The sequence below is a fragment of the Brugia malayi genome (genome assembly GCF_000002995.4).
Source record: "Brugia malayi strain FR3 genome assembly, contig: Bm_v4_Chr4_scaffold_001, whole genome shotgun sequence".
Lineage (NCBI taxonomy): Eukaryota > Metazoa > Nematoda > Chromadorea > Rhabditida > Onchocercidae > Brugia > Brugia malayi.
In genome coordinates, this window is record NW_025062478.1 from 23,106 (window position 1) to 167,284 (window position 144,179).

Consider the following 144,179-nt stretch of genomic DNA (forward strand, 5'->3'; position numbering starts at 1 on the left):
ATGCAATGCATATAAATTAATCAGTTAAGCTCAAAACATCTAACTTTTTTTAATGAATATATATTTTTTAACAATTTTAACATTTAATTAAAGTAAAATTTGATATTGCTAGAAATTATAGAAAAAAGTCTAATATACAAAAAAGGTTTTGATTCATTGCAAATCATAAAACTTTCATAAAATTCTATCTTAAGATTTCAAACAAAAATTAATTTTAGCTGCAGAAATGAATTAAATCTACGACAAATTAAAAATCTTACTAATTTTGGTTCTCAAATATTAAAAAAAGCTGTTATTGAAATTTATTTTCATATTTATGTTGTCAATTGACCACACCGTAACTGACCGTTATCCATGCAATGCATAAATTTAATCAATTGAGTTCAAAATAACTAATTTTTTTAAATGAATTGATATTTCTTAATAGTTTTAACATTTAATTAAAATCACAATTGATAAAACTAGAAATTATTTCCTCGTTTAATATACAAAAACTCTTGGAAATTATAAAATTTTCACCATAATCAATTTTTAGATTTGAAAAAATGCTTAAGCCTAAGCCTAAGTACACCCTAAGCCTAAGCCTAAGCATTTGTTTATTATTTAAAATGTCAAATGACCGCGATGTATGTGACCAGTACTATTCAACGCTTATAAATTAATTAAGCTCAAAATATCTAATTTTCTTTACGAACTGATATTTTTTAATAGTTTTAACATTTTAATTAAATTGAAATTTGACAACACCGGCATTTATTTCATAGTTTATTATGCAAAAACTTTTACAAACTGCACAATTTTCTTAAATTATGGCATTTAAATTTGGAAAATAAATTAATTACAATTGTAAGAATGAAATAAAACCGTGACAAACAAAGAATTTAATTAATTTTGCTAATAAAATATTGATTAAAAGTTATTTTTTAAAGTTTTTTTTAATATTTTATGCTGACCAATTGACCACACCGTGATTGACCAGTACCTATGCAACGCTTATAAATTAATCAATCAAGTTCAAATTATCTAATTTTTTTAATGATTTGATTTTTTTTTAATATTTTAACATTTAAATAAAATGAGTTTTTGATATTGCTAGAATTTATTTTATAGTTTAATATACAAAACTCTGACAAATTATTGAATTTTCATAAAATTTGATATTTAAATTTGAAATAAAAATTAATTTCAATTGTAAGAATTAATTAGAACAGTGGCAAATTAAAAATTTAATTAATTTTGCTTCTAAAATATCATTCAGAACTCAATTTCTAAACTTGATTTTATTATTTTTGCTGGTCAAATGACTACAATGTATGTGACCAGTATCCATGAAATGAATAAAAAATAATCAATTAAGTTCAAATTATCTAATTTTTTTTTATGAATTGATATTTTTCAATATTCTAACATTTAATGAAATTAAATTTTGACAATTCCAGCATTTATTATATAGTTTAATACGCAAAGCACTAATAAATTATTGAGTTTTCATAAAATTTAATATTTAAATTTGAAATTAAAATTAATTTTAATTGTAAAAATAAATTAGAACCGTGACAAACTAAAAATTTAATCAATTTCGCTAATCAAATATTGATTAAAACTTAATTATTAAAGCTTATTTTATGTTGCCAATTGACACATCGTGAATGACCAGTACTTATGCAACGCTTATAAATTAATCAATTAAGCTCAAAATATCTGACTTTTTTTATTGAATTGATTTTTTTAAATATTTTAACATTTTATTAAATTGAAATTTGACAATGCCGGGATTTATTTCACAGTCTATTTTATTAAATCCGCTACTGAAATATTGCTAAGAACTTAATTATTAAAGTTTATTTTATTATTAATGATGTCAAATGACCACAATGTATATGACCAGTTCCTGTACAATGCACATAAAAAACTTGCTGAGATCTAATTTTCTATTTTTTTTTAAATGTATTGCTATTCCTTAAAAGTTTTAACAATTAAAATGAAATTTAATAATACTAGAAGAAATGAAAGTAAATTTTTTTTTTTTGAAAAAGATAAAGTGAATTTTTGAAAGTGTAAGGTGAACTTCAAAGTGAATTTTGCAAACTTTCCTTTTTGGAAAAATTGTCAAATATCTACTATTGAATGTGTATAGATCTTTAAATGAATTACAATTTTTCCTAACATTTTTGGCATTCAATTAAAACAAAGTTTAGCAGATTTAAAAATTTTGTCAGTTTCAAATTAGTAAAAACTCTTAGGAATTGTCGAGAAATCCTATTGATCCATACCTAAATCTGCAATTAAAATTAATTTCAACTTCAAAATAAAAATTAAAATCATCATTTGCAAATTTTATTAATTTCTACATTGAAAGATTGCTTCAAAGTGAATTTATTTAACTTTCTTTCTTACATAAACCATCAAATATCCAAGTTTTCCTTGTTCATGTGCCATTTGGAGTTCTGTTTCTTTCTTAATGTTCGGAATATCATAGCTAACATAGAGCTAAAAAACCGAGAAGTATAGTAAATTTGCAGTCAATGAAATAAAATCAAAAGAATAGATTTGAAGTTACCATTAAATCATTCTAAAGAAATTCACCTAGCGCCTTTTTCAGCATGATATTCTATGAGGAATAAGGTACCCATATATATCTTCACAAGTTTGATAATATTGTACAATTTTTGCTGACAATTTCAAAATAATATAAAATTGAAGCAGACGATTTCGCAGTACAGCTGCCTACAACAAATATTCTTTGCAACAGCAAAAAATATTGAAAATCATCATTATTATCATCATAGTTACATTTAAATTTATTGAAGAAAGATTGAAACTGAAAGTTTGAGAGATATCCTTTAGAAAATATACTGAATGAAAAAGCGAAACAATTATCAGCAGCAGGAACCAAGATTATCTCTACAATGTGCTGAGTATTCTATCTCTATTTCAATTTCGCTTTTGTATAGTTTCAAAATTCATAATTTGAATCCCAGCTTTTCTCCCACTTTTTATACTTTTTTAAAAGTTCATTTATCGTTCCTTCTTTTTTTTTTTTTTTTTCATTCTCATCCTATAATTCAACGAGTGGCTTGCACATAAAGTCATTTAAATAATTTTTATGACTGAATGAGTAATGAAGCTGATAATGAATAACCAAACTTCTGGATCCAATTATTTTTTCCATATCATCGATTGCTGGTGCCATGAAAAAAGATTAAGTTTATGCTGAGTTTAGCAACCTTATCTGAACTGATAGAATTAAACACATAATTTTTGATTGAATTTTAAATGAAAGATAATTTGCAATAAGTGACTGACCCATTAGCAGTGGTTAATCATACAATGGTGTATCGGTTTAATTAGCTTCTTTGACAAGAAAACATATTACCGTGATATTCAAGTTGAACTTCACGGCAATATTCCTCCTGCAAATTTCCAGAATTCAATAAGAAATCGAATGAAATTTTCATCTCGAAATATTCGCACCAATTAATTTTTATATATTCAAGCGCAATTTCTGACTATCAATTTTGAATTTCAATTACTAATATTAATTCACTCAATACCAAATTTCACTATAAATATGGCAGTCTCAATGCCTTTTTGAATTTACACAGAGACTTTCTCACCTGATCAACAGCTCAACAATTTAAGTTGCCCAACTTAAATACTGAATATTTGCCATTATTTAACACGACCTCTCTGCATTTTATGGAACTATTTATTTGCATGCACTTTAGCAAATTCTATTGCATGCTTTATTTTACTCGCAGTAGCGCATGCATTTTTACCTCATTTATGAATACATCCACTGATAACTTTGTTTCTTACTTTTCATTGCTATTTGTTGAATCAAAGGTTGAAATCTTAGCCTATGCACATGTACTGAACTTAAGCACAGAGATTATTTGTCCCCTAGTAAATCATTCCTTATTTAATTGCAATTTGATTTTAAGAGTTCCTGTCAACTTGATTTTTTGGTTCGCCCCTCTTGAGATCACACCAAAAAAGTGCTTTGCTTAGTTGTTTAAAAAGGAGTAAGAATTTTTGCTAATGTAAAGTTTAAGAATTAAAACTTGCAAAAAATGAAGGAATGCAAATGTGAGAACAATCTTCTAACTTGTCCTAACCACTACCAGCAATAGCAAGTTATTATAAAAGAAAACCAAAAAAAAAGGCTAACAGAGGAGACGTCTATTTTACACCTTTCAAAGGTAACATATTAGAGCAGAATAAATAATTTTGAGCTCATCACAATTTGACTATAGAATGGTTCGACGAACAAATAAATGCCGAAATGTAGCAGTAAAGCGATGGTAATCGAAACGGGCAGTGCTGGAGTGGTTTCATCGTCGCTAGACAGTACTGTAAGGGTGATCACTAGTCCGACCAGTATGCCGACCACTGAGCCAGCAACGCACATTGTGCTACGTGTCGCGGCGGCTTTACCTACCAGCAAACTATAGAAAACGAAGTCACCCATGCCAAGACGAACTGATGCTGAAATTTGCATATTTGCGAATTTCAATTTAAATTTAATATCATATAGTACATATTATTAGCATTCTGAATTGTGGGATGATTGGCTTGTTGATTGTGTGATGACTGGTCAGTTGCCGAGTTGGCAGGTCAAGAAGATGATTTGGCAAGAAAATAATTCCCAAAGAAATAAGTATTTCACAGCTTAGATTTCCCATAGCTTTATCTTTCTGTCGCGTTATGGAAATTAATTGAAGGGATTAATTAGATAAAGTTCTGAGCAGGATAATACCTATTTAGAAAAAATATGTTAATCACATTGATAATGAAGGATTTGTATAATCAGAACGAAATTTTCAATTTATTTTCTTATTCCCTATTCAAAAATTAATCTCATAAGTGCCAATCTCCCCATACCTGTTCAACGAAAAAATTTCGACAAAAATTTGGGGGTGTCCTTACATCCATCATTCAGAGCATCGTAGACTGTAAATTTCGTTTCTTTCTTTTGTTCGTCGGATGTTCCAAACTTTGTGCAAATTTTCCAGATCCTTTCATTACATATATTACTTTTGCGACCTAACGCCTTACGCTGTCGAATATGTTCGCTCTCTGCTTCCTGTCATTTAGACAAAGTTCACTTCAAAATTTTTAGGGCTCAAGACATGGATCTGTCGAAAGATAGGATAAGATGTGCTAAATCGATGAAAAATACCGAATCCAGCCTTGTTGTGGAGCTTGTTTTATGGCTTCTCCTCACTTTTTGTTGTTTTGGCTCGACAAGACGTCTGTTGATTGTCTGAATGATTAGCTTTGAAAAGGCTGCTTTTGTTTCTTTTTCCATGTCTGATGTTTTCAGTTATGTTGTAAATCTCATGTGAACGATTTGTAGAGATAAAGAATTTTATCAAAACTGGTCCACAAAGGCCTTTTTTCTTCTAAAAAATTTTTTCTTTTTTTTGTCTCTTTCGGGAAACGGATGGTAACCAACTGACAAGAGAAATAGAATTTACTACCACAGCAGAAAGCTCACTGCCTAAGAGAACTTACGATTTCTTCCCTCCGCTCATCATTTCTATCCTCAGCTGTGAACATTAAGAATCGCAATACCTGTAAGGAGTAAGCAGTTGTCGCAAATTGCTGTTGAAAGAGCGCTTTACAAATAAGTTTCTTTAGTTCTTAATGCTTATTATATCAAGCAATTGAGAAGTAATTGCCTTACTTACTTGATCGCTGTATTCGTGAGCTTTTTCACTGATACGTCGCAATGGACCGATGGGTGCAAGCACTGCGAATGCATCTGAATGCTTTCTTGTATTCGATTAGGAATCAATTCAATCTCTTTATGGAATAATTAAGATTAGAATGTTTTATCTTCTCTAAAAGATAAAATTTATCTCTTTTCTCAAGTCTTTCCCCTTTTCTGGTCATTTTGATCGGCGATCTAATTTGTTGCAATGATCGCATTCATACGATTCTGCAACTGTCCACAATCTCATATGCACTGCTTACAGTCAGAGAGGGTTTCACAGAAATATTACTTAGATGGTACAGCGAACTCATCAACTTACCCCAAATAATAATGCATACCAATACAAACCACGCAGTATGTGTAGGGAACATTCGAAGGTAAAATACAGAAACCAATGAACAGTTGCAAATGACGTAGAATTGATGCATGTAAAGAGGAGTTTTTTTGGTGAAGAATACGAGGATACCGATGGTACCATATGTAATAACAGTAAGTGTTGTGAGTATAGGAGGAGCGGTCTGGAAGCCAATTGCTTTGAATAAGTCTCTGAAATATCTTATTATTCTTATGATGATAAAGGATAGATTAAGGATAATATGATAAATGATAGTTAATGACATAGTTGGGCTAATGTCATCTGAAATTCACGGAGGAGAATTTCTTGACTTCTCACTGATTAGTTTCTAAATTGTGGCATCTCTTGCTTTTCAGAAGTTCAACGCCAAAAAATATTTTGTAAAGTGTTCTCTGAAGGCAATGGTACAGTAAACACTTATGATAGCTCAGTTTGTTGAGTGAATGTATTATTTATAAAGTGACACCGTTTTGCATATGGTTCTGATGCAACTAAATAATAATTGGCGCTATTTGTTTCAGCCTGTTCCTTCCGGATTTAAAATACATGTTGCAATTACTTTGGATTGGATAATCTTTACTGGTTTTTATTCTGATTTATGTTTGTAGTTCGACTTTCAAATTACTGTGTGTTAACTGTTTAAACCTTCAAAATCTAAGTTTTCCTAGTTTTTGTGAATTGGAGCAGACGTTGTTGCATTGAAGATTCGACCAAGGATTTTCATCGTTTGAAATTAATAAGAAATAAGAGAGAAGAGAATTCAGGTCCACCATTAGAGTAAGCTAGTTGAAAGCATACACCAGGAATGAAGCGAACACCCCGAAGATGATGAGTACACAGGACATGTATAGCCACATCTGAACCAAACACCTGTAGTTGTAGAGTGCCATAGCAAGCAGTGCAAAGCTTATCACAGCTAGCATCAATACGCATCCGATTCCGTTTACCTGTGAAACTTCATGTTGGCTTTTTGGAGCAAATATACCACATAAAAGCTTCCTTAACAACTAACTCGAAATTTCTTACTACGAAATTAGATTTAAACCAACAGTGTAAAGCAATTCGAGCTACTGTGAACTAGAAGCATATTGATTGGAAATTGTTCCAGAAGCAGTCTCAAGTTCCAAGATTCATTTTTGCATGATATTCACCAGGACCAAGCTAGAGAATTTGACCAGAGAATCTCAGTGATCTCAACTATGATTGCAATTATTCCGCAGCATTCGACAAGTGCTCGAAGCTTCTTTGCTATTAAATGGGTTCTTCTCTTTTTTAAATCATTACCCGCAAAGGTAAGATAAGCTATCACTTAATGCAAATCATCAATCTAGTAGAAGGAAGTAAAGGTAAATGAAGCCAACAAAGTTTCATTTGTCTGCAGTCAATTTTCTGACTATTTCCAAGTATCTGGAGCTCTAACCATCCCATCGACGATTTCATTTCCGGTTGTATGATTATGTCCCGGATCGAGCATATAATAGAAGACAGAATTCGAATCCGTTTTGGTATGATATACACCAATCCAAACAATTAGCGTTAACATTATGTTAAGAGTGACAGGAACCAGCAATCTTTCAACCTGAAAATATATTTCACTATTTCTCCAGAACAGATCAAACAATGTTCAGCCGTAATTTCATATGCTGTAACTCTACTTTAAAAATTACGATCTTGACAGAAATATTTTCTGTCAAGATCGCAATTTCAAGTAATTTCAAATTTGCTTGCTAGTTTTTACTGCAATCAACTACATTTTTCATCCAAAATAATTTTTAATACAGTTGAAATAGGAGCTTAATGAAGAGAGAGATGCAGAAACGCAATAAAGGTGCGGCTGGCTGTACAACTGAATAGTTTATGCATTCTTCTTTGATGGGTCATTTTTGAAAGAAAATATTTTCTGCTTCATTTCCGAAGAACGTCATTTTTTCAAAAAAGAAAAGCTTTCAACATTTTGCTGATTCGAAATATTTCTAGCAGAAAAATAAGTGGTCCGTCTCGGAAAAACGGAATGGTCTATTTTTATTTTTCCAGATTGTTCTTATTTTTTGGTTTGCACAAAACCAGTTTAAGTGGATAATCACTTTCAGTTTAACTGATTTGGCTCTACTGCCACGAAAATATTTGTTTTTATGGAGACAAAAATGGAGGAAGAAGTGGAAGCAAAAGAAATCCGGAATTTATGCTTAGCTCGATAGAATTCATGAAAAAACCTGTTGCATTTAACTGTAATATCATTTGGAAAAATGAACCTGTTTAAGCTGTTTTGTCCAGTGTTCAATAGCCGCCAACATTTCTTCATCATCTCTGGACATTTCACCTACTTCTGTTTGTGACATAGCGTACTTTGTGTACTTGAAACATTTCGCGAATAAAGATGTGTTCAACTTTCAACATTGAAAGCGTAGAAGGATGAATCCCAAAGTCATTCAATTCAAGTTTGAGCTGGTTAGTTCAAATTCTTCCTGATTCCGGAATTAACTTACCATCAGCTGATGGAAAGAGTTTGATATACATATAACAAAAGGCCAGAAAAGCTTTAGAAATCAAATAGGACCATTTCATTCTCTCCTAATCCCGCTTACTTCTCCTCCTATTCTCCTTCTACCTTTGTCTCTTTGACACTTCCAGACTCAAGAGAAAACTTGAAAATCAAGTGCACTCTCACCAATTATCAGTAGAGGACACGACAATAAAAAGTTTAGCGACCAATAAGCGTCTCCACAGAGAATAAAAATGGAGTTATTTCTTCTTCTCACTTTATTCAACCTACCTTTCATTTGGCTAACATATTTTGTAAACTTTAATAATTTGCATAAAAAATGTGTATGAAGTACGATCTCCTCACTGTCTGAGCCCTCTAAATTTCTCTTATATTTCAAAGAGATGTGACCACAGTTTCACATTAAATCTCAGTTGCCATCCTCGCACTCAATCGATAACTAAAATAGTTGTGAGAGCAACGGTTTGTAAAATAGCTGCTGGGTTTACTGTTTATGGCTGGCAGACAGTAGTCAATATCATCATTGGAAAGCTTTCACTGAAAATTTTGCAGAAGCATTTATTATAGAAATATCTTTATAAACCGAATTACAATCAGCAGAAGCAACTCAAAGAATACTTCGATAGTAGAACCAAGCGGTAGAAATATGGAATACTGCGTGGAATATCAGTCAGTACACACAAAATTTGTCATCAAAAGAAAGAGAGGAATCTTATGTGAATAATCAACTCCGATAGTTATTGGAGAAATCGGTGCTGTAAGTAGCTAGAGGTTAGAGCTTAGCAAGGATAATAATCCGATATAGTGCCACGTTTAAACAGAATTGAGGACAGCAACGACAAAAGCAACTCAACTAACGATCAGCAAAGTAAAGAAGTTTTACTTTCAAGCAAGAGACTGAAGTAATTGCACTAATTCGCTGCCACGTTTTCAGGAGAGCATCAATGAACGGATTATCTCTCTTTGTCACAATCGGTTCCACTTGGTTATAGCTCGTATGCATTACTGAATATGTTTCGATGAGAGTTAGAATCTTCCGCTGTCATTGAATAGATACAATGTGCTTTTCTTTTTTATCAACTACTGCTCAACGTTCCTGGGCAGTCTGATCCCACCTTGGACTTAATATAACTGCATTCATAGTCAATTTATAAGCAATCGTAGCAAACTGTAGCGGATTGCAAATAAGGTGCCCAGCAGGGTGGGCAACGATGGTTGCGCGGGCATCTTCGTTGCAATCAGTGAGTCACTGAAACACACATAACGGAGTATTCCGATTTCGTTGTACTGTTGCCTCTTTCCATGGAAAGCCATCGAACCTCCGAATTACCCGAGTGAGGACTCTTCTTTGTGCCGTCAGTTCATTAGGTCTGACATAATATCACATTGATAATGTCACACTGATATGCTGTGTTGCCGTTATCACTCCCGACTCACTCCTTTGCATCTTTCAAATCAGCGCCCACACATAAAATGGAGGTGCTTAGACAAGAACGTTTGCTTCTTAATTTTTCTCTCTAATTTTTGCATAAACTGTTTTATGACTCAGTCAATGCCAGTTACCCATCTTTTCCGTATGCTCATTTAAGATAATGCCGCCGCGTTCATTTATATATGTGTCTATGACCGAATTTTTCTTGAAATAGCATAATTTGCTGAAAGCCGTGAAGTTAACCTAATTAGAACGAAACAACAATGCGACTCGATGGCGCAGCGTGCCATTATCTCAACAAATGTTACCTCTAACAAAGGTGTCATCTCATCATTGGAACTAACATAGGTGCGAATGAACATCTGAATGCAATGTGTCAGCATGTCGACATGCAGCGCGCAGTACTATTCGTGTACTTGTGCTCCCGAAAGACTGACATGCAGCGACATTTCCAAATATTATCTTGCTGACATTTAGAGACATTTAGACATTTAAATTTGACGCAAGTTATACGAATAATCATCAAGTGAAGGCCAATACGACTTCCTTAATTATGAAGAGGTATTATAAACATTGAGAAGTTCAATAAGCCAGTCATCACTATGGTTGAATTTATTTTTGATGGATATATTATCAAGTAAAAATCATTTCCAAAACAAAAGAAAATTTGAAATGGTTGAATAATGTTAAGAAATTATCATTCTGTAACTTTATCAATGTAGCACTTCTGTTTTATCTTACCATCAGATAACATTTCAGACTGTCAACTAAGTTTTGGCATTGTTACAGTTCACAACAAACATTACCTCATATAAATGTAAACGTATTATGTCATCTAAACACTATTGCATTGTTTATTTGTTAATCACTGAATGCATTTCTTAATGATTTTAGAAAACATTACTGCAAGTTACCATCATTTCTTTCTTCTATCATCGCTTATGTCAAAAATTTTGTAGGTAAGTTATTTGTCACAGAGCCAAAAGAACTTACAATTCTGTGAAATTCTCCAAAAGCACAAGCATCACAGACACACTTGTCATCCTCCCAGCTTGCAATTATTCTTTCTCTTTCTTTCTCCTTGCAGCCCACACACTCAACGCTTTGCGCACTCACTCACTGCTAATCGTACCTTATCACTGTTTCGCTCCTCTCTCTACGAGGTAATTGCTCTCTCTCCCTTCATCTATCGATGAATGTACTTTTATCACTGTCCACTTAAACTGATTTCTCTGTAATTCTCTCAGACTTTCTTGATCAGAAGAGTTGACAGTGTCATGACTAGCTTTGTAGATACTAATCTTGGCATTTTCTAAATAATTCAAGACAGGTGAACTTCTTAGATAAGTATACACTGGCTCTGAGGCAGAAGTATTTCTATTTAGAAGAGTTTTCGCAAGAATTTTACCAGTTTAATAAAACCGAATTATATGTAGAAATAAAATTAAAGCCACAGAACTAAGGAAAGTACTGTTTGAGTGTTCTTTGGACAAATGTTCCAATGTTATGTAAGAAATTTGATATTCATCTTTCTTGTAGCTGAGCTTATTTGCATTGTTTGTTAGCAAAGAATACGTGTTGATTAGATTGTTTACAGTTATCAGTGTACCCCTTTTGTTGTTTGTCGATTGCTTGATAACTATAAATTACATTAGAATTTCAAGGGTTAACAGCTGACCTTCTCTGCGATATTGTAAATGATGCGTCTTAATGCTTACTATATAACCTTTACCAAGGTTAAGTTTTCTGGGTGGCAATGTGACATTCATGCTTCCCCACAGTATTTGCTGAAACTTTCTAATACTGTTTAATAACTACGATCAACTTTTCAAGTCAGATTCTATTTTACGATATCAGGCATCAATTAAGGATGGTTAATCATTTATATCAAAAGAAAAAAATAAATCCGAATGACGTAGTTCCTTCCATAGTTACATATCAAAAGCTAAAAGTGATTTGATTTTAAAACAACAACAACATCGTTTGATGTCTTGGAGCGCAGATGTCTTGGAGCTTCCAGTAACAAATGCAGTCATTTCTAGACTGAAAAATGTGATAAAAGAGCAGCTGAAGAGATTGGGAAAGCATGCATGAAGCGTCTTTGGAGGCAACGAGTTGCGGTGCCGGAACCCAATGTACAAGAGAATAAGTAAGATGGTTAGGGCAGAATGATAAATGGAATGGAACAGAGAGAGAGAAATTGATCGGAATACCTACCCATGGCATTTGCGCCCTTGCAACAGCTTGGGCAGAAAGGCCATTGTGAGAGGAGCGCTGGAGTCCAGTCGCTACCCGGGAATTACTACAGCCAACAATACTCTGTAATTGGTATCTGTCAATGACAATTTTGTCAAAGCTCACTTGTGCACTTTTCCATAATGTTCAAACAATACAATCTTTAGGTCTATGAATTTAATATAATTTTATTTCCATAAGCCAAAATGTTGTCAGTGCCATTACCACTAGCGCTCTCCTAAAAAACCTTTTGGTTTTGACGATGCTAATTTTATTTTCTCTATTGGATCATGTCATCAAACAGTTAAAAGTGTGGAGATATGACTTGAGACAACGGCCAATTTGTTCATTGTATCGTGTAAGTTAGGGTAGACTGCTATAGTCAGTACTTCAGCGTTTGTTACAGTGATCCAATTAATATGAGTATTTAATATTTTGTAGTATTCACTCCTTTTTTCTTTTGGCGGAATTTGGACATTATATTTCCAAAGTTTGTTAATGTGTCATTAAGCGTTACTGTCACCATTATCGCTTTTAAACAAATGGTTCATTGGTCATCGACAGTTACTACATCCTAAGTCTAAGTTTGAATGTAAGTGTTATACTAATCCTTTTCCATATGATATGATTCGTTTTGACGGCAATTTTGATAAATGCTGATTTTGTCGCTTCCTGCATTAGATTACCTTCGTAAAACATTACCTTCCATATACAGAAAAGTAATATTGTTCTTGTGAAGATCTTAAATCTCAACTGTTGTTTTACAAAATTTTTTCACGACATATGGCCGCATGTGAGGCATTTACTTGAATATTATTCATTACCTGAGCATTATTCAACAACCAAATACTGTTTATTCTCCTTCTAAATATATTGGTTACTTTTTTGCCGAATTTCGAGTCCAATGGAAGGGACAATTGTGCCATTTTTTGTTGCTATGTACATCTTGCAGATCATAGTAAAGATTAAAAATAAACAGTTACGCGGCAAATTTGTTTGGCAAAGAATTAAAAAACATAATTGTGTATTGATATGAACAACATCAAATGGATAATATCGGATTTCTATCTCCCTATGTCATACTAAGTAAATATTCGAGAAAAGAAAAGTTTGTTCTACATGTTAAACTTGTTTTCTTATGATAACAAATTTTTACTTACTGAATTTAAGTCAGGTTCAATCACAACTCTCGTACTGCAGGGTGGTTCATACATAATGATGACTCATGGTGGGATATCTGTCCACAACCGGGCACTTTGCATTCATGGGTGAAGGGTTGACCGTGTGCCTCCTTATGAATTTATATATTCGTAGTAACTTTTTGTGATCATAGCACATCCATGAAGCATTCATATCTTTGTTCGTCACAATAACTCTTATCGTACCTTTTTAATTATTAATCTATTTGGTAGTTAATTAATGTGAGAAATAATCGTCAAAGTATCGGTGCATTTCATTTGCGAATCCTCCAGATTATCCGACCTTTCACAGCGTTAGCTCTGAATATCACACTGATTCCCGACTATCCTCTCTCTCTGTTTACTTCATTACTTATACTATTGTTGTTATCACTCCCACGCATACCAAAAATGATTTAATATTTCCTTTTATTAAACTGTGAAATTATTTTAATATAGACCTTAATTTTAGATTAGAAATTCTGACAAAGATGATGAAGTCTGTGCAAAACTAGACTTAGCCAGTAGTAGCAAATAACGGTCGATCATAAACAAAAATGAATGATGGTGGTCTTCACTCTTCGTTGTACAGGAAGTCTGTTCGTAATTTGTTGCTGTGACGATGCTTTGTGAGGATTGAAAAATTTGTTTAAAATTAAATTTTATTGGAAATATGGAATTTGTTTTAAAAAAATCATGGATGCCAAAAAGATATTTACTTCTTTGGCACAAAAGAGATTTGTCACATCGTTTAGTGAACACGAACAATTCTTCCTTGATACACAGGTACTATCTTCCCTACTTTTTTTTTGAACGATAGATATACTCTGCAAAAATGATTTTTTTTTTTCTGTAAATAGAAATATTTGAAATGAATTATTAATTCTGGACGAAGAAAGTGGCAAAGTAGTATCTATGTACCAGGAAAGTTTAGCAGCAGTTAAATAGAAGCACATGCTGTTATTAAGAATAGAAGAAATGAACATGATTGTTTTTAAGCTAATTGTAATCAGAAAAGACAAAAAGATTAATTATATGTTTCATTAATTCTTTATAGTAATATTCATATATGACTATAACTTATTTCTATACAGCCTTTCTTATGCAATTATTATTCTTTGGCAAGGATTGCTTTATATTATTATTATTATTATTTACTACTTCCAATGCAAAAACAACAAATTGATTACTTTTAGAATTTTGTTTTGCAATGCACGGTTATACTTCAAACAAACAAACAACATATAAAATGACAATCAAAATAGGTAATAGCAATATTTGAGAGTTATGCCGATGCAAAACCAATCGTACCACAGGCTAATGGTAGAATATCTTTATCACGTAGTGACCACTCTATTACTGATAATTTATGAATCACCAATGAATGACCAATCAGTGAGATATCTTGTGGCCAGTCGATTTCTCGATCTAAATTTGAAACATTTCCTCTATTCATCACTCAATTAAGTATGAATGAGGTCCACATAAGATGGACCTAAACGTGCTGAGAAGAAACATCATTCCGATGAAACGTCCACAACAGGAAACTGACTAAGCACAGGAGACTGCTCAGAGCCTTTCAAGGTGTATCAAATTACGGAACTCTAAATCTGTTTCGCTTCACAGTATCATCATCTATGAGACTTTCCGTAACTAGTTTCTTAGCTGAAAGATAAGCGAATTTGAATCAGAATTGAATTTTAAATAGGGTGGATTATGTTATTATTCTGGAACACATGCTAGTAAATAGTCCATCTATTGCATTGGCCAAGGTGAATCTTTTATGTCGTCATGTGTCTTTTTTTAGTTTGAAAATCAAGCAAGTTTCATTAATTAACTTATTTTTTCAATAAATTTAAATCAAAACCACAAATTTTTAACATATGAATCTAACAGACAAATAATAGAAATGTTTTAATAGATGGAGTAGCTTTTGAATTGCTTTTGATTTTGAATTTGAAAGATAGAGATCAGCATTGCTGTGTACTGCTAACAGCTGAAAATGATTTGTTATTTACGTAACTAACCGATTGTTACATCTGCAGTACCATTTGCTTTAACATTTCCAAATATAGCAGATACATTAAACTTTTTATCAGATGCCATAATCGGACCAATGTTAGCGCATGAATTGGACAGATCACCAGCTTGATGTATAATGATTGCATGTTCGCCATCCGGTAATCCTGAATTCAGTCTACTTATTTATCTTCTCGCTTCTTGAATTTTTATAGTTGCAAAGAAATATTATTCATTTCGAAATTATTATGATTATAACATTCATAATTGTAGTTTAAAGCGATCATAATCACATTGTCAATAAATAATTATCAGTCACCATTCGTTGCTCTAGATTATCACTTGACAAATTGAAATGCTACCCTGATCGATGGTGCAAAATGTTGCTTCTCATGCAAAAGGACGTAAATTTACTTAGAGAACAAAAGAAATAGCAGAAGAAAAAGAAAAGGAAGAAAATGTTTAACGTACATTTAAGGAAACAAAATCAAAATTGGTTCATTTGATGACAAATAAGTGCAAAAGGTGCTTAGTGCTTCATAACGACAAAAAGTCTCGGTTTAAATTCTTTCGTTTTCTTCTTTTTTTCACCCATTTCCACCCTTTGTTTCTATCTGGAATTCAAAGAAAAAAAAAATTTATTTTTGTTAAAAAATAGTTAATAGCAAAATAAGAGCTTTTTGTCGTAATTAGTTCGTATTACTTGCAAATATAAATGTGAAACTGATGAATTAAAAAACTGCGATGATTTCAAAGATTTCCATGATTTTAAACTATAAGCGGTCTCAGATATTTCTTAAGTGAAAGAAAAGACTTTCAAACTCGAGAAAAAACTAATATACCGCATTTGCGACTTTAAGACGTCACGATGAACGATATTATTAGTGACATAATTGATCTACCTATTTCTCTCGTACGATCACGTAATTACTAGTAATATAATTGATCTGTCAACTCTGATCACAACACTATAATGTGATTGATGCATTTGGCATGATCACGATATACTAGTGATATAATTGATCTACCCATCCACTTTACATTTACTCGTTCACTGTCTTCGATGAAGAAAAGCATAAGCGGCTGCTTTCATCTATGATATCTACTTAACCATCTTCAAAATTCCTCAATCCAACAAAGACACTAAGACAAGGTATCATCTACTACATATGCTATCATTTGTCATATAATAATATCTGCGACAAACTTCAATAAGCGTTGTTTTTCTTAGCCGTAAAAAATCTATGAAATTTTCGTTTTTCTTTTTTATTGTAATGAAAACAAACACAAAATAAGAACAAAAAGAGAATCAACCATTTAATCGGAATATGCATGGCTTATCATAACTGATCTGTTATCAGTGGTCATTTCTAAGCACTATGAAAATCTGATTCGAATGAAAAAAATTAGTTCAAAACAAAATGAATGGAAATGATAAAGGTGCTAAAAACTTAAACTGAAATAAGTTTGAGTGCAACAAATAAGCAAAAGTACTAGTAGCTATTATTTGAGTTGATGGCATTAAATGCTAATAAAATTTGGTCTAGCAATAACCAGTAGCGCTTGCTAGTGTATTAACTTATATATCTTTCGCGTTGTAAACTGAATTCTACTTTTCTTTCATCAACTAGAATTTATGACGGAGTATTTGGATTAAAATACTATTTATCTCCAATATTTATCTTTTAATTAATATTTATCTCCATTTTATTTTTAATCTCATAATTCATTTTTTTTTTCTCCGCTATTTAAACTCTACTATCTCTTTAATCTCCATTATTTAAAGTATAAATCGAATGAAGGCAGAGATTTCTTTAACAAGTCAAAATAAAACCAAAAAGAAAAGATATCTCCAAAATTATAATTTTTTTTTTCTTTTTAAATGAACTATGTAGCATCAACTTTCAAGCATTCATCTTCAAATTAAAATTAGATTTGAGAAGAAAGAAAATAAAATTTAATTCTTTCTTGCTTCCTTGCTTCTCCTTCATTCTCTCTTTCTCTAATTATCAAATCAAAAGCTTTTAATTTTTGATTAAAAAAATATTTATCTACCCGACCATTCTACATTTGTTAACACTGAGTAGACACTCACCTTCAATTGTACCTTCCAGTTTAATTCTTCCTTTGTTAATCTGTTTAATTTTCACATCACCAATAATTTTATTCCCATCGCTTAACATCTTTGCACTTGCTATTTCTTTATACAGATTATACGGTTTGGTTGTACCTTCTCTGTTTTCAGCAGTACTGTAATACTTTCCTGAAACACTCCTCAGTATTACGAAAAAAAGGGACGAATTCTACATTTCCTCACCTTCAAAAAAGTTAAATCTGCAAGCTGTACAGTTTAAAATTTCACATCATGAAATTAGGACTACAGTTTTGGGAGAAAAATTGTTATCTCTATGTTTTAGTTTTAATCGATTGATTGCAATATAGTATAATTATGAAAGAAAGAAGAAAACAATTATTCCTTTTCTCGTTTTTTAAAAAAGTTAAATCTGTGTGGTTGAATATTTTAAACTGAAAATGGTTTACGTCATGAAATTAGGATTACATACAATTTAAATACAGTTTTTTTCTTTTTATTTAAAAAAATAAGTTCAAAAAATACAAATGAGCAGTTACCTTGCTGTGAACATTGTGTTCGCAGTACACACGGCGCCATTACATGATTACGTGCTTTCACGTAACCAGATGCGCAGTGACAACCAGGATTACATGTCGATGAACAGACCGGCGTTGCAAGTTGTCCACAATATTCTGGACATAAAATGCCACACGAATCCCAGTACGCGTGTGGATCAATACACGTGCAACGTGATCGCTTTGAACTGATCATTGCGAATAGATTTGAACGACAACAACGCTAAAAGATACATTTTTCCTTATAAATCTTAGCAATTTTAATTTTCCATTGTCATCATCAAATTCCAATTTGTCAAATTCAGAGTATTTAACAAATGTGAAGTATTTAAATAAATTCTAAATATATAGGACACGGAAATGTCTAACTTACATGATAACTTCTTAAACAAAAGTGCTGATGATTTTGTTCAATAAAATACACTAATTAATTACAAACTTTAAGAGAGTATTTCACACTGTGGCTAATTAAATACCTGTTGTATTGGACAATCAGAATCAAAATTACAAAATTTTCCACTTAGATCAACTGTTGTCTCAGGACATTCTGCCATAGCCATATTAGCTATAAAAAACAGAAAATTAAATGTATTTTCATATTCTATAGAAACTAAGGACTTAAATTAGCTCTGGAATGAGAAATAATTTGCAGGATATACCTAACTTATTGTTCTCGGGATTAAATATTCCTGATATCGCAGAAATGTTACCCACTGGGCACTGATTCAATGGTATGCATTCAGAAGTGCGCCAATTTATAGCATCTTCAAATACAAATCCTAAAATTAGATATTTATGGGAGTTGACCATTTTTCTAGTCAAATAGACTCGGAGTTAGCATCGCGACAAAGATGAAACACGAGCCTGATTTGCAGAAGCAACCGGACACACATGGTGAACACGTCTGCGGTACTCGATTGTTGCAACCAATGGGGCATGATGAAGCACAAGCTTGATACTCCTTCAGTGGATCCGAACACTGTGAACCGCATTCACTGGGAAGTACGCAACGTGAATTAGGGTTACGCGAATCGAGCAATACGTATGGTTCACGACAAATACAACCAGGTGTACACTCACTTGATTTGCACGACGTTTCCAGATTCGAACAACTACGTGTGCATCTGCGTAGAAATAATATACTGTTAATCTTATCGGGAAGGTGATCTAATCAATGACTAATCAATCATCAATCATTAAATATTATACCCTCGTCTTTTCTGAATTCTTAACTTGATGCTGTTTATATGCATACGTAATCAGCGACACAAATTAATGAGTGGTTGATAATTAAGCAGATGACGAATAGTTAAAGTGAATATGTAAATGAACAAAAAATGCGAAAGAAGTAAATTAGCTGAACTTACTGAGAAGAAAAGCAATGTGTCCACTGTTTCCGTGGATCAGAGCAAATTTGCTGTTGAACTGTTAGTGAGTGACATTGATGAGGCAGTATACAAGGAGAATTCAAGTTGTAAGCATCTTGCAAAATGTACGGATTACGACAGAAACATCCGGCAACACACTGCGTACCACAGAAACCGGCTACTTTGTTATTGCAACCAGCTATAGAGAGTTGCAAATAAGGGCGAAGTGTAAAGGGAAAACCAGTGGGAACGATTTTTATTTTATCACAAAATCCATTTGTTTACTTCCTTTTTAGTTTTGACGTTTTTTCCTTCGAAATCATAGTGTATCTTATGCTGATTGCACGTAAGGTTACGCAAATTACGTAAAAGATAGGGAAAAGTTTGGTGACCTGGACAGCCAGAACCACAAATGTGGAAATTCTTAAATGGGTCACTGCAGTGCATCGCTGTTGGTGGAGTGATCGAATCTTCGCGACCTTCGAGAAATAAGCGCGAATTAGAGGTCACAGGAGACGTTGAAGTAAAGTGAACGACGGTAGCATTCCGTGGAGGAGAATAGTCTCGCACTAACAGAGGACAATATGCCGGTAAAATGCACCTGAACTTAAGATATTTTCATTTCTTCGACTCTAATTGAGTGAAATGATTTCAAATTAGATGGAAAGTAATTGTAAATAATGTAATCATTAGAAATATCAGCTAATCAGTATGGATGACAAAGATGAAAAATTTTTAATGCAATCGAAATCATTCATAAATTTCTCCTTTTCTTGTTATTTGTTTGAAGTTATAAATCAAAGATTACGAGTCAAACTGTCACAGAAATTAGCGAAGATGATTAATTTGAATGTTAGTGGCGTTGAAAAGTTTCTTCATCTTTCCTCATCATTGTGATTTATAATTTGAAACTGAGAAGCCCACCTGGAATGAATTGGATCTGCACCGTTCTCAAGAATATACGGTATTTTACAAAAACATCCTTCCACACATCCTTCAACTTTACATTTCTCACTTCGAGAAGAGCAAGAAATTGGGCATCCTGGGCCACAAATTTCGTACTCACGTAAGGGATCAGCACAACGTGTTTTACTTTCCATAATCGATTGAGGAGGACATTCATCCTGTGGAATGCATGGAGCATGAAGGTCATTTTTTTGACGAATGAAACCTAAAAAGGATAATTATTTCGATTGGTTTATTTTATTTTCGAGGCTTACATAGCTATTTTAATTGAACTATGACCCTTCCTTCTTTAGTCAACAATCATTAATTATCAATGATCTTTTGATTTTGTTATTGCTATCTATTGTTTAAAATTCCCTCTTGTATGTTCATCAAATTATTGCTCCAGATAAGGAGGGCAAAATGATATATATCTCATGTTGACATACAATTTCATTCTTTCACAAAAATAGTTCGGATTAAAGAATAAAGAAGAAACAAAAACCGGAAACCTGATTTGCACTGGCATCCACTTTTGCATCGCTCAATAAAACATGGAATTGTTGTTTTTGTGAAGCAAGTTGCCTTGCACTCATCAAGACATTCCACAAATTGCTCATTCTTGGCACATATTGTTGTTGTTGTTGTTGTTGAATTCGTTAATGGGAAGTGTGATATTACTGGGAATTTATCTGTAAAATGATAATGACTGATAAGTGATTTCATTCTGTTTTTTTTTTCCTTTTTCACTATTAGAAACTCTTGCTAAAACTTTATGTGTAAAAGTTTATTTAATCCACTTAAAAATTATTAATAAGTAAATAAAAATGACATTTCTTTTTGAAAAATGCAAAGTTAAAAAGAAAGATATCATTACCAGTATTAACTGTAATATTTGAGGAACAAGCTAATCCACTGGTTAGAACCGGACAACATTTCTGTAAAGCTGGACAGTCATCGTCACAGTGGCAAAGTTTGGACGCATCAGTAAGTGATACCGGTTGATCGGAACAATGTCCAGGTTTCATCCATAAGCATTTATCACTGACTATGCCATTTATACTACGAAGTTGTTCCTTTAGCTCTGAACTTTGTCCTTTCACTATTATATCAATCGAATGACTTTTTTCTTTTGAACTTGTCAAACTCCCTTGCTTTCGACGTACGTTAACAGTTTCACGTTTCTCCTCTATAATACGCTTCACTGTTAGTCGCAGCGTTTCACATGCTGCATTTAAGTTTGTCGTTTTAGGTTTTAGCGACCCAATAATCCGGCCAAATCGTGAAACACACCAACATTCCTCAGTTCCGGTACGACACTGCACCGCTCGATAGTGTTTTCCAGCAGGGTCACATTGCGGAATGTGCACACCAACAACGTTGTTGGTCGGCAAATCGTTCAGTACTCGACGGCGGTGTTGTGAGCATACTATAAGAAGAGGAAATGTCTCCTTTATCAGCGCTCTGAACAGACTACTGCAAAACGTAGAGAATTTCGGATTTTCTAAACAACAAACTTAACTTGGCATTGTTCTCAGGTAACAGAAACATGGCTAATCAGTAGCAACCTGAACAACATTTTCCAGTTGCACAAATTTCATTAGTAAGTGTGCAATCTGAATCATTACTGCACTGTCGACTCCATGGACTACCATCTGGACACATTCCTGACTTTTCCGATTCATATTTGTAAGCCGGAACACCAATAAATTCTGTAAGTAATGCTTTATATTCAAAACACAGATTCAATACGATCCGGTCGGAATTTATTTTTGACTTTTCCATTTCCTCCCATTAAAGGTTGTTCAGTTTTAACTTCATTTTCAAACCATTTAAAATTTCAGAATACAAAACTTAATTATACCTCAATCAGAAAAACTGGAAAAACTTATATGTGCTTTCAAATGGACACATACCAAAATTATCACTGAACAAAGATGACACTGTCCTACTCAGTTCCGTTGCAGGACAGCAGAAACCTTGTCCGGTACAAATTTCATCAGCGAGGCAATCATGTGACGCGTTGCATTTATAATATGAGAAGCGATCGTCACCACAATTCATGCATGTTTCTTGTGCCTCACAGATTCCTGAAATTTTGTTGGCTGTGAAATAGCCAACAGAGATGTCAGCCAAGCTTAGAAATTCAATCCTAATTTTTTTCTCGAATTACTCAATAATTGTTTAAGTCTGTCAATGTTCGTTTGTTCATTGTCATAATATTATCCCACCGATGCTATCATTAAGCTGCTTGTCATTTGAAAGCATAAATTATCAATATGTTATTTTTATAGTCTAAGAATTTGTAAAATTATAAAAGTTAACTTTGAATCAAAGTGCAAAAAAAAATTCTTACTTCGAAATCTTTGTGTTCTTATTGAGTTTGCAAATAGAATGGCAAGAAATGATACTATTTTTGCGCAGTTCGTCATGGCAGTAACGCGACAATAGCACCCAAAATAACTTCTCTTGCGCTACAATAACAAATAATTTGTGGTTGTTATGTGAAATGTCTGCAAAAGTAATTAAAAAATTTGTTAAAAGTGAAATGGAAAAAGAGATAATAGGGACGTCGATGAATGAGTGAGTAAATGAAATTTATAAGGAGGAGGGGGAAGAGGAGGGGAGGAGGGGGAAAAGGAAAAAGGGAAGGGAAAGGTAAAAGTAAGGGAAGAGAATGAGCAACTGGAAAGATGTGGTTCTTATGAATGAAAGGAAAATCATTTCTTCAGTAATTTGTCCGAAAAAAAATTTTTTTTTGTTTCTTCCATTTTTGTCCCTTTTTTTGTGCATAATTATCAATGAGCAATTGAAAGATATTTAATTACTGAGAGAGTTATCAAATAGATAATAAATTATTTACATTCAAAATTTCAAAATTCTGTTATTTCGGAGTTGCTTTTCTCATTTGTTTAGTGAACCAAAGAAAATTTGGAACAATGAACATAAATGTTATCGAAAAAAGCAATCAAAGCTTTGAATTTGTAAAGATAATATAAAGTGTTTTTTTTTTTTTTTTTTAATTACTAAGCTTATAAAACAATAGTTGCATGCATATCATTGACACAATTCAAATTTAATTCTAGATATGATAAAATTGTAACTTTTTTCAGATCAAATATTTAAGGTTAAAATTCAAATCATAATTACAAATCGTAAAAAGAATAAATGACATTCTCCAACGTTAAATTAATCAATCATCAATGAAACAACAACATAATTGTGTAATACTTAATTGCATTCATAAATATCCCACTGATCAATAGGACGGCGAGAAAGAACAATTGTTTCCCGACTGAAAGACAGGAATGGAAGAGCAGTCTCATTCCCGAGATGGATTGACAATTTGAAAATCGGGTTGAGGTCAGTCTATCAATAATAAAATTCTCGTCGCCACTCAAATCCATTTTCATCTGCCTATTATATCCACCTCGCAATCATTCAATTTTATTGTAGTAAAATTTATTATAACTGCAAGTATGCAACAAATTTCGGCCTAAATTATTCTATCGCATAATATTAAAAATCCAAATATTATTTTAATGAACAGAAAGTCTGTGTACTACAAAAAAAAAAAAAAAAAAAAAAAAATTAATTATAATTTATTAAATATTTCATTGCTGAGAAAATAGATTTTGAAATATTTTTCAAATTGTTTCTATACAAATAATATTTCAGGGATAGAATCATTACGCTTCACAGAGATTTGCAACTGTAAAATTTTATTGAATTTTCAGTTCATTGCAATTTAATTTAGTATTTTGTGCTAGTCGCAATAGATAAAGTGAGTGTAAATTTTTTAAGCATAAATTACAGAGATTTGTTGTGGGACTAATTAAATTAAGCAATGAAAATTTCACGCTCGAGACATTAGCGCAAATTATGAGCGCATCCTTTGAGCGATATGTTTCGTAAAGATCTCGAACTTTTTAATGATTTCGATATAAATAAAGTAATAAATGAGATAGAATATGAATGTAAAGCAATGCACAAATAACATTATTAGTTGAGCTGATCAACTGATCCACTGAGAGTTATCAAGAATTTATCTTTTTCTGACCTTTGACTCTATTATAACCATAATGTAAAGAAAACTGTGTAATAATTGTCGTTACTGAGATAGCTTTCATCCTTTGTCATCATTGCTATCTTAACATGGATAAACATTGCTGAAATATCTTTTTTCAAATAATTATTTCATTTTTAATTCATTCTTCTATATGAAAAAAACTTTTTTCTTCATTTTCTTTTCTTTTTTTGTAATACAAGCAATTTTACTATTTTTGTAAATAATTTATTAGCAATTACTTGGCTGATAATAATTTATGCATGCATACACAGACAAAGTGAGAGAAATTAACAAATAAATTGAAAAATATTCTCAATTTTCAATCAATAAATGATTTGAATGATTCATTAAATTAATTTAACAGATGCCAAAATAATAACCAGTTTTGATATGATTAAATGTGAAGTCTTATTATATGTTGTGAGAAAAGATTTTGAAATAACATAATTAAGAATTTGTAAGAAGAAGGAAATAAGCTTGAACTCTTCCAGACAAAAGATATCAAACACCATCCATCCCTATCAGTTCTTATCACTTTCATCATCATTATCATCATCATCATCGTCGTCACTATCATCATCGTCATCGCCATCATCACTATCATCATCATTCTTGTTAATGTTTTTGACTGACTGCACTAATTTCAAAAGCAGTTGCTTAAACAGATCCGTTCATTAAACATTTTCATTCAGTTCACTCTTGCATTTAAATCATTCCTCGTTTGTTCAGAACAACTTGTTTAAATTAGTTTATTATTCTGGCTAGTATTGATTGCGGACAATAATTACTGACTTCAAATTTTAATCCATCCGTCTTACATTTCTTTTCCATTTATGAATAGTTTTAGAAATTTAACTTCATTCTTTTCTTCAGAAGCAGTTTTGTGCGTTTTAAATTCGATTTTTCAAAAATTTTTTGCAATTTTAAAAAATGAACGAAGCTAACCAGCAATATTTTCAACTGCCTTTTTTATGAAATATTTTTTTTTGAGTACATAAGATTAAATTTTGTTTAACTTTTAGAGAATATGAATTTACTAATTTAAAAAAAAAAATGGGTAAATTTGACTTTAACAAGAGAATGTAAAAAGTTGAAGATAATCTGAACTTATAGTAGAAGTGGTTTTGTTTTACTTCATAAAATCCTATCCATAAATTTTTTTGATTAATATGACTTTTTCTTTTAATCTGTACAAAAATTCAAATAAATCAATTATTACTATATGTCTTCCAAATGCAACTGTAAAAATAATTACAAATTAACAAAAATTTTTTAGTACATTTGGATTATGGAAACAGATTAAATTACTGAATAGACAAAATTTGAATATTTCCGCAGGAACGAAATTTATTAAATTTTTTAGTTGATTGGTTGAAATGGAATCGATTTTAAATTTTTTTTTTTCTCTTCTTTATAAAATTTGAAAAACTTCAATCCACCCCAATTCTTGTTCCAGCAATAAGAACAACTGTTTACTTATCTTCAAATCGCCTTCATTTGCTATTTGTCTTGTTGCACCATTGGAAAGAATTAAATTATTATTATTATTATTATTCTCATAACATTATAGTATTAATATACTAAAGCGCAAAAAGATCGTGTTATTTTAATTTAATAAGACGAGAAATTTTAAATCTTTGTTGAAATTATTGGAAATAATAAATTTTTCAAGCAATTTTTTCCATCAGACATTTTTTTTTTGGAAATTATAGGATATTATTTTTTTTTTTTATCAGACATTATTTTTTCAATAGACAAATTTGGAAATTATAGGATCCCTTAATTTTGAAAATATTTTGTGAATCTTTTGATGAAAATTCTTAAATTCTAAAGTTTAAAAAATTTTTATATAAAAGATATTTGTTCAAAATTATACATTCTTTACTTTCACTTTCTTTCTTTAGTCTAACATTAATCCTTCATCAATTTCATGATTATTCATAAATCGTTATTTCTGTTGACTAACTGATTCACTTTTCATTGCCACTTGTGCGCCGGGCGCACTTGTCCAAGCAAGTTAATTACATTTGCTAACTTCACTTGTGTTCCCTCAACGTGAAGTGAAACCAAGTAGTAGAGCTCTAAATTACATGAATTATACGAAATGATAGATATTTAAATAGAAGAGGCAAACGTAAAGTGTCCAAGCTTAAATATTAATTAGTTTGGAGTGATTAATATCACAAAAAATTATTTGCACTTCTGTTTGGTTAAGATTCGGTGAACAGCTGAGGGATGAATTGGTGAAATAGATAGATAGATAGATAGATAGATAGATAGATAGATAGATAGATAGATAGATAGATAGATAGATAGATAGATAGATAGATAGATAGATAGATAGATAGATAGATAGATAGATAGATAGATAGATAGATAGATAGATAGATAGATAGATAGATAGATAGATAGATAGATAGATAGATAGATAGATAGATAGATAGATAGATAGATAGATAGATAGATAGATAGATAGATAGATAGATAGATAGATAGATAGATAGATAGATAGATAGATAGATAGATAGATAGATAGATAGATAGATAGATAGATAGATAGATAGATAGATAGATAGATAGATAGATAGATAGATAGATAGATAGATAGATAGATAGATAGATAGATAGATAGATAGATAGATAGATAGATAGATAGATAGATAGATAGATAGATAGATAGATAGATAGATAGATAGATAGATAGATAGATAGATAGATAGATAGATAGATAGATAGATAGATAGATAGATAGATAGATAGATAGATAGATAGATAGATAGATAGATAGATAGATAGATAGATAGATAGATAGATAGATAGTAGATAGATAGATAGATAGATAGATAGATAGATAGATAGATAGATAGATAGATAGATAGATAGATAGATAGATAGATAGATAGATAGATAGATAGATAGATAGATAGATAGATAGATAGATAGATAGATAGATAGATAGATAGATAGATAGATAGATAGATAGATAGATAGATAGATAGATAGATAGATAGATAGAAGATAGATAGATAGATAGATAGATAGATAGATAGATAGATAGATAGATAGATAGATAGATAGATAGATAGATAGATAGATAGATAGATAGATAGATAGATAGATAGATAGATAGATAGATAGATAGATAGATAGATAGATAGATAGATAGATAGATAGATAGATAGATAGATAGATAGATAGATAGATAGATAGATAGATAGATAGATAGATAGATAGATAGATAGATAGATAGATAGATAGATAGATAGATAGATAGATAGATAGATAGATAGATAGATAGATAGATAGATAGATAGATAGATAGATAGATAGATAGATAGATAGATAGATAGATAGATAGATAGATAGATAGATAGATAGATAGATAGATAGATAGATAGATAGATAGATAGATAGATAGATAGATAGATAGATAGATAGATGTCCGTTTTTGTCAGTTTCTATATTTCTGTGCCTGATCAGCGTGTATCCAAATTATTTCTTCCGGAACTAAATAACACCTAATCAATGCAATCTATAAATCTGAATATATTATAGATTGTTCAACTTTATCGAGAAAAGATTCGCAATATTTTTTTCAAAAAAAGCTGTGCTTATTTTACCGATTTAATTAATTTTGAAGTAAATATTCAAAATCTGTCTCCATTTACTGCATAAATGATGCAACGTTCTCATCAGGTAATCAATCAGTTTTGTTAACTTACTTCTGGTCATAGAGACATTCACAGAGTTTTTCTTATCTTTTTGCTTTTTTCACTGCTATGATAATATTTGTTATTCTATCAGTACTTCCGGAAAAGTGATGAAAGGTACATTTCCGAACAAATGATGGAAGTGTGAAACAGTCAACATTCTTGCTGAGCATTTCAGTAGCGGCAAAATTCTTACAATTGTTCAAACTTCTTAAACGCTATTTAATTTTAGTGTTGACGAATTAATGACACATCAGGAAAATGGCAAATTTCATCAAGAAAATAGTTGATCGAGCTAGGTCTCGATCAAAATCACCGGTAAAATATCAGAGAAATGATTACGAGCTGTGGCGGCGAATGAAACAACCCCAACAGCAACCTTCTTATTATGGATCACCGACCGGAACCTATGATTATTTCGTACATCCGGAATACGACCCACCATTGCAGGATTTCCATGCAAGTGTTTTATTTTGCTAGAATCAAAAGCATTAAATGCATGGCTTCAATAAATGAATTGAAAATAACTTTCCTTTAAATGAAAAATGAACTCTTCACAAAGAAATACCCTTAGCAGAAATTGTCGCTCACTGATCGAATTTTTAGTCCGGCAATAATATTCTTTTGTTGCATTCATTTATAACATGAAAGTTCCCCCCATTTCCACGTTTAAAACCATCTGATTTCTATGTTTAGCGTTCTCCAATCCGTAACACTTCGGGATGACCTCAAAAATGGCAGGTAATTGATGAAATGTGAAAGTAGAGCAGGTAATATTCCCGGGACTTTAACTGGCGAAAAACACTGATTTATTTGGCTCACTTAGAGTCTTGCAAAATTCACATCTTGTTGGATAGCATTGGAGATTTTTGCAAAATTAAATGCCAGTTCAATTTATAATTTAAGAAGAATGATACTAACGATTGACTGACTTTTTGTGGTTTAAAATTTAATAGAAGAAAAGGCACTTTAATAGAAGTAAATTGTACATATTTTTGATCTCTTAAAGTTAATTATCCGTGGTTAGAGAGTAGTTGTTCCTATTATTTTAATATAATATGAAATGGAATGATGACAGGAAACTCATCGCTGGGATATACGTCCATCTCATCAATCAGATATTGTTCATCCATACAAAGAACTAATTACTTCAGAACAATTAAATCCAATTCATGTAAGTTTTGCAAATTTCACATCCTAAAAATTTTCATAGTTTTCAGAAATTTTGGAGATATAACCTTTTATAACTGAATTTAATCAATAATCAAATGCAAGTAAATCAGATAAATTTAATAAGTTGGCAAGTGTGATGCGACTGAATTTGCTTTAAAAAATGAAAAGCAAACGAAGAAATAGTAAAAATTTTAATTTACAAGTGAAATAGAAAGGTGAAAAATTTGACAATAATCAAAAAATGAATTATCCACTATGTATGTAATAGTTAACAGTCAAAACTGATAATGAATTATCCACTATGTATGTAATAGTTAACAGTCAAAACTGATAATGAATTATCCACTATGTATGTAATAGTTAACAGTCAAAACTGATAATGAATTATTACTTTCTGATAATTTACAAAATTTTTCTCTTTAAAGGATGATATGATAAATAAGCATAATGAAACGTTTGATTCATTATCCAATCCGACAGACAATTGGGAGCACCGTTCTAGCGCATCATTAATTAGCAATAAACGAAAAGAATTTAATTTCAACAAAAAAGGTACCAGTCGACCTCGATCTAGCAGTCCACAGAAAACACCGCGAACATCACCTGATGATGTTTCGAAGAAAAGTCGTTCAAAGTAAAATTGATTTCCTTTTGTTTTGTTGCATTCTAAACAAATACATGGCTAAAATGTTCAGATGACATTTTTTGTCATCTGAAGACGAGCAAATGTCATTAAGATAAACAATGCTCAGACAGAATAAATCACTATGATATTATGCCTAATTCATTGTTTTTAATTGTAATTTTCTATCAGATAAGTGAATATTTTTCAACTATTCGCAAATTAATTGTAAAATTTAATTTATGGTGAGTTGAAATATAGCAAACTTTTGCAGATCACCAATCAAAAGGTTTCCACAAATCTCAGAAACGTTGAATTATTTAACGTCACGTTGTCAATTAGGTGGTTGTTCGGCTACAATTATTGTTCAAGTACTTTTTTTAAATCATTTGTTATCAATTATCGTTTTTAACATTTTTCTTGGAACTTTTTTCGATTAATTTATAATAAATTTAATTTAATTTGTTATCAAGAAAAGTTGCTTAAATTAAAGTTATTTGAATTTTTTTGTACTCCTAAAAAGGATATTTGTAAACTTTTTTCTTCCTTTCAAATCAAAGTGTTCAAAATTGTAATTGCAGGATACAAAATTTCTGGTTTGCAAACACCAACTTTCACACGTGAGCGACTATTTCCGAGCGCTGTTCTCGGCGAATAAGCCTGCAGCCGTGTCAGCAGCAGGAGCAGGTGGTGCATGCAGCAGTTCGTGCGATGAATTTGCAGTCGTTGTTTCCTCGTTTAAGCATCCTCCACCGGCTGTGCAATTTAAATGGTTTCTGGAAAGTGCAATTCAGACTGCTGCTTTCACCGATATCACAGGTGCACCACACACAAATATGGCTAAGATTGCATTTTGCATTTTGAGATAAATATGCAAAAGTGAGAAATGCACTCAGATTGTGCGGCATGTCATTAAGAATTAAACTTTAAGAACAAAATGCTATTCAGAAGTGTTTCAACAAGTTAAAATATTTTAGCTTAGCATTTTCACAATAAAACACTTTTTGTAGGTTCTGTATGGAACTTTCAAAAATACAACTGCATTTCATCTGTCTATTTTCGAATAAATCGTTACAGATGACACGTTGGAAACATGTATGAGGTTGTCAAAGCGATTTCGTGCTAAATATTTGGAAATGAAATGTGCCAAATATATTCAGGATAATGTGAGCATATTCATATATTCAGGATAATGTGAGCATATTCATATATTCAGGATAATGTGAGCATATTCATATATTCAGGATAATGTGAGCACATTCATTAGTTGGTGGTTCTTAGCTAAATGTAATTAAAGCCAAATGTGAACTGACAGAGGACAGCTAGCATTCACTGGACCTAGTGGAAGCATTCTTCAATTTCAATTCAGCACTTCGACACTGAGTCAAGTTTAACTCAATTTTTCGTCTCAAACTACAGTTGAGAGTGCTATGCAAAGAAAGGAAGGCATCGCACCACTTTCATTCAAGAATTTCAGGTAAGTAAACGAACACCAATGGTGGCATTGTGCTGGTTGAACTGGGTGCTGAAGCATAAATTCGATCGGATCACGCATGACGCTTGTCTTCCATGCGTTGCTGCAGCTTCGGTACAGTGTCTCGAGGAGCACCGAAATTTAATTTCTGAGCGATTGCTAGCTGATTTACTGGCCGCTAAGTTGAGGACACTTTACGACCAGGTTGCTACCAGCAAATTGTACTAAATAAGCTGCCAAGCAGTTAATTTCTTGTGTTGTAGGCGGTAACTGTCTTCCAAACAATTCATAGCATGGATCATTTCTATGTGGATGTCGCTAAATGTCCGACGTGTGGACGTCAACGTGAGCAAGGGAAAGTTCGCATACAAGCCAGTCCTTGCAGGTATATTTACGAAAGTGGCTCACTTTTCACTTTTCTTAAAAATTGTAGTTCTACAGCAGTTAAACGAAAAATGCTTAAAATTTGTTTTATATTTAAAAATTAAATCTGAAATTCCTTAAAGCTTCTTTTTTTTGGATAAGTTTTCCTTTCGTTTTCAGGAAGATACTTGGTTGTGAGCGATGTTTACGAGAGTTTGGTTGCAATTTGAGCGGCAAAGATCACAAAGAGCTTCAAGCGTGCTATCAGTGTGAGCACGGCTTGACAGCATTAAATGACCACACGGACGATTGTCAATGTCAAATTCCCTTATTAGCCTCACATTTGAGCGGCTTACAGTCTCATTTCTTGCCAGTCACCAATCCTCCCTGATACCTTCCTCCTTCTTTCCTTTTTCAAATTTCGTATGTAGAAGTTGTAACTTTAAAAAAAATCGAAAATTTGTTTTTGATATTTTAGAAAATATTTCTGACTTTATATATGCTCCAGTCTTCTCAATCTTCGATTTTTTTTAAACATAACAGCCCGTAAAATTAATAACTCTGTTATTACATGGAATTTTAATGGCTACCGATGTTTAGTACGCATTCAATATCTGCGTGATTTTGTCAAACTTGAGAAATACTTCTTTTCAAGAAGGTATTATTTGGGCATTGTTTATTTGAGCCTCTCTTTAAAGATGAATTTTGTGATGCAAATTTCCGTAAAACATTATTTCATGATTAAACGAAGCCTCTCGACTGTTAATTTATTGCAAATGAAAAATAAGTATATTATAACTGATCTATTTGTATATGATGAATGAAAAAATTTAGCACTGGATTCAATTTTCCATTCATATTTCATTCGCTATACATATGTAAGTTAGATGTCCACTTTAAATCCACTACACGACGACACGAACGATCACTGGCACTGAAGTAATTCATCACATGTTAGCTACATGAATATTAATCATATCAAATTAGAAATAACTTATCACTATTCAAGATCGATTTAAATTGATCATTTGCTAAAATCATAATGATTTGCTAATCACTTCAATTCGCCCACCTGCGTCATGAAATGGATATCTTCCGCAAGTACCAATAGTTAGTAACTTTATGATGTGACACAGTGATGACACATTCTGCCTCCTGAATGATACCTCGACAATTTGAATCAAATCAAATAGTGAAACATTTTTAAATGACTTGACAGTATTTCCCTCACCGCAAGATGTTTAAATAGTAAAAAGTTATTTCATCCATTATGATTTCTGAATCATCGTTCCTTTTTTACCAAATGAAAATGGTCCATTTTTAAGCTCGGCGAGAATAAACCAAGTGATATGAACCTCTTCTAAATTGCTTATCGTTTGCAATATTGTAGTAATAAATTCTTTAAAGGAAAAAGTCAAAAGTTAAAAAGAAAAACCTCAACGACAATTTAGAAAATGCAAGAATTATTAAAAAATCAGAAAAACGGAAAAAAAAAAAAAGAAAATAATAAGGAATATGAAAGCTTTCACATGACAAATTGCTTCGAATGAATTTCTAATAATCCAAAAAGCAAAATCTCGGCCACGAATACATATGGTGTGCATCCTGCAGACCCTGATATAGTGGTACACTGCATACAACGAAAAAAGTATTTCACCGCTATATTTTATATGTAAATTTTTTATATATTGCACCAAAATGCATTGGGTAAATTTCTAAAATTTGTGTAGGAAACATTAATAATATCAAGAAGCGAATGAGAAGCATCCTTCTTTTCGTTAAAGAAAACAATTCACTCCACCAAGCCGCCTTTTTTCGTTGACCGGTTTTCAAATAATCACTTTCTGCAGTTAAAATCAACCAAAAAAGCATCCGCTTCTCATCATTTTTTATTTTTCATTAGAAAATAATTGCGAGAAGAAAAGTCAAATACCTGGATTAAAGTTAATATCAGCCTTCAACTTATATTTTGTCTATAACTTCCTTTCAAAATAGATCAAAGTTGCAGAAATTTAATCTTCTACATTACTGGACTCTGTTGCGAGAATATTTGTAGACGTTAAAAAAAAATGCTTGAAATCAACAGTAATGTTAGTTCGAATAATACTAAATACACATTCTAAACACATCAATGTACAGTAAAAATAAATACTCAGATTTATGAATGCGTAATAAGTGTCAGCATTACCGCATAATTTTATAAAAGGTGCTCCTTTTATTTAAAAGAAACTATTTGAAAATAAAAATTCTTCTAATACAAAACTGGAATTAAAAACTTTGATAATTTAACTTTACCTTACTCTCTCAATACATTAAAGGTGTGACATCACATAGCTCGCAGCTGACTAACTTTTTCCTTAAAATTACGATTGTTTTATAAGCAGTCATTCTCTTTTGAACTAAACCGTCTTTGGAAATACTTCGATATTTAAAATGAATCAATAGTTTGGGATACTAAGTAGTAATAAATATGTGTATCTCATGATCAAATAACAGCAGAAAGCCAGTATTCATCATTTATTTTGTCATCCGTCATCTCGATCCCTCTGATCGCTTCTCGAATATTCGCAGAAACTTTCCCTTTGAAAATTGTTTAGCTAAAATTTTTATTTATGAAAATTTCAAACTTTTCAAAGTTATCCAAGCAAGAAATTCTTACCCTCAAACAGAACTACATCAGAAGGACGGTTATGTAACACAAAACTTGGGTATTAAATTAATTAATGAAATCAGAAAAAAAAAAAACCTTCTTCAATCCCTAATGTATAGGCTGAATTCTGCAAATTTCTTATATATTCCATTAACTGATCGGCACTAAACTGTCCAAGCTCTAAAAGAACAATTTGAAAACAAAAGCAAAATTTTAAATTGCGCGTAAATTTTAAAATTTGCAAATGGATCCTCGAAAAAACCAAATTTTTAATGTTTAAGTTTCCAATGTAATTTTGAATAAATATTTTTGTGGTATGATTACCGTTAACAAGGCGTACATCTTGTGTATCTAATTCAGTCCGAAAACGACTTGACTTAAAATCACCAGCAGCTACCTAAAAAGAGTATCCAAAAGCACTCCAATATATTGTATGCTTATAAGTGGCAAATGAGTGCATAAGACGCAATCAATTTAAATAAAGTTAATAACCAATTTATAATAACCTAGAAATAAATTGCAAATATGATGGTAAAAGTACTAGAGATTACATGAAAGACATTAATTACAATCAACATTCTTCTCCAACTATTGTATTAAGGTAGGTACATAGTGAATGAAAATTTGTAAATGATGATTGTTTGCAAGAATGAAAGTTTGTAAAAAAAATGAAGATGAGAAGAGTTACTTAACTAGATAACATGAAACATTTAAGTCACTAACAAAATCCATTCTTAGGGGCACCGAGCACTTCATGTCAACATCAACTAGATAAATATTTTTGAACTATCCAGAAATGCCAACTTTCTAACTGATAAAACACAACCACAAATCTTACAGTTAACGTTCTATTCATATCCCAAGCACCGGGCACATTCTCCGGAAAAAGTTCAGGCGATTTCCGATGGGCGATATTCTCATTGCAGACAAGATTTGTGTTTTTCGGTTTCTCAGCTGTTTGATTATTGTCCATTTGCTGAAATAAAAAAGAAACTGATACTATCTTAAGTGATGTCAGCAAATTGGCAAGTGTTAAGCAACGAACCAAAATATCTTTAAAATATTTCGAATATTCAAGCAACTACTGCTTGGAGGTATAACTGCAATAACAACAAATCTCTTCCATTTCTAATTTCGGGTGTTTTTTTTTATTGAAATAGAAATTAAACAAAGAAATTTTGAAACGAAAATGCAAACCAAATACCATTTTGACAATAAATAACAACGTATTAAACCTGAAGCTATTAAATCATAACCAACAATAATACGTAAACTCCACGTGTAGCACCCAATCGCTCTTAGCGCCAAATTCATTCCAAACAAATCACGTTAAGTGCGGCCCGGTCTTTTACGGCTCGGCCTTAAATTTCAAATTGAAAGTTAAGTGTAGAGCTCTGTGCGTGAATCCGTGATCGGTGGATGTTGAATGTGAGACAGTGAAGAGACATTTGTCGTCGAGAAATTAGGTGACCAACTTCAGAGTCACACAGAGTGCAGAGGAGACACGGACTAAGGTGTGAAAGTTGATAAAGAAAAGTGAGCGTGGTTAGAATGACGGAGTGCGTGTCGCCTAGACGGAGTGCGTGTCGCCTAGACGGAGAATAACCTGTTATGAGAGTGCTAGTGAATAGAAGATAGGGAGAGGTAATGGTTCTTCAACACTTGACGTGTTTTCAGTTTTGCTTCCAAGTCAGGTGAGACGTGTGTGACACTTTCGGTCTTCGCAGTAGACTAAGAAAAAATTGCAAAGTGCATTTGTAATCAGGAATTTCTAATCAGGAATTTAATTTCTAACTACTGTCTACTTCCGGCAAATCAGAGCATACTAATATAGGAATAGAAGGAAAGAGCTATAAACTTGTAAAGTTGGTTACATCTATAAAATGTAAAAATTGTAAATTTAAAGAGTGTAAATTTGTAAAAAAGAAATTTGCAGTTTTCTTCTCCTTGTCAAGGATCTTAAACATAAACTGAATGCATAAATGGCATTTGCTTTTTATGATTTTGAATTTAAGTGAAATAACAGCGTTTTTTAGATGACAAACTTTTCTGGGAAGTTTTTCTAAGAAGGCAAAAAAAAAGGTCATTGTGGGAAGTCTTCTTTTCGCTTTTTATTCACTCACAAATTCTACGTCACTAATTTCCCTTTCGCATGTCTCATTCCACTCTCCGTCATTTCTCAAATTAGATCAGATCACTCCTATTTGGGTTGCACTGAACCAAAATTGCAAGGGAGCTTTTTTCCAGGCAAATCTCTCACAAACTAATGTAAATGCAACATTTTGCACTGTGAAATGGAATATCCTAGCACTGTTTCACATTATAGCACTTCCAATACAATCCATTCATTAAACCATTAATTGCTCTTTCAAATTTCAATTTTAAAAAACAGTGAAATTCGGTCAGAACATAAATTACGCATTATTAGCAGTTTTACTAATTTTACATCCTAAATTGATGATAACATGTATAGCCATCTACTGCCTCAAATTTTTTAATATAAAAAATGCCATTAAAGACTTAAATTTGAAATATCTTAAGCTACTCGTCAAGACAATCTCATATTCAACACAGCTCATATTCTCTTCTCTTATTGATAATGAAATTCCACTTGTCGGCAAGAGCACAAATTTGTTGTTTAAGATTATTTCTCGCACCAATCGTTAAGCTTATTTCATCTAATCCACAACAGTTTGAACTATATTGTCTTAATCGGTTCACATTATTTCCTAAGTGGCAATTTGCACTGAGAAATCTAAATTCTAAATTCATAAACAATCCGAAATGTGCATGATTAGCTCTTCTACAGTATTTCCTGCCAGATTTGAATTGAAAACATCAATGCTTTGCAGATGTATTTTTAATTTATTAGCACTTATTTACATCTATTGCGAACTATTCTTTATCACTGCATCAAAATTGATTAAAGAAATAAGTTTGCTTTTTACCAAATAATTTTTTCAATTTCAAATTTTCACAAGTTCTCGCTAAATTTCTTTTAATCAATCAATTTATTTTCCATCTGTTATGCATGTGAAAAATCTGAGTAAAACTAAAAAATTATTTGGCTGACTTTGTTTATCTCTCTAATGTGCGCGTAATGTGACAATTAAATCGAAATATTATATCGATATTATCACTGTTAAGAATACTTTTAAAAAAAGTTCAATTTAGATTTACAGATTCAGCAGTAACTTATTAAAATAAAATTTGAAACAAATGTGTGTTTTTCTATCATTCAGTATTTTCAACATTCTAATTACAATTCCTGCTCTTTTCCAGTGATTCTTTCCCCCTAAATAAACCATTTCAAATTTCAAATTTTAATAAACATTGCTAATTATTCGCGATCAGATTGTATTGAGCATAAATCTGACTGCAATTAGCCAATATTACTTCTTTGGCATATTTTGCTTCTCCTTCCAATCAGTCTTTCCCTATCTCTAGTCTCGATGTTTTCTTCCCCTATCTCTAGTCTCGATGACTTCTTCCCCTATCTCTAGTCTCGATGATTTCTTCCCCTATCTCTAGTCTCGATGATTTCTTCCCGTATCTCTAGTCTCGATGATTTCTTTTTTAAAAATTTCTCCCACACTACACTGTCTTTACTTATTGTTACTGCATTTCTGTACAAGTTTAACCCAGCGTTTCAGATGTATGCTAATTTCTTTCAAAATATTAATCATTCTGAAATGTTTGGTTGATTACTATATTACATTCTTTTTTTATTACTTTGATAGTATATTAAGCAGATGGATGGAAATTTATACCATTTAATAAGGTAATTTTGATTTGATTTATACTGTGTAAACGTGAATAAAAGGAAGAAATTTCTAGAGAAAAACATGCAAGAAAGCTTAAGTTAATTTTTTCATCCGTGGAAGTATATGAAATGCTAGAAAAATTAACTGACATCCTTGAAATCGATTAAAACTTTCAATTTTTCAAAAATATTTTATTATGAAGCATAAAATGGGATATGTTCAGCTAATCATTTCTAACTGCTTATTCTGAAATTAAAAATTGGAAAAATATCATAGTTTAAAGTGAATGTAAATTGTTTCCATTTGAGCAAATGAAAAGATGGCAGTTGAAATGTTTACTTTATTAATGAATTATTTTCAATCCTTGTGACTTTTCTTTTCAAGAGATGACACATGTGTGGGTATAATTAGCAAACAATCAGTAATTAGTAGCAGAAATGCTAATGCCATTCTCTGGGAAAGAATAATCTCTCAAATTATCTCACTTTCAACTTATTATTTCTCCGTGATGACACTAATTCTTTTGTCAGATGTCATACAAATGGCTAACTATTGAAACCTTTAACTTTATTTTTTAATTAAGTCATTTATTTCAACTTTTCTTCCTTATTGTTATTGTTCAGCTATTATTCATTGTTCAACTATTATTAATTTTGAATTGAATTTTATTGAATGATTTGTTTTTTATATAAATTTAAAGAGGATGAAAAACTTTTTTGCTACTTTGCTTTGTTTAACATTTATATAAAGTTATTATAATTATCCTTGTTTATCTCTTGGATTCAATGGTTTTTGTTTGTCAAAACTGAAATTTCTAAGCTAATGCATTTCAATTATAACAAATGAAAATTCCGACTGAAGAAAAAAGATTAGCGATGATTTTATATAGATGTAACACGAATAGCAAAAAGATATTTTCAGTATTTCAGGACATTTTTAAATTCTCGAAAACAAAAACCATATTTTAAATGTTAATTTCAACTTATTCTATTTTGATCAATATTCTTATTATTCCAGTCAAATTTTTATGCTATAATAAATTTTGTCATCGTTGTCATAGCATCATTGATTGATACTATGGAATTGCAAATGAGCAATACATCATCTTACTCTTACTACTTACCTATTCTTTATTTCTAGAAAAAGAATCACACGTTTTCTTCAGATAAAAGTATTAATTTATTCTTTTTTCATTGCTGAGACAACATTACTGATTGCTGTGTGATCTGAGATAATTTCAATTTTGAACAGAAAGGTGACTCCACTTCACGAGAACGACGATCACATAAATGTAGCAGAGAGACGATAAAATTGAAGGAGCATCATTAGACGGTTCGACGGTTCCCACTGTCATTTCGAATTTGTGAATAATAAACAAAGATAAATGATTGCTTGAAGTTTGTATTTGCATATAATTTAAGTAAGCTTCTTGTTAAAGTAAAGGGAAGGGAAAAAATCAATTAAATTTATAGCTGTGATAAGTAAATAAACTTGATTAAACCCTAAAAGAAAATGAGCCTAATATTCTAGTGCCACTAATTCGTCTCTTTATAGCATCTCCCTTCTTCACCTTTCCCTTCATCGTATCACTTTTTAGTTCCCTCAACTTCAAACTGAACTTCTCTACCTTAGCTTCTTTCTTTCTTTTTAATTATTATTTTCAACAATAAATTTTTGTCATTTCTTCTTCACCTCTAAAGAAAAAAACTCTTCTTTGCTGTTGAAATTTAAAAAAAAAAAATTCATTTGCAACATTTCGCTGGGACACGCATTAATTTTAAAACTTGTCATCGTGGATATGTAATTGTCTCAGTGATAACTGTTAATGGGTTATCAGATGGCTATCAGCTGTGCTAGTCATGTTATTATAATTAATTGTGCTGTTGGAAATGACTGATAAAGTGACCATCTATCTGTTCGCATTTTCCAGATTATCGTTTTTTGTTTTTCTGTTGCTCGTTGTAAATTCACTTGGATGTTTTTTAAAAGATTTTTATGTACTTCTCATTTAATTTTGCAATTTTCGAATGAACTGAAATTATCAGCTGATAACTGCCAGAAGGTATAATTCGACTGGCATATAGTTGTAGCAGCAAATATGCCACTATCAGTGAATTACTTTTGTGTTTTCTGGAAAAACCGTTTCGTTTGACTGTATGAGGGATTTGAGGTGAGTAAAAATTTGGACTATTAAGGAATGATTAACAGATCACAAATGAAACTTTGCTATATGCGACAAGGAAGGCAGAGCGAAACGGATGTGACTGACATAGTTGTGACAGCTCATTGTCTCATTTCATTTCCAGCCCATTTGATGGATTTATCAAATGTAGCAGCAAAGAGTAAGCAAATAATATAAATTCTTAAAACAGTTGTCAGTCTCTGTTGGCGCCAAGAAAGCAGTCAATCCCTCTGATCAGTGACAGATGATTCTGTTGCGATCAAGCTCAAAGGTCAAGAAGACATCACTATCAAATCAGTGAAGGACGAAATCTGTGGACATGTCGGTGACTAATGACAAAGCGAAATAGTTGTGGTCATCAATGATGAAGCAGAATAACTAAAAAGTAACGAGAAGAGTGAAATAGAAAGCTAAGTGAGTGTATTTATGATCAAAACAGAGAGCGGAATAGTTAGCGTATCTGCGGCTAAAGATAGAGCGGAATCGTACCTATCGCAGAGCGGAACAGTTAATATTGTTGACAGTCAATGAGAAAGAGTAACAGTAGCTGATCATAATACATCCGCAACTGTGCAGTGTCACCACAATCACGTGACCGTAATCGCTATGACCTATCAGACGGATAGTTTAAACGTAAGTGTTGTGCGTTTCGACCCAATTGATAATGTCGTGGTCGCTATATTTACTGAATTTTCAACATTTGTGGAAATTTCGCGAGAACTATTTAATTCCGTAACACCTAGGACGCACGTATTTCACGTAACGGTACTAGAAATGCATCAGCAGTAGTAGTGTTCTGGCTGATGGCAGTAGTGGATGGAATTTAAGACTGTTATTGACAGACCAATTAGCTAACAAATAAGACAAAATAGCCATGTGTGTTTTGTTGACCTTTTCGACAGGTAATTTGTGATGTCGGAGACATATGGAGAGAGACACTTCTGTGTTAAATATTTCTGTTACCATTATTTAATGAAAGGATGCGAAATATTGATAGATTCCATCATTTCATTCGTTTTTCTTTTTTTGAATTATTATAAATGTCTTTTGGGAATTATAAGAATTGCAAAAGTAAGAAAATAATTGGAGAAGTAATATTGAAATTAATTTATATAAGAATAGACAGATAGATCTTATGACAGTTCTGTGCCATTTATTTTATCAATAGTTTACTGATTGCAGTAAACAAATGATTAATAATTAATGATTATTTGATCACTGATAGTGCTGCGATGAGCATTAATTACCACTGATGAGCTATCAAATCAAACATTATCTTTAAGCAAAAATATTTTTTTTTTTTTTTAGATTGAATGAATGAATAAAAACAAACAAAATGAAGTGGTGGTTAATTAGTTTAATAATATGTTTCCCTTCTTGCATCCTTAAATTTTAGGTAAAATTATAGGTAAACTATTCAATGTTTTATTCGGGCCTTAGACCGTAAAAATTTCTTCTCACTTCTCCTTGAATTATTTTTGTTTGCAGATGACTTGTGTGAATGAGAGTTCGTCGTGATCACAGGTTAATTTTCTCTACCTGTTCCTAAAAGATTGGCCTGGAACTGATTGAAACTGTTGTTAAATGAAGGATTCACTGAAGCGCACAATTGTTGCGAAGTTGATGAAGAGAGAGAGGGAGAGAGAGAGAGAGAGAGAGAAAATTTATGTTATTAATAACAGTAATTTGGGAATTAGTAGTTCCTCACATGGCGCAAATGTTCCCAATAATTTGCAATTGCAAACAAATTGTACAATCTGATTACAATATATTACTAAACTATTAGAAATAAGTCTGTTGTCGGATTGAAAGATATATTATTGAAACATATAAATAATTGCTACTATAAAAATTCATTTATGAATGATTGTATGATCTGAAAGATCAAAGACTTTTTTTTATTTTATTCTTTTTTTATGCTTTGTTACCTTCTTTCTATTCAAATATTTGCGTTATTACTTCAATGACTTCGAAATATTTTAACTATTATAGTAATATATTATATTATAAAAATTTTCGACTTTTCCGTACTGCTATTTCCCTATTTTTTGCATACATCCCAATTAACGCAACATTTTGAAGTTTAATATATTTGTTAACGTTTATGAAACAATGCTGAATCCTGAAAATCGTTTTTTAATCCTGGTTATAGACAATTATAATAAATATCGAATTAATAAAATTAGGATAGAACTTATCAGTATTATGAACATCCTGTGAACTCTTCTGATTTTTATTTTGAAAAAGTAAATGTTTAAAATTGTATTTTTATAAACTCTTCAAAACTGTTTGATAAACTATTTGAAATTCATCTTTTAATAAACTTTTCAAATATGTGAATGCTTAGTCTTTTCATGTTTTTTATTTTTAATTTTTTCCACTTCACTCTTCCCGAGTTTTCCAATGATTAATTTCTGATAAATGTCCCGACATGAGCACTGATGAAAGCTTCCCGCTAATGAAGCTTATCAGCGCCAGTGCCACTCTCGAAACCTACTCTCGAAAACCCACCCCTCCACTTTACCGCCCCATCCCCTCCCTCCTCCTCTCTCTCTCTCACTTATACTTTCCACTTGTCATCCGTCCTTTCCCTTTGGAAACAATCCTTTCTGCTTGCATTCTTTGTTGTTTGCCGTGCTATTGCGCTTATTATCGATTCTTTCCACCCAATTTTAACGATATTATTATTTAGTGTCTTATAAGCAATTTGCAATTATAATTTTTCATTCAGTTTTCTTTTTTTGCCAATTTCTTTTCATTTCGTTTCTCTTTGAGTTTTGGTTGAATCAATCAATTTCAAACTGTGAAAATCTGAATGAAATTATCTTCCGTCTACTTTCTTTCCATTCTTCAACTGATAACTGATAATTTCCAAACAGCTTGTTCTCTCACTTAGTATTTTGATGGGAATAAACAGAGAAAAGAGAGAAATACAAACAACACTTATCTTTAGTTTTATTTTCGAATTTTCATCCTTCACTTCAATCTTTTCCTATTCCTCCTCAGTCTCCACAGGTCAAATGACAAAGGTCACGCGGGTCACTTACTGTCATTCATCTCTTTCTTGTATACATAATCCCTTCTTTGATCCCTTCCAAACTCAATAATTCCGATGTCACATCCAAGTGCAAGTTTACAACTGTGACTTACTTCTGCCTCTAATGCAATATTTTCTTCTCCTTCCTTTTTTTCTCCCAAATTTCAGTTTCATTTTTATCTTTTTATGCAATTTATCATTGAAATCATTTCACTGTCACCTTTTTATCAAACTGAATTCAATTTTTTCTCATACATATGTGTCATCCATCTGTCATTTCGGTTGTATTAAGTAATTCAGAAAGTTTCATTCCACTTTTTCTCCTCCTTTTTTGTCCCTTTTTCCGTTTGTTTGCCATACCGGAAATCATGGAATAACTATGCAATTTCTTTCCGGTCTATTAATTCTTCACACTGGGATTAAATTCACAAAACTTTCTTTTTCAATAAATGGGAGAAGTAGGGATGCTATCAGAATATAAAAGTTATTGATATCATTATAAATGTAATTATTGCAACCTATTTATTTAATAACAAAAAATTACTGAAAAGCTTTAATTGGCTGAAATGAGTAAGTAAAGAAATCCGTTTGATCCTAATCAGTCTGGACAATGTCCAGTGATCCTGGTGTTAGACAACAAATCAATATCAGATGACCAACCGGATAACGGCCGGATTTTTCTACACATTTCGGTATATTAGTAAAAAATTTTCCTATGGAGTTTTGGAAAAGTTTCTGTGTAAAAATATTCAGAAAGTTCTATGCCAATAATATCAGTTGGGAGAAAGAATAAAAGGAAGAAATGTGCGCGCGTAAAATTTAGGAGTACAAATTGAAAAGGACAAAAAGTAAAGTATTACTACTCACTGAGAAGAGAAAGAATAGAATAGCACAACCTTTTTTTGCTTTATTTTATTGTCATTCTTTCTTTATTACTTCCAAGAATTTATTATATTTGACAGCTGTACATTTACTCTAAACTTTATCGTAAATTTTTATGGATTCGATATAATGTCGTCTAAAAAATTCTCATTTTTAAAACCAAAAAAAAGATCTGCAATGATGCATTTTCTTTTTGAAAAAGAAAGAGAGAAAGAGAATTCTGGAAAATTTTTAGTCACATTGATGCATACTAACTGATAAAGTACTCTACAAGCATATCAATAGTTCAACTGATCTTATCACTGATATTGTCTACGGTTCAAAATGCAAAGATTATTATTTCCTTCTTTTAATTAAGTTATTAATTAACTGTTTCATTATTTCCGACGATACATCCAATAAGCTATAATTCATAGTTCGCTTCAAATAATACATTTAGTTTTGTTGAATATAATAAGAAAAAATGACTGCAGAAATCAGGTTAGAGAAAACTTTAAGAAAGCTGATTTTTATTATTATCTTTTTAAATAGCAAAATCTTATCCATTTCACCTCAAGCTTAATTAACTCAGTCCTAATTATCTTATCTACTAGCAGTTCAGTACTAATTTTTTGTTAACTTTCAAAGTTTTTCTTCCTTTTCATTTTTTCTCATTGCTTTGCTGTTACACTGACTGATAGATTTGATTAGAAATTTATACCATAACAAATTCTATTACCAAAAAAACGAAACTATCCCATTTAGGTACCATATGTTGTAGGAAATTGAAAGTCTTTGTCATTTTTGTAAGAAAAAATCCGAATTGCTGTTAATTTTATTATTATTATTGCCATCATTAGACGACGATTCATTATTACAAATGTAAAAGAAAATGTTTTAATCTATAACCAAACTTACACCTTCCATTTTTATGATTTGCAAAAATGAATCTCCTAGTTTGGAACAGTTTCATTGCTGATAATTAAGTCTTTTCCGATAGTTTCATTCTAATGTTTAACTATTTCATTTCTTACATATTGAATGTCTCAAATAATAGTTTCATTTATTTCATCCATTAGTTGGATTTTTTGACAATAAAAGATTCATTTTCAGTGTTTTGCCGGCTTACAACAATTGATACTATCTATTTCTTTTCTCTTTAACTGAAGTTTAAGCAAAAAGATGAAAAATATTAGCCGAAGACTAGAAGCTTACTTAATCAATTCTAATCCAATCTAACTATTTCTTATCGAGAAGAGATTTTGCCGAGAAATATGACAAATGAGAAAAATGCTTGAACTTTTTGCTTGCTTGCAACTTAATTGAATAAATTAAATTGAATTAAGGAAAAAAAAAAAAAAAACGATTTCTTTTTCTGATCTCAATTTTGGTGAACAGTGAAACTGAATTGTAATTTTCAGTCTGATAGTTTAATTCAAAGAAGAATTAAATTTAAATTTTAAGTGTATATTTTATAATAGTTGCACACTGCATGTTCCAATGAAGTAAAAAAGAGAAAAAACAGTGCCCGAACATTAGATTGTGATACATTAGGCCAATATATACTAGGCCTACATTCACTAGGCCGATGTGCACCAGGCTAATGTGTAGTAGACTAATATGCTAATTTGGGTAGACTATTTAGATTTTATTGTTTCTGCAGTTTGTTGTTTATAAGTGCTCGTCTTTGTTGTTATTTTGAATTTGTCCTTATTTCAAGTTTTAAACTTTGGCTTTTTAGTTATAGGTATCAGCTAATTGTTCATCGTACATTTTGTCTTCTAATTAATTTATTTTAATAAAGAAATACACTACCTGTTGTGTTTTTCTCTTCATAACTACTTTATATTAAAAATAGGAAAAAAAAGCTTTAAATTATTTCATTTTTTCCTTCTTTTCTGCATCCTTTTAATTTCTATCGTAAAATTTCTATCATAACCTCTTTTTCTCCTCAAATATTACCATGCTTTATTTTTTTTTTAATTTTGATTTTTATTTTAGTTTATAAGTTTTCTGCATGCTTTTTTTTAGTCGGATTAAACAAATTAAAATCAGAATTAAGCAAATACAAAATATGATTGTAATTTTTTAAATCTGTTTTCTGGGTTGTAATAATTTTGTTTGTAATTTAAATAAATTAAACGAGTTGAAATTAGGATTAGACAAACTGAAACTCAAAACTGTAATAAATCTTTCTTTATAAAAAAGTTCCTTACTGTTGAAAATAATTATTTCTTATCGTCTTCCACCACTTCGGACATAAACATACAACTGTTCTACTCATATCTCTTGGAGTTAACTTTTTCCCTTCCGTAATTTATCAATGCATCGTGTGAGGACGGAGATACATATTCTAGTGACATCCAATGTTAAATGATTTTAAAAATTTGAAAAAAGTTACAATTTGCGCCATGGCTTCACTTTTCCTTCAAATTTTCATCATTGTTATTATTGCTTTAACAGTTCCTATCGCTCATTTAGTTCAATTTATCTGAAATTTTGCGCAGTAAAAACTATTTTTCCTTTCATTAAACTCTTCAAATGAACTTAATGAACTCAGCGAATTTTACGAATTTTAAAGGTTTAAACTACTCTTTTGATTTAAATATTTTAGCATTAAAATTGATAATTTATATGGAAGTAAGCCTAGTGATTAAGAAAATGAAGGGAAGATAGATACGGCAAGTAAGGTTATAAATAAACTGATTGTCATGAAAATACATTTAATTTTAAGAAAGCTGAAGATGAAATTGAGTCTTTTGTTTGTTTTATATTCGATTTTCTAAAAATTGTTTTCTTTCTTTCTCTCTCTCTCTCTCTCTCTCTCTCTCTCTCTCCGTGGCAGTGATGAAAGCAAATAAAGTGTACACAAAACAAGCGTTTGAGCAATCAAAAAGTGTAAACATAATGAAATGACCTTAAATGAAAATTTTTCCAAAACAAAGATTTTCCGTTCAAATCATTTTCTCTTCGTCCTTCAATAATATAAAAATGGATTCTTTTTATTATTTCCACTTATTTTTATTTTTTTTTTCTCAAACAAAAGATTAGTTTTTTTTTTTGTTCCTTTCAAACAAATTTAACAATGAGAAATTTAAATATTTAAAGGTCTATGATCATTGTACCGTACTCCACAAACAACTGCCATTTCCTACTTTTTCCATCCAAAATTTAGGTGACAAAGGTCACACACATAGCATTTGATGATGATGATGATGATGATAGATTTAATTAGTGCGATTATATGACTCATCCAATGTAAGCTAGTTAGTAATCTTGTTTAATTGATGTTAATTTAATTGATGAAATAATCTTATTACCATTATTATCTCAAGTATTTTATAACAAAGCATTACACATATTTCAAGTGTAAAGATTAAGTAATCATATTATCAGTTGAAATCAGTTAGTAGCATTTGTAACTTCTATTTAGATTAGACAATGTTTGCTAGATTTTTCGGTTTTTTTGAAATTATTATCGACTTTACTGATTTCCCTTGTTTTTTCATTAATGAGAAAGATAGTTTGTTTGTTTATTTGACCACTTATCTTTTACATGTTTTGTTTACTTCTTGTCTTGTTTATTTTCTTCTCTTACTTAATCTGACGGATTCTCTTCTCTTTCTTTCAGAGTACATGTATTATACTATTATTGCTAATTAAATTCATTTCGTTTCACTCACTTAGAAATATTTTCAGAATATCAATTCGTCTTTGTTTATGCTAACAATGAAGCAATAAAACATGCGTTTATTTTAATCAAGTTCTCTCCCTCTCCCTCTCTCTCCCTCTCCCCTCTCTCTCCTTTTCCCTCTATAAAACAAAACCTTTTACTGTTATAAATAGATATTAGAAGTTAATTAATTGACTGTTGGACAATTTGTCATCCATCATCCTTTCTTAACATTTATAATTCCAGTGAACGAACATATTTTCTTATTCTCTTAATTATTTAATTACATTCGACTTTTCAACCAATTTTTAAATTTTATTTTGTGAAATTATTTCAAATTCTTTTTCATTCTTTATTTCTTTCTGAATTCTAGTTTCTTCTTTACTCGCTACTACCTACCTTTTACTTCTTTACTGCTTTTTACTTTTCGCTTCTCTTTTATCATTTGCATTATTTATCAAAATAATAATTAGGTTGAATTTCTAAACTTTACATAGAATTATTCATACTAAACAAAAATTTGTAATCAGTTAAAAGCCAACTTTTATTTTAATTCACTTTATATTCCGTTCCCATTACTGTTCATGAGAAAAGCTTTTTTTTTTCTTTCCAAACATTAATTTTTATCTGATCTCACACTATTCCATCCACAACTATTTAACAAAACTTTTTTGCCGTCACAATTTAATCATATTAATAAGTATAACATTTTATTGTGTCTGCAAATTTTTACTTTCCAATGTCGGACAGTTTTTGAACTTTTCATTTTGAAATCAATTATCATTTATATGCCAACTTATTACGTTAATATTTTATTGATAATTTGTTGATTGATGGTTAGGAATGATAAGGGTTGATGATAACCTGTTTTTATCTGTTGATACATATTGCAACCATTTCAATCAGATCTGTTTTATTGGCCAATAACATGTAAATGATAAGTTGAAATAGTTGAACATACTATCTGCTTTTAGGAAAATATTTAAAGTTACTTAGGTACCTAGGTACCTTAGGTTTATATTCAAATAGATCAGTGATGTCACGTTATAACTGTGATTACTTGTAATCATGTTAAAGTGTGTTGAAATGAATAAATTTGTATTTTCTCATCTCTTTGCCTACAAATAAGAGAGTGGAACAGAATTAAAGAAAATGCAAAAAAGGAAAGAAAATGATTGAAATAAATTTTTAAATTGAAATAAAGATAGGTGGAAGAAAATAACTGGTTCTGCGTTGGAAAAAAAGAAAAATAATATATTTCAAAGTTAGAAAAAAAAAGAAAATAAAGTTCAAAGAGTTTATTTCATATATTTTAAGTGTGAATTATCACCAAAGTTCTTTATTAATAATGATTTGATGATATCTTTCCCTTCATTCCGTCACTTTAGTAATGTTTAATAATTTGCTGTAATTTTTTCTTTTCCCTTCCTGAAATTTTCCATATTCTCATTTGATACTTTCTCGATCCAATCATTTATAAATAATTCTCTTTATTTTAATCTAATTGTTCGTAAATAATATATTTGCTTAGTGCATGAAGATAGATATTTATGGAAAGTTTTTAGTTTCTTTTTGGGATTATTTTTTCACGAATTTTAATGATTTAATAGTTTAATAGTCATCAAATCTGGATTGTTTTTCTTTCTCTCCCCTAAATTGATTTGTCCAGTCAAATTAGTTATTATTTCGTCAAATGTTTCATTTCTCAGATTACATAAATTTTTTATCAGTTATAAAAAATATGTCAAATTGAGAGAACTGAAATAGAATTGAAATGCCTGCTATGTCTTGCAACTTTTTAAATAACATACTAGTTACTTTGTGCCATGAGCTATTCCACAAATTCTCGAATTGTTAGATTCTCGTCGGTGTGGGAAAAAGAAGAAATAAATAGCGGGTATTTACCACCTGAATTAATTCTCTTTCTCTTTTTCTTCACAACATTTCACTGATTACTTTGTGCTATGAACTATTGCACAAGCCACATACATGTCAATCGGTGTGACAATCTTTCCTCTCAATTTTTTAGCTAAAATTTTTGTTTTATACAATATATTCTCTCTTCGTTTCTTTTTTTCTTCCCATTTCACTTTTCTTCTCAGTCATCTTTTCATCTCGTGTTATTTATGAGAAGAAATTCTAATCTAATGAATTTCTCTTTTCTTTCTTTCTCTCCCTCACCTTCTCCTTGTCTCCTCTCTCCCTCCTCCCAAAAAATTTCATTAAATTCTCTCCGTGACAAAGAAGCATTTCATTGACATATCGCAATAATTTGCAATGATTTCATTCATTTGCATAGCTTTGCTTCCAATTCTATCCTGAAAACAGTTCCATCAAATCTACTTATCCTTTCTTTTGCTTATTCGTAATTTGAAATTTTGGAAAGCTATCAGTGAAATAATTAAAAATTCTTCTGCCCATATACCTTTATATCTTCTGCCCATATACCTTTATATCTTCTGCCCATATACCTTTATATCTTCTGCCCATATACCTTTATATCTTCTGCCCATATACCTTTCCCACTTCACTCATACATTGCTATTAATTATTCATGCACTAATTATATCGTCTTAATTAGAATGATAGACGGATTTGTTTGACTTTTTGCTGTTTAATTTCTAAACTTTTGAATTATTCCTTAATTCTAGAGTCGCATAAATTTATAAAAATCATGAAACCATAAGTTCACTTTTTTATATTCGTTATCGATTAAACTAAATCTTCCTTTTTTCTCCTCCTTCCGCAAAGATAATTACTGATAGAAGATTTTGTCATTCTTTTTGATTAGATTTGCAGGATCGTAATGATTTTATTATCATTCCATAAAAAAATCCGTACCTGAAACAAACTTCACAGTGTAGTCGTACCTGTTTTCCTTATCAGCCAGGTAATCAAATCAACTGATTGTTGTTAATTGAATAATCAGTAGCTTTTATGTCATATGAGATATCACATATTTACGTACATACATCTGTGCATTCACAGATCGATCATTTGCTTATTCAGCGAACTTCGTCATCGCTAATCACACAATTTTTCATTCGTTATAAAAATTTCGAGTTTAAAATTGAAATTTTCTTAGAAAATAAAGGAAAACATGTGGAATGTGCACATCACAAATGATTATTCATTTCAGCTTAAATCATTTCATTCGATTCTTCTCATCTGAAAGGGTGCATGCAAGGGACATTTCATTTCTATGAAATAATTCGTATATATGCGTAATCGATTAAGAAGGATTATTCACATATTATTTTAGAATTTAATAACTGAAAATGAAAAAGAACTGTTTGAATGAATGCGGTAAACAACTCTTTTCTCTTTTTCAGCTTATTTTGTCATTGTTTTAAATTCAAAAGGCTCTCTACCCATCTGACCTGTACGATTGTAAATAATTAAATTTTAATTTGGATAATACATAAATGTAGTGTTATCAAGGTAATCTACTCAAATATAGCTTTACTGATTTAGATGCCATAAAGATTTCTTGTTTCAGACTTACTCTCCAGCTACGTTTGTTTGTCTCTTTGTCCTTTTATCTTTTCACTGTTATCACAAATGTTATTGCTTTGTGATAAGGGAATTAAATACGAGCTCGGACTATTCGGCTCATTCGGTCTCAGTCTAATCTGATCAATACACGATTTCTTGTTAGCTGAACAGATCTCTCCTTGTAATTCGATATCCAATTTGCATATCTTTCCGTAACTTTCCATCCTTTTCTTCTCATCCACGTGGAGAGTAGAACTGTCCGTGAAATGCGCTCTCTTCCAGCAATTCTTGGCACTATTCGACATTTCTGGCATTTCATCTCTGAGTGAAAATAACAAAAGAGGGAAGAAAATTGGCCTATAAGCAGCTGTCCTCAGGTTAACGTACGCGACAACTACTTTCATCCCTTCCGGCATTCCTTACCACAGTCAGTCACGGATATCCGACGTGTGTTCGTTCATGGACACAAACACATTCCTACGGAATAATTATCCGTTATTCCGTTTCGAATCGCTCTTACTCGGTTTACTCCGTCCTTACTGAATACTTGCATTCATGTAAGTAAGAGGTCAGTCAAATTTTAAAACTATAAACAAGAAGAAACTAATTCCATGATTCATTTATTTCTAGATTAATGAATAATACGAAAAATTAACAGAGGAATTGTTGATTTCTTTCTTTTTTCTCTCTCTCTCTCTCTTTCTCTCTTTCTCCCTGTATTTGTTAATGTCAAAGGTGAGACAAGAAAGTGTGAGTGTGTGGATAAACAATTTTTTCGTCTCGTTGTCATCGCGTGTGACAGCATTCCCATACTTGTCGTGTTCATAGTACATATACTGCATAACTCATTCCGGCTCATATCTCATTCACCGAATTATGAAGCACTGATCCGATGCAGTACTGAGCACGGATCCGGTCCGCAGCCAATGCCGATATATTTGAAATTTCTGTCATTCAAACGGGAATGGTTTGATTTTTGCGGAATTTGCTTGCTTGCGTCGTTGATGTAATCAGATGCAAATATGTTTGCCCCGCTGTTTCCTGCAGGAAAGATCTCTCATTTTGCCTTTACCCTTAACGCCGAAACTTCCACTGTTTGCCCTTGTCGCCTTACCTTCTACCTTTCTTCATCCACTGACTGACTCTTTGTATGTAACTATTAATCAAATAATACTTTTGTCGAATGTTTTTTTTCTAGTTATTGTGTGTGCATACTTGTTATATTACTTAGTAGATAAGTAAGTTATGAGAGAGAGATAAGTAAGTTATGTAGAGAGAGATAAGTAAGTTATGTAGAGAGAGTACATTCGCGTCAAGTAACTAAACAAATAATATTGCCTTTTGGGAGTGAAATGTCTCATTCCTCTCTGTTACATCTTGATAATCTATCTATTCATTCGCGTGTAACTCTAAGTCTCGGGTAAATCTAGGACATCTGTTAGAACGGGAGAAGAATGCTAGCTGCCCATTGTCTAACGAATGCTACCCATCTTTTGGTACTGTCCTTTTGTCGCACTCACCTTGCTGTAATCTCTTCATTCACAGGACATATCACAAGTGCTTATCATTGTTTATCACATTTTAATACTGCTTATTGTTTATGGAAGGAGTAAACAGATGTAATGTTTGAGGACTTTCATAGGCTTTTGATTATTTCTAATTAAATTCAAATTCTTCAAAATTAAGAAATGAATGGCAGACAGAAGAACTGGAAACAGAGGCTTGATTTGGTGATTACTCGTACGCTTTATACGCTTAAGCTTTTATCAACATATGCTTAGAAACGTAACTGATACCGCATCATTCGTACGTACGTACTCGTCCAAGCGACAAACATTGCAATTCCTTAATCTCACGTATACTTTATTTCGGAAATAGTTTGCATTGTCCGTGTTAACACGCATTTATCCCAGTGGTCAGTTCTCGTCTTTTTAAATTTGACTTTAAATAATTTGAATTAGATTTTATGTTCAACAATTATTTTATATATTTCTTAGTATGATTTTTCTTATAAAGAAACTGCAATATATTCATTTCATTTAATTCTTGAGAAAGCTAATAATTTTCTTTCCATTTTATGACTTTTTATTTTATTACTCAATCTCTTCCGGTCATTAGTTTCTTCTGTTTTTCTCTCTTAAATCTTAAATGACAATAGTAAAATATACAAAGTAGTTGTGTTCAAATGTGCAAATGTAGATAGTATTATCAACGGAATAATTTTGATTATAGTGGATAATTTTGATAAAAATGATTGCTACACTTCTGGCATTTCCGGCACAGATCGTATTTCTGTTTTTTCCTTTTTTTTTTTCATTTATTTCTCGTTCCTTGTTGGAAATTAAAACGATTAGTTTTTTCTTTCTTTTTTTTCCGATGGAAGGGACTTTCTTCATTGCTTTTATTTGCATCAAATATTTCTCGCAGCTATTTCCGTGGTTTTTAACTGTTTTGGAATAATTTCCGTATCTTACCTTCTCCAAAGTTGTGATTCAGTGAAGTATATGGTAGTTCATTAGGAGAAGTGTATTCTTCCTGGTCATTTCAAAAAAATTGTAGAAGTTTAAGAAATTTAATACAATTTATGTTCTAGAGGGAATTCTCTGCCATCTAATTTCTTGACACGTCGAATGAAACTTACAGGTTGAAACTTGTTAATAACTCTGCGACGGACAGATCATCGATCTAGGAGAAGCATTCTCTGTTCCCATCTTTCTTCTAGAGAGACCGGAATTAAATCCGGTTCTTTTGCTTGAGGTTAAATTCGAATTTATGTCAAAATATGTCGCAATATTGGCATGTCACAGTAAGTAAGGCTTGCAGTGTACTAAGAATATTTCCTCTCTGATCGATTGCTAATGTCATTAACGTTCGTTGATTCCGCATCATTTCTGTTCCATAAAAGTATGCGCTTTTGACGCTCTCGTCGCATTTCAATGTCCACTTTGATGGGACACACACACAGAGAGAGACAGTTTTTTATGGATTAAATTGGATTCTAAATGTTCATTTCATGATTATGCCTGATTTTTTGGAAAAGGAAAAACTTTTCAGAAAGAATAAATAATATTTTTGGGTGTACGTCGAAGTGGACTACTCAATGTTCTGCCGCATTTCATTTCAAATTTCGCTATACTTCTCCTCAATTAAGTGGATATATATAAACGAATAGAGGACGACTCTGTTCCTTACTTCCTTCTTCCTTCACTTTCTTATCACTTCTCATCTCTACTTCAAGTTTTTCTGCAAAAAGAAAACAACGATTGTATATCGAACAAATGCCATCAATTTTACCTACCTTAGTCATTTTCTTCGGTGAGTTTCTTATTCTTTTCTTAATCTTTATTAACAAATAATTTAAATTAATAAATGCCAAGAATTCCCGAGAGTTGATAATATTTGTGTAGCATGCTCTATCACATTATGCTTAACAGTGTACAACATTCCATTTCTATAGAAGAAGTATCGGGAATATTCGAGAGTTTATTTGCTTGGCTTGTAGTTCGCAAGCGGTACATATAAAAGTAAAATGTAGCAGAATTGTTATCAACAATTTTAGCATATGTTTACTACTGGTTATAAAGACATGATTTTGTTGACGAATTTATCATCAACAATAACTCTTGATTGATTCTCATTTCCATAAATAATTGTCGCTTGATAGGTCACTGGTGCAATGCAATCTTTGCTGGTAGTAATAGCTTTGCGCAGGGTAATTTGGCAGTATTTTTCAATGCTACTTCGGCGAAATCCAGTGATGACCATCCTCTCAAGGCCAATGTACCCAATTTATGGTAGATTGAAATTTTTCTACTTATTTCATCGGATAATTTTTATGTTGCCAATAATTATTGCAGATCTGTAATTAAAATTATACACAAAAACTATTTCTGTGATTTTCCATAAAAATAAAACTTTGGAATTTTTTGCTTTTTGCCTATTTCAGTTTCATTAGAAAGGGAATGTTGTCAACTGATCAGGATCCATTCCTTTAAGGATAAAATTGAATGAAATAAAAGTTTGATTTTATTCTTGAAATGTGCAACATCTAAATATTTTCACTGAATAACTGCTTTTAGGTGTCAAGCAATGTCCAATCAAACTCAACAATTAATACCTATCAAAGAAGCTCACTTTATAAGAGATCTAGACAAGGAAGTTTTCCCAGCGCTTATTAACAATCAGACACGGGCAATTTTAGAATTTGGCAATACATCAGTTTTGAGTGCTGGAAGATATCGCTGTGAAATTACCACCGAAGAAAATGAATTAGTGTGGGGATGGTTATTTGTAAATAGTTAGTTAGTTTTTTGTTGGAACAATTTAGTGCTTCTCAAAAGTTTTCACAGAAAGGAAAGATTCGATAAAACTTTCTGTCCCACTTTGGTGTTTTTAATAAAGCATTAAAAGAGATTTACAAATGTTACTGCTTGGTAATAATTTCATGTGTGTCACATTACAGTGCGCCCAATCTTTCATGTGAATCACTCGAAAATATTGGATGCAGTGGGTGACAATCATTTCCGTGTTAGAGCTTCAGTTCTAAGGGTAACGGAAGGCGAAACAGTAACGCTGAGTTGTCCAGTACGAGGCTTTCCGGAACCAACTATTCAGTGGTATAAAAATGATATACCTGTTGGTGAGTTATATGGTCGTAGATATCAGTCAGAATTTACCGGTGATTGCCACAATCAGAAATGAAAAACTGGTTTTTAAGTTGATCAGAAACAAACATTTCAGTAGTCTGAAAAAAAGAAAAAACAATTTAACTTTATAGTTCTGACAGATTAAATGCATTTGTTAAAAGAATTTTTAATTACTTACAACTTTTTACCCATTGGAGTGCAAATTGTTATAGCATCGACGGAGCAAATAACCTTCTTAGAGAGGGATTTGCAAATTGCAAAAGTGGAATTTGATGATGAAGGAGTTTATTCATGTGTCGCGCAAAATTCATTTTCCATATTTATTGATGGCAAAAATATCCTATGGGAGTCACGGTTGGATCGTGAACTTAAGGTGAAAAGTAAGTTTTTTTTTGTGCGCTCTTAGTTTAGTAATTCAAGCATTGAGGCTAATTTATTTCCTTAAAGTCAACGAGAATAAAGTAAGTTCTTAACTGTATTCCCTCAAATCTTCCTACATCACTTATGTAAATTAAAAATATTTGATTGGCGAAATTTGATGTAAAGGAAGAATGACATGAAAAAAGATTAAAAATTTGTTGAAAGTAAGGAATGAGAGGATTGATTTAGCAACTCTAAATTATAGCATAGAAAGAAAGAAAATAATTTGAGGAAGTAATTTCTTAACTTATTTTTAAAATAATTCTATGGGGAATTTAGATCTTTAAAAATCGCCTTCTTTTCGAAATATCACTTAGTTGCTTTTTGTTAGTTATTCCAAAAATGAAGTTGTATGGTAATAACTTCCAAATATTTGTCATTAATGCGTGCAGTAAGTCAGTCGAAACCTAAAATATATATCAGAAGATGAAGTCCTCAACTTTTATGGCAGCAAGAGAGAAGCAAAGTGGGAAAACTGAAAAATTAATGTATCTTTTTCCAATGTTCCAAATTTGTAGGTAGTTAACGACATTGTTTGTGTTGTTCAGAGAAAGGAATCGAACCTGGTTTTTATCAAATCTTTTTTATGTTGAAGTTCAATTTAAAAAGACACAGCTAAGCATTCCTAGAAAGTTAACATATCATTGGCTAATTCTGAAAATAAACGTGTTACATCATCCGTCTCCGGTAATCTGTATATCCGGTAATCTGTTTTGTTTTAGAAGAGATGAAATAGTAGTTAGGAAAAAATCTATTTGTTGATTTCTTCGCTTTGTTAATCTGTAAAAATTCTCCTTTCTACCGCAAACCAAGATAGTAGTGCAGTACTGTGAACATAAACTATCAAATGTAGTATTCATCTACGCCAACTTTTCACTTTTAAAATTTAACTGTTTGCAACTATTTCACTTTTTTATTTTGCGACACTAATAAGAATTTATTTCAGAAGAATACTTCAATGCTAGATTACACTAAAAAATTCATTTTTAATATGGAAATCGGTAAAAGAGATAGTTTTATTGGATTCTGAGCAATTCGTATTTGCAATCTTGATGTTTGCTGTAGTTTAACAGTTTATCATTTCAAATTTCAAAGTAAACATTGATGAAATATTATTGTAGCTTATTTGTGCTGATTAAATTCTAATTTTCTAGGCTCGTATAGATGGATTTATCCACTTATAGTTATCATTATCATATTGTTATTGTTATTCATCATCATTTATGCATGTTCAGCTTTCAATCGCTACAAAACGTACAATGTGGAAAAACGCGAAAGGTAAATTTTTATTTCTTTTACTTTGTTTACACTTCTATATAAGTCAGACATTCTTTATTCATTGACTATTGTAATAAGTATTAGTGAAAACAGAAGAGAACTATCATACTACCTCTACAGCTACAGATAGATAGCCAGGTAAGCTAGGTAAGCCAGGTGAGTGAGTGCTGCATTGAAATTTGTTCATGTGTGTGTCACTTGCAGACGAAAGAAGCGACAAACAAATGTTGGTTACAACGAAAATATGTCACAACAGCAACCAATCCTAGGTTATAATAACGAATTGGATTAAAATAATGGGAAGACAGTGATCATAGCATTTCCTTTCTTTCAGTTCTTTTCTTGAATCACTGCCATTCAGCAATAAAAAATAATGACGAAAATAACGATCCGGAAATCAATTCCTGTTTTATAAAATTTGGAATTGTTTAATTTTTTAGTAGTATTTAGAAATATATGTTTTTATCTAACTTTCTGTTACTGATACGTCAATATTTGCTTACTTATGTGTGCCTCGAAGTTCTTCATTCTGCCCACTTAAAAAATTCTTTTTTTTTTTTTTCGTTTTGATTATGATTTTAAAGTATGCATAACTTTCTGTTGTATTGATTGAATTCTATTAAATGATTCATATTCGAAGATATCAAATCTATCTTATCTGAGTTATTCCATCCACACAAGTCTGCTCTTCACATCTCTTCCTGAAGGGAACACATACAAAATTTGTTTCTTTCTTCTCATTAATGTTCTTTTATTGATTGAAATTTTGAAAATTAATGTATGAAAGTTCAATTTTCTTCTGGCAAACTGCCACAACTTTCAGCCTTTTTTAAAGCTTTCTTTAAATTTTACCTTTATTACATTCATTGCTGCTAAGTCACCACCACCACCATCATCATCACATCATCATCATCACATCATCATCATCACATCATCATCATCATCCACCATCATTATCATCATCACCATCATTATCATCATCACCATCATTATCATCATAATCATCATTATCCTTATCACCGTCTTTTTGCCACTCGTTTCTTTCTGTATATCTCATATATGTGAGTACCTTATGTCAATAAATCTCAATTTTTTATTTGTTTTTCTTTTAGATTAATAAAAACTAAAGTTGAAAGAGGAAATGTAAAGAAAATTTAGTATTAGCATTTATTACGTTACAATCCGTTCTACAAGTGTTATATTAAGGGAAAGATAATTGGGGAGAGAGAGAGAGAATATTTTTGAGAAACATTAAAAATTCTTTATTTTGTTTTAAATGTTTTAAATGTGATATGGCTTGTGTCATTTCCACAAACAACGAGCAATCTTTTTCTACAAGGCAACGATATGTGCATTTTATAGTTATTGCTTATATCAGTTGATCATCCTCTCGTGGGGAAATATCGGTCCTTCCTTTTCTTTTTTTTTTTCCAAATTTCTATAAAAATCATAAATCAATGTTTGATTAATTTTGCTATTTTTTCTTTGAACTGAGATATGCAGGCATTTCTCTTTTCTTGTTATTTTGATATTTTATATGTTGCTATGATAGTAAATTCCTTCTTTAAAATTTCTTTGAAATGTTTTGAATTCAGCTGGATGGAAAAAGTTAGCCTTTGAGGAATGTCTTAGAAGAAGAGGATTTAAATTTTTAGATGTCAACATTGAATTCAATATTTAAGCACTTCCATTTATGAAATTCTAAATGCAGAAAGTATAAATTCGAGCAACATGTTATCAATCAAACAATAATTAAAAAATCATGAACTAATTTTTTTATTCGTCCGTCCTCTTCGCATTGTCGTAGTTCAGATAAAATGCAATTATTAGTTGAATTTGCTTGGTTAATTACTTTACTTCTCAATGCTAAATTTTGAGATTTTCCAGTCCTTCAGTTTTGTAGCTTGAAACTCAGAAAGTATCACACTTTTAAGTGTCAACCAGGTGACACGACGAGCAGGTCCTCTTGCAGACGGTCTGCATGAGTCGCCGGTAAGTCCGGTGGTTGCACAGTGACTGGTTGCAGTCCGGTGCCACATCTCGACACCTTGTCACATCCTTTGTTATACCATCAACGATTTGATTGGGTGTTCCTGGTCGATAACCTGCGAATTGTTCATTTACCGATTTGATAGGAACAAACGATACTGATAATTGTGAAAAGTATTGCAAAAATTTATAAAAATTCTTCTAGAGTTTGCGAATTATGAAACGACGAAGTAACTTTCTAAACTAACTTTAAGAGTGTGTGAATTGATTTACTTTTATTATCTTCAATATAATGTATTATTTGAAACTCTTGAAATACTTTCTGAATTAAAAGTGAAAGTAATTTAAGGTTCTATTTGCTGCCACTTCATCTCAAATTTCAGCACATTACTTATAATTTCTATTTCTAACTGACGTTGCTGACGTTCAAACCTGAGTGACATAAGCCGCACGTTCTCGGACATTCTCTACGCATCAGATGTGCATACATTCGTTCGCTGCACAAATATCGTTTGCCTAAATTATTTGATGAATTTTCATACCTCAAAATATGATAGCAATGAAGCAGTAGAATCAGTGCAATGGAATTCGATAAATTTGAATGCATTGAAATTTTACAGAAATACTTGTTAAATTCGAATACTTATATTCGAATACCTTCACAATCTGTTGATGAATCAACGCATACAGTTTGTTTCCAGTTTTTTGTTACGGAATGTGGCATAACTGTGGATGACAATGTAGCCATTAACTCTTCCATAATTTCTTCCTCTCCCTCTCCCTCTTCCTCTTCCTCTTCTTCCACTTGATCAGTAGTTGTTTCTAATTCAGAATACTCGAAATTATCTTTATCTTCACCATCTTCCACATCAACAACTTCTAAAGTAACTTTTTACCGGATGGCCAGAATCAAGCATACTGTTACGGATGATTCATGCACATTTATGATTTTAAATATAATATATGATCTTACTGCAATGATCTAAATATCGTAACATTCCATTTTATTGCTACTGCAGTTCTATGAATTATGACATTCCCCGTAATTCCTAATCTAATTTTGAAGTAAATGTAATATTATTGTAAGACAATACATACATATATAATCTCAGAACAATTAACAAAGTGCTTAATTAGTTTAAAAAGTAAGTTCGAGATGAATCGATCGCTTAATTAGAACTAGTTGAGTAGCAGTAGTAGTAGTAGTGATAGTATCACAGACCTATATCAGATTCTTTCTTATGTCGGTACTGATCCAGGATGTCACTTTTCGGATTATCTTCACATAGACCGCACGTCCTACAAACTGAGTGATTCATAAACCGGCAAGTAAGTGAAATGTTAAATTCATCGCTTTTCTTTCTTTCAAACTGATTCTGATTTACGGATTACTGTTCAAAACCATTCACATAATCAGGAAAACATAAGCCAGTATTAATCGTAGTGCTTTTTTAAATTGAAGAGATAATCTCTCATCCATTACTGTATGAATGCTAATTAGTTCCGAAAAAATAATCCGGCTAAACAGACAGAAGTAAGATATATATAGAAAGATGCAATGATATCGATATAAAATATACTTACTTTTTACAAACTGATTGCATGACACTGTGAAATGCATTGCTTTGACACATGTCACTTCTCCGTTTACAATGCCGTGACTTATCTGCGCAAATAATTTGAAATCCTCCTTTGACATCAGTTATCGAAATGATTAGCAGAAACAGAAGCAGCAAACAGTTCTTCAGAAGATTACGCATTTTCTGCAATAAAATTCAGTTGTACTTGTTGATTATCATAATAAACAACAATGGTGATTAGCTGATGGAACTAAATTATGCAAGCACTTTGCGCCCTGTAAACTTTGCTCATTTCTGCCAAATTCAGCAATGACCAATGATGGTAGTAGCACTTGTGCAGTCAGTGTCGTCAAACCGATTGCTATTGTTGTTGGGCGGACAGTGGTCATCTCACCTTGACTGTCGTCCCACTCACTTTGTTGACTTTAGTGACCGTCGGATTTAGTTTGGATGGATAACGAACGACTCAGACTTGAATATTCGTACATACTGCACTTCCTTCTTCCTTTCTTTCTCTCTCCCTCTCCCTCTCTCTTTCTAAATTTATATTTTATATCTGTTAATAAAATTTACATCTGTTATTTATGTTTTTTAATTTTTAGCAAGATATAATTCAATGTTGAGAAATGAATGAAGAAATGAAGTGCAATTTTTTTGTATTGCAATTGAAATTTTATTCAACTTCTTAGTTTTTGTTTCAAGCGGTTATTTGATTCTTTCTCTTCGGGTCACAGGTCAAGATAAATGACATTAAAGAAAACAAATTGCCATACTAATTAGGTCAGATTCAACGTGAAATATGAATCAACACTTTAATGATAACTTTTTCCTTTTATTTAAATAAATACAACTTCTCTACTTCATAAGCATCGATGAGAAAGTATTGGTCGTTGTTTAGAAAAGAGAAATTAAAAATACTTTTCATCTATTGCAGATCTTTTTACTTTAATTTCAGCATTTAATTGGAAAATTTTTTTTTTGACCAAGGAGTTATTTCAATTAAATATTAAATACTAAACAGTATACCCAAGTATACTTTACTGGAATCAGAATTACAAGTTGCCACCTTTGTTTACAACAAATGTATAATTTGATCTGAAATGGATGAATTTCATTTAACATTCCGGTTGACATTTTATTTCTGTTTATCTGTCCTTGTGATCGCCTATCTTTCTGTAAGATCAACGAAATTGATTGATAGTAATTGCAATTTTTGTTTATCACTTTACATTTATGGATAATTTATAAACAAACAATTTCGTTTGTTTTTTTTACTTCACGCAAAAGATAACAATGAATATTTCATTATTTACTGTTTCATTTGTAAGAAATTTTCGAGTATTTCAAAATTGTCCACTTGAATTTGACCTCTTTAGAACTTCAGTTGCTATTAACTTGGCTCTATTTAACAATGCTTGGCCAGCAGCAATGCGATACAATCTTACCATCTCAGAGTCATATTTACCTGGTAAAACATTTATTTTCCTTCATGAATTGCCCTATGAAGTTCCATTACTTTTCGATTAAATTACAACAATGCACGTGAAGGTAAACAAGGCTAAAAAGAGAAATAGACGCGAAAAAGTTAAATTTCAATTGATACCGACCGATAGAGTGCAGATTAATTAATTAATTAATTAATTACACAAATATTTTTTATTGCAGTAAAATTTATTATGTTTTATTTTCGGAAAACATAATCCTTTATCACAATGGATATTCATCCAGCAACAATATTTGTTCTACACTTGGCTTTCAAGCGCAGTTAGTCAAATGATTGATGGTTGAAATGATATTTTTAATCCATTATTCTATTTAAAAGCAATTCATTCATATGAAATGTGTGAAATTTCAGTTTGTTGCAGTGAAATAATCAAAAAACTACAACTATCAAAAGAAGCACATGGTGAAAAGGGGCGCAAATGTGTTGAAGGTCGTGGCGTCACGGTTAAACAAAAAAGCAACAAAAAGCAAAAGGCTAACAATATTGAATGAAGTTTAGTCTAAAATTGAATCCTTTCCCATCCATTAAAATTATTGCTTTTTCAATTTGCTAAAAATATTAAAAAGATATTTTGATAATTAGTACCGTAACGAAAAATCGGTCAACAATGTCCACATTTAAACACTGTAAATAAATAGAACTGATAATTTCAAATCTTTTTTTTAATTACCTTAAATATTTTTTTTACAAATTTATCATTTCCTTAGTTTGTATGCTTACTATTTTATATTTATAATTGATATAATGCAACAGGTGGCCGTGCATATATTAGTTGCATTAATGAGGCGATAGCCTTAACTTTATTTAGTCATCAGATTGACAGCAAATGATGGAATTAATACTAATTAGTCTTATTCTGTACATCTTTTTTGAACTCAGCGATTGCATCTTCGCTACGATACTTACAAATTATCACTTAATTCATTTCTTGTCATTTAGCATTTTCTTATTAGTTGTAATGAAATTAATAATTACAAAATCCTACCAAATGGAAGTGTTCGACATTGTGAATAGCTTGAAAATAAAAGAAAGCTTTACAGATGGATATTCTATGACACAAATGTGACATTAATGACCAAATATGGTAGTGTCTAACTCATCTAATTGTATTTAAACAAAGTGATCTGCTTTAACTGATTTGATATGTATCTCACTGGCAAAACATTGCAAAATTCCAAAAAATTCAGTTTTTAAAAATATTCTCCTCTGATTCATATTATAATGCTGGAATACATCTTTTCCATGAATACATCTACATTTCGAGAAATAAATGATGCATTCAAAATTAAAATACACATTTTTCTTCTCAAATATTTTACACGAAAAAATCCTTTACAAATTTTCCATTTTTTCCACGTAGTTAAATATATGGAATTTATGGGATGAAATTTGAATTTGTGTTCGAAAGATGAAATGCTTTCAAGTTCTTTTTCGAAGGTACACTTTCTTTCCTTTATTTTTTTCCTAGCAGTGAAACTGATGAAGTTGTCATTTCAATTCTAGCTAGGAATACAACTAGCTATAAGCTGAAAGTATTGTGGAGGGAAAGGTAAGTCAATATTTTCAAGTATTTGTTTCTTCTTTGAGAAAAAGCGAAAGGAAGAAGAAAAGGAGAGGAAAAGAGAGAGAGAGAGAGAGAGAAGAAAAATTGTCAAAATGGTTACAGTAATTAAATTTTTTTAGTGCATTTAATATTTTTTTAAAAAGAGAAAATCTAACAGTACATCGAGTAAGAAAGTGTATTAGTATTAAATTCCCCTCGTAATTTCCTCTCATTTCACAAAACGAATTGTTATTGAAATTTGAAATTATTGCTGATAACCATCAATTACAGAATTCAAAATTACCAAAACACAAAATATCGTAGCAGTTAATGATAAATTAATTTGCTTTCATTTCTAATTTATCGTCGAATAATGTGATTTTAAAAAGAAGAAAAAAATGGGTAAAATAAATTGGTAAAAAAATGGGTAAAAAAATAGAATATTAATTACTTACTTGATAAGATGAAGAAATGAGTTTCATGCAAAAGATTATATAGAGAAATGGCAGGCAAGTGGCTTTCTTCATTTTCACTCCAATTTATGCAATTATCTGTTCAGTAAATTAGGAATTATTTCAACCTGTATTTTTTCAAGAAATTTTTGACTGTGATAAACGTTGGAACGTAAAATTTCCCACAGTAGCCAAAGAGCTTTGAGTTATTCGAGAAATTTCACAAAATTTCCAACATATTTATGATTTTTTTCTATCAGCTATCAGGTAATGTTCAGCGTAAAGATCATAAACTGATAATTCCTATTAACGTATGATAAAGGCTTACTGATGCACCTGTAAACATTATCAGTTGTTATACAGAGAAAATACTCAAGTATGATGCACAGATGTGAGTGATACGAGAAGTCATAGCAATCACTGATTATTGACAAAAACCTTCATTTAGGTTACTTTGATAAGACATGAAGAAATGAACGTTATCAGCAATACTTATATAAGTATTACACGACACTAGTATTAATCAAATTGTAATTGTAATTCTCGTCTGTTCTACCAAAATTTTTTAATTCTTATCTTTTATCATCGCTAATATAACTCATCTGTCAGTCCATTGTGATAATATTCGAGCATAAAAGCAAAACTTATTCACGAAATTGTCACGAGCTGGACAGCAATGACAGGTGTTTCACACATACAGTTTAATGCAGCTGCAATCTCCAACAGCAAACTAGTTAATGACGTTCAGATAGGTGAGTCATGATATCGAAAGGACGGTACTTGTTGCAATAGTGCATTTGTTAAGGAAAAAGGTGAGCAATTTGATTTGCTTAACTTTTGCAAATTCTCAACAACACTTCAGCTATGTCTTCCATCTCTTTTTGCTTTCCTCGCTTCGCTGCAAATATTTGTATTAACTTCATTATTTAATTAATTGAAGTAAATTCTTCATTACTTTATAATACTTGGAGGTTGTCAACTCAACATATACAGTCGAAGTTCAGAGGTTTCGTTTAGACTAACCACGAGGCTTCAGTGGAAATGTTGAAAAAAGTAGAGAGCAAAGGGCAAAGGATAAAGAGGTAAAAGGTAAAAGGTATGGGATACAGGGTGTAAACTAATAGATAACGCTTCTCCAAAAAGGAAATCACTATCTGCATGACCCCTTTGCCACATTCTTCCGCTTGTCATCGTGATTGCTCGCCGATCACATAAAAACTGGTTCACCTGCCCCTTCCTTACCGTTTCCCTTTCCTCCTTCCTCTCTTCCCTTTTATTTCTCTCTCCTCAATTTTCACACAGTCTCAGATTTTGAATGACCGCACTTATGTGATTTTTTCGTCAGGAAGTAACATCCATTATTTGTTTAAAATTAGCAGAATTTGTCTTTTCATTCTTGCATTTCTCATTTACCTTTCAAAACTTTCATCGCACCTTATTCTCTCCACCAATCATTTATTTTTATCCATAATATTCTTATGAATTACAGCAGAAAAAAGTTTTTTTGCGGAAGAAAAGGAATGGCTTTCGATTTTAGTGGTCGTAACAGATTCACATTCAAATATACTTTTTATAGCTCTAACTTTACTCAGTCTTCTAAAGTATATGCATATAAGTAAGGACTGATTTGGGCAAGAGTGAAGCGAACGAACTTCCAAACAAGCATAGGACGAAGGGGACAGCACGCATCCCTGTGACACGATGAAGATGCTGGTGACGGCAGTGTCACGCTGTCGCCAGCCACAACGACATCTTATGAAGCTAATGAGACACAGCTAACCACCGCATCGCCGTGTCACTACAGAATTCACTGTCACTGATTAGCTAATGCATGCAACACGGAACGGAACCTTCCCATCGCCCATTTGCAAATAATTATTCCGTCCGGTCTGTCTCGTTTTGTCCTTTATCTGTCTATCACTTTTGGAATGCCTCTTTGTGTATGTATGTGATGTGTGTGCGTGTGTGTCACAATGGTATGATATACATGTCTTAGACACAGACACGTACTGATATGCGTCACATGGACGTCTAATCATTACTTTCGATCATTGTGAAGCATCTATTGTACATGGTTTCGGGATTCGTATTTTATTTATGTGTGTGTGTATGTCTGTCTGTCTGTATGTGTATATATGTGCACTCCTTTCAGTCTACAATTTTTGATTTCTGTTTTTTATCTGTATTATTAAGATGAGACTAAAACTGCGTTGCATATAAATTGGGCATCTAATCCTTACTTAAACCCAATCCACGTGAGTAATAAGTAAGTAATGTGATGTGAGTATGTGATTTTACAAAAATTAAAAATATAAAAGTCAGTTTGCACCAGAAATGATGCATTACTGATTTTCTTTGCAAAAGGAACTCTGTTGATTCTTCTAGCAGCAATGACAACAATAAGAAGAGATGTTGTAAAGAGTTCCATAAGAAATAACTATCTGTGGTTTGATCAGTAATAGAGTTATTCTGACGGGCGTTGCTTCTTTTCCGATGGGAAAATTCATTAAAAACACTGATAAATGCAACAGTGATAAGATAGTGATAAGATATAGCGTGAAATGCTATGAATGAATACCGCACATTGAATTTGTTGCTGTACTCAGGTGTTACCCACTCAGTGCTACCCACCCAGGTGCTACCCACCCAGGTGCTATCAGTAGTCATCTTCCTTCCCTGCAAACACAAGCAGTAAAGCAATAACTGGGCTCTCTGCTCTCTCAGGTAACTATTAATTGTGAGTCAAGAGATGTGACAACGAGACAGCACGACCCCGATAACACGCCTCGGACGGTCATCACACCTCGATGGGAATTTCAAAATTGCGGTCAATATGATCGGATTGCATAACACTGAATCGAACATTTTATCCGATATTCTTTTCTCTCCCTCCCTCTCTCTCTCCCTCCCTCCCTCTCTCTCTCTCTTCCCCTCCCTCTCCCTGCTATCACTCCCATCTTTTTTGTTTTCATAATTTGATCTGATAGAAATTTCATTTCCAATTTACTCTATTCTTCTGTTATTTCTCGCTCTATAAAATATCAGTAATCAATTTCAAATTAGTAATAACTAATTAAACAATTACTAATCACTATTAGTATTACCTCTGTGATTACAGAAGAACCGACAATTACACAGTTTTCCTGAAATCAGAATATATCGATAGAGACGAGAATTCGTAAATAGTATCTTCATAATGCTTAATTTTGTTCACTACCATCTTTCTGCGTAACTTATTCATCTTTCCGGATTTCAAACTAATTTACTCATCAGCTTACCGAATTCTTTCCGATTTCGTTATCGCTTTTATCTATCAAGTTGCTAATTTGTTATTTGTTTATTCAGTCATTTCTGCTCATACTTTGCTTTTCTCAGTTCTTTCTTGTTTGCCCTGCATTTTACATCATTTTAGCCTTTCCCTTTCATATTTAAATGAAAAGGAAACTTCCTTATTTGAATGGAATGAACTGAACTCAAAGGTCAACCATGTCCTTCATTTTACACTTCATTAGTGTAATTTAACAAGTTACACATTCCGAACATATCTCTTCTAACTGTTTCAAGTTGCAGTTATAATTTGTCACACAGTCAAATGATAGGAATGTTTACATCTAAGCAGACAATAGATTCAGTATCAGTTACCGGATTGTACCGGAATTATGTCATTTGCAGGAATGTAGATAACTATACGAATACTTTCCTAACACTTTTCATATCTCTGAGGACAAAGTGGTATATTATAAAAAATTTATAAAAGAGTAATTTTTTGGTATGTCTGAGATAACTGAAGATTGGTACCAATATATGAGTTTCTCGACAATTAAAGTAAATTTCAGTAATGTTTCTAATTAGAATATAATCCAGAAAGTTTCATGAGTGTATATTTTCTCAGAATATTTGTCATTTTCATCACAGTTTTTAGCAAAAAATTCAAGCTGAGCAAGAATCAGTTGTTATTTTCTTTTGTTTGATAATAAAATGCTACATACATTGCTGATAATATGATATGTGTTAGCTTATCAGTAACATGGGTAAATGTTATCAAAAATTTCTCATCACCATATAAGAAAGTATTCAATCACTACTGCTTAACCTATAAAACCCTCTACTACTCAGTTTTTTCTTCTTCAACACAGAAATCTTGGGAAAGTTATTGATGAAATGTATTGAATTTCGAAATTGAAATAAAAACTTGCTGTGATTGTTGTTCGTTTTAAAAATTTCTCCATCCTTTTTTCTCTCCACATAATACCTTCTAAGTATTTTATGATCAGTTCGTTTTCTTTCTCTCTCTATCTCTCTCTTTTCCTCTCTTTTTCATTTTATTAATTCAGATGAGGGATAAAAGTTGTTATTTCTTATCAGAGTCTTGAATTATTTCCAAGAAATGGTGTAATTTTTTAATTAAATTCATTTGTGGTAATGCAGTTTTACTCCTTTTTTCTCTTATCTATTATTTAATTTTATTTTTGATGAAATTATCAGTACTTCCAGGTTGTGATTTCAATGTCCAATTTAATTGTGTAATGCATAGAATAATTCATAGTTGACAGAAGTAGGCCTTTTAAGCGCAATTGTCAACTTTCACCCAATGACCCGCCCTGATTAAAAAACTTATCTCATCCTACAAAATCAGTGAGCATTCAAAATTTTTATTCTTAAAGATTCTAGAAATTCTTCTTCCTTTGACATCTAATCGCCACCGTTATCAGTCAATCGATCATTGATCTAATCAATCAATCAATCGATGAAGAGTGGAGATCAGATAGTTTAATAGCTGATATACCTACCCTACGACTCCGTTCACTTCCCAATGTCTATTTTATTGCACATAAATCAGTTTCCGTCTTCTAATTTAGTTGTGTAATGGTACTCAAATTATTGATTCACTTTCTGACTTCATAGATCCAAAATATATTTAAAAATTAGAAGAAGGATGTCAAATTCCCTGTTTTCCCTCTTAGGTCATCCTTATTACCTTCTCCTTTTCTCCTTCTCTCTCCCTCTCTCTTTAGATCAAAGGATACTTTTAAAATGGTATGCAATTAATTATTGAACTGCCAATAATCTGCCAATAATGCTGAACTAAATTATCGAACTACATACAAGTTTTTTGGGTAATAACTAACTAATAAAAATTCTAATTAATTCTGTTTTTCTATCAATTCTACAGAATGTAATTTAAAGTTGATTAATTAAAAAATGATGATTAACTGTCATCTGATGGTGCACTAATAAGTGATGATGTATGCCATTAAAATAAATTTATGAAATGACAAGAGTTTGTTATAAATTAAAATGACAGAAATACTTTCACTACTTTTTTCTTATCTTTCCATTAAAAGCAATACAACTCTTTGCATAATTAAATTTTATCTTTCCTTTCAAAGCGCACACTTATATAAATTGGCAAGATGGATCTTATCAACAAGATAAAGCCATGTTCTGAAAAGACAATTGAAAACAACTGGGATTAACTAATTGATCTGAGGGTGGCAAGTACCATTAAAGCATTTCAATTTAGCTTACTTTTACTTAAATAATTGAAGCGCTCATGACTGAAGCCAATTTCCTCCCGGGAAAATTGGTTCTATCAGTTTGCAGAAGCTTTTAGTTGATTTTATTTTTAAAGCCATAAAAGTTGTCGCACTTATATATATATATACACACATACACATACACACATACATACATACATCACATACATACATACACACACGTACCTATAAACATAAATACCGAGAGAGAAAGCTTCTTGTTAATTGAAAATTTTCTCTCTAAGCAACTTGGTAAAATTCATATATTCCAGTATAACTGTTGAACTGAGAGAGAGAGAGGGAGAGAGAGAGAGGGAGAAGGAGAAAAGAGAGATTTGCTTCGTAATTCTTAATCTGTGGTGATAAGTGACCAATTAGTTGACAGTTGGCTATGCAGCATAATCCAACCAACAAGGTAGGCACTGCTTCTTTTTCTCTTTTCTCCTGTATGATAACTTATCACTAACTTATTCTTCAGTAAGCCAATCTTATGATTATCAGTTCCCTCAATATCACAAATGGCAATTAATTATTAATTACCTCTATTACTATTAAGCTTCTTCAACTGATATCATCCATTAATCATTGCACTGCACTATATACTTCCAAACATTGATATGCTATCTTTATCTGCCATCTTATTATCAATACTGATAACACTGCTTCATATAACATGTCTTAATTTAATTTGAACATCAAATAAACAGAGGAATTCCTCCGTAAGCTGTCAGTATTTAATTTGCCAGTATTCATTCAAAATATTTCAAACAAAAAAAATATTTTACCCATCTTGCAAAAAGCATATTAGTCGAAATAACTAATTGCCCACGTTAAGTTCTGGGGATTTTATCAGTACCCATGATGATAATGTGTATGTCTACACAGCCATGTTTCTTTCCTTCTTCCTTTTTTTCGTATATTTTGTTACGATAGTATTTCTCACGATTGAATAAAATCTCCGTTCAGCTATCTTTGACTGTCTCTGATAAGTTATCAACATTTTATCTAAGGTCTTTGTGTCATCAATTGCAAAAGGATGAAAAAGCAGGGCAAATCGTCATCCCACTAAGAAATAGAATAACTTTTGTTTATGTCAATCGATGTCAATCATCAGTCGGTCAATTTCCTTACTGTTTCGCTTTGTTTTTGTTTTTCCTTCCAAAATAAGAAATTCTGTTTGAAAAGCTGAAAGTTGATCTTTTCTAAGGACAAAAGAATTTCTCAAATATAATATAAACATTCGCTTGGAACTACTTTGTCCTTTTCTATTTCCATTTGAATTAGAGAAATTATTTGTGTTTTTTATGAATTTTTCTTTTTACTAAATCAATTATATATTGAAATTATCAAATCTTACAACAATAATTCTTTTTCTTTCTTTGCCATCATTTTTTCTATGACAATTAATGAGTGAACAGCAATATTATAAGTAATTTATCCTCTTTTTTATTATCATTATCAAGTGCTAAAAATATTCTTTAAGCTTTTTAAGTAGCAAAATTTTCCGCATATTTCTTCTTATTTGTCAAAAAAGGTTTAGTAATAATAGACTTTGTAATCAATAATTTCTATTATCATTGTTGAAATTCTTATCATAAAAGAATGGAAGTGGCGGAGATATTATTATACCACGAAGAAATGAGATTTTTTTTCCCTCAATGTTATGTTCTTTTTTTGAAAAACGTTTTAAAAAAAAGAAACGAAAGACTTAAGTATCGCAAAATACATTTTGGGAAATGTATACTCTTTCGAAATTATTTTATTATAAGTAATCAGATATTGTTATCAGCCCTTGTTGAACTGTGATAATTATTCTTCAGCAATACTATCACAGAATTCATGCATGCATTAATTTTGCATTGTATTAAGTAAAAATGTAGTAAGTGAAAATTCCTGCAAATCAAAAATTGTTTGTCATTTTTTAGCATTGCATTAAGTCTTTCTGGAAATTATTCAAATAAATGCTTATATCAAATAAGCAAAAAAATTGTCATTTCAAAATTTGTTGGTAATTAAGGAGAAAAGTTATTTATTAAAGGCATCCAGCATTATATTTAATTTACATTAACATCGACTGTTAACGAAGAAGTAAGCATGGATTTACTTTTTTAATTTCAAATGGAGAGTAATTCATTTGAATTTTGTTTTACTTCACTTTGATCTTTTCTGATGAGAAATTCTTTGCACATTGAAGACGGAATTATTGAAGTGATTGATCCTACTCCCTTGGAAATGATCCAGTAATCAGAAAAACAATGATAATAGCTAATTGTAGAGCATATTATATTATCATACTATTGTATCACTATTAATTACAATAGCTGTGCATTTCAAATAATTTTAAGCATTTATTCATTTGAAAAAATCTCCGAAATTATATTCAAAAATTTGAAATATGCAAAACTTTTAGTATTTTAATAAAATAGCGTAACATTAGCTAGCTAACTATAGAGATCTCACATGAACAATTTAGAAAAGTCAGTTAGTTTTGCAAGTGAAAGCTATGTTTCAAATTTTTTTCTCCTGAAATAAAAATTTTTATGATATTGAATTCATTTCCAAAAATTTTTTAGAAATGTTTTTTCTAAAACTTTTTAATTTTGAAACGAAGTAATTTTAGAAAAAATTTTTCCGAAATTACTAAATACTGGTTTTTCATTCTTTCTTTTTTGAAAACGGAAATTTTTTGATCCGAAGAAATAAAAATAGGAAAATTTCTTCCTTCTCATATATTTTTCATTAGCAAAAGAAAAGATTTAAAATTTAGAAAAATGGGATGAAATTTTTTTCTTAGAACTATAAATTGCTTAGTCGTACTTGTATTGAAGAGAATCCCACAGTGGTGATTGCATATTTGAATTTCAAACGATAGATAAGTGATAACATAAAGATAAAAAAAGTAGATGAGTTAGTATTACTTGACCCAGATGCTTGACCTCCACATACATACACATATATATATATGTGTGTGCATTCTCTCGATTGGTCAGTCTATCATTTATTATCATTTAAGCGAATCTCTCCTTATCTCGTTTTAGTGTTTATTTTCAATCTTTTAAGAATTTACTGAGATTTAAGAAATTAAAAAACAAACGACAAAGAAATATTTCAAATCTTTTGTTGAATAAAAAAAAAGTCTGAATACGAAGTCAGTAAATTTTGAATTTAGAGTGTTCCATTATCATTATCATATCACTTTGTTTCAGTTTACAATCATTATGCTCTTTCCTAATAATAAAATGAAAATATGATAGTTACTCATGAATTGAACCAGTATTTGTTAAATGATTTTACAATTTTCTTACTTAAATTTTGAATAGATTTAAAAAATTCGCTTCCACTTATTTTCGTAATTTAAAAAATATTTATTTACTTGTGATTTCACTTGTCATATCACTGTTTATCACTGTCTATCAAATCAAAATTATTTTTTCATTACACTGCAACTTATTCTGCAGTTTTCTACTTACCATTTATTATCAACCTAAATCTAGAAAATGTCATTATCTGCTATCTGCTTTACTAATTCTAATATTTTCAAAGATTTCTTTCTGTTTCATTTTTTTTTTTTTTTTTTTAATATCTGCGTAATTTTATTGAACTCGACAATGTTTATAAATTTAGTTGACAATGTTGATTGATATCGTTTTTAATTTTCTCTTTTTCTCTTTGAATTCTAACTGTTTGCATTATAATTGAAAGTGTCAAAATATAATTAAAAGTTCTTTGCAGGTAGTTAAAAGAACGGAACGTTTACAGAAACAGTGGAAAAATATATCTGATATTGCGATCAGAATTTATAATTATTGCAGTAATAGTATGCATATTGGTTAGTGCTAATAAATTTTCATTTTCTTTTTATTCAATTAATAATTTGAATTTTCCAATTAATTACTACTATTGGTTTTATTATTGTTATTAATTGAATTGTGATCATTTCAGGAATAAAATAAATTATCATTCTCGTTAATTCACTTTATTGAAATTTTAGGATGAAATGCTAATTAAATGTGCAAGTTGTTGTTTATTTTAAATCTCGAAATTCATTTTTTTTTCTTTTTTTTTGTAAATAAATTAGATAAGATTGTGCAATGGATGGTATTTTTTCATAATCTTTGAAAAGCATTTATTATATTTTGTATAGTTTATACTCTGCTCTGTTTATACACTACTTTATATTTCAAACTCGTCGCACGGAGTTCGAATAAAATTGCCATGAAATCCTTCAAAACTATTCTAATTAATATTCAAATACTCTTCCGTGTATTTCTCTCTTCTTCATTCAAATACTAATTAATGTCTTTTATTTTAATCATTTCTTTTTCACTTTCTCCAAGTAATGACAGCAGAACAAAAATTAATTTTTCTTTTTGTTGTTATGTTATGAATCACAAAAGACATTAATTACTGAATTGGAGGTGAAAATTCCGAATTCCTTATGATTTTCATCTTCCAAATTCAAAAAATATACTTTCAAATATTTTTACGCAGTGTAAAAAAACGAAAAACTAAAAGAACTATTTGGAATTTTTTAACAAAGATAATATTATTGACTATCTGATCTTCAATTGAAAATGAGTGATTAATTAATTTAATGATTTGTCCATTGTTTTTTTTTTTTTTATTTCATTTTATTATTCATTAACTCATTTTGGCTACATCTGTTCATTATATAATGAAAGATGTCCACATACTTCATTTCATTTTAAAACTGAAATATGAATCTTAATTGCTATCCATGTAATTAATTTCCTTTTTTTAATTAGCGAATCAAACTTTTTTTGCATCTGTATATTTCTGCTGCGATATGAATTCTTTCTCAATTTCCTTTTCCAGAAACACCGCTCGACGGGGACGCGAGTGTGCTGTCCGAGAATGCGGCGGCACAAGCCATACGGAAGAGCTACGTCCACGGAGTGTCCAGCATTCCGCTGCTCTTCGACACAATTGGCGATCGTCTCCGGATGGCCGTCGATCAGGTCTGTGTCTACCTTTACTTCTACTTTTTATCTAATTTCAGTTGCTGCCTAATTGTTAGCAAGGATCCCTCTGTGAATTCACCTACTCATTTTAGGTGCCGGATCGCGAATTTGTCATCTTCAAGCGTGATGGTATACGTAAAACCTATCAGCAACTTCTCCACGATGTATATTCTCATTTTCCTCCTTTCTATTTTCTTAAGTGTAACTTTTTTCGAAGAATTTAAAAAAGTTTATCTTCAAATTAATGCAATCTTCAATTCATTCTTGTTCATTTTATTTGCAAGGAAATTGAATTAATCCAAATGATTTCTTACGCAGTGTGAAAAATTGGCCACCGGTTTGCTGCATTTGGGTTTGAACCGCGGTGATCGTGTCGGAATGTGGGGTCCAAACTTGTACGAATGGATTGTTTGCCAATTTGCCACTGCCCTTGCTGGCATGATTTTGGTAATTCTATCAAATGGAAAGATTACATTCAATAAGTTTGATAATGCTACATAAAATTAAATCAGTGAAATGTAATTGAAAGAAAAAAACATCGATTATTTACTGGAACACATGAACTACTAGAAATTCTCGTCATAACTTCAACTATTTAAAAAGAAAATTTTTTTTGTAATTCCTAAAGATGAAATGGTAAATTTCCTCCATTATATAAGAATGCATAGTTTTCTAAAATTTTAGGTAAACATAAACCCATCATATCAGTCGGAAGAGTTGAAATTTGCGCTTGGTAAGGTAGGCATTAAAGCACTAATCTCACCTGCAAGTTTCAAGAAATCAAATTACTACTTATCGATGGTGGATGTTATCCCGGATCTTGCCGTTAAAGCGGAAGGTAAAGGTGATGTATCAGCGGATTACTTTCCTAAATTTCGTCATCTGATCATCATTGATCGAAATGATGATAACAAATCATACAGGTACGAATGATTTCGAATTAGTAGTTTTCCTGAGCAGTTTATATCGAAATAAACTATCTCTAATCTTTTTGACATTTCAGATGTGTATAAATGTAAATAAGAGCAAGATCTAAAGTTTAATTATCACATTTAATTAGTGAGTGCTTACTTCAGAAAGTTACTGAATAATTCGGTAAATATATTGACCAAGATCATATAACTAATATTTAAATAATTGACAATATTCCAATTGTAGAGGAGCTTGGAGATATTCGGATGTGATAAAAATGGGTACAGAAGAAGATCGATTAAAATTAGCCGATATTGAACGACAGATACAACCGGATGATCCAGTTAATATACAGTATACCAGTGTAGGCATTTTTGTTTGCATATGACAAACACTAATATTCTGACCTTTGAACTTCTGTATAAATGTTTAGGTAATGCACTAAGTCTGATTAGATTAGCTTACACTTAGCTTTATCCACTATGCAGAAGAAAAAGGAACCAGAAAGTAATGAAATCAGATAGAATTTATAAAATGTCAATAAAGTGAAATGAATATTCTTAGAAGCAATTTCACTTATCCGTCATCAGTAAGTATTTCCTTTCATTTTACAGAAAAATGCTGGATGCCGGATACGAATTTAATTTATTTTAACTCAGATTTTAGTTCATTTTCTTACTGACTCTGAACAAAAAATATTTTTAATAGTAATTACAAAAAAAAAAAGTAAATATTTAAATGTATAAAAAGTAAAAATTTGCATTGTTGTGCAAAAAGTACGAATTGTGAATTAATTTTCGCTTAATGATTGCTTTGTTTTACTTTCTTATTCTTATTCTAGGTTTTCCCTTTCTATCTTCTTTATTTATTTCATTTTTTTTTTTTTTTTTTGATGTAATTATTTTATTAACATTCTGAGAGCATTATCTGTAGATTTTCTCGTTATGTTATATCAAAAAAGAAACAATTTTCAATTAAAAAAAAGAAAAAAAAAAAAACTGCATGAAATAAATTAATTGTTCAGTAATAAAACACAAAAAATAAACAAATGAATTCTATAACTTATTAGTTCTAAAATGTTATTTATTCATTAAAGTACTTCTTGGCATTACTGTTTATGAAACAATCAAAAATAAATATTGAAGATAAGAAGAATATAGCAGCCAAAATATCTGCTAAAAAAGCGACCCATTTTGATCAGATATAAATATGTGAAAATTGGTATAAATAAGTCAATCAGTAGTACCAGAAATTAATTGTCAAAATTTGATTATCAATTCTGTTTTCTTGATTACTAAGCTATTATAAGTTAATGCTAGAACTTTAGGGTACTACCGGACAACCAAAAGGAGCTACCTTAACTCACCATAATGTTGTTAATAACGCATATTTCGTTGGACGACGTGCTGGTTATAATGAAAAAGTGAGACGATGTGATATTATTGTTTTCTTTTTTCTCTCTCAAAAAAATGTAATGGAATATCGATAATGCATTACTGATTTCGTTTAAATTACTATTATTGAAGTTTGTTCTTCACATTTTTTTCAAATTCAAAGGAGAAAATTACCTGATAAAATGAATTGTTGAAATTTTCTTCTTTACACTTTTATATATTTATTCACCTCGAATACTATTTTCAGCGTACAATAATTTGTATTCCAAATCCATTGTATCATTGCTTTGGTTGTGTTATGGGCAGTTTAAGCGCATGTGTACACCTGCAAACTTGTGTCTTCCCAGCGCCATCATTCGATGCTTTAGCTGCTCTTCAAGCTATACACGAAGAAAGGTTAGTTAGTTTTCATTTATCTTTTGTTCATAAAGTTCAAAAAGAGAAATAAAACTATTTCATTGATCTTTGTTTCAATTTTTACACTTCTGACCTTTCTGCTATATAAATTTCAAATTTAAATCTTTATCGTATAAACGAATGCGATGTTTAATTATTCTTTCCCTTTGAATTAAATTTTTTAATATTAGGTATACACATATTTTCCATCAGAATACTGCATTGCATACTGATTAGCTTATCAGTTATCATTATCAACAACCGATTGCTATGTCTTCCAACTATAATCAGAAATAACTTTGTGTATGAGCGAATGATTTTCATTTCTTGTAAAATCGCTGACTTTGTCTTTATGTTTTTATGTGAATTAAAGGTGCACAGCAGTTTATGGCACACCAACAATGTACATTGATATGCTGAACCATCCTCAGTACAAGCAGTACGATTGCACATCGATTACGTCAGGTAGGGTTGTGATAATTTTCTTACTTATCTAAATCTGTGCTTATCATTATCAGATGTGATTGCGAACAGGAAAGAAGCAAAATATAAAAAATTGGTTAACTTCATTCTTATCCGATCGCAATTTTCCTACAGAAATTTGATGTGTTATCATCATCATAAATGATAACAAAAAGACTTAAATATGCTAAGTTTCACTTCAACAATTAACCATATCATATATGTAATGTTGATATCCTGCAGTTATCATTATAAATGATAATAAAAGCACTAGACTGAAAATAGCAACGAAGAAATGTTAGCATTTATTAAGAATGAACTAATCGATGGTAATAAAATCTATCAGGTATTTATGTGATGTAGCTATTTCCCCATCATATCATTTTATCATTTCAGGTTTTGTGGCCGGAGCACCATGTCCTATAGCTTTATGCCAAAGACTTGTGAGTGAATTGGGTATGCGTGATTTACAGGTAATTGTGTAATTTAATTTTTTATTTTTAAACTTGTTCTAATAGTTTCTCCAATTTTTTGTTTTAATCAAATTTTTGAAATTTTCAGGTATGTTATGGTACAACAGAAACCAGTCCAGTATCTTTTATGTCACTTAGAGACGAACAACCGGAAGAGCGTATCAAATCTGTTGGCTATATTATGGATCACCTTGAAGTATACCTATGATTCTTTTCTTGTCCTAATTTCTATTTCAACAACATTTTTTTTAAAAAAGTATATTTTATTCATACTAGTATCGTACTAGTATTTTTCACTTATTATTTCTTACTTATGAAAAATTTTGATATGTATTTCTCAGTCGGCTGTAGTTGACAGTGAAGGAATAATTTTACCACGTGGTGAACGTGGTGAAGTACTCGTCCGAGGTTATTCCGTGATGAAATACTATTGGAATAATGAACGTCAGACTAAGGAAGAAATTACAGCTGACAGATGGTACCATACTGGGTCAGTTATAAGCTCTTGTTCGATTATTTAAATGATTAAAATATTAATCTGTTCATTTGTTAAAATCGCTACTGCAATCGTTAGCCAATTTATTAGTATAAGTAAACAATTTATTGTGAAGTTGAGATTCTGTTTTATAGTGATATTGGTGTAATTCATGAGAATGGGTCGTTGAGTATTGTTGGCAGAAAAAAAGATATGATTGTACGTGGTGGTGAAAATATTTATCCACTGGAAATTGAGCAGTATTTGTTCCGACATCCAAAAATTGAAGACGTACAGGTATTTAAGAAGGATTTGACTAAGTTACGATTATAGATTGAAAGGCCTCAATTATTTGAATTACTAAAATAGAATTGAAATCATTTTGTAATCTGCTATTCAATCTAATATAAATAAATGATATAAAGTTTTGGAAACTAAATTTGTTTTGAATATAAAGCAAACTTTGATCTGTTTCATTAGAGTTGCTGAAAATGATGATAGCCGGATAATTCCATCTGCACATGATGCCTATTCACTTTGATTTTAGGTTGTCGGCGTGCCGGATGAACGGTACGGTGAAGTAGTATGTGCATGGATACGGTTACGTGATAGTGCGGGTGATATTACGGAGGAGGATATCCGGGATTTTTGCAAAGGACGAGTGAGAAATATGATATGATATTGATATGTGCTGCTGATAGTTGCTCACTGTTTCTGAGATACTGATTCGAATTATGATCGTAATTTGTGAAAGTACTTGTAACAAGTAATTATTCAAAAAAAAAAAAAAATATCTTTATCAAATGAATTATTCCATTTATTTTCCTAATTTAACCCGCAATTTCTTTTTACAGATTGCACACTTCAAAATTCCACGATATATCTTATTCAAAAAAGAAAATGAATTTCCGCTAACAGTAACGGGTAAAATTAAAAAATATGAGATAAGAGAATTATCAAAAATTGAACTTGGATTGGAGCAGGTTGGTTTGCTCTTTCTTTAACAAATTTATCACTTAATTCTAAATATTTTTAAATAGTCCCCTAAGTCATTTAAACGGAGTGCTTTAATTTTGATATCTAATTACCGTAAATTTAAATTACTGAACTCTCATGATAATAACATATCAGCACAAACTGCTTGCAGCATTTCTTGCTAGTTGTTTAATAAGAAAAAAAAATGCAGGTATGGCTTGTAATGTAAAGTAGAAAATGCACTGTTATCAATATCATTTATCATTTTTTTACTGTCAATTTCAGTCTGCTGTTTTTCTTTTGCTTAAATTAAAGTTAAAACTCATTTAGCCTAGTGGGAATCGTCTTTTTACAGATCAAACGACGTGTTGATCATTTCAACGGCGAATGGGTTTTTGACGTACAAGCAGAAAAGCACTCAGCCAAGCCAAGAGGCTAACGTGAAAATGTCCTAGTACTATTATTACCCCTAGTGCTCCTACCACTACTACCACTACTACTGCTACTATTGCTATTGCTATTGCTCTTATCAGAAGTACCATTAGTTCTCTTTGTTTCTTTACTTTGCTTTATTTTGCATCTACAATGATTCAGAAAAATATGATTTTAGCAAAGAATTTATATGTATTAAACGTGTTTTCTTCTTACTGTGAATTATTTAAGTGAAATTTCTTAAATTCAATTCTTAAATTTCCTTTCTCTTTTCCAAAATAATAGTGAACACCATTCAAAAAGAAAAAAAATAAAGAAATTGAGCAACAATTTGGTTCACTAATCACTGAACTCATAAATTTTGACAACGTAAAAAACTTTTATCTTACTTTGGTCTTTTTTTCGTTGAGAATTTGCAATCGTCAATTAAGCTGAATTAAGCTTTCCTTCGTTGTGTATTTTCTGAATCAATTCTCTTACAAGTTGAAAAATGTTCTATCAACTTTAGCTTATAATTATTCTTTTCAAATGTTATTTCGATACTCTGAACGACAATTTTACTCGTTCCTTTAATTTCAAATTTCAATTTCTATACCAATTTATTGCTTGTGCAGTGTGTCTGTCTAGTTGTATAGATAATTTATCCATTATATCTTCTATACGTGGATTAAATTTCAGTTCAGCACCACTCTTATCAAATGTTATCATTATCATTACTGTATATCACTACGTCGCTTATTATATGTAATTGTTTCAAAAAATTCCTTAAGATAGTTTTCAAAGTATTCCGAAGTGGAAATGCTTTAGATAGGAAAAAGCAACATCAGAAATAATTTGCATCATCATCATCATCATCATAATAATAATAATAATAATAATAATAATCCACTGAATTAGTTCATTTATTAGTTTTTGTATATTTTTATAACAAAATTACAGCGTTTAAATGATTCTCACAAAAATACAATCACAATTTAAGGTAGTCTATATATAACATTTGTATGCATTTACGCAAAACCACTTATTTTCCCTCTACTTTGATCCCCATAATGACATATAATTTGAAAGATATGTGTTGAAGAGAAAAAGAAACCAAATCTGAAGTTTTAAATTTCATTAATGTTACAATGTTATCGCGTAATCATCAGTTATCATTTTTACCACCATTAATATCGATGCTCGACATCCAGCAATCAAATTTGTATTTGCAAATAAGTAAATAATCGAGTTGGTATCGGATATTTCAGTAGTATTCACATACTCTTACTTATATTCCTCAAAGCTTTTCAGCAGACACGTGTTTATCTTAACATATAGGTGGGAAGGAGCAAAATACAACTTAGAAAGTGCAGTGTTATAGTTTGATCACATATTGCGCACTTGTCAATAAAGTAAGTGGGATTGGAACTGAAAGAAGCGCAGGTAGATTTCTGAGATTTTATCTTGTGAAATGACTGCACTGCTATATATTCTGATGATAATCGCGCAACTGTCACTTTATCACATCTCAGCGAAACTTACGTTATTGATGCGATGAGGCAATAATGGTAAGCATGGCTATAATTCAATTATTTTAGGTACTGGGAACTTTATAAATACTGCAAAACTGCAGTTAGAGTATTTATAAATGTAATTTATATGAGAGCAGGTTAAGTGACCTTTCAGGAAGGAAAAGGAAAGGAGAGAATGAGGTTAAGAAGTTGGTATTAGTTAATTATTTTGTGGTTGGTCAATACCTTCATATTACAAGAAATCTATGTTTAAAAGTAAAGAATACAACTCTTTGAATTTGGATATGACAGATAGGCTCATATAGACCAGTGCTGTAATCTTCTCACACTGCATTTTACTTGCGATGAAACGAAAACTGTATCCTTTATTTTAATAAAAAAAAAAGCAGGTATAATTTGACATTAGAGAAGATCGAAGATCAGGAAAATTTCATCGTAATAATTTGTTTTGATAAGCAACTACTTTGAGAGCTTCTAACCTTGGGTCCATATTGGACATGGGGGCAAAATTTTGCTATGTTATGTTAGTAAAAGGTTTCTAAGTAAACAGGTGATGGTTCATAAGGAACCTGAGTTAATTAGAAGAAGGTAAAGCGATCGGTGATGTCGAAAGATACTGTACCGTACGAGGACGATGTTGCACCCCAAAAGAAATCACAGAAGAGGAGATGAAATTCACATGGAGCAAAAGCACAGAACAGAGATGATGTAAACCAGTGCTTTCCTTGCATTCTTAGCTGTTGAAACAGGCTGACGGTTTCTTTCCCAATCCCGTTTACTGGAACTTTCTAGTAACTTATACAACTTTATCAGTAGGCAAATGCTTCATCAAAGCTTTTTCGAAATTATAAATAGCACATATAAATAATTCTAAAAATGTCAGGTCAATGGAATAAAAATGGAAAGAAAAGTAGGATACTGAATTTGCAGACTATCAAATCCAGACCCTATGAACTTTTTAAACTTGAAAAAAAGGAAACGACCAGGTCAATAAGAAATCTTTTTCTTCACTACAAAAAAGACTGAATCACAATAAATAAAACAATTAATCCGGAGAGAACTTCCATTTTCAGTTTGTTAAACATACAATATAAAAAATGTTCTATAAATGAATTTTTTTCTTAGATTTAGAAGATGCAAAATTCAGAAAGTTGATGTGCAGATGAAAAGCCATGACCAATGAGATGGCTGGTAAATTAATAAGAACACTGAACATTTAATGTATAAAACAGCGTCGAGAAAATTGAAAAAAGACAAAAGATGACAAGATGAAAGAATAAGGAGGAGTAAATCACATTACATTTTTTAGTAGAGATGCAGCGAATTTGAAACACAACTGATTCCTTTACACAACGTGTTCAGAAAACATCAACATTTGCAATTGGCTTTTTTTTCCAGCGCATAGGAATAGATGCGATAGTTTCTGATACTCGCTGAAAATGGCCTCTATGCAAAAAGCCACACCAAGCAACTTACAAAAATATAAATAATACATTGTTTTTGTAACTAGATTTTGGACTACTCAATTTCTGATGTGAAGCAGTTAAAACTAAGTTTCGAATTCAAAGAAAAAGAGCAACCACCAAAATAGACTAAAAACCAAGCGTCGTGCAAATATTCTTGACATATGCATTTTAAAGGACTAAGAAATTCAAACTTTTCATCATATATGAAAAATGCATTGCCATCAATGAAGACACATACTACTATTACTACTACTACTACTAATACTAGTATACTTATTACTACACAGTACAATATGGTAGTTGAAAGCAGAACAAATTAAATATGTCACTGCCTAAAAATGATTAAACCGTACACAAAATGAAAGAATTTGGATCACTAACGAGGTACCATGTGAATCGATGGCCGGATGATTCCAACAATCAGAGTTTCCCACTAAAAATAACCGTCCTCAACCGAAACAGGATTAATTTGGCAAAAATAGTCGAGGACCAGCAATTACTATATCATCAACCCATACAGATTTCTTAGTTTCTTAAGTTTTTTTTTTCTCTTTTTTTTTAGTTACATTATGCTTGCCTGATTTTTTCCAAAGAAACAAGTTTGTCTTCCGAAATCCAAATCCTATAACTCACACCAAATTGATTCTACTGGATTACAATAGCGTCACAGATTTTAAAGACTTAAATTCAAAAAATAATGTAATGAATGTGACACAAAAAAGAAAGAGATAAAACCCAGATTGAGGACAATTATTTTTGCGAATAAAAGAAATTACAAATTTAAGGAAGACAAAATTCTACCACATTTTCGTTCTTCATTATGTTAACTAAACCATCAGACCAAAAAAGGCTGGAAAATTCGTTGGAAGGTAGTAGTGTAGGACAGTAAGTACTTTTAAGTACTCTTTGTATAGATAATTTACAAATTTCAATCAGAATTTTGTCGTTAAGGGATATCTTTGCCCAAAAATAACAAATTTAAAAATCTTAATCAAAACAACGTATTTGCCACTTCACTGTCCCATCACAAATTTAACTCTTGTGCTATTTTCGATGCAATATTCTTAAAACCAATTGATGTCCCCGATATTCGTTTAAATCGAACGCCATTTAGACTCAGCCTTGGCAATTTGCAAACCTTAAAGAAAGACATAAATTGTTGGTCAACAAGTAAAACATTTACTACCTCTCGAATTTTTAAGAAAATTCTCAAAGTGTTAGATATACAAAAAAGACATTTACTTCAATTATTATAAAGTTTTCAGTAACTGTACACTTGTGAAAAATTCAATGATACATGAATGTTAGAAGTTCGCATATCCTATCAAGAAATATAGCTTACTTCCATTTCCCACTGTACCAGCGAGTCGGTATTGGGATCACCATGTACGCACAATAATAAATATCTTTCACGCTGCTCATAATCACAGTTGTTTTGGTCCAGAACTTTTCGAATTTCTCTAAAACAAAAAACAAAAAAAAAAAAATTTAACGATGAATTTAATTCTCGCACTCATATATTTGTTATATAAGAGAATCTTTTTATAGAAATCCAATAGCCTATCAAAGTACTGTCATGAAACAAAAAGGCATAATCTATCGCATAAATTATACTGAATTGAAATCTAACTTCAAAGACTTACTTCATCATTTCTTCTGGTGCTAAAGAGCTAGTAGTTTTCATACTCCATGTGAATCGCAGCGACCGTGGCTTCACTTCATCACCATTTGATATATCACACCCAACACCCAGTGCTGCATTTGGTGTCATGACAAATTGACCATGATGCTGCTGACTAGTGTTTAATCGTTTAAATCCAGCAATACCGGTAGTCGGCCCAATGGTTCCACTTCTCACACTATGTTTGACCGTTTCACCTGTGTTAATTGGTGTTGGCGGTGATGTCGTAGTGAGAGCAGATCCTTCAGCAATCCCCACGATTGGTGTCCTGCGCGATGACTGATATAGAGATGAGGCACAGGTTGATGGTCCGCTACCAAAAGTACCAGTGACATAGTACGTTGATGGTAGCTGGACACTGCATGCATCACCCGCTCTCGAGCTATGATGATGGTTTCCTCCAGTAACGGCACCACTGTTTGACGATGCCATCGATGGGCTAAACGATTGGATGGAATCACTGGACGATCGTATCGTATCACTCACATTGTTCGGCAAAAATATGGTTACAAGATTTCGGGATAAGAGAGCTGCGGAAGCATTTATTGGGTAATCCGCTGCTTTAATGTACCGGAGGAGTAGGAAATATTGGTAACTAGCATCAATTACCAGTCAGGGAATTTGAGCAGTAAAGTAAACCACGGGAAGGCTTGATACGAATAACTAATGTTAGTGGTAGCACTTACTCAGAGCTCAGCGATATCATACCGTAACTGCTACCATTATGCATGAAAAGCGGCCTAACGGAAATGAAGCCCTTATATTTAAAGCTTGCAAGTTATTAGCTTCACTATAACCATTGTGGCTGTTGATGATGGGTAATCTGCTGCTGACTGCTGTTAACATTACTACCAGTAAATAAATTTCGTTGGATTGCCTACTTCATGACTATTGGTGACAGGAGCAAGAGTAAAGCTGTTTGTTTATTGAAATACCACGACCGGAAAAGCAACGAATTTGTGACAATACAGTAGGGATAATAGGTAAAGTTGTTTAATTCGTTTTCGTTAAGTTCGACAAGTTTAGTTTAGTTTAGTTCAGTAAGTTGTTTTGCAAAGTAAATGCGGATATAACGTGGATATATTGCTGATAAGGATAATTTTGATGACAATGATGATAGAAGATAATGATATTTCTGCTCAGCAGATGAACCATTACAAAAAACAAAGAGTAGTGGAATAATAGGGCACTTGCCGAAATTAATCCTCAAAAATTTTCACTGCTTGCTTCGCATCATTCGCTTTAAAATTTTTGCTTTCAGATCCAATCACTTGAAAAATCATTTTGAAGATGTTAGGCACTAATTTTTCATGAAAAGAATTTAAAACTCATGCAGAATTATAAATAAATGCTTACACCGCAAATAAAGATACAAAAAATGGAAAAGAAAGAAGCGCACATTATAAACTTTTCTCTGTTAATTAAAATCAAGTACACTTCAGTTTGAAAAAAAGATTTTAGTAAACTGTGATTTGGAATACTCGCTAAGGACAATGAACCTGAACACCGTGCTTTGAAATTAGCAAAATAAAGCATTACCGAAGTGCAAATAATTAGCTATTTCATAGAAAACTGATCTAATCAAAGATGTGCGAAATAGTGAAATATGTGTATATATAATCAAACACTCGAATGGTCCTCTTAGAGAAAAAGTTAGATTTGAAAAAAGTAAGATGAAAACTGCAATTAGAGTGACAGTGACTTTCAGATACAATCTGAATGTCAAGGAAATACTTTCCAAAATATTCCAGTGTAAGCGAAAAGGAATGCGAAATTCTCGGGTCTTGGAGATCAGAAAAAAATTATAACAGATGACTTTCGATAATGTGGTGCTGCGCACTATATAAACAATGGATGCAAGCAAGATTACCAAACGTGTTATTCTGCGACATAAAATATGATAGTTGAATATAAGTTCATTTCTTCAGAATGTTTAGCATCAACAGATCCTTTCGAAGATATTAAGATGAAGTGAATTAAACAGTTCAAAGCATAAGATAAAGTCTTAGTGAATGGCCAAAGTGGCATTAACAAAATTATTCGATAAAACACAAAACCGTTGCTTTTCCGGAAGGAAGAATTCATCCAAAATAATTACTTATCTAATAGCTGAGCAGTTGAATTATTATTCCTGTGCCGACATGTGAGCGAGGAGGAAATAGTCTAGTCTTGTGCAAAATAGCAATACATCGGTGAAAATTCATAATTGTGAGCAAACGATGGAGAAGTGAAGGAACCATCACCATAACCCGCATACTCGTACAAATTAAATGAAATAAACCAAAATGTTGTAAATGATTCTTAAGAAAAAATGAGCTGATAAAAAAGATGAGAATATAATACTGCCACAGCATAAAACTTTAAACAAACATCTCAGTAATGCTGAAGAATGAGATATATCGATCGATCGTCTTCTTAAAAGAATCAATCGATAATATATTCTTCAGCATCAACTTTCTCTTTGAAGGTTAATTACAAGTGAATCCATAGTAGTAAACAAGTGGCATCACTAAAAAAGCAAAACCATTTTGAGTGTAACTAGAGTAAAATGACTCATTCTGTAGACCATTCAAAAAGCACCTTTCCATAATGCAGGGCTGGATAGTAAATTCTTCTTTCCCAATTACATTTCAAGCAAGTCCTGCACTTATATTAAACTAAATTAGCTTAATATAAATTGTATGAAGCTTTTTCATTCCCTAACAAAAAATTTTCAAACTTCATCACTAGGAAATTTTGGTTAGTAAAAGCATAACACCTGCAAGCAAAATAAGCATTTTGCTCCATATGTGAATATGTGAAAGCTCTTTATCTCATATAAATTAAAAGAACCAATTAGTAAAGTAAGTAATACAAGCTGGGATTAGCTGCAGATATGATGATAAAACCCCTTCAGAAATCGTTTACATAGGAAGTGCTCATGTTTTAAACAAAATTTAGATCAGCATCTGGCTGAAATGGAACTACTAACCGGCGAGTAAGCTTGGATAGTTTGGAAAGGAATGATCCACGTGGACCACCGTTGCCTGCTGTATTAGCACCATGTACTACCTCCGTTTCAACATCATCATCCAAACTTCCCTATAATTGAAAAGTAAAGAAAGGAACACTAAGTTTGTTTAAAGATACGTAATTTCATCCCTTAGAAATCATTCCATTCACTGATCCGGATTAGCCTCCGAAATAAAATAACTTATAACTCGTTTGTATACATCAGTCATGTGTTATATGAAGTTCATAATGAAATAAAAAGAAACCTTGTTGTGCTCCGTTTTCCCATGAAAAGTTTGTCTGTTACGAGTATGTCTAGGAAAGGCAGCATTTTGTATTGCTGTACCATGTGTACTTAACACTGCGGCTGATGGTATAGTTTGTGCGTCTAAGGAAGGCTAAAATAAAAATTTTGTTAATTAAAGTGATAGAAAGATCAATCAGTGTTTCATTATCAGTACCATCATCAAGTCGTAGTGGTTGAATTCTACGTGTTGTGATTTGATATTCTTAATGATCGCAAAAGTTTAAAAAAAAAAAAAAAAAAAATTACGAACACTCATACACCTTGAACAAACCTGAAATCTTCCACTAATTCTGTTGTCACATATATTTTAAAAAATTAGTATTACATAAATTTCACTTAAATGAAGAAACATACTGCTGTCACCGCAACAGGATTCAGAGCAGTGCCAGTTGCAGATTTGGTCAACTTTGGGCTATTATTCTGTGAATGTGGCAACAACGCAGATGGTGATGTTTCGTTAATAGCTAAATTTTTGATAACTGCTTGTGCAGATGCGCTTTGATGAAGCCTGAAAAAGCTAAACATTGGAATCTAGAAATTAAACAAAAGTAGGCGAAAGTTTTGTAAAAAGAGATATTATCATCCAAACAATAACATAGCACAAAACCAGGTATTTCTAAAAATCCAATTTGAAATAATGCACTTATTTTGTTTTACAAGCAAAGAAAATTTTAACGAAAGTTAGTAAATTACATACAGCTCACTAGGAAACCATCTAATTTTTGGTAAAGAAATCAACCAGTCGAAATTATTGTATTTAACACGAACTAATAAATCAGCATTGCCAACAATGTTTCTGGAAGACAGTTCAGATCTACATAAATTATTCCCTTTCGATCACTTGAAATAAGGATGTTTTCTCTAATTCCTAAAAAAATCTTTGAAAATATCCACGAATATGGAATATATTTAAGCAATCCAAGCCCAAATTCACAAAGACCCATAAAATCCTAATGGTAATCAAGCTATGCTTTCAATCGTCTTTCAATCCCAAACAATGATTTATTAGTTGGAGTTCAAAATAAAAGACAAGTAAAAAAATTATATTTATAAGAAAAAATATTAAACGCCACATATTATTGCCGTAAATATAACAAAAAAGAGAAAAGTATCAATGCATAACTAGATTAAATTCAAGAATAATTTATCAAAGTATATTTGGGACGCTTCAAGAAATATGGTATCTAATACTCCACAAAGGTTCTAGAACCAATTCTAAACCGAAGGAATTTTGATGTAAGAATATATTCTTCATTTCCGAAAATTCAATCTAACTGTAGCTCTACAATGCATATCTGTAAGATAAAGATTTCGGAAATACGTATAATTTCGACTAAGGATCGTGGAGATGGTTGAATGTCACAGTTTGTCATCAAAAATATGTGAGAAAAAAAATCATTATGATAACACATGAAAATGAAAGACAACAGTTCTTGGAAAACACACAATTATTTCAACAAGAAAATCATACACTATTCACAAGCATATAGCAAGTCTTTGAATAAGTGATTCTGGAGTATTCCAGAATCAAAATCGCCATAACTTATATTTGGAATATTCTCAAAATACACCAAAACAATTCGGCAATTCCCCCAACAAAACTTTGAACAAATCATTCACATACTTTTCCTCTTTTTTTTCCGGCTGCTCTATTGTTGGACCAAGTGTTAATGCAGGTGACTGCTGCCGTGATATCGCGGTAGAATCTCCATCATCGGCATCACTACCAGCGTAACGACCAGTATCGACACCTTTATCAGTAGTTGCATGTGCTGTAACTGCTAGTTCAGCTTTCCCGTTATCGCCATTAGTAGCGAACAGTTCACCGTTTTCATTGTCATCCTCCTTAATCGACGGCTCATTTGGCGTTGCCGAAATAGAGCCGCTTTTCTAGAATCAAAGACTTTATGAATTCACGAGTTTTGGACTATATGAAAATAATTTGTTAATGTAGAGAAAATAAAGTAAAAAATCGAAAAGATTCAGCAACCAAAATACCTGTAGCGATGTGATCTTCTGCTGCGCAGAATTTGAAGAAAATGGCGAACTCGAAGTACCACGAGCAGACGAGGATCCAGTAATACTCTTAGGTAAACCTTTCGTACTGCAAAACATCAAATTACAAGTGACATACATCACCTATACTTTAATTCAGATAATTTTATCAAATTTTTTTGTGTTCCTGGAAATGTATGAGAAAGCTTTCTATCCTTGAATCTTCACGATTAGTCGGTCAAAAAAAAAGTGATCGAAAAATACTTTCTTTAGTGCGAGAAACTCACTCAATTGTCGGATACACAAATCGTGGTCCCGTTGGCAAGATTCCTCTCGCCCCTAAATTAGATAGCGGTGTTCGCGCCGGAACGGAAGCCTTCCTAAACCCAGAAACAGCAGCAGCTTGTACACCACTTCCGACGGCTTGCATTACATTTGAAGGATAGTTGGGCACTGAAATCAATTATCAAATTCACGAAAATAACTGAACGTACAATTCTAGTCAAGATACAATGATAAAAACATTCTTGAGATCTTGCATAAAATCTTGCAATATAAGATAACATACTTATATGACCTGGTTGCATACTAAGCGCTTGCCGACCACCTGGTGGACCAACAACATGTCGCATTGTAACCGGTGCTACACCAGATATGACTCGTTGTGTTCCAGGTGATGTTGTGACATGAATTTCCGACGGTAAAAGTGTTGTTGGAAGTTGAGCAGCTGGTGTAATTGTTTGCTCCTGTGATCCACGCCGTGTCTTTATTGATGGTACTTGGGCTGATGTTGAACGAGGCACAAATTTCTGAGTCTAAAAAAAATCTGCTGTTCAAACAAATTTTACGAATGATTCTTGTGTTTTTCGGAACTTTGATTCTGACATCAATAAGCTTGATATCTTCTCCAGTTCATTTTTAATAAATCAGAATTTTTCAAATCGGAAATTTACCATAGCAAAACCAGTAGAAGCGGGTGGTTGAGTATGCGGACTTTGACCTTGCGTTATTCCATGAGCAACACTTTGTGCTGATGCGGGATTCAATTGAGCATTTAGGACAGCTTCTCCGTCAAGCTGAAAAATTCGAAGATATGAAATGACATTTCATTAACTTTCAAAGATTGATACCACTTTTGGTTCCAAGGATCATCAGCTGCTTTCCAGTCTTAATTTCGGATTATTTGGACAAATTAGAAAACACTTATAATGATGTCCAATTGAGCCTGAATAAGCTTTGTCAGCTTAATAAAAATTAATCGTGAGATGGCCTTGTGAACATAACTATGCTAAGATCGATCACCTATTTTCCACTTTCTTTTACAGCTGATCAGATCAATGCCTTGAACGATTCAAACAGTTTACCTCGCGTTTTTTTTCTCCCAGCAAAATGTATATGGCATGAAGATCATCGAAACTACCTTTGTCGAGTGATACCATTATTGCATTACGACTGTAACCCATTTGCTGGATAATGGCTATTCGATTTTCATCTTTAACGTCCTTCGGTGGTTCGATATATGGTTTCAATTCGTCATCTTCATAACCTATATTCATCCACCTAAAACAAGTTTAAAAAAAATGGTAGGCATAATTCCACTTCTTTTTCTGACTCAATGAAACACAAAAATTTTATATGTCGAAAAGAAACACTATGACTCTATAGAAAGTCAACGATCAATTAATTAAAAAATTTTAACAAGAATATCAAAAAATAGGAAATGACTCACGCCGACCTATCTTTCATGATTGCTTCCAATGTTCCTCTACGAGCTGGATTTAGTACAAGGAACTTCTTAAGAAGATTTTCACAGTCGGTTGACATGTAAAATGGAATTCGATATTTTCCTCTCAGCACCCTTTCTCTTAATTCCTAAAAAATTTGAGGTTGAAAATGCAATACGTCTATTTTTCCAAAACAGCATTCTTCGCAAATAGAAACTGCGCAACAAAAAAAGCACCTTCAAATTTTGCCCATCAAAAGGTAGACTACCAGAGACAAGAGTGTATAAAATAACTCCTAAACTCCAAACATCCACTTCTGGTCCATCATATTTCTTTCCCTGAAACAGTTCCGGAGCTGCGTAAGGCGGACTACCACAGAATGTATCCAATTTATTACCTGAAAAAATTTAATATCTATTAATACAACACAAAACATTTTTCGTCTAGGAATGATAACATTCACAGAAGTGTAGAAAGTGGGTACTGACAGAAAAAAGGCATGATCACAAAGTTGCCCCTCTGAGAAAGACAGATGATATTACATATTTGGAAGAAATAAGAGATTTTAAATGATTAAGTAGGTGTATTCTAATTAAAATATCTCTGTAATTTTGTAGTAACATCGTTGATAACACACAATGTATCAGAATGGCAAAAACTTAAAACCGAAACAAACGAATGAAAAACAGGATAGATTAGATATATAAAGGGAACAACTAAGAAAAATTACCTATTACAAACTGATTGCTGAATCCAAAATCAGCTATTTTGATATTCATATCAGAATCGAGTAGCAAATTTTCCGCCTAAAACGCCTTTTTTTTTCTGCGATCATGAAGAATCAATCAGTTTACAGAAACAATGTCATCAATACTTTAATTTTATGGCATAATTAAATATGATGGTTTGTAAAAATTACAACTGTGCCCATTGCGGCACATATCAACAAATGTGATGTGAGAAGCGACTGCATTAGTTATAGATTCATACAAACTCTAATTTTTTCCTTCTATAGGAATTAAATTTCTTAATTGCTATTAACAAATATGTTGGCAATGTCGGAAAGACAAACATGACTTGCAACGGACTGCCGTAATATACATGGATGCATATATGCTCAAAATTTTTTGCTATCTTACTGTTACAATGAAATGATTTCTTTCTTAGTTCATACTGTGGCATGATGATATCCTAATAAAAAAAATCACCTTCAAATCCCTATGTATGATATTTTTTTGGTGTAGGTATTGTACAGCGGACACAATTTGTCGAAATTTAGCCCTTGCTTCCTTCTCTTTCATCCTACCGTGAGCTACCAAGTAATCGAATACCTAAAAATTAATGTAATAAAAAGTAAAAGACAAAAAGTGATTTAAAAAATTCAATAAAAGAAAGCACTAAATTATGAATTCGAAATTTTCATGTCAGATATAACAAAGAAATGAATGCTTACATCTTACGTCAATGAAAATATGACATGTATGCTTAACACAATTAAGAATTGAAACCCTACCTCTCCACCACTCGCATATTCCATTACAAGGTATAATGTATTTTCAGTTTCCATCACTTGGTAAAGTTTCACTAAATTATGTTACTGCAAGCAATATAAAACAAAAGAAAAACCATTTTCCTCTCCAGTGACTCCATTTTTTTCCATTTAGAAAAGAAAACGCTAGTAACATGTCTATCTTTAAAGTATTTTTTTAAATATTAGAACTTCTCAACTTAGTTACAATTATTGTTCCTCTAGTTTAAACTTCAGCATAGGTGAATTTCAACTTATAAAAATTTTGAAATCTCATACAAAAAAACTGCAGATTTATACAACATCTTATATAAATATGAAATTTCGAAAAAAGGATCTGTTTAGTTCACTAGATGTATTGTCAATAACGTACCAATGTTTGGATGATCCAATTGTTTCATTATTTTTACTTCTCGGAACAGCTGAAAAAGGAATACTCATCCTTAACAACAGAAATATTCCGACGAATTAAATCGATTTCAATTACTCTTCTGCAGTTATGGAATATTTGGGAAAAAAAAAAAACCATTTTCATCTTTTTTTCATGAAATCGAGGAAATATGTGCAACCAACCAACCTTGTGTAGACTGCCTGGATTGAGAGCAGTTTTGTCGATTATCTTAATCGCAACCTCAATACCCGTAGGAATGTGCTTGGCTAGTTTAACCTACAAAATAAACAAAGTGAAAAGAAAAATTTTATTAATTCTTGGTTTTTTATCCTACATTAAATAAAAGTTTTCTAAAGTGAAGGACTGAGAAAATAATCGATCTTCTGATTTCACTTTTTCGCACCAAACTAGTTACAAAATCTTGGTAATTATTTTCAAGCTTCTTCAGTCTAGTAAAAGTTTTCCTCCTGTTTGGTTTGAAAGAAAATTCTATCACTGGGATTTCAATTGAAACTTCTAGACAGCTCTAATAAAACAACTGATAACTATTCCATTCCCATTATGCAAAATCCATCGGTCGATTCCTACATATGTCATGTGAAACAAAAGAAAACAAATTGACAAACTTTGGCAAAATTTCCTTTGCCAATCGTTTTGAGCAACTTATATTTTCCAATATGTGGGTCATCAGTGGTTCGCGACCTGCTCTGCACACGCGTTGTATTCAGATTTGAAGAACGATGATTCCCATGAAATCCAACACTGGTACCGTGATGAGAGCTTGAACTGAACAATCGTTATAAATGTTATAGATATTAGTGTAATAATCATTAATCTTAATAAGTTTCGTTCTTTTAGGTTTGAAAATTTCCAGCATCGGGTTTTTCGACCACTACCCTTCAAAAGAGCTGTAAGATAGTGACCACGAATAAACCAGAATTTTAAAACTAACTACGAGGATGACAGTCATACGTATGAGTTCATCCGAAAAAATCATGTTACTAATAGAGTACAACCTTGGGTGAGCTCCATGATGAGAGGATATTTGCGTACCAGTACGCGAACCATTGCTACCAGCACTGGCATGATGGTGGGAGTTGGAAGATGAAGGAGCAGTCATTGGTGCATGCTGTACCGTGGTTGCCATCCAGGTATGTGATTCTGATGGCAGGCGGCAAAAAGCACTGGTTGGTACTTTGGTTGATGAACAAGATGTCTTCTGCAAAAATGTAAGGGTTGAACCTCCCTTAAAACTCGAAAAACACTTATTTGATAACAATGGATCGATAATTAAACTTAGCAACTTATAAGTAGCAAATAATCTCTTAAGTTACCTTTTCATAAGATTGTTCAACTTTGCAATTCAGCCATTTTAATTCAGTACTTTCTTTCATAGCACAATCAAGGGAATAGTGAATAAAAAAAAAGAATTGCACATAATCATACACATGGAATTGTTTCAGTATTTCATAACTCAAAAGATGAAGGTGAATCAATAATTGAAAGATTGTGGATTGTTAGGGTTAGCAATAACATCCACGAAAACTGTATGAATCTGTATAATGGACTACATCCATCCTTTTTTCCTTCAACTTCGATAGAGAAAGCAAGACTTGCAATACTACTAAATTAAAGAAAATTTGCTCTTTAACCCTGCATTATTTTGGGTTTTGGATGGCGACCTACTGAAACAAATCATGAAATGGACAAGATAAGCTCCCAATCAGAATGGACTGAATTCTCGACGGCAACATTTGTAATGTAGATAAAAAAGCTATTATTTTACTATAAAATAATTAAGCTTGCCCTTTCCTTGCTCTCTTAAATCTTTTCGCCTTTTCTTTCAACACTGTCTTAGTAACTTGCACAAGCAGCATGATCATAAAGTTAAACTGATGGATTTTTGGCAAAAACATAAATGTAAACACTGCAACATTCTGTGCGATGTGATGTTACCTGTTTTATAACGCATTGTACTTTTTCCTGACAACCCAGCAATCTAACTGCTGTTGCAGGTGGAAATAATTCCTCTCCGGTGTAAAGATTACGTATACTATAGTGTAAGGAAAAATCTTGAAATATGCAAATTTTCAAAAATAAGTAATATTTGGATGCTCTAACTAAAATCTCAAAAAGTCAGAATAATACATACATTCTTCCCGCTGTTAGTGGATAATGTTGGAGCAGTATCCTGAGTTTTAATCTTTCGGAATGATTTCCGCACAGGCGGTATGTTACTGTTTTTCCGGATTATATTCTTATTTATTGCTTCAGTGCTAGAGCACGAATTCACATACTCCTGAAATAAACCGAAAATGTAATAAATTATCCTCCATCCTGGGAGCGTTACATGAAGGAAAAGAGTAAACGTGAATTATGTCTTTTTTACACATCAACTGCACAAAATCGTGACACAATATGAAAGTAAATTTCCAGACGAAATACAGCCAAAATCAATAAACAATATTACCTCATAGATCACATGGCATTTAAGATTAAGAAAGATAATGTTACAGATATCAACTGCAAGTAGACTTAACTGTAATGGATTTTTCAAATGGTTACTAGTAGCTAACATACTTACAATGCCATGCATACTGTAATAATAGCTATGACAAATTAATCAGATCTATCAATTAAACGAACAATTTTACGCATTAACAGATTACTATTTTTACGATTCTTTATGCATAGACGATTTAAACAAATGTATCGCAATTAATAACGACACGTCTATGAAATTCTATGTATATTATAACTAATAACAAGACGGAACAGTGCAAACATGCTCGCTGCAGAATCGACCATAAAAATGAAATAATCAAGGTGTTGCAACTGTATTCAAATTCAAAATTGGTACAAAGAAAGCCTTGGTGATATCATCAATTACCAGATTGTACAGGACTGATAATTGACGAAGTGATAAGGCCTATTCCACAAGAAGCAAAGATAAGCCAATCAAATCACCGCCCACCAACACTAACACCACCCAGCCGTATACAAACCAAACATGGTCCGATTTAACAACAGCCACTTTTGCAATTCAATAATCCCAGACCAACTACAACAAGCTCGTCCAAAATGATGGAATAATAGTTGGAACTGACGAGTGCAACTGATATTATATAATACTCAAAGATAATGCACATTCTTAGTGTCCTCATTTGTATAAAATATTTATGTAAGATGCTGTAACTTTTATAAAAAGCGAACAATTTTCCATTCATTTCTCTTTCACTAACTAATAAATGTAATTTGCAGTAAATATTGCAGTTCAAATTTTAAGAATTTCTACCATATAAATTGAATGAAATGAGTACATTATCATTAACGAAAATTCAATTAAGGATGCAATATGCACAGGTAAAAAAGGTAAAATTGATAGCAATCAATGAACTGAAAATTTCTCTTCTTTCTTCCAACAATCGAATGCTTTCCATCTCAATCATAGCCTATCTATCTCCATTTATTTAATAATATTCTAGTCAAAATATTAATAAGCTTTTGGGACAGATTCAATATGACTGGCTGGCTGGCATGAAATAAATCGATAACCTTGTTCCAATTCAATCATTCCTACATATATAAAGTTGTGGTGCGCATCATTGACCGTCCATGAAATGGATGGTGATAAGATAAGCTGCTGATAAATCATCCGATGATATATGCCTTCCTCATTAGCTGCTTATCATAATAATGTTGCATGGAAGAATTATTAATTGTTAATTAATCTTTGGTTTTCTCTTTTTTTGGAGATATAAGGAAGAAAATATTGTGCAGAATCAAGAGAATGAGAAAAAGTGAGCAATTGAGGAAAAAAAAAACATTAAACACAATCTTTATACTATTTCCGATTGAATATTTGACGATATCAACACGTAAAAATTAATCTCGACCAAAGGTTAACAATTAGAAAAGGTAAACAAAATCTTTCTTTCTCATATTTACTTCACCTCAACATATTAACTTCTTTTGTCCTTTAATCACTACCTATATTTCAGTTTTTCTTTGTGTGTGTGTGAAAGGATTACAATAAATTTCAAAAATTCAGGTTAATACAAGTTTATTCTAAAGCATTTCACATGACTGTAATAAATGTCGCGGACAAACCCTTAAAAATTAAAGGAAAAATTGGCGCCCAATGGTCATGCAACAAATACTGACCGTTTCTTGCCCTGGCTATGCCACATTTACGAGATTGACCTGTTGACCCGAAATGTGAATGAAACTTTCATACAAAAGACAGAAAGAAAATTAGCTAAATAATTTTCTCTATTTAACTTCCTCATCTTCCTCTTTCTCTCTCTAAAACAATTTTCGAAAGTTAGACTAACTGATGACAGCTGAACAATTTAAACTGAACTTTATTATACTCAAAATCAACTCATATTGATTTTTCGACTAGCAGATCAGAATAATGAAAAAAATTGAGATTTAATCATCATGAAATCAGATAGAAATTTCTAAGTTAAAATATTACAAAATTCCAAAAGCACATTTTCATCTCAACTGATAATATCACTTATCAAATTCTCTACAACTCGAATAACTCACACGCTGAACTGAATGTAAGCACTAAAAGTTTTAAATCCTCACATTTAACCAATAAATGAACAAGAAACACGTGAAACAAGTGACCATTTATATGAACTAATCACCTCTCTCTCCCTCTCTCTCTCTCTCTCTCTCTCTCTCTCCCTCATTCAGCAACATCAGCTTGATCACCTGCTTTATCAGAGTTATCAAAATTAAAAAATTGTTCTTTCTCTGAAACCTTAACCTCTAACTTTTCTACTTCTCTCCTTCATCGAATTTTTCGACCAACTTATGATTATCATCTCATTGCAATCTTTGCTGATTTTGAAACTAACCAAATTAATTCGGAAGTCAAAAAATTATTAAAAAACAATTCTGTTTTAAATGTAATTTACAATTTTGATATGTTTTTTTTTTTTAATTTTCTTACTTTTATTTCTCTTGTTCAAAGAACCTTTGCTTTTGCTTTTTGTTTTCTTTTTTAAATTGCAAAATAAAAAAATAAAAAAAAAAAAAAAAACAATGAATGAATGAATAGTTCGAGAATGTCTGCTCGAGAATGTCTCATTTACACCACTGCTACAACTTATAAATGCATTTGTCAAGTATACATGATTCACTTCATTCTTTATTCTACTGTATGCTTACCATCAAATATTATTATACTCCCTCTCGTGTGTGAGTGATGTGTGATGGGATGGGATGGGATGGGATGGAATGACTCTAACATTTGTCGCATATCGTTTTATTACTTTGATGATTCATTCATTCCTTCGGAAGTTATGTGTGCCAATTATTTTGTATGTAAAATTAGGGGAAATTATGTTCAATTATCGATAATTTCATGGAGTAAAAGTGGAATTGTTGCTCATGACAAGATAATAATGTATATTCTTACTGTTACTCACAGTATTTCAATATTCTCTAAATAAACACTGCAAAAAATGAGGTCAACATTTATAGATTGATTTGTAATTCATAGATTGAATCCATATAGTTATGCCATCCATATTTGAAGATGAACTTTTCCCTGAGAGATCGTGGAATAATAGCAAAGAAAGAGAAACTGTACTATAAAGTCATTACTTTGCACTGCATTCTTTTATTTTTCTTCCTGCACAATTAAGTATTTCCCACTATATTCTGAAACCCTAAATAACATTCTGAAAACATTTACATCTCTGAAACAAACCTTTTCTTCTAATATGTTAATTAATGAGGTCATTTAAGAAGTGCTATTTACTATCTATTAGATGACATGCCCAAGAAAGACGACAATTCCACTCCTGTTTTCGTTGAAAGCACACTTTGCGCCCAGCTTTCTATTAATAAATCTTGCTGAACCAGTCCACGGTGACCGCGTTCTGCTGCCAGTAAACAGTTTAATATAAATTTCTGTTAGTCCAGGTGTGCTACCTGTACTTTCTGCATAATCCTTCCATCCCACCTATCATTGTAAACAAAATATATTTATGTTCGTCCCACTGACGATGACCACGGCTAGTGCATAATTCAATTCGTCACATTTGAGAGTTTTTCCTCCCCTTTTAGAAAAACGGAAGTGGCCGTGTTTCCGGCTACAGAATTTTTCTATTCATTATAAAATTTCTTCTGAAAATTTGAAAATGCTTACAGTACGAAGAGCTTAGCAAGAGCAAATTAACTCTTCCAGTTAAGATTAAACGGCTTTAATATCTCGATTCTAAACATCATGGGAATTTTGAGACAATTTTAAAGATAAAATAACGTATTAAACTCGCGAAAAATATAATAATGTTTCTTGAATCGTGGAATGGCAACAGGACAGGATAATCAGGAATGAAAATTTGACTAGAAGAAATTTCAGGTAGTCAAAATTATTAGAAAATCACTAGATGAACTGGGACGGAAGGAGGCGATGAGACATACATGGACAAATGAGACTTATTTAAACAATTTCGACTAAAGGCAAAAGACAGTACCTGGCTTAGTAATCAAAGCATTTTGGTGCTCTTTTCGAGAACATCTCAAAAGATGGAAATAATGGGAAGAGAAGGCACAGCACAGCAAGTACCATAACCTTCCTTGCAATTCAAAGAAAGAAGTGATGATCAATGACATTTCTTATCATTCATGATAACCAATAATTAATTAATTAACAAAAAGGGAGAAACTTCTTCTTTTGTCGTTTTCTTTAAAAGAAAAAAGAAACTGAGTCCCACTAAGAAATGTTTATAATTACAAACCAATTTCTATAAGCGTAGCGTTAAAAAGACAGATTAATAGTAACTGTTAATTTAAATTTAATGGTTTAATTGATATCAGTAAATAAACAACATTAATAATGAAAAGTAATACTAATAATAATTAATGATATTAATAAACAGTTTCCATAATTCATTGGTTAATTCTCTATGAACTACTGGGCTGGCATGAACATGTGAGGTCAATAATGCTATTCATGTCACCTAAAGTTTGTACTTCAGTTCAGTCAATTAGCTTTTGTTTATTAAGAAGATATAATAGAAGCTGATATTAGCTTATTAAATCTTTGAAATTATCGCTTCTGAATGGTACTTGTGCAAGGGCAAAGAAAAGAAAAAATTTGGAGAGTCCTTGGCATTATTATTGCTAGTAATCATGAGTTGAAGATACGGTAGACGCAATGCTTGCACTCTCTTTTCACTATTTTCAAAAATAATTCAAACAAATTTATTCGAGAAAATAAGCCTGAATCTTTGGAGGTAAATATGAGATTGCAATTTACCCTAAAATTCGATAACAATTTTCAAATAATTTCAAAATCTTAAACTTAACTAGTCAATTAATACATACTGATATTCAAAAATTTCATATCTAACTGGAAGAAAGAAAAGGAATGAGAAGACTACAGTTGCACCAGAAAGAATGGAAGTATTGCTAAGAAAACGCAATTACTCCAGTAGCACATTTTACCGTTTCCGGTTAAATGTATAAGAATTGCGAGAAGTGCATGTGTATCCGGAATAACTGGAGAGATAGCATGATGATGATCATCAAACCGGTTAGCATCCTTTTACATTATACTTAATGCAACACAGTATCAGTGCATTTCTTTCATTTATATTTCCTTCAATTAGCGTCTGTTATAGTAAAATGTATCCAAGAAAACAAGTAACAGATGGATGGAACGCTTACACAACATTATTACAATATGTATAGCATACTAAGATGAAATTTAAATATAAAAAAGTTGCACAGAACTTCAAGTAGAATATATTCCTTTACTACATGGTAATGTTCTGCTCATTCTTCAAAGTTCAAAGTATGTATCGTATTATCTGTAACTAAAGAATTAATTTAGAATTAAATTAACGACAAATGGACCAACTTGAAATTTTAAAACGAATAATTACTTGCTATGAGTAATTCCCGACTTCGTTACTTTTTATCCTATTCAGAAGCAACGAAGATTAAATGCATAAACAACCCGAGGAAAAAATGAAAATGCGGGAAATAAAGCAGAACCGAAAATTAAATTAAATTAAACTTGAAGTATAATGGCAGATGGAATGAAAAATCATAGTGGAAAGTCCTACTGAGTACTGTGACACTGAATATTTCCATCAAACAGGTAAAGAGAAGAACTAAATTTCCCTGAAGGGATGTCATCATTTAAACTTATCGAAGCCAGTTTAATTGTTCATCTCAATTACGCATCAGTTAATCGATCGAGCGATCAAAATCATCGACGAACGGTCTTTCACATCATAAATTTAACAATCCGGAAAATACCCTTTAACTGACCTTCTTACTTTCGGATCACTGTCGCTCTAATATTATCACTTCTTCTCTTCTTTTCACGGTTAATAACAATACAGTAACACCTTTAATTAGAATGATAGGTAACAAAGAAGTGATGCTGTAAACTGTAGAATACTGCTATCGAGAACAATTAGAGAAATGTCAGAATCTCAGGAATGTTTATTGACAAATCCAAGGAATGCTTTTTTCAGGAAAAATATCTCAAACTGCGAAGATGTTTGACCAGTTTTTTAAAATCCAAAGAATTGCATACTTCAATTCCTCAATAAATTATTTACCCAAAACAAAAAAATAAACACGATAATATTACGAAACACTATTACCACTAACAGCAATACATTTTGTCTGAATTTTAAGTCATTTGAAAACAAAATGGTACCGACACAAAATAAAATCAATAATACACCAAAAGAAATAGGATTTAGGCAACGGCGAAACTGCCCGCAACGGCAAAAATCGATGCTGCGGGTAAACTAGAATGGAAGAGAAGAGTAAGCCCAGGGCAAATTTCTTGTTTGAAACTCTTTGGTTTATGTGGAAGAAAGAAGCGCGAAAGGCGCAATCTCGGGATGAGCGCATGAAATGGAAAGAAATTCCATTCCGCAATAGCAACAATCAATAATGTACTTTCCTTCCGCACTGCTAACGGAGAAAGTTGAATGCGAAACTCTGTAACAGTAGTAGTAGTAGTAGTAGTAAGAGGGACGGTGATGATCGGTGGGTGGTTTTTTGTTTTGAAAGGATGAGAGATGGTGATAAAGGGAAGTGTTCAAGTTTAAGTGATTTGAGGGAAGATAAGACTGAAGAACACCAAACTAGTCGATTATTTGAGTTTTAAAAACAGGAATGGAGTGGAATCACTAGAAGCCAGTGGTTGGCTACTTGGAAACAGCGACAGAGGGACGAGAGAGAGGGAGAGAGAGAGAGAGAGAGAGACAAAGAAACCCGAATTTTTATTTTAAATTATTCAAAATCACAATTTATAATGCTTTACTCCTTACTTTCTTCTCCTTACATCCTCTCAAATACATTCTCGAAATGTGAAAAGCAGCAAGGAAATGTATGTGCGAAATGTTTCACATCAGTTTTATCAATTTCATTCCACTTAAGATGATGTGCATGGTTCAACGACATCATCCACTCTCTCCTTTCCTGTCACCTCTCAGTTGGACATACTATATCGACAGTGAAATTTAAATGAATTCAAAACTATTCCACAAAATGCTCATACTATAATGGAAAAAGTCAGCATTACAGAAGAGAAACTGGAATGAAATTAAAGTGTTCCAGATATGGGTGTAGCAGTGATAATGATATTGATAATGATCACGATAATGATAATGATAATGATCACGATAATGATAATGATAATGATAATGATCACGATAATACACCGCCATGTTTTGTCATATTACAATAAGAAAGGTTTAACAGAAAATTTGGGGAGGGAAATAAACGTTAAGTTCATTAAAATACTAAAATATTAAAGTTGATCGATGTGTAATATTTTTAAGGAACTTAGTGAAATGTTCGAGAAATATTCAATATGTTTACTGAGATCAAAATACCGACCAGAAGTGCGTCAAGGGTATATTACCCGATGATATATGCCCATGCGGGTAGAGATGTTGCAAAGGAGTGTTCGTTAAATGGGAAGTATATTGTCAACTGATTAACTAATTGATTGCAAAATATTGTTGTTGTCAAAAATGAAACATGCAATATTATACATTGGAGTATGGTGTTATTGTTTAACTGTAGTGTAAACAAAAGCAAAACGGAACGAAGCGGAACGGAATGGAATGAAACTAAACGGAACTCGCCGTCCATCTAATATCCTTCTGTCATCCTGTTTCCTGTTCCGGATAACTAACAGAAGTGATTCCTCAGACTTGTGTGCTGCTAGGAAGGTAGGAATCGGAACAACGAAATCAATCGATGCAAATAATGTCAATGAATATTGGAGTGGGTGGAAATGAAAGTGTATATGTGTATGTGTGTGTCTGTGTCTGTCTGTATGTGTGTATGCGATGTGAAGACTCTCCGTGCCGGACACACACACATGCACGGACATACACACACACACAGATTTTAAAAGCCTTTTGGTGAATTCAGATGCAGCATCGGTGGTTGAACAGCGCACTACGGACGCACGCACTCAACAGACAGACGGACACATCCGCGCAGACTGTCAGACGAGAGTTGTGTGAAGGGGCGGCAATATCCCGCACACTACTGCGCTCACTCCACCCAACTGCCACTCCGAGATCTGTGCGGTGGCCACCGCACCGCCGCCGGTTGCGACAGTGCACGCCTTGCACGCGCTGCTGCGGTCGTTCATCCTTCGCTGGTGCAAGCTTCGGTCGTACGAGGCTTTCAGTGTCAACATTCGTTTGGTGACAGCAAATCTGCCCATAACGTCCCTCAATGGACAGCGCAGCAGGGAGAGAGAGAGAGAGGGAGGAGGGGATGAAGTGAGAAGTAGTGGGCGTAGGATGAGAATTTCAAAACATCGCTTGTAAACTGAACTAATTTACAAGGAAGAGAGAGGGAGGGAGAGAGAGAGGGATGTAAACAAAGACAGAGAAGAGAGGATGTCACTCTTCTAAGAGGTGTCTAGTTCAAATGATCTCGAACAGAATGATGGCAGGAGTGTCGGAGGGACTGGAAGGAATAAATCGTTTGCCAATTCGTCTTATTTGCGAGTTGGCGTCGTTAAGTTGTAATACAAGTAAGAAGTGTGTACACGTATGGATTGACGTGACGTAAAGTGCAGTCAGACGTACTGCTATAGCGGATGGATTAACTGATACCATTAATTCACGCAAATAGTTAACATGTGGGTGTCAGTGACAAGCAACAAATGTTCTTAAACAGTGAACTATTTGGCAGATTGATATTGGTAGAGTCACGTGATTATTAGCATCCGGGAATTAGCTACTTGACAGAGCCATCTATTCTCGACCGTCAGTATTTACTTGAGTATATCGTCATAATAATATATATGCGTAAACAATCTCGTGTTTCAGTTAAAATACATACACGGTGATTTACTTTCATTGTATAAATTTTAAAGAAATGATTGACGGAGGTGAGGTCACGTCACGCTTTTCGGTGACACTTTAATTTAGCGCATCTTCCGAGATGACCTAGTTGAGTACACAGTAATGATTAGCTGCTGAGAGGACAAGGGAATGAGGAATGAAGAGAAAGAGATAATAATAAAATAATGATGATGGTAATAATAATAGTAAATAGTAAAAATTAGTAATGAATATGACAAAATTTAAATGAAATGAGTAAAATCTACCAAAGTTATCAAAAGGATAATAAAAAAAGTTCTCGCCACTTTTTCATTATTTATTTAATTATCGAAACTATCTCAGTAATATTTGAAATTAGTTTTTCTTTTTTGTTTATTATATATGATGAAAATAGCTCAGTATATTCTCAACAGTCATTCATTAATTAATTACTTAATTAGCAAAGACATATCAAGTTGGCGCTAATCTAAAACATCTTAAACTTATTTATAATTTCATAGATGCGAGAGACTTCCTTTAACTTATAGCAAGGCCAATAACAAGAGTTGACACATCAGCGATCGATTTTCACTTCAAATAGCTTAGCAAAGTTGCAAGGACTGATGGAATTAACTAACAAACTGACTGATATTCTGCTACCACCTGTTGCTGTGTCCCTTCCACAGGTACTGTCTGCCTCACAGTCACACTGTGACAGTAATGGACAGATGAGTCAGCACGCTTAGCTTATCCACCTTCTGTCTCTGTGTTGCACAACCCGAACACCTGCTAACCACAGTGACCCTATCTACCTGGCTGTAGTAACATCTGAGATTATTCACCCATATTATTTACCCATATCATTTACCTTTCCCAGCTATAACACACACACACACACACACACACACTACATACAGACATACATACACATACACATACGAAATGAAGTGAAAAAGTTTGAACTGAGAAGGAGAAACTTCATCGTTCCTTTTTTCTTCAATAAATCAATGCACTGAGATTATTTGAAGGGAAAGAAAAGAGAAGAGAAGAACAGAAAGCGCCCATCTCGAGGTGATCGATGTCACCTCACCGAGAGCACTGCGCCCTCTCTGAGTCATTCATTCATTCTAAGTGATTCATTCCATTTACTGCGTCACATTTCATTTTAGGAAAATAAAGATTGAAATAATAAAAAAGAAATAAATTTCAATTTGTTTCACATTATTGACATTTGAAATAACTGTTGAAAGTAGAAATAATTTTAAAATAAGTACCAAATCGCATCGTATAGAATCAAAATGCAATTTTAGCACTGAAATAATTTGTGAAGCGCTAAAAGTGCTTTGATCTGCTCCGAGTGTCACATGCAAACAAGTAAGTATCAATAACAGACATTCGCTAATTTTACCACATTTGACAAAGTTTTGCTCAAACAAAGTTAATGCGACAATTCAACAGCATCCTCAATTGTCAGAGAGAGAAAAAGCACTCAGTAAAATTATTGATAAATCGATTTTCACTGCATGTCATAAAAAATATTTTATTATTTTGTGAATCAAAATTTTGTGAAGAGAAAAAAAAAAAAACAAATAAGTAAAAAATAAGAATATGAATGATCAGTTAATAGTAAATTGAGAATTAATTTGTTAGTAACAAAAGAATTTCAGAATTTTGCATTTTCTTACAAAAGAAGAAGAAACAAAGAACTGAAAAAGATAAAAGTTTTCTAAATGTAATAATTAATTAAAGCGGTTTCTGTGTTGATTCTGAACGATTAGCCGGAATTGAACGGATTGATAGATATTTTGAAATGAAATGAAAAAGAAGAAGGAGAGGAAGCTAACTAATTAGTTAATCTTATCGAAAAAAAGAAGAAAATAAAGAGAGAAATTTTTTGAAATTAGATATAGATAATGATAAAGAAAGGCAAACAGCTGGAAATTTTAAATGAAAATGAGAGGAAAAACAAAAAAAAAGATTGATTCATTACTTTGACTTTGATAAATTCAATTTCAACTAACAACAATCATAAATCGATGAGATAACTGACATTGAATTGCTTCGACAAATATCATATCATATCATATCATATCAGTGGCATTCACTCACAACTATAGGTTGATACTGACAAAAATGAATAATGAACGATTTGAAAAAGTTAAAATTTCCCAATAATTAATGATTTCGAATTCATTTATTTGTATTGAACGGAAATGGTTTGTTAATCATAAATGACTGATAAATACTGATAAGATTAACACAAAGACAAACTGACAATGCAAACTGTATGAGTTATGAAATGAAATGGCTTCTTTCTATTCCGGAATCCTTCTCTCCCGGAATCCTTTTTTCTCATGCAAATTTATGAGAGTTTCCTGACGAAACGGATAACAGAACACCTGAGAGCATGTCTATTCCTGAAGATCGGTGACAAAAAAGAAAAATTAGAACGGATCAACCAGATGGAATATTATAACACTTTAGATTCTCCTATAATTTGGAACTGCTAAATTGTAGACGGAACAGAGCTAATCAACAATTCAAATAGTTTTATCATCGATTGATGAAAATGAAGAATGATAGAGAGGTATGTGATTTATATTTAAGAAAAAGAATAAAACTTGGGGATTTGACGAGAGCTATCATTTGCACCTTATTAAGTCAAATTGTCGTTACAATTGCGCAATTGTCCACCTCGTTTTCATTGCTGACAAATTCGAAAGAAATTAACAACAGTGATTATCACTTGAATCGTTTATAAATTATTCCATAGTCCAGTCATCATTACATAAATTTATTTTGTCATCTTTTCTTGATTTAAACAAAATTTCATTTGAAAAAAGTTTTTGCATATTACGAACAGATTTGTTTTGAACAGAATTCGAATCATTTAAATTTATTTAAATTAGTGATCCATTTTTTTGATTAAGATTAATGTCTACCACAAATAAAGATGTAAAAAAGAATTAATCAAATGAATGATTAAATGGTAAGGTGAAGAAAAATTGTTGGAAGGTATGAAATAGGTGAACAGATAAAGGTCAAACGAAAGAGTAAATGAGGAGACGATGAAATTGGGGTGAAAGACATGGACATACCTAAAAGTCAAGAATCTCGAATAAGTCGAGAGTGTCATGGTAAAATAGAGACGGTTGGAGGAACACAATAAATGGACAATCGTTCATCGCCATTTTTTAATGACAATTTGATAAGAGTTTGATGAAAATTGTAAAATATAGTCAAAAAAACCTTACCTCTCAAGAATTTCATTAATCAAAATTTTTTTCCCCAAGAAAAAAGTTCATAAAAAAAAATCTCAAGAGAGGAAAAATTGTCTAACTTTTTACTTCCGTGAAAAAATTTCGTCGTTTTCCAAAAATTGCCTAAGTGTTCTTTTTTGCGAGGATTTTTAGCTTATCTATTTATATCTTTTATTATTTGAATATCTAAAAAAGCAGTTATAAATAGCAGTGCTAGAAATTTGGAAGAGATATTTAATCGCTTTGTTAAGAAGCAGTAAAAAACTTCTGGAAAATAAAATTTCATCAGTGATAACTTTACCAAATTGAGTGCAATATTTCATGCCTATAAATATTTATTAAAAATTTAAAAGAAAAAGCAAAATTTATTTTTCAGTGGAAAATTCCTCGTACGATTTATGTAAATGAAATAAATCTTTTATCTAGCCACGCCTAATTTTCATTTCTTTTTCCAAATTTAATTCTTTCAAATGAATTTCCCTTTTTTATTGAAGCGAATTTTCTAAGAAACTGGCAAACTATCAAAGCATATAATATTTGACACAGTAAACACTGGCATATACCTAAACATTAGGTAAGTAAGTAAGTAAGTAAGTAAGTAAGTTAAGTAAATAAGCTCAAAATCATTGCTGCACAGTCCTCCAAAACAACAATAACAACTGTAAGTGTTTTTCTTCTCAAATTGCGATGAGTCAGTTTTTGCTCTTTGAAATATTTGCCACTTCTCCTTCTAGTAGTAGCAGCAGGAAAAGCGGAAAGCAATTCCCCTTCTTCGAGAATTAGTGATTGGCCTAAATCCGTTTTCTGGATCGGAATCGCCGTGCACTTTATGATTTATGAAATCCGGTTCAGATCATTAAGTTGGACTGAATTACGGCGTATCACATTTCGGATTTTGATATGCGTGACATTTCGCGTGACATCTCGATATGTATGTATATCATTTGTGATATCGGATATCAAAGTTTTCGTGGATTAGATCGTCTCCGAACATTTCCTTTCTCTTTTCCTTTAATCCTCTTTTTAAAGGGACAGTCCCTCAAGATATGTTTAGAAGAGAAAATCAGTTTAAAATAAACTTTACTTACAGGAAAATAAACTATCATTTTACTATTTCAAAGGATTATTTAAAGCCTAGCAATATTCTTTCTCTTTTCGCTTTCTCAAGGGATTATTTAATAACTTTGAATTATTTAATAACTAAAGTTTAGTGTTTTTAGAAATATTTAGAATACCTTTCAGACTATATTTTTCTTTTTTTTTGGCCAGAACAACTTTCTGTCTAACAACATTTTAACTTTTCAGCCAAAAACGATTGAAGATCGTTCTCCAATTATAAAATTAACTTTTGTTTTCTGCCCTTTTCGTCAACCAACAATTTCCGACGATTATTACTTATTATTAGGTGGAAACAGTTTATTCTGTAATTTTCATCTCTTCCTGATTTTCTTGATTGTAACGATCGATTTCCCTGATCTCCTTGATCACTAAACCTTAGCTTAACTATTTTATTTATTTCTATACAATGTTTAAAGTAATTTTACGCATGGAATTTTCAAATGACAGTTGTCATCGAAGTATCTCATCAGTTTAAATTTACTTGAAAATATTTATTTACTTTCATCTTTAGTGAAAAATAAAAGGAAGTCGAGATTGAATCTATGTAATAATAAATGGATTGTGTTGATGGCATAAGCCTGAATCAACCTGAGAAAGCAGGCAATTAAGTTTGAGAAATAATTGGTGTCTCTAATATTGCTAACATTTAGGGAATGGATGATTGTAGCATTTTATCTCCCAAAACATTAAATTTTAATTAATGCATAATTCAGAATAAGTTTTTTTCTTTTTGATTTACTGTTATAAGGAAGCAAAAGAAGAAAAAATATTACTAAGCTTGAAACAATCGTTTAAAATGAAAAAAAAAAAGTGAATAATGATAATAATAATGATCATGATGATGATAATGATCATGATTATGATAATGATCATGATAACGATGATGACGATTTCTCAGAGTTTTTAAAAGTAAGCATGTAGCGATCATTAGAAGACAGTACTGTTTCCTGTGTGAAAATAAAATTAAAACTGAAAAAAAATTTAACAAATCGAAAGACTGTCATGTTTGTTTATACTATGCAACGAGAATGATAGCTAAAAGAGAGGAAAAGATAAATTGCTTAGATGAAATTAATTGCTTAGATGAAAATTGCTCAACGAAAAATTAAATTTTACTCCGAAAAAAAAAAAAATTAAATCTTTTTTTTTTTAAATTGTCTTACGTAATCTAACAGTGAGAAAAAGAAGAGGAAAAATTGATAATAATGTTTGATAAAAATAAGTTCACAGTAAAATTTATTTTAATTATCGGAAAATTAAGAAATACAATTATAAATACACACACACACACACTACATACATACATGCACATACACACACATACACACACATACATACACATACACATACATACATACATACAAACACGTGTTATGTTAGTGGATTAATCGAATAAAATAATTTTGCGACAAAATCACTTATTGTGTTCTCCAATGTTTTTTCTTTTTTTAATTTCATGTGAAAATGAAAAGCCTTGAAGTGGTCAAAGAAAAGAAGAATTAATTCGAACATAATTAGCCATACCTTTTGTTGTTGTCTCCGTTGTTGTTGTTTTCTTTTTTCACTATTATAAATTTCATTATCAACATTTCTTCTCTGTCTTGCAATTTCTTCCTGATGCATACCTATAGAAATGAATACTTTAAAATCTTAAAATGTATTTAATTTGCTAATTCAATTCTTAATCTTAAATAATTAAATTAAAAAAAAAAAATGCATGCAAAATTCAATGACAAATTTCATTCTATTCTTTTTCCTTTTTTTTTTTTTTTTTTCTCTTCAAAATTCGTTTCTTTTTCAAATTATTAGATAAAATCACGTGAATTACTAAGTGATAATTTCATGCAACGTAAAACATTTGTTAGACATTCATTTCTTCCATTTTTCTTTTTTCATTTTTTCTCGAAACAAATTTTCGTCGTTGAATTAGCAATTAGCAACACAAAAAGGAAAAACACTTCATCTTCTCATTAATAAGCAAAGCAAACAAATCACCAACCACTTGAAATGAGAGCAACAACGCCAGCAGTGGCTGTGGCAATACCAACTCCGCTCAATTGCTCGTTCACAAGAGCGCTTCTGGTGGAAGAAGTTTGCAACGAGATTGCCGGTGAGGCGCTCGCACGTCGTTTGTGATGGTGAAGCGTTAATGGTAACAATGATTTATCATCGTTCACATTTGAATGATTTTGATCAATATTTTTACGAAACGGTACTAACGTGTTCAGAAATGAGCCACTTCGACGTTGAATCGTTTTTGATAAACGTTTTGTCCATGTGGTACGACCTTTAAAAAACAAAAAAAGAAAAAAACTGTTCTTTACTATTAAATGAAAGTTTTACTTGATCACAGGTTATTAATGGATATTTTGTTAGTAAATTTCTTTTTTATTTTCGTTGTTGATAAATGAGATTTAATGAGAATGTCAAGATTATACAATAGAATTGTCATAAAAACTGATAATCAAAAATGTGAAATAAATTTATATCTTGCAAATAATTTTTAATGTCATTTCTGATTTCATTGACAAAAATCAAAGTTGTTGAAATTCGAAATTGAAATACTCAATTACAGTGCCCACCATATGAAAGATAGATTAAAACTTTTTAATTCTTACAATCACTAATTTTATGACAACTTCAAGCAAACTGAACCATATCCGAAATATATCAAATTGTGGTATATTTTAAAAAATTTGTTTCTTTTTATTAGAGTAAAGTTTTTTTTTTTTTCAGGAATTTTAATATGCGACAATACTAACAATAATTATTTGTAAAACACACACAAAATTAATTTCTTAGTTTTATTATTTTTTTTTTAATTTCAAAAGATAAGGAAAAAAGGCAAAAAAAAAAAATAGAAAATACATTGAAATGAAAGAAACCTGGCGTTGAACGCAATACTACCGTCTGTGACGGTGACGACGTCTCACGTAATGGCGGCGATGACGTTTCACGTGACTGCTGCTCATCCATTGCTGATAATTCGGTCATTGTGGCAGATGCGGTTGGCATTGCCATCTTTGCTTGCTGTTCCCTTTCCGTCAAAATATTTTCATCGAAAGCAAGCGCAGAAAGCAGAACGCTGTGTTAGTTTATCATCTGTACATTACATCGGTATGAGTCATGGATGACTCACGCTGAAATGAAATGAATGGAAAACGAGCGCCGAAGCAATGTTAAGTGGAATTGGATCGTTATGCAAATCACACCGAAACTGCAACTATTCGAGAATATTCTCGTCCAGTTCAGCTCTTTACAAAATATAACGAAGTGACACGGTGACAGCAGCATTTGGTTAAGTTTATGAGAGTTTAAAAACATTTTAACTTTGCCTTTTTCCTCATTTTTTTGTTTTTAAAAAAATCTTTTAAAACGAACTCTCATATAAGCTTTGAATAGTTGTGATAAACTTTTCAATTAAGAAATTACTGCTATCATTTCAATTTCCATTCACTTGGTAATTAATTAAAGAGATATTTTCGTAGTAATGTCAACACTTTATTAAATTCAAAACGAATCAAATAATTATGTTTTCTTCTTTTCATTCTTAATTTTGTTACTTTTTTCCGTTTTTTTGGCTGTTACAATAGTGCTTCTAAACATTATTCTTGGTAAAAAGCAAGAAAAATTAAGCAAAACTGATTCTATAATTACTTTTTCTTTTTCTGATAAATCAATAATAATCAGATAAAACTATTTATCGTCCGAGGAAAACTCATTCTAACAAAAGAAAAAAACTTAATGGCGGTAAATAATGAACTAAAATTATACTTAAAAGAATGAAAAGTGATGAAAGTGGTACAAAAGAAAGAAAAATAATTATACTACTTGCATTACTATCGATTTGTGACAAAATTTCATTCTTTTTTGCATCGAAAATAGCAAAATGAAAAAATTGATTGTACCATTATAAATGCAAAAAAATATATAAAAAATTTGTGCGAATATAATAACGTCGTCGAGAAATGACTTATACTCATTACATTAGCATTTTTAATTTTAATATCAAGTTCATTTGAGAATAATATGGATGATCCTTCAAAGGTTTAGTTAGTGGGTACTCAATTTTTTATTTCCACCACCAAACATCGAATTTTCAAATAAAAGTAGTAAATTTAAGCTATGCAGGAAATGTTTAATTAAGAAAATTTCTAATTTAAATCAAATTGCTTTCGTTCTGATAGAAACATAAAATTTGAAAAATTTTATTGTTAAATCAAATTTCTTTAAATTTATTAGTTCCAAATAATTGATTAGACATAAATGATTCATTTCAAAAATTAAACTTGAAATTGTAAGTCCTTCCACCACTCCCTCCAATAACATCAAGACAAAGAGTACTGGACAATTCATCTCTTTTCCATTGCCATTTCTCGAGACATGTAAGCCTAGGCTAAGCAAAGAGAATATTTGAAAATAAATTAGCAAAAAAAAAAAAAATCAAAATATTAAAGCTAACATGGTTGCAACAAAAATTTAACAAAGTAAAAATTGAAAAAGCAAAAAAAAAATGGCCAATGATAATAAAAAGAAAAAAAGAGAATTTAAAATTAGACAGAAGGATTCGTTCAATTTCAAATCTCTTTGTCTGATTTATAAAATCTCATAGGTATTACAATAACCATCTTCAGTTTACAATTTATGATAATGATTATAGTGCTGTAAACAGCTGTGACAAAGTTTTGCGTTCAGTGACAACCACTTACTTTCTTTATAAGCATTTGATCATTTGATGAACTTCAATTTATGTGAGCAAATCATTTATTACTTAGCAGTTTTTAATTTTTATTTTTAGTTATTCAATCAAATAATAATAGAAAGGTTTCAAAAATGACAAATTGGTGAGTGCAACAGGTAGCTGTGAGTGCTAAAATATATAAATGTTAGCTATTACTGAAATCTGCCACAATCAATTTTAATTAATAAAAAAAAGTTGAAAAGGAGAAATTTTTGAAGTAATTTACTCTAAATCTTTTCTCCCAAAAAAAAGGAAAAAGAAAAAATAAGTACAATCTGAACTTAATCAATATCACCGACAATGATCAAATAGCACTAACATAGGTATCACTTACCGCCAATCGAGTTTTTTAATTTCTAATGGTACCAGGGACAATTAATTATATTCAGTGATTTTTATTCATTGATCTTCCATATAATCAATAAATTTTATGCTTCAAACATATTAAAATATTTTATGATCCAAGAAAGGATTAATTATCAATTCATTTGCTATGTTTATGGTAGAATTTTTGAATTTATGACACATTTTATGTTTTTTATGTGATGGAATAAAATTATTGATTAATTTGAACGAATTTATGATAGAATTTGTCCATCTCAATGATTTCATTTTATTCATTTCATTCGTAAATCTTCTTGAAAACAATTGAGAGAATAAAATTGATCAAACGCATATCTTGTCACACACGTAAGTGTCACAACACACGCATACACGTATACACGTATAAGTTAGCGTTTAAATGAGTGCAAAAAAAAGTGTAAGCCAATTTCAGCATTAAACGGTGAAATTTTCCAAACGAATAAACATTGGAGAGAAAAGGAAAGCAAAGGAAATGCAAGCAAATATTTCAGAGCGTTGTTAATTTGCTAACGTAAAATCAGAAATTTGATTATTCCATTCAGTGATTAGTAAATGAATGAAATAAATGAATTGCAAGTGACTGATAATTGCAATAATGCATGTGTTTGTCTAATTAGTAAATGATGACATCAGGTAATTGACGACAGGTAATTAATGAGTGACAACAATAATTAATAGCAGCTAATTAATTAACCACAGTAATAACAATAGTAAATAATAATAAATGACGATGTATCATTTCGGGAAAGTGCACAAAACGGGAAGTGCAAAATTTTAGCAGATGAGAAGCTCAAAAATTCAACCATCCCTGAGGCTACTTTGTTATCTCAATAGACAAGCACTATTAAATGGCCTAGTTGCATGCGAAAGAATCCAACACTGGCTCCAATGTCATCTGGCCACAATGACTCTACTGCAGTAATTAAACGACGTATATTCTCCAGGAAAATATCAATGAAAACAGCGGTATGTCTTAATTTTCTTTTAATCTTACATAATTATATTTGTCGTCCAAAGAATTTCTACCCTTAATACATTACTAATAAGTATTTTCAACTAACACTGCATGCATATTAATTTTCTAGATTGGTCAATTTCCAGTTATTCCGGAAATAACAAAATTCTATCAGTAATCAATTAGCGATATATTATTTTTAAAATGAAATAACTATTAGTTTACAATTACAGTTCAATAAACATTGAACTTTCTCATTTCAAATGTTTGTTACTTTACTGCTTATTTTGAGTAATGGATGTTACTTATTCAAGGTAAGAATTTAGTTCACCTACAATAGTACGTAAATAAAAATTAAGAAAATTTCCGAAGATAATTATCGCACATTTGCATGTGACATTATCACAAGTCTCATTATCAGAAATCAATCACACATTCACATGATCACATGTCACACTGTCACACGTCATATCATATCAATCGATAAATAGTTTATGAAAGGTTGGATTACAAGTGATACCTTAACTGGCCATGATGATATGTGACAGGGTGACACATTCACTCACTCTCATACCTTTCATTATCAATCAATTTGATTCACTTTCAACAGTCTTTAATGCTATTTTACAGCCATCATTTCCAACGATATTATTGTTTAAACAATTATTCAAAATTTATACAAACCAAAATCATTCATTCATTCATTCATTCAACGAAATGCATTGCTATTGCATTATTCTTCAGCTATTTGACAATAAACTCAAATTGTTATTTAATATATGCAACAAAAAAAAAATGTATTCATTAAAAGTAATAAAAAACGAATTTAAATTAAATTAAATTTACAGAGATGGAAAAGAATGATATAAATAATAGAAAAAAGGACTATTTAAATATTTAAAAATGAAAAAACTTTAATCTATTTATTTTAGAACTTGAATTAAACACAAAAAGGAGAAAATTTTTGGGAGTTAATAATAATTGTTCATTGCAATCGTAATTAAATCGATTTTATGATATTCGAATTTAAAAGTAATGAAAAGGAAAATTTTCTTTTAACACATTTTGCCACTTTCACTAAGAAAAGTTTTTTTTTTTTTTTTTTTTTTAAATTTCAAAAAGAAATTTCTTTTGCAGGAAAAAGTATTTATCGGGAATGATAATTTAACAATAACCAATTATTATGATAATCAGAAAATTGCTTACAATTCTTTAGCTACACATTCTCTTCCCTTTAACTCCTTATTAAAAAAGAATTTGAAACCATTTCTATTATACATATAAGGTAATGATAACAATATAAGGTAAGTAAAATCGTATTGCGAATAATAATAATAATAATAGATGTAAATAGTAACAATAACAGATGTATTAATGATTATATAATGTTTCAAGTATTGTTTTTTTTTTTTTCTTTTTTAAATTAGTATCTGATTATTATAAACAACCATTTAAAGATAAGTCATTATGATTCTTTAAAAGCATTACTAATTAAATTACATTTTTATATTAAGCCAAAGGGAAAAGGAATGCTAATTTTAATTACCATAAAAAGGGAAATAAGAGAGAATGAAATATATTTTCAATTTAATTGTTGAGTAATTTTTTTTTTTTAAACTAGTTTGTAAAATTTAAATTATCTTATTATATTTTTCTTACTTTTTATATTAAAATCAGAGCCTCTAGGCACTGTATTTGTTTTTATCAAAGGTTCTGAACAAGTTTATTATTATAACAATTGGCAAACTTTCTAAGAGATTATTCATCCATTCATTAGTTGGATCAATATTCATTTATTTACCAAATATCAAGAAAATAAAACGAATTGTTTCAAATGATCAAAAAGACAAACTCTAAAAACGAAACGATGAAATTTCACTTAAAAATAAAAATGGAAAGATAGAAAGAATTACACCCAAAAAGCCAACAAAAATATTACTTTAAAAGCTAAAATAAAGTTTTGAAAAAAGTTAACAAAAGTGTTCGGTCTTATCTGAGCTACTTAAAAGATTAAACTAAAAATGAAACAAAAAAAAGAATAAAAAAAAGCAAAATTTGTTTTTTTTCGTTTTATTGATAAATCAATACAAGAATGATTAATTTTTCCGGTTTCTTTGCTTTTTCTTCTACAAAGGTACCATTCTATATTATCAATAATATGTATTTACGTCAAGAAAGCATAAAAATGAAAATTATTTTTCCGGAAAGATGAAAATAAGAAATTAGAGAAAACGGAAATTTATTCAGAAAGTTAAAATTCTTCCTCATTTTGCTAGGAAAACTTTTGCTAAATTATTCGTTAACACTTCAGTTTTACTTATCATATATACATGTTTCAAATGAAATAAATTTTTTAATTCAAATTCTTTCCACTAAAAAAAACGAAACAAAAACAGAGAATTATTTGAAGGATGAAAACAAATAAAATTGAATTAAGTTTAAAAAATAAGTAAATCCAGCAAGTAAGTCAGCTGTTTCACAAATTGACTTTTTCTCCCAATAAAAACGAATTTGTAAGAATTTTTGAAACATTTTTTTTTTTACTTTTAGAAGGTAATTTTCCACTCTTTTCTTTTCATTACTTTTCTTTGATCAATCAGAAAAAAGAGAAAACTGAAACTTTAAAGTGTTAAGTTGGCATCAAAGAAAACATTGCTTCAACCAGATGTAAAAATAGAACCAAAATTTTTCACTTGAATAAGAATTTTTAAGTGTTTGTCACCATAAAACGTTTACTTCTCCGTCAGTTACATCCGTTGAAAAAAATTCCGTTATCTGTGCTTTTGCAAAATTTAAAGCTTTAAAATTAAATGCAAAATACGATAAAACATTTGCATTTGTAAACGAAAATATTAACATAAGAAAAAAGGAAAAAATCCACCAAAAGCTGCTAATACAGTAATTTTTGAAAAATTCTTTCTTTTTTTTTAAAAAAGAAAAAACTCAAATAATACAAATTTATTACCCATTTGTCAAAAGATCAAAAAACAAAAAATAAAAAAAAAAGGAAAAAATAGCATTATGTATGTTAGGATGAGAATAAATCTTTACTCTTGAAAAATCTTTCCTTCCCATATTCTCGTGCACATGTATTTTTTCAAGATTTCGAGAATTTTTATAGCTTTTTTAAATCTTAAAAAAGTCATTTGTATCATTTAACATTTATATTGCTTAACAGATATGACAACTTGTTGTCGCAGTATATATACATACCAAAAAAAAAAGTAATTAATTATAATCAAAAATTCAAAATAATCAATTGAATATGAAATGACAAAGTGTTTTCAATATTATTTAGCTTAAATTTTTTTTTTAAATAGATAAAAACGCTCGCTCTATTGAAGCAAATCTATGAACTGTGAATGATAATTTAGTACTGTCAATGGAAGGAAGCAATAATTAATGAGTTAACTTTATTATTATTACTATTATTATTATTATTATTACTATTATTATTATTATTATTATTTATTACAAATGCTTTCAGTTCTAAAAAGAAAGGAGAAAAAAAAGAAAATTCATAGATAATTCGGAAGCAAACAAATAAATTGAATTTTTATCTTTTCCCTTCATGGCTTTATCATTTATTCAGAAGTGCCACATTCAGCTGTCCCACTTACATCCACCAGCTGTCACCAATATTTCCTCGTGTCAACCATCTCATCCCGCTTAAGTTTCTTTAATTAACACCTCACTTAATGAATTACAAGTTAATACTCGGAATTATTATTTGTATTGGAAATGCTTTCGCTCTTCAAAAATCCTAAAAAGTATACTTTTTAGGATGAAAATTGTCAATGTCATTTAATTTCCTAAATGTTTTGTCGTATTTTCCTCTAATTTTATCAGTTTTATCATTTAATGTTAAAAGCACACGTGTTACACGGAGAAATAGTTATACGTATTACACGGAGAAGTAGGTGTATTACATGGCGAAACTGTCAAAGTGTTACACTCAGCAACAGTCTCACGTGTACTGAAACGACAATCACACGTCAAACGTGTTATACAGAAAAATTATCATTTGCTGAAGGATAATGATACATATGAAAGGTAGTACTACTACGTGTTATACGTTTTATACGTGTTATACGAGGAGATACTTATTCATTTCATCGTCTGCGATCGCAAGGAAATATCAAAGGAGGAATGAATCATTGATGACTCACTGTTAAATTTAAAGATTTAATTTGAATCAAAAATAGCAGAATGAATAGAAGCAAAGCTATCAGTTGTCAAAATTCATTTCAATATGACACTCTGAGACATCCATCGTTTGCTTAAGTTTGAATAAGTCAGTGCAAAGTTCAATTTTATTCACAAATTATAAGCTGCAAAAGTTTCAGAAACAATTTTCGATATATTTCAGTCTTTTTTTGCTAGTTTGATTAATTCGGATGAATTTACTTTGGAGAAATATGAAATTGGAAAGAAAATAGTATTTGAGAAAAGGAAAATAAACTTTTAGAAAATGTGAAAGCATCCGGAAAAAGCTGTTCACAAAAAATGCTACAATTCGGAATGTAGAATTTGAATTTAAAGAAAAAAGACAATGCGATACCAACAGGAATAAGTGTAGTTACATTCGGAATTCAGGATGAAAAACATAATGATATTTGAATTTAAGATGAAAATTGTCGTTTGTTGGAATATTGACTTTTTACAGAATTGAAAGCCATTTTAGATGAAAATAATTTTTTTCCTCTTTATTCTATACTGAAAATTACGCTTCTAAAAATGGAAAATACCGAAAATTCCGCCACTAAAAACAGAAAATACCGAGAATTCCGCTACTAAAAACAGAAAACAAAGAATAAAATGTAATTATTTAAGTGATCAATCATTTTCTCATGGGAAAAGGAAAAAAAAATTGTGATGAAAAATTTTCATTTCACGAAAAACGAAAATTTTAGTACAAAAAAATTATACCAACTTTAGTTGCTTTCGAAGTTTTTTTTCAAAATCAATGAGTTAATTTTAAATTTTAAATGAAGACATTTTATAAATTTATTGACTTTGTGTAAATAACATTGATTATTATAATTTAAATAAGCAAACTATTCCATTTAGTCTAATTCCAAATTATAGCTGCTATCATTATTGTAATTGTATATGAATAGAAATAATCTGCAAATACATTAATTAATTAATTAATAATTAATTAATAATATTTGAAGGTAAAATAAGACAAATAAGCATATTACTCATTTCAAATTCAGCCACTATAAAATAACAAAAATGTACGAATAATTTTAAAAAAAAGTGAAATATGATGAAATTTTGAGAGACTCGGAAGCACACTGCGATATCGAATGCAGATAAATGGATTAGGTGGTGCGCATTTGTCTATCTCTTTCTCTTCATGTGTGCGCACCTGTCTGTATCTGCCCGTTTATATTTGAGAATGTCTGCATAACAACCAACAAAGATTAATGATGCGTATATAAAACTTAAAAATGTTTTTGAACAAATTAATACCTTATTAAAATAAGTTTCATTATATTACTTTGTATCAGAGTAACGATCATAATAGCAATAATTAATTTATTAACTCTGATATATTTCACTGTGACAGCAAATTATGAAATAAAATGATAAAGTGATTACATCCATCAATCATAGATTAATACAAATGATAAGGTTAACTTATTGATATTTTCACATTTAATATTTGAAAATTAACTGATAAAATTGCTCTTTTCCATTTCCTTCTTCCTTTCCTTTATTTCACAAAACTGATGCGACACCTTTTGTAATAACGTAGCGTAGCGTAAACAGACTATGACTTTTCTCTTCAATATTACGTGATGACGAGTAACACAGACGTAATTGTATTTGCGGTAAAAAAAAGTACTACTAAACTTAGAATTATGTTTTTTGACAAGATCTGATAAGAGATAACACTGAAATTTAGAAGTATTCCGCGTTTGCTCAGAGAGCACTCCATTGAGCATTAATTTTCTAATTTAAAAACTATCAATTAAGTAATGAAATGGATGTTTCGATTATTTAATGGTAATGATAACAAAAAAGAAGTGAAACAGTTAAAATTTTCATTGTCATAAGGCTTAAAAATTTTCGAAATGAAAAGTTTATCCACAAAATAAAATGTGCAAAAATTTGAATATTTTCCTAACATTATTTCATATAAAAAGATTTTAAAGTTTAAAAAATGAAATTAAAAAGAAAACTTATAAGTAAATTTAATTTTCAATAAAGGACAATTTTTTCGTTCTCTAAAACTGAATTGATAATCTAATCAAGTGGTATTTAATTTTTTTTTTCCTTGTTTTCATAGTGAACTTTGCATAATCGATTAGTAAAAGTTTAGACTGAAATTAACTGAATAAGCAAATGACAAATTTGCAATGAAATTCATAGAGTTAAAATTTCAATACTGAATGAAAAAAGATTTCAAAGAATTAACTGATGCTGCGATGTGACACTGCCTGAGTAGCAGTAGAAGTACTAAGAGCATCATCCTTCTCCTACACTCATCAATTATTCTCGTCATAAAAATTCAAATTTAGGTCACATTCGTGTGGAAAAAGACAGCAAAGGATGGTGAAAGAGTGAAGATGGATGGTCATTTGGTGTAGAATTTGCTGATCGAATGGGTAAGATTTGTCACACAGTAAAATAATTAATGCGATCCGCGGATCAATTCGCAGACGATCGATGTTCTTTGTGACAATGACTATCACTTGAATTGATCATTGTTGATCACATTGCTATGCAGAAATAGTAGAGTCTCAATAAACTTTAGAAAAACTTCAAACAAAAAATTAATCATTGCTTTCAAAAAATAAAAAAATAAAATAAAGAAAAATATAGCTTAAAAAATATTTCATTAAAAGCTCTGAATAAATAAGTAATCTTAAAAAAGAAACATTTTTTCAATTAATAATTTCAGTGTATGCAGGCATTTTCAGAGAATTACTACTATTCAAAAAAAAAAAAAAATCGCATTATCTGCATTGAATTGTTTTAAAAATTATATTTGATTTTCTGAAAGTCTTTAATCATAAACTCACAAAGTGTATTTACAATTCCATAAGCTTAACAAGAAATAAATTAATTTATAGCTTCTTTGAATATCAGTTTTACATAAGTGCAAATGATGACTTATGTTAATAAGAACTTCGATACTTTGTTCAATTAAAAACTTTGAAGTTTAAATTTCAATTTTTTCAAGAAATATTTTCGTGAGAAAATAAGCTTATCAATTATGTAAATAAATGAATCATTCATTCATATACATCTAAATTGTTTGAATCAATTTTATTTCCACTATACACTGCAATATTTTACATTTGCATTCCTGCACGTAACGTGAGCACGCCAGAAATGAGCACTTACGTAACGTGAGTACGCCAAAAAGGAGCATTAATAGTGTCAGATAATTATTCAGTCGTTCTCTATTTAATTTCATAAAAAACAGAATTTGAACAAATCACTGATTTAAATTAAAAGTTTTTTAAGTTTTGAAAAGTTGCAGGCAAATATTCACTTTCTTTAAAAAAATTAGTAAATCACAAATGTGATTGAAGAGAAAAATTGTTTTTTGTGAACAGTCTTGTTGTAATCTATATTTATATTTTGTCTATAATAATATTTGTGTGACAGTAAAGACTCTATGGATATTTGATTTAAGGGACAGCAATTGGGACACGTCGATTAATTTGGTTACCGTGGTGACGACAAATTCAAGGTACCTACCTCTCTCACTTCACTATTATTTCACCTACCTTTTCATTCATCATTCATCTTTCTTGATTCAGTTTTAGATGAAAAAAAGGAGAGTAATCCTTCGTACTTTTCTTTTTCATTCATATTCTATAAGCAATATGTTTCATTCGTTTCTTAAGTAAATTATAATTCATTCTTAGGTAAAGTAACATTTACCTATATGATCAGATCTTTGCTAAAGTAGCATGTGCTTATAAAATTATTTCTTCTTTTGAGTTAATTCAATCAAAATGAATAAATTATAGAATGTTACTACTTTTTTTTTCAAAAATTATTTTGAAAAAAATTAAAGAATTTCTCCTATACTTTATATATTTTATTTAAAAATTTATTCCATTTCTTTCTGAGAGGAACGAATATATTAAAATTGTATCCAATGCTTATTGTATATTATAACTTTTAAAGTAATATATACAGACAATGGGGCATTTATTTGTATATGAGTGATCAGTGATAACTTCAAGAATATCTCTTTGTCATTTTTAGTTTCGAGAATGTTTCCATACTTTTGTTTTTTTAGCAGATATCAAAACAGTAGTGGAATTGGAAGATAAAAAAATTAATCAGACGTTTTGTGAGTGAGAATAATTTGATTTTCTTTTAACTTTAATTCAATAATTTTATTTTTCTTGATTTAAAATAGTTTAATGAATTGAAATAATTTTTTCCTCTTTTCTCTCCGAAAATATTTTAAAACTTATTAGGCTTTAAATGACCCTTTAACTCTGATAAATTTTCAAATTATCGGATTGATCGAGATCAGAGGATGGAACTTTTGTAAAGGATCGAATTAATGCAATCTCCCTTCCCTCTATCTAAATATCACTGATCTCTTCTGATAAGAATCGTCCAAACTAATTCAGCTTATCACATTAATGATAGAATTGCGGTGTTCTTGAGGACAATTCCACATGTTGGCACCAATAGCAACGGATCATAGTACACCATTGTTACCGCCTGACGAAGACATTATCGAATTTTTGCGCAGCACTGATTTTGATGTTCGCTTGCAAGTAAGTATCTGTTTTGAATGATCTGAACAAATATTATTAAAATATGGTTTAAATGTGATTTTATCCATGCAAAAATTTCAAAAAAAGCAATAAAAAACCCTTTTAAGTATATTTTACTTTTAATTTCTAGGCTAAACCTATGAATTAGGAAAATTAAAGTAAAGAAAATGTAGTGGAAAAAAGTACAAAAATTAAAAAATTCTTTTCTAACTTTTAATATTTTCTTTTAACTTTATTATAATGTAACAGAAAAAATACCAAAGGCTAATTGAATTTTTCAAATTCCTTACAACAGCAAATATCCTGAATAACGTTTAAGAAAAAGGACAGCAAATCCGGAAATGAACTTTTATAGACTCTAAGTCGTTTAACCGTCTGGTTGAAGCATGACCCACAATGGTTTTCCAAATTTGTCAAAAAAGGTGATTTATTCAAACAACTTGAGCGTCTCTTAATGGATGATCGTTGGGAAGTACAACATCAGTGCATTAAATTTCTACATGATGCTTTACCAACTTTTGGAGATGTAAGTTATACTTTTTCCAATAATAAGTAAGCAGGTAAGTATTAGCAAAAAATTTGTTACTTTTTTTTACCGGTAATGTGCTTATTCAGGTTTATTGATTTCTCAGATTTATTAATTTCCTCTTTTGGTCATTTAAAAATTCAATTTTTTAATCTTTAACTGCATTTATATATATGTAAAAGTATTACATTAATATTTTGAATAAATTTTCATTTTTACATACTTGTCGCACTTAATAATTTACTCTTTACTTTTAATAATACTTTAATATCTTTTAATAACTTTCCGCTTACTTTTTCACCATTTGCTAATTCCCTTCTTATCTTAACATTTCCCAATAAAATTTCTTCCATAACTCTAACTTTCCAACAATTGAATTTTTTGCTTTGTACACTTAATTATCAGAAAATGGGTAAGTGCATAGATAGAAAGAAAACGAATAAACCTGCAATCAGGAAAAAATATTTGCAGTTGAATAACGAATAAGAAAAAAAGGACAGAGAAGAAATTACTGAACATTAAAGAGAGTAGTTCAACACCTGGCATTGAAACTAATTACCAAATTCTTCATTTGATTTTTGAATTTAAATTTCAAAATTCTTAAAGGAAAGGAGCTTTTCAAGCGAAGTGAAATATTTTTGTCAAATTCTAGACAAATAGAATTAAATAAGGTGCAATTCGTTTCCACGTGTAAGCAATTATTTCGTGTGGTATTTTCCATATTACATTTTTTCTCTGATCTTATCAAAGGCTGATAATACTACAGGAAGATTTTCATTTTTTTCAATTTACAATTTGCATCAATAATTCAAATTAGCTTGAATGACCTATTGCTGAGAGTTTATGTTAGGGAACCCTCCTTAATGGCTGTTTTGACCTGGTTTTGACCTGGTTTTGAACTGGTATCAAGGATGTTGCAACCACTTTTATTCGCTAGCAACGGCAATGCACAGCTAATTTGATAGGATTGAAGGCCTGCAAATGGTACGAATTGGAAAGGAGAACCTGATGGAGTACTCAAGCAGTGATGAGGAGGGCAGTCCAAGTTAGTTTACTGAGTCTCGAAAACTTGCATAAAGGCTGGGGTAAGCACACGGTTGCAGCAAGAAGTCAGTCCTCACTCACCTTCCCCTATGTGACAGTGCAGCTGCAGGTGGCAGATGCATGCTGCATGACTGCTTGCATCGATTTGTATTTGTCTAAGAATATTCAGGAAAGACAGTCTTTCATCTTACGGATTAACACTGTCTTACTTCGACAACTGTCGAATGATGGGAAGAAAAAATGAAATTAAAGAAAATGCAAAGTGTTCTCTTTGAAATGCTTGCACAGTTAGCTGAATTTAGTTGTCCCAGGACTTAATTATCACCTCTGAAATCACTTTTAATCTATCTTCGAACGATTTAAAACCTAGCAATTAAACTAATTTAAACTAAAATTGAATATATCTACAAAGAATTTACTGTTAATTACTGAGGAGCTGAGTTCTATCAATACTTGATTAATGCATAATTGATTTAAAATTAGTATTATTGTTTAAAATTATGTTAACGAAACAAATAAGTTTTCTGAAGGAAACAAATGAGACTAAAAAAAATGGCAGCGATTTTTTGATGCAAATTTTGATCTAATTAAAACAGATTAATAATATATCAATTTGGCTTTGTTTAAGTATATATATATGTATAGTTTTGAATGTATGCCTTTTGTTAAATTAAGTGAATTTTGAAATTTCATTATTTTAAGTATATGGAATGGTGCATAACTTATTTGTTACCGTCAATAGTAATTAAATTGGGTAGCCCGAAGATAACGATACGTCGAATAACAAATCAAATGCTTATAGCTTATCTGAAATTACAACCTGATGCTTTAAATATTGTTCAGGTAAATTTTGGTCTGTTTTTAACTCATCTTCTTTGTTTTCAATAATGCTAGCAAATGCTTACAAAATTTATAATTTAAAATAAAATGGCTCTAAATTTATAAATAAAAGAATGATATTAGAAAAAAAAGAAATGAATATTGAAAATATTAATGTTAAAATATCGAAGATTTCAAAATTTGATGAACTCTTCTGTGTCCATTTTTTTTCTTTGTAGAAAGTAATTGGAAATTTCCTACTGAACAATGAAAATGATATGCAAATAAAAGATGAAGCATTGAGAGAAATTCCAAATCTTATGATAATCGAATGTGCTAATCAAAATTGGAAATTTTTAATTAGTAGTTTAGTCGAGATGTTACACACAATTTCATCTGAAAGATCTGAAAAAATTATTCGTCTACTTGCCCACTTTAAGGGTTTGTTTTTCATTATTGCATTAATTTATTATTATTATAACCCTCAAATAATTTTCATTAAAATAATTCGAGATGAAATTTTCATACTAAAATTTAGCACTAATCAACGAACATAAATTTAATAAATGAAAAATTTGTGCAAGTTTTAATTTAGTATATTGAAATAATCAATAACCCACTATTGAGCAATATGTGCTAAAGTAATTCAAATCAAACAATTCCTTCTGCAGCATTTGATTAATTTCAAATTATTCGATTTAATTATTTCAATTTTTTCTTACATTTTTTTATTTTTTTCTTTTAGTGTACTTAGGTACAGAGAAATTGAGGAAGATTTTATCAGAGTTAAGTACGAAGCAGTATGAAATATGGAAGAAATATGAACAAATAATTTTTGAAACAAGTGATACTATGAAAGGTATAATTACTCCTTCGGGTTTTCTCGATTTTATAAGCTGTTAATCTAAAATCGTAAACTAAATCTTTTCAAACTAAAATTCGTTTTTATGTTTCAGATGATAAGTTTAAACAACTCAAACATGAATTATTAGATGTGAAATTTTTGAAATTTTAAGAATATTATGTAAGAAAAAGTTTAGTTTCAGCTCTAAAAAGTTTTTCAATTATTTAATGCTACACTATTCAAATTATTGTATGCTTCTTTTTTCTATATACAATTTATGAAATATAATTTTTAGAAGGTGTGGTGAATAAGGAGAAAATGTCATCTTCTGTTGATGTGGAATTACGGTATCGATTTGGTATCATACCAATGTCAACCAGTAATATGCTCAATAATGAAACGGATGCAACTTCAAGAATTGCCGCTCTTGAACAGGTTAATTAAACAATTTTCTCTATAACTTTGATTAGAAATTCTCAAGAAATAATCCACAATTCTATTTTTAAATGACTAAACTTTAAATAACTTTTTAAAAATAAGGAATATGTAAGAAACTTTTAAATTTGTTTCAGGTAAATGCAATTATGAATGGAATAACACCGGAAGATACGCGTAAATTTGCAGCACATTTGCATTCCTATTTTCTCACATTGGGGAATGTCCTGGATGATTTAAATTTTAAGATTGTCGCACTTTGCTTAGATGTCATTCGTTTGACGCTGGAAAAAGTTGGAGCACTTCTAGCACCGTATATACAGGTTTACCTTTACACAGGCTTACCTTGCTATTACATGCGGTTTACCTTGACACAGGCTTACCTTGCTATTACATGCGGTTTACCTTTACACAGGCTTACCTTGCTATTACATACGGTTTACCTTGACACAGGCTTACCTTGCTATTACATACGGTTTACCTTGACACAGGCTTACCTTGCTATTACATACGGTTTATCTTTACACAGGCTTACCTTACATGTCTTAGCTTACCTCCTCACATTTCATTTCCTTACATGTAGAATTAATTTACATTGTGATGTTTTAAATCTTAAACGAATTACTTACTTAAGTAAATTCATAATTCTTTAATATTAATTTACAATAATTACTTGAATTTGGATTTAATTTAAATCGAACAGAGAGAAAAATTTGGCAACTGAAATAATAACAAAAAATAATGCAAGTATTCCTTGTACCATAAAACTCTAGGTTAATAATAGTCATTATTTTTGCCGCTAATAATGAAATTTCTTTTTTGTTGAACTTAAGAAAGTCATATTTTACACGTATCACGTTTGTATCACGTTGGTTTTTTAGCAAATTGTTGGCTTAATTTCAAAACATTTCGGCAGTCAAAAATCTGCAATACGGCAACACATTATGGCAATTTGCATGATAACAATGCGAAATTGTTCACCTAAAAGTGTCATTTCATATTTATGTGTTTACTCCGAACATCGAAATTCACGAATTCGAGAAGAAGTTTTCATTATTTTCTTTTACAAAAAAATTTTTTAAATCTTTTTTGATAAAATTTCGAATTTAAATTAGCCAGAGCTTCTTTTCGATTTTTAAAAGTTTCATAAATTATTTAAATTTTACAAAGTAACAATTATTGTTTGAATTTTGAGACGAATTTTCTTACACGCAGCGTCCAATTTTTGCTTTTTTTTTTCTCTCAGATTAATTGTTCATTCTTTTATTTCCACGTTTGTTTCCCAAAAAAGTAAAAATTAGACGTTGCGTGTAAAACGTTCTAATATACCTTTCAATGAAGCATTTGCTTATTTACTTTTCAGATTTTAAATATTATGACGGCTGCATTACTTACCTTCGATTCTCGTTCAATCAATTTAAAAGCAATTGCTGACGTTGTGGTACCATTACTTGCTGATCCTAAACGACGTGTTCGGTACGATACATTAGCACCTGCGTTTGTTAAATTGTTAAATTTTAGCAACCTGATTAATTTAAATCTCTCTCTCTCTCTCTAATTAATTTAAATTTGTCGCGCAGATGGACTTTATTGCACGAAATATTTTCCTGAAAAGGTCGAAGTATTTAAATTTCAATATGATTTCCTCAAAACAAAAACGAAAAAGAATGATTGAATATTAGAATTATATTTTAGGTTGATTGCTTACTTAAATTAATTTAGTGAAGGTTTCTCGAAAATTGTCATTGAAATGGTCACCTTTCAAGTACTTTTACTCATTCATTAATTCATCTAAATATATTCTCAAGTATGAGTAATTATTCTTTCATTCTTTCTAATTTCTTTCCTTAGGTTGGCTGCATTTGAGTTATTTGCTGTTTTTGCGCATTTGTCGAGTAATTCGACCAAACGTCTGCTAAAATTAGTGTCAAATTTGGAAGAAAAGCATCATGCTTATGGTCTTTTAAGTGCTGTTAAGGTTAATTTTTTGTTTCAATAATTTAAAAAAAGAAATTAGTTGTTGCAGTAAGTAAAAATTCTTTTTCCAAGTGCAATTCTAGATGGAAAATGTTTATGACTAAAAAGCTATCTTAAAAAAAGTTATAAAAGCAATTATCAAATAAGAATTCAACTTCAATTTCTTATTTAAATTTCCTAATTTTAGATAACAAAATTGTCATGAAAAATTTGTTCATTTATATTGCTTCGAGACTTTTAAATTCAATTTTTATAATATCATATGTTTATTTTTGAAATAATTTTGGCCCATTTATGAATGTTTTAATTTCATTCAAATTTTCAAAGTAAAAAAAAAAAAAGTATTGTAAAGGAGAGAATATCACGTAATACACTGCCAAAAATACGATCCGATGGACTGATCGAATATGCCACACCGCTTGATGCTCCTGACATTTCCGCCTGCAATCGTGAAGGATGGCGCTGGTTGAAAACAAATAATTTAGATTATGAATGGATTATGGGTGGTGCCAATGGTTCGAGCAGTGTACTTTCTAGGTTTCATTCTGTTTTTATTTTATTTCATTTCGCTTTGTGAAATGAAATATGAATAATTGTTAACCATAAAACAAAGTGTCATTAATTAGTTTAGGAAGAAAATTTCATCTTTCTTAGTTTTCAATTCGGAAAAATGCATTGACAGAAGCATTCAGCCAATCATTGATGATAAAATTTCATCAAAACAAAATTTTAGTGAGTTGTTAGAAGAATCGAAGAATGAAGATTTATTTAGAAACGATACGGCAAGTTTCTCTTTTTTTTTTGAAAAAAATAACTTAACGTAACAAACGTAACACATTTTTTTAAGGGTTTTTTTTTTTTTTTTTTTTTTAAATTTCAAAAAGTTTATTCACTAATTTAAAATCCTTTTTAAATTCCAAAAAAATTTTTTTTTGTTAATTTTAACTCAAATATTTTCATATTTTTAGTTACACTAAAATCATATTATTATTAAAGAAACAAAGGTTAAAATTTAGTTGCATACAACGATCGTAAAAATAAAAAAAAGTGCGAAATCACTTCGAAAATTGCTTGGATTTGATTAATTTATTCATATTTTTGGAATGTATGTAAAACTGTTTATTTGATTAATTTTTAAGAAAGCATCAATGACTGAAAGGCCATACTCTGATGACTGTGATCGTTACAAACTTAATGGTTAGTAATAGTTCTGTTAACTTTTTTCTGTCACATCGTTTGTTTACTTTGTTGACAATAATACTTTTCTTTTTTCAAATTTAAACTGAAGAAATAATTATTTGTGTTTAACTTATATAACTGCACAAAATATAGAAAAGCAAAACTAATAAATGTATTTTTCTGTTTCTTATAACTTTTAACAAAAAGCAAAAGTTTTGTTTTTTGATCTCAAATGAAATGGAATGTTTGAAGTTGATCACTTTCATGTGTACAATTACTATTAATGAGTAGTAGTATGTGTCTATCAAGTCAAACTTATTTATTTTTAATGTTAAAACAAAACAAAAAAAAGAGAAAAAATGCCGATAAATTTCATCGAAATAGAAAATTCATTAAATATATATTCCAAAATAAGAAATCAAAAGTTAGACAAAATTATTTCGGTTTAAATGAAACTTTATTACCGAAATAATAAATCTGATTAAGTTAATAATTAATTTCCAAAAAATAGATTCTAAATGCTTCTTTCAAACTAAAAGATTAAAGTCAAAAAGTTGAAACAATTTTTTCTGTTTTCGGATAGAATGGAATTTAAGTTTAACATATATTTCAAGACTATTTTATTGGAGAAAAGAAATTAGCGCTATTAATTTGCATTAAATTAATTTAGCATTTTCTTTGCTTTTTTTTGGAGACATTCCTTTACAGCTATTACTCTCAACTTAATTAATTAAATTAACTTTGTTAATATATGAATTCTTTCAAATTTCACTACTAAGATTGTTGTCAGTCCTTTATATTTCTCAGTTGCTCTAAACAATAAAATTGCTTAAATCTTTTTATGTGAAATTGAAAAATATAACAGTAGTGTAACCTTTTTCTAGAAGTATAAATTCAATGCATCAAATTTAAAACTGATAAGGTGATTCAGATAAAGTGATTCAAACTGATAAAATTGTTAATCTTATTTTCAAAATTAACAATCTCGATTATTTAAAATCTACGTCATAACCTTTGAAAACCATATATTTAGGAAATGGTATGCATGAAAAATATTTGGACGATCATCCGGTAAATAGCTTTATAATTTTTCAAAAAAAAAAAATTACGATTTGAAATTAGTCAAATTAATGATTAGAATAGTTTTTTTTTTCTTTGTTTTTATTTTGAAAACTTACTTTTTATGCTATCTATGGTTTTGTTGAAATCATTTATTACAAATTAAATTAAAATTATTATTTAGCTATGCTAATTGTTGTCCATAATTGTTGATGCATGCTAATTTTGCAATCCAAATAGTAATATATTTTCAATTTTTAGCATAATTTAACGTAATATCGGCAATATCGGTCGATTCTCCAAAGAATTCAATTTTTTTTTTTCTTTTTCTTCAAATTGATATGAAATATTTACAGCCTTTACATTCAGTGGAACCAATTCGGCTGCAAAAATTGCACTTAAATGGCGATTTACATCAAATAGCGCAAAATGATAGTAGTACAGGCGGTAATGTTGCCAGGTGCGCCACCGCAATAAGCGACAGGAGCGTCACTGGAAAAGAACCCAGTGAGGATGAGGAGAATTTGATTGGAAATGGGTTTGTTTTAAACATAATCATTTCACAAATGAGAAATTTCACAGAAAAATAATATCAGGGGTTTTTTTTCCGGAATAAGCATTGTTCCGTTCAGGAACAAATCAAGTTGTATTGTAAATGGAAGCAGTAGGGAGAGAGAGGAGAAGAGAGAGAGACGGAATATAATGGTTTCAGTCCGGAAAGGAACGCCACTTAGTTCCGCTTCCCTAGCAACTAAGGAAGCACATTCGATTAATATTAGTCTTATTAATATGATTTTAATCATTTCGAAATTTAATTCAAATTAGTAGAATGAAAACAACGTTATTCAGATTTGATAAAATGAAACAGTACAATTCGGATGGAAATTTCTTGCCAAATAATATTTCACGGAGTAGAAAAATTACAAATCCAGGCGATCTACCCATTAAGTCATCAAAGTGTGAAACTTATTGCAACAGTAGGTTTTATTCTAAATTTCGCTTTCAACAAGTAAACATTTACATTTAATTTAATATTTACCTGTCAAAAATTAAATCTTATAGATGTAGCAAAAGTTTAGAAAATTTAGGGATGTGAGTGATCATTGATTGATAAAAGATCAATGAATGATTTGTTTATTCTGATTATTTCACAGGTTATGCACCATCAGAACCAGCAATACCTACTCGTTCGTCCTTCTTATCATTGGTACGGAAAAGTTTTAGCCATCAAAATTTAGCTTGTACGTCAAAAACTACTGGTATCTCTCAGGTAATTTCAAGCATTTTTTACTGCTCATTAAGTTCTAATAAAATCTCAGTTTTTAAGAATTAATTTAATATTTAATTCCTAATAAAATTCAATGGAAAAATCTTAATAAATGAGATAAATTGAATTATTTTCCCATCCCACGTCCATATGGCATAGTGCTTGAATACAAAAATAATAGTTCTATTTCAAAAGACTTAAGCTATGCAAGGAAATAAATTCAATTGAAAGTCTTTTCCCGTTGTTTACTTGCAATCCCATTGTTTACTTTTACTCACGTACTTTACTTCTCGTATTCACGCGCTAACTTATCGTCGCGCTAGTTACGCCTTAGTTTTCCGTTCCGTAGTATTTCCAATGTTCTTCAACAATATTCTGACAACAATTGCTCATCACCATTCTAATTGCAGCGTATTCAAGCATCTCCTAAAGTAATCAGGAAGAATAATTTAAAGTCTGCGTCATCAATGAGAAGCATTACGTCAAATTCGTCATCCGTAATAAGCACATCGAAACGTGAAAAATGTGTCCAAAATATTGAAATGTTGTTGAAAAATCCCGAATTCTCGCTCAATGATGCATTACAGAAATTAGATGCTGAAGAATGGTAAATTTTCGCTTTTTCTTTTTTCTTAACATTCTATTTTTAATAAATTTTTGGTTTCCTTTACGCTCAATTCTTCGACTGTATGAAAATTTTGTCGAGAATTTTTTAAATTCTGTACTCAGAAAAATAAACGATTTGATTTTTTAAGGAATGAAAAACTTTATGCCATCGAAGTGATCGATACTTTAACTAAAATATCGCCAGGTGTGCTTGCTGCAAATATACATCCTGTTGTTATGAAATTATTAAATGAATGTAAAAACTTACGTTCAACAGTTTCGCGAGCAGCAATTTCTTCTTTTGGAGCTTTATTTGAAAATCTTAAAACAGTGATGGATTCGGATATTGAAAAAGTATTCTATTGTTCCTTGAACTAATATTTAATTTGAAATGAATTTCATCGTGGCAAAATTTATTGTTGAATATCTTTCATTATTTTCATTAATGATAATAAGAATTGATTTAATTTTATTTTTTATTAGAAAATAATTAATTAAATATTATTAGGTTATTTTCTATGGTAATAAAGATGTCAATATATTTCAATAACTTTCTTTAGAGAATTAAAAAAGTTTGTCAAACTTCGTGGAAATTATTTGGGTCTTTCTGTTGATGCAATTTAGAAGAATAAACAAGAAGCAATATGTTAATTTTTTGTAGTATGATAATAAAGATATAATAAGCTTTCTTTGAACAAGTATTTAAATGGTGTTGTTTTCCTTTTAATAAATATTCCAGTATTATTAATTCAGGTATGTCCGGTATTGATGCAAAAAGCCGGTGATGTAAGTAATGCATTCATTCGTGATGATGCGACAATTGCGCTGGAAAAAATGATCAAATATGTTTCACCTGGGCGTTCTCTCTATGCATTAGTTAGTTCTGGAGCTAAGTAAGCTTTTAGTATTAGATGATATGGAAGAAAGAAATAATTATTCGTAATCTGTCAAATCACAAATATATATGTTAGTGATTAAAATTAAGAAAAAGTAGAAAAGCACTGATTGTTTCGTTTGAACTAATGGGCATGTCACTTCTGTAATGATAGTAAGATTTAGTTAAATTCTTTTTTCTATTAAATAATAATTAATTTACCTCTATTAAGTCATTCTTTATGCTACCAATCATATCATTATTATGAGTGATAGAGTGATAAAGATAACATAATTATAGCAATAATTGATTGATCCAAGTCTCATGCATATATGAAATACATAAGTAATGTAATGATGCAGCTAAGCTAATACAAAAATACTAATTAAATTATTTGAGTGCGAAAGATTTCACATGCAATGTAAATTCACTTTGCTTTTCTCATCTTTTTTATTTGTTAGTATCGTTTCTATCACTAATTGATTATCTCAATGTATAAAATTTCTAGTATTCATCAAAAAATTCTTTACTTTTAATTAGAAATTAATGAAAAATTGTTGAAAAAACCTTTTTACAATTTTATTAAACAGTGCCATTAATATATAATTCAATGTTTTAGTACTTTCTGAAATAATTTCTAACTTTTTCTTTCTTTTTAGAAGCAAAAGTAATACAATTCGAGCGTGCTGTGCAAGCCTATTAGTGAAATTAGTGGAACGTTTAGGTCCTATAAATGCCATCGGTAGCGCAGAATTTCCACGTTTTGTCACATCTTTACTACTATTTGCAAGAGATGCAAATGTAACGGTGCGACAGACTGGAAAATATGGAATACGACTGCTTAGCCAGGTAAAAGATCCTAAGGTTTTCAATTTAAAATCTTCTCAAAGAGTTTACAAATATACGATGAATCGAATAGTGACATAATCTAATTAAATCAAACTTAATTTTCATACAATAAATTATAATAAAAAATAATATCAATAATAAAAATAAGAAATAGTGACATAATTTAATAATTTTGTCTAATTCAACTAAACCTAAATATCGTTTTTATAGAACAATGATTTATTTGATGATGCAGTACGTAAAAGTCTGAATGAAAGTGAACGACAGAATTTGAATGAAGTATTGGATGCTATAAATAGAAGAGTAAGTATAATTTTCTGTTTCACACTGATACAGTCCGATTTTATCACAGCTCTGATAAAAATTATCAACAAATGTTCGTCAATTAAAAACTTTCTTTAAAAAAATTAACTTGCTTAAGTGTTAATTAGTTAGTCTTCACTTTACTCTTAAATTCCACAGCTTAATTTCTCTTTCATTTCACAGGGTTTGGAAGAAACTAATCTTGCTTCATCATCATTATCACTAGGATCAATTAGCAGAAGTGGTAGTACGAGGCGCTCTGGTAGTAATGGACGAGATGCGCCGATATCACAAAGCATACAACAGGATTTGCTGCAAGTGCGAAACAATCTAATTGCAAGCGAGTAAGTTTTTTTTTTTTTTTTTAAACAACCATAAATATGCTTTGAATATATTAATTAAATATATCTTAAAAAAGTATTGGTTGTGATTAGAGGAATAAGTTAGATAAGAAAGATAAGTTTTATGTGTAAAAAGTGAAGTTAATGTGAAAGCAAAATAATAACGTAACGTGAATGTAACGTAGCAGAAAAGTGAATTGAAAAAAGAAAAAAAAAAAAAAAAAAACAAAAAGACGTGAAGATTGGCGGAAATGCGAGACACTTAATGTGAGAATAATGTAAATATTATTTATACTTTTGAAATTGTCACAAACCTTATTGAATTCTCGTCCAAATGCTTTTATTTAAATTTGTTAAACTGATTTGAATAAATTTATTACATATATTTATTGGGTTTTTAAAGATGGGAGCGACGAATGAAAGGTTTAAAAGAATTCTCAGAAATTGTAATGAGAAACGATCGAGCAGCAATATCAGATACAAAAGTTCTGGGAGCATTTGTTGGCCGTACATCAGATATTAACTTTAAAGTATCAGTGGAAGCTATGGAAACTCTTGTCACCATTCTCCCGACACTTTCGCCGTAAGTGTCCCTCTAAAATACATTCTTATTACTGTTCATGTCGAGAATGTGCCTAGTTGCTGGCCTTGGCAAATAATACAAGTAGCAGTCTACCAGGCAAAAATTTTTTTAGCATCCAATTATTTCTTTTAATTAATAATTTCATTTTTACTTATGTTTTCATAATTTCAATTTTGTTAAAAAACAAAAACAAAAAAAAAAAAATAGGATGCAAGGTGAAAATATATTTTTCAGCTATTTTTCAAGTGAAGCATCACTGAAAGCAGTACTTTATCAGCTAATCAACTCACTAATGTCACATTTGGCCAGTCGCAGCGAAGGTCACCGACAACACGCAAAATTATGCTTTGAAGAAATCACAAAATATATTGGTGGCTGCTTTTTGAAACTTTTTAAATGACTAATTTTTATTGCAATTTCAATTTTGAATAATGTCAAATTAAAATCATTGGATGACAGTAGATTTACTATCTAGAAATGCAAGTTTGTCATCCAGGAATCTTCAAATGGAAGCCAATATTTTTGTTCATTCCTCTCATTCACATTCCTTTCACACTAACAGTTTGTATATTTCAAGACTCCATTATTTATCCATGTCACCAATTTCAGAAATTTTTAACATTTAAACTTTTAATATTTAAATTTCAACTCATATTTTTCATATTTTTTTTTCAGAGAATATGGCTCTTTTAGCGCCATTTGCAAGCGCAACAAAACAAGCTAACGTAAAACAAAAACCATTTATGCTGCAAACTCTTAGCAGTAAGTATTTTGTTTCTAAGTAAATTTAATTACATTAAAATTATTTCAAAAAGTGTAACATACACTCAGTTGGATGCAAAGTATTACTTCTTTTCGTCTCTTTTCCTCAATCTTATTCTATTCACATTGTTTTTGATTATATCAAAAAATTGTTTGAAATATACGTTGTACAATGTACCACTCAATTAGTTTTCGTAATTTTTAATTTAAATTAAAATTTAAATTTTTATAAATTCTCGGCTATACATCTGAATTTATAGAATTGATAGAATCCGTGTATTCAATTAAGCCACGTCAAGCGGAAGCAGTAGGTCTTCCGGTTCTCTGGGAATTACTACGGACTCCACCTCGGAGCTGCAGTGATCCGGAAGTTCGAGAAGCCATACGTCACTATGCTATAACAATGGCACGCTGCATTGGTATCAAAACACTTCTTCAATTGTCAACATTCCGCATTAATCCAAACCAAAAGAAAACACTGCAAGAATTAATTTCATAACTCAATCAATCAATCAATCAATCAATCAATCAATCAATCAATCAATCAATCAATCAATAATGGTTACAATTTCAATATGATTGTTAGTTACAATGCTCACAAATGAGCACATTTCTGTCATTTACTTCATTTATAAATCCGGAATTTTCCGGTTTTGAAATAAACGCTGGTATTTAGATTCACTGTTGTGTAATCGTTTTTTTCAGTCTGAAAATTGCTGATTTGAAATTTAAAGCTGTTCCAAAACGAATTTGATAAATATGTCTGTTTTATCTCAAATAATTATGGTAGAAAGTAAGTTTAATCAAAACACAAAATATTTTTTGTGAAAATTTTGTAAATTTAAATGACAAATAAGTATGTGAAAGGTTGGATACAACCTGCTTGCTGCTTATCATTAAAATTGATTTGTACCTCAAATAAATGAGTTATACAATTGCTTTATGGAACAGCCATTAAATCTTCATTCCTTTCCTCTCTCTCACATTCATTGTTTTGTTTATCGTTTGATTTCCCATTTAGTAGTGATAGGTGATAAGTGCTGATAAAGACTTGAAATGGAGCAAAAGTTTGTTTAATTTTGCATTACAATCGAATAATATTCGAACATTCATCGTATGTCTACTGTGGAGAACTTTTGGGATTTCCTTGGAAGTTTTCTCGACTCTCGATCGATCTGAACTGATAAGACGAAATGAACGTTTCTCCAAGGAGTCACACTGATAATTTCGTAGAGAGTTATCTACAAATGTGAGATGAAAGAGAATGAACAAACCGATGCGAAAGTTGGACGAACAGTGGACACTGCCTTGCGACACGACGTGTAATTACGGTGGGTAAAGAGCTCAGGTAAACAAAGAGTAGATGAGGTCATAGGCCAACAACAAGGACTAACACTGGCCAATTCAGGGAACAAGCAAAAGACAGAAGGATAAAAAGTAGCAATTAAAATAGAGTTTTTGATGAGTTCACTTCGGAACAGAGTCAGTTACGAATCAATCCGTTACTGAATGACTGTAAATACTACGTGACGTTACGTTGCATTACGTATTTGCTAAATTATTAATCGAGATCATCATGAAAATTTCCACCGAAGCTCCACTTTTTTCACTTTGGACGCATCTTCAGTAGGGCATAAAGAAATGAGGTAAATGAGTAATGAGGAAATTACCTTAGCAATCCTTCATAAAATGTTAATTACAGAATTTAATCATTTCAATTCAACTATTTAATTTCTCATGTTAATCTTACCATCAATTTTCTAAAAAACTAACCATCCGTTTCACTCAATATTTTCCTTTATTTACTAGCAAATATTAATAAAAATATGCGAGGAATCATTGATTCTCTTATTATTATATACGATTTCATTGTTTCAATTTGTTTAATTAATTCTCCATTTCATCACTTTCATTATCACTTTTTGTGTTAAATTGAATTTCAAAATAAAGTCTAACTAACTGGTCTGTCTATTTGGAGAAATTCCCAAGTGTTGGGACTGAGATTTTCATTGCGGCTGTTTTCATATTCCGGCACAGCTGGAGTGACTGACATCTTCCGGTTCTGTGTCTTCTACACGGTGCATTTCTTCGTTCTCAGTTGAATATGCCTCCAAAGTCAAAGTAAGTGGAGTTTTGATAAAATTTTCTATAAAAATCGTAACTAATATCTTAGCGACTACGTAACTTAACGTCACGCAATATTTGCATTCGAAGATTGATTTATGACCTGTCTTTATTTCAAAGTATCGTCGTAAAATAATTCTATTTTAATTCCAATTTTCATTACTTTTTGAATAATGAACTGATTATCATACTTTGGCAACCATTTTGAAACCGTTATTACTTTTAGTGAAGTTATTTACTTTTTGTCTTTTGTTTTTTGCTTGTAAAAGTTCTCATATTCCTTGGTTTCATTTTAAATTTCCAGGTATGTGATAGTGCAGCTGGCTAGTGTTATATCCGGTTCAACACGTATATGGATACGTGAGCGAGCAGCGGATAAATTCCGTGGAATATTTTATGATCCTGCAAGTAACTAATTTATGTAGATATTTATTGTGTTGAAAATTAAGAAAGCGTTCTTTTGAACACTCCTATTTACTCATCTTCAGTTGAGTGCATTTTTGAAACTTTACCCTTATGGAATAATTAGTTAAGTAAGGGGACCAAAATTATAGCCATTTAACACATGTATTGAAAAAAAAATCTGGAAGGTGCTGCTGGCGGATGAAGGAACTCAAATGGAAAAAGTTGAGCTCGAAAGGAGTAATGGTAATTGAAGAAAAAAAAAGTTTCGAAGCAATAAAGAGCATTTTCTACTAATTAATTTTCCACAGGAAGTGCTGTTTATTGTTTCAAATGCGAGCCTCAGTCTAATTCCATCTCTCTGTATACACTGCTGTATATTTTTTATATCTCTGGCACTTTTTAATAAGTCTTCATTTTGATTGATAGTAAAGTATTAGCCGAAAGTTTTTTGCTAGATAATTATCAAGTTAGTTGATTAGTTTTATCGTGTGGAAACATTTTTCGAAACTTATTTTGTCGTATTTTCATTAGTTAGTTCATTCTATTTATTTATTTATTTTTTTTTTAATTTTAGTATATTTGTTTTTAGTCGGACGCGAAGTACTGTTTGAAGAAAAACAGAAAGTGAAAGGAAAAACAACACTGCCAGAGTGTGTAAAGCGACGTTTTAATCTGACATGAAATTTGTTTAAATGTAATGCATATATATATATATACGTCTTTTTTGGTGCTTTATACATAAGTTCTGAAAGAACGAGTTAGAAATTTTATTTCCTAACAGTTGAAAAACAAGCGACCTAATTAGTTCTAATTCATCAAGTTAAAGATCAACGAGCACTTGTCATTCTGAATTCTTCAATTGCTAGATTTAACTACATATTTAAAATTTTTCAATTGCTAGATTTAACTATATATTTTATTAAGTTCACTATAAGATGTGGAGAAATTGAATTATCTGAACATTTTGATTTAAATTAAGTTATCTTTGCGCCTTTTCCTTTAGGCTATTCAGACTAACTTTAGTGTTATTATCTTCAAGTAATATTATCCATCTGCTGTTCTCGAAGAAATGCTCAGATTATAAACTTGTATTATTTCTCGCAGTTTCAAATTTATGTTGCTCGATTTTTTCGTTTTTTTTGTAGTATCCTTAATTAAACAGTATGTTGTAATATTTGCTTATTTGCTATATATTTTCGTTATTGCACATAATATTTGCTTATTACTATGTAATTACATTGATTGTATATAAAAGATTCCGTTGCATTTATTTTCGTATCCTGCAGTCGGTTTTTTCATCTTTATATTTTAATTATTAGTTCATGTGTTACCTCATGACTGGAAAGTGAGCTATTCGACAGTTATTTTTCCCTTTTTTTATTATCTTTTAGAATTTGAGTTCAGTTTTTGGGATGATACGGTATGATACTTTCATGAACCATACGAAGATATGTGAAAATAATGTGGTAATGCTTAAAATAGCTTTTTTCTTCAAGGATGGAGGATCAAATCCGAAATGAATTAGTGGATTACAACCGGTTTAGTATAACGCTTGGAGTTTGGGTTGCTATCGTAGTGGTGTTTATCTCGGTACTTGCGTATATCTTGAAGAGGAGGCTATCGAGTGGTAAAACAGTTCTTATCGTAGGATTATGCGATTCTGGAAAAACTGTGCTGTTTTCGAAGTTAATTAATCCAGGTTAGAGTTATTCTTATTCCGTCAGTATTGGAAGACTACTTGGAATACTGCTTTCAATAAGGCTCTTAGTTGTGGCCAAACATTCTTGATTCTCCTTGTTACCTTTTCATTTATGCGATGGAGAGAATTCTTGTGAAATGCGATTGCACTATGACTGAAAAGTTATGTTCCATCAGTCAGTTCTGATAAAATCTCCCAAAAAAAAAAATCACACAAAAATCGTCATTGCATCTTTAGTTATACAGCAGCTTCGAGTTGTTATTAAGTTCTCACAACGAAAGCAACTGTATATTTTTTATTCCTAAGTCTGAAGCGATCTGTAAAAGGACGAATACTTGTTCATGAAAGCGATGTCTTTATGTATTTCAGAATATAGTCCAGAAACTTATACATCCTTAAAAGAAAATCGTTGCGAAGACGTTTCAGTTACAAGCGATACGTTGGTTACTTTGGTGGATTTTCCTGGATCTGAAAAGCTTCGAAAGAAGCTTTTTGGAAATTACTTGCAGAAAGTAAGTTTTGAATGGAGTATTGATTGTACATAAAAGATTCCGTTGCATTTATTTTCGTATTCTGCAGTCGGCATATGAAGGTATGTTTTTTGGTAATGTACAACTAATTTTGATGTACTAGTTCAGTTCAGTTCTGGTATGCCAGTTTTTCAGTGAAATAAAAATTTCAAAACACTAGGCCATCTGTATAAGTCAGAGGTTTTCAAAAAACTTGTTGGATTTCTAAATTTAAAATTTGGTTGTATCACAAATTTGTTTGCTAAATGCTATTATTTTAGAATCGAAATAGCTTAAAAGGCATTGTCTTTGTTATCGATAGTTCAACGTTTAGCAGGAAATCACGCGATGTTGCAGCGTTCTTTTATGATGTTCTGTACGAGTCGGAGAAAAAAGTTCCGGTACTTGTGGCATGTAATAAGCAAAATTGTCCTTTGGCCAAAAGTTCACAGGTTTGGTCTATGTCATTTTTGGAATTTTGAAGTTTCCAGTAAATTATTAGGTCTCACTTTGTTTTTCACTGCGATTGTGACTTTCTCATCTATCTTTTTTCATAGCATCTAACTTCTTTTAAGAATTAACGGCGTATTTCTTCGGATAATTTTTAAATGCACCGCTAACAGTTTCTGAAAAAAAAATAATGATATCAATTATTAAAGGCCGTGCGAACAGCCCTTGAACGAGAATTTGGCTACATCAATGGTACACGTGAAGCAGCTTTAGATTCCACTGATGGTGTAGCAAGAAAGAGAACTCTAACTAATACAGGTATGTTTTTGCTTTCTGATTTACTGCACTGAACTATAATGCTTAATAACAATTGAAAATCGGATTTCATTTTCATAAAAACTTTTATTTTCCAGGCAAATGTTTCAGTTGGGATGATTTGCCATTGTTACGCTTAGATTTCATT

At 30.9% G+C, this 144,179-nt stretch overlaps 15 protein-coding genes across 22 annotated transcripts in view; 8 read left to right on the forward strand and 7 right to left on the reverse strand.

Annotated features, from left to right (window-relative positions):
- Nucleotides 1-2,405: 2,405 nt before the first annotated feature.
- Bm371 (Uncharacterized protein) lies at nt 2,406-2,633 on the reverse strand (the record flags this gene model as incomplete). The annotated part of the gene is made up of 2 exons (XM_043081122.1): nt 2,406-2,490; nt 2,587-2,633. The coding sequence occupies 2 exons, from the start codon at nt 2,631-2,633 to the stop codon at nt 2,406-2,408; spliced, it is 132 nt and encodes a 43-aa protein (XP_042937056.1).
- A 1,577-nt stretch (nt 2,634-4,210) lies between these two features.
- Nucleotides 4,211-8,413, reverse strand: Bma-spe-4.1 (Presenilin spe-4, putative; the record flags this gene model as incomplete). Of its 2 annotated transcripts, XM_001897355.2 has the most annotated exons (9): nt 4,211-4,488; nt 4,930-5,086; nt 5,183-5,266; nt 5,518-5,577; nt 5,694-5,767; nt 6,039-6,265; nt 6,873-7,021; nt 7,495-7,653; nt 8,327-8,413. In XM_001897355.2, the coding sequence occupies 9 exons, from the start codon at nt 8,411-8,413 to the stop codon at nt 4,211-4,213; spliced, it is 1,275 nt and encodes a 424-aa protein (XP_001897390.2). The 2 variants fall into 2 exon arrangements, with proteins under 2 accessions (XP_001897390.2, XP_042937057.1); XM_043081123.1 differs by lacking the exons at nt 5,694-5,767; nt 6,039-6,265; nt 6,873-7,021; nt 7,495-7,653; nt 8,327-8,413 and having other exon boundaries at nt 5,518-5,562.
- Nucleotides 8,414-14,707: 6,294 nt separating this feature from the next.
- Nucleotides 14,708-22,834, reverse strand: Bm5473 (Trypsin Inhibitor like cysteine rich domain containing protein; the record flags this gene model as incomplete). Its single annotated transcript, XM_001897353.2, has 15 exons — nt 14,708-14,850; nt 15,450-15,608; nt 17,537-17,704; nt 18,073-18,313; nt 18,567-18,655; nt 18,750-18,869; nt 18,955-19,214; nt 19,458-19,656; nt 19,850-20,058; nt 20,382-20,628; nt 20,915-21,094; nt 21,280-21,831; nt 21,971-22,114; nt 22,319-22,492; nt 22,759-22,834. 15 exons carry the CDS (start codon nt 22,832-22,834, stop codon nt 14,708-14,710), a joined length of 2,961 nt encoding a protein of 986 aa, XP_001897388.2.
- A 2,158-nt stretch (nt 22,835-24,992) lies between these two features.
- On the reverse strand, nt 24,993-25,302 carry Bm9406 (126.9 kDa transcriptional regulatory protein in YSW1-RIB7intergenic region, putative; the record flags this gene model as incomplete). Its single annotated transcript, XM_001897352.1, has 2 exons — nt 24,993-25,127; nt 25,264-25,302. 2 exons carry the CDS (start codon nt 25,300-25,302, stop codon nt 24,993-24,995), a joined length of 174 nt encoding a protein of 57 aa, XP_001897387.1.
- Nucleotides 25,303-28,442: 3,140 nt separating this feature from the next.
- Bm7024 (Uncharacterized protein) lies at nt 28,443-32,204 on the forward strand (the record flags this gene model as incomplete). Its single annotated transcript, XM_043081124.1, has 9 exons — nt 28,443-28,640; nt 29,260-29,355; nt 29,780-29,988; nt 30,251-30,347; nt 30,558-30,795; nt 31,054-31,142; nt 31,454-31,654; nt 31,714-31,835; nt 31,994-32,204. The coding sequence occupies 9 exons, from the start codon at nt 28,443-28,445 to the stop codon at nt 32,202-32,204; spliced, it is 1,461 nt and encodes a 486-aa protein (XP_042937058.1).
- Nucleotides 32,205-34,345: 2,141 nt separating this feature from the next.
- On the reverse strand, nt 34,346-35,436 carry Bm9404 (Uncharacterized protein; the record flags this gene model as incomplete). Its single annotated transcript, XM_001897350.2, has 4 exons — nt 34,346-34,410; nt 34,560-34,643; nt 34,788-34,860; nt 35,302-35,436. 4 exons carry the CDS (start codon nt 35,434-35,436, stop codon nt 34,346-34,348), a joined length of 357 nt encoding a protein of 118 aa, XP_001897385.2.
- A 19,317-nt stretch (nt 35,437-54,753) lies between these two features.
- Nucleotides 54,754-58,111, forward strand: Bm4365 (Immunoglobulin I-set domain containing protein; the record flags this gene model as incomplete). Its single annotated transcript, XM_043081125.1, has 7 exons — nt 54,754-54,790; nt 55,140-55,269; nt 55,555-55,772; nt 55,938-56,114; nt 56,334-56,501; nt 57,696-57,819; nt 58,024-58,111. 7 exons carry the CDS (start codon nt 54,754-54,756, stop codon nt 58,109-58,111), a joined length of 942 nt encoding a protein of 313 aa, XP_042937059.1.
- A 1,637-nt stretch (nt 58,112-59,748) lies between these two features.
- Bm6688 (ShTK domain containing protein) lies at nt 59,749-61,568 on the reverse strand (the record flags this gene model as incomplete). The annotated part of the gene is made up of 5 exons (XM_043081126.1): nt 59,749-59,924; nt 60,241-60,324; nt 60,472-60,696; nt 61,031-61,107; nt 61,393-61,568. 5 exons carry the CDS (start codon nt 61,566-61,568, stop codon nt 59,749-59,751), a joined length of 738 nt encoding a protein of 245 aa, XP_042937060.1.
- Nucleotides 61,569-62,816: 1,248 nt separating this feature from the next.
- Nucleotides 62,817-63,383, forward strand: Bm17698 (Uncharacterized protein; the record flags this gene model as incomplete). Its single annotated transcript, XM_043081127.1, has 2 exons — nt 62,817-62,856; nt 63,244-63,383. The coding sequence occupies 2 exons, from the start codon at nt 62,817-62,819 to the stop codon at nt 63,381-63,383; spliced, it is 180 nt and encodes a 59-aa protein (XP_042937061.1).
- A 10,860-nt stretch (nt 63,384-74,243) lies between these two features.
- On the forward strand, nt 74,244-80,932 carry Bma-acs-1 (AMP-binding enzyme family protein; the record flags this gene model as incomplete). Its single annotated transcript, XM_043081128.1, has 16 exons — nt 74,244-74,253; nt 75,261-75,403; nt 75,499-75,570; nt 75,725-75,853; nt 76,091-76,329; nt 76,565-76,682; nt 77,646-77,741; nt 77,960-78,108; nt 78,482-78,573; nt 78,967-79,043; nt 79,132-79,239; nt 79,385-79,533; nt 79,674-79,815; nt 80,066-80,179; nt 80,373-80,501; nt 80,849-80,932. 16 exons carry the CDS (start codon nt 74,244-74,246, stop codon nt 80,930-80,932), a joined length of 1,851 nt encoding a protein of 616 aa, XP_042937062.1.
- A 3,994-nt stretch (nt 80,933-84,926) lies between these two features.
- On the reverse strand, nt 84,927-113,261 carry Bma-par-1 (Kinase associated domain 1 family protein; the record flags this gene model as incomplete). Of its 7 annotated transcripts, none has more annotated exons than XM_043081129.1 (25): nt 84,927-85,040; nt 85,245-85,362; nt 85,546-86,022; nt 88,555-88,664; nt 88,841-88,972; nt 89,236-89,389; nt 90,506-90,771; nt 90,880-90,985; nt 91,164-91,329; nt 91,445-91,691; nt 91,830-91,952; nt 92,241-92,436; nt 92,612-92,748; nt 92,837-92,997; nt 93,331-93,406; nt 93,809-93,931; nt 94,114-94,184; nt 94,502-94,550; nt 94,706-94,795; nt 95,146-95,299; nt 95,536-95,738; nt 96,672-96,818; nt 111,765-111,865; nt 112,240-112,527; nt 113,126-113,261. In XM_043081129.1, 25 exons carry the CDS (start codon nt 113,259-113,261, stop codon nt 84,927-84,929), a joined length of 3,945 nt encoding a protein of 1,314 aa, XP_042937063.1. The 7 variants fall into 7 exon arrangements, with proteins under 7 accessions (XP_042937063.1, XP_042937066.1, XP_042937065.1 ...); XM_043081132.1 differs by having other exon boundaries at nt 85,546-85,851; nt 95,146-95,305; XM_043081131.1 differs by having other exon boundaries at nt 95,146-95,305.
- On the forward strand, nt 104,954-105,238 carry Bm9403 (Uncharacterized protein; the record flags this gene model as incomplete). Its single annotated transcript, XM_043081136.1, has 1 exon — nt 104,954-105,238. The coding sequence occupies one exon, from the start codon at nt 104,954-104,956 to the stop codon at nt 105,236-105,238; it is 285 nt and encodes a 94-aa protein (XP_042937070.1).
- Nucleotides 113,262-124,959: 11,698 nt separating the features above from the next.
- On the forward strand, nt 124,960-139,028 carry Bma-che-12 (Uncharacterized protein; the record flags this gene model as incomplete). The annotated part of the gene is made up of 27 exons (XM_043081137.1): nt 124,960-125,061; nt 125,417-125,587; nt 127,334-127,474; nt 127,690-127,891; nt 128,196-128,309; nt 128,590-128,729; nt 128,867-129,052; nt 129,611-129,775; nt 130,093-130,226; nt 130,581-130,707; nt 131,059-131,243; nt 131,440-131,488; nt 131,846-131,903; nt 132,919-132,956; nt 133,301-133,482; nt 133,794-133,921; nt 134,099-134,214; nt 134,622-134,818; nt 134,967-135,171; nt 135,571-135,710; nt 136,351-136,540; nt 136,751-136,843; nt 137,027-137,187; nt 137,588-137,767; nt 138,002-138,138; nt 138,443-138,529; nt 138,790-139,028. The coding sequence occupies 27 exons, from the start codon at nt 124,960-124,962 to the stop codon at nt 139,026-139,028; spliced, it is 3,867 nt and encodes a 1,288-aa protein (XP_042937071.1).
- A 1,605-nt stretch (nt 139,029-140,633) lies between these two features.
- Nucleotides 140,634-141,739, forward strand: Bm5448 (GH15938p, putative; the record flags this gene model as incomplete). Its single annotated transcript, XM_001897342.1, has 3 exons — nt 140,634-140,650; nt 140,958-141,061; nt 141,648-141,739. 3 exons carry the CDS (start codon nt 140,634-140,636, stop codon nt 141,737-141,739), a joined length of 213 nt encoding a protein of 70 aa, XP_001897377.1.
- An 816-nt stretch (nt 141,740-142,555) lies between these two features.
- Nucleotides 142,556-144,179, forward strand: part of Bm5446 (conserved hypothetical protein,hypothetical protein) — a gene marked incomplete at both ends in the record, with an annotated part of 1,711 nt that continues 87 nt past the window's right edge. Inside the window, 5 exons of the mRNA XM_001892993.2 lie at nt 142,556-142,757; nt 143,127-143,269; nt 143,548-143,718; nt 143,926-144,034; nt 144,130-144,179. The exon at nt 144,130-144,179 is cut by the window's right edge and continues 87 nt beyond it. Coding sequence (XP_001893028.2) covers nt 142,556-142,757; nt 143,127-143,269; nt 143,548-143,718; nt 143,926-144,034; nt 144,130-144,179 — 675 coding nt within the window. The remainder of the gene's footprint in view (nt 142,758-143,126; nt 143,270-143,547; nt 143,719-143,925; nt 144,035-144,129) is intronic.